This window comes from Talpa europaea (assembly GCF_964194135.1).
Source record: "Talpa europaea genome assembly, chromosome: 16".
Classification (NCBI taxonomy): domain Eukaryota; kingdom Metazoa; phylum Chordata; class Mammalia; order Eulipotyphla; family Talpidae; genus Talpa; species Talpa europaea.
This window is the reverse complement of record NC_140084.1, coordinates 37274208-37418386: the sequence shown is the minus strand read 5'-3', so window position 1 is coordinate 37418386 and position 144179 is coordinate 37274208. Positions and strand designations below refer to the sequence as shown.

Here is a 144179-nt window from a genome sequence, read left to right as displayed (position 1 = left end):
AAATTCTGCAGAAAGCGGGGAGAGTTCAGTCCAAGGGGTGACTTTTATAATTAGCTGGGGTCTTCACTTGCATGTTCGAGAATTCGTGGTGATAACCATGATGCTACTGACTTGCTCAGTTCAGCTGTAGCCCATTTTATAGACGTGGAATCTGGATGAAGGTGACCCAGCTGCTGCCAATAAGTTCAGCCTGTCAAGCCCTTGACTTCTCCCAAGAGTGGGTGACCTGAACTGGTCCTTCCTTGACTAGAGGGAGGAAGAAGGTGCCTTGTCAAAGCATCACTAGCAGCATCACCTGCCACTCAGGCCCTGTGCTGATTTCTTTGTAAGCAGTGTCTCCTCTAGTCCTGCAGGGAATCAGTGAGGTAAAGAGGAGGAATATAATGCCAGAGAGGTTAAGCAAGTTGCTCAATGACACACAGCTTTAAAGGCGTGGGCATCAGGGCCCCTCAGGGGTCTTGCTCTTAACTCCAGCCCTAAGCATCTCTTCTCGTTCTCCAGAGTGAGAGGAAGAAGATGATGTTTTTTTAAAAAAAAAGATTTATTTATGCATACAAGAACTGGGGTGTAGGCCAGAGGTGTGGGGGGGTGGTGAGAGGATTCACCAGAGACAGAGTGGGGAACAGGACAGGCAGACTGACTGAAATAAACTGCTGAGGGGAGCAGCAGGTAAGACAGGCGAGGTCTGCTGTGCCATGTGGGTAGCTCCCTGGCGGGGGATTGAGCTCATGCTACAGTGGCTGTGGATAGCTTCATAGGCTGCATCCTAACCCCTTGCACCACCAGGGAGGTCCAGAAGAAGAAAATGATCTTTACTGTTTACACTTTTAGCTATAAGACCCAGAAGACACAACTCAACTGTGTTCTACTCTGAGTGCTTAAGTTCTCCCCATTCTGTATTGTACACATGCACCCTCCACTCACCACACACCGTCACGTATGTGCACACAACTATCCACCTGTGCACACACTGGCCACCAACCAGGGCCAGGGTGAGGCCTGGTGAGTTTGGACTCCACTACTGCCGCTGCTGTGCTCAGGAAGCTGGGAGCTCGCTGAGTGTGTCGGCTGGCTTGGCTAAGAGGAAACTGCTCACAAGGTGGTTTTCGTGGGAAGAGGGGCCAGGCTGTGCTACCCAGCAGGGTGGCACGAGACCCAAAGGGGCTACCAGGGTGAGGGGGAGAGAAGAGCAAGGAGGAGCGGGAAGAAGCTGCCCTGGGTCCTCTCCAGCGGACACACAGAGGTCAGAGCTCTGGCAGGCAGCATCTGGGCCACGCAGGAGGCAAGTAATGGGCTATAAATAATGTATCAAGGTAAGGCAGGGGGCAGCTGGTGGGAGGAAGACTGGATGTGGAGCCAGGAGATCGGGGAAGGAATCCCACCCTGCCTCGAAAGACTGGATGCCTCCCTTTCGTAGGGCAGCCAGCTGGGGCACTGATCATAAAGACCAGCTACTGCGAGCATGAATGACAGGAGAAAACAGGATGAGAAGGCATGCAGACAGAAGAGTCTTTCCAAAGGCGAGGTAGTGTCATGCTTTTATCACAGCCTCAGAGAGGCTGTGGGGAAGGACAGGAATCCTGGAGCCCTGGCCTTTGTTCAGCCCCAGTGGCTGGCTGTTGAGTGAGCACATGGGTCTCAGTGTCCTCCTCTGTAAAATGGGGCTGTGACAGCACACATCCTAGTTGCTGCTAGAAGGCTGCCTGGGTTAAGGATCTGGACCCTGGGGAGGGCGCCCAGCACAGTGGGGAGATGAGAGTTGGCTCTTCCCTCCTCTGGCAGATTGGCCTCAGCCTAGTATGGACCAAATATTTGTTCACATCTCCCCAAATTCCTATGTTAAAATCGTATCATCCAATGTGGCAGAATTAAGTCTTTAGGAGTGATGAGGTCATGAGGGAGAAATCCTCATAAGTGGGGGTAGTTAATGCCCCTAAAAAGGAACCCCAGAGCTCTCTCTGCTCTCCACCAGGAGAAACAGAAGAGGGTCCTCCTCAGGACTTGACCTTGCTGGCACCCTGATCTCAGCCCCCAGAACTGTTTGTAAGCCCCCAAGTTTATGGTATTTTGTCATAGTAGCTGGAACCAATTAAGATAGAGCTGTTGGGCTGATTTGGGGGTAAAGGGAAGGTTTAGGACCTGCCTAGCAGAGGTAGAGACCTGATGTGTGGCCTAATGATGATGAAGGTGGCAGGTGTGGCCCCAGGGATGACACCCCCATGCCTGAAGCCATGGGTGGTCCAGGATGCTGCCCACCTGCCAGCATCATTGCCCATTCGCCTCTCTGTGCTTCCTTTCCTGGAGGCTCCTGGTGTCATTGCTAAGGACACCCCACCCTCCCACTTCAGCCCAGCCCTCCAGCAGGGCCTGTATCTTCTAGAGCAGGGATGTCTGACCCAGAGCCAGTGCAGGAACCAGAGAAACCCTATCAGTCATCTGTTCCAATACTGGTGACAAAGCGTGTGGATAATAGTGTACACTGATGGCTCCTGGCCCCTTCCCTCATCTTCAAAGCTAACAGTGTCAGCCCAAAGCCTTTCCCTTGGGCAGTGCGGACCCAAACCACGTCATGAGAGCCAGCCTACCTTCTTGGATTTAAACCTCCTTTCTCTTATAAAATCATGGTGATAACGGACAACCATTTGCATGTGTATAGGGAACGGTTGGTGTCCGTGGGGTAGGGGGTAACCTCCAGTAGGCTGAGGTTGTTCAAATCCTGCAAACTCCAAAGAAAGGACTGATCCTTGACCCCTCCTGGAACTTAAACTCTGAGAGCTTGGACCCTCCTCCCTGACAGTGTTCTGTCTGAGGCCTTGGTTTGACAGATGGTTTACCACGTGACTTATGGGGAATGCAGCCTGGTCAAGCTCTGATTGTTCGACCTCCAGGGGTCTGGAGACTGAGTAGCTTGGGTCAGTCACAAGGACGCTGCAGGCTTTTGTGACTGACTCCCAGTAAAAGCCCTGGATGCTGGTGAGGCTCGGGTGAGCGGCCAGGCTGGCACTTTGCATGTGTTGTCACACTCAGTGCCAGAAAAGAGAGTGTATCCCCGGGCGACTCCACTGGGAGGGGTCACCTGGTGACTCCTGGGCGTTGCTTGTGCACTTGATCTCTTTAGTGGTTTTGATCTGTGTCCTTCCACTGCAATGAGCGGTCACCGTGAGGGTCATGACTTTTCTGAGTTCTGTGAGCCCTTGGAGGTGGTCTTGGGGACCCTCGACCCTGCTTCCTAAGTCAGTTCCTTGGTTTCTACTATCCGGAAATTTAGTTGGAACCTCTGATTCAAGCCCACCCTGCCAGGTGAGAACACTGCACCCCAAGAGAGGAGCATGGCCCCCAGGGACCCAGCACAGGGGCAGTTGGCCCAGGTCTGGAGTGCACATTGCACATGCCCTACTCTGTAAGAGGCTCTAGCTCAGACCCTGGGCGGGGGAGAGTTTGGGTCAATGACCCAGAGAAGCCTAAGCTTACAGAAAGGGGGCCAGTTCTCCCCAGAGCTTCAAGACGGAAGCTCCTCTGGACGTGTGTATCCTCTTGGTAAAGAAGGTCTTTGCTTTCCTCAAAGACAAAATCTCAGCCTTTTGTCTGCCCTCTGCCAGATTCCTGGCTTCTACAGAGCTCCCTGGAGCCCACAGGGGAAGCTGTACCTCCCACCTGCGCCCTGGGTCTGCCTTCCTGCCAGAGTAGGGCTTCCTGCCAGAGTAGAGCTTCTCAGTAGTAGGGCTACTAGCACTACTCAGTGGGGGTGTTAGGCCAGAAGGAAGCCTGGAGGTGACCGATCCCCCAGTAGGAGGTTGCTTTTCTCTACAATTTCCATCCTTCAGGGAAATCTCAGCTCTGCAATTTGGGACAAAATGTAGACTTAAAAACAACTGTTTCTGGGCCTCCCTGGTGGTTAAGCACAGCAATGTGAAGCTATCCTCAGCCTCTGCAGCACGAATTTGATCCCCGGTTAGGGAGGTGTCCCACATGGCACAGCAGCCCTCTCCTGTCTCGCCCGCTGCTCCCCTCAGCAGTGTATTTCAGTCAATCCGCCTGTTCTGCTCCCCACTCTATCTCTGGTGAATCCTCTCACACCCTGCACCTCTGGCCTGTACTTGTATGCATGAATAAATAAATTCTTGTATGCATAAATAAATAAGTTCTTGTATGCATAAATAAATAAATCTTTAAATAAAAACCAAAAACATTTGTTCCTGAGGCTGGAACTAAATAGTTCACCCCTGGGTCTGCCTCAGGTGTATTTTTGTTCACTTTTTATTTGAATGATTATAGATTTACAGGAAGTTGCCAAAAAAAAAAAAGTACAGTGGGCTCTGTCCCCTTCACTCAGTTTCCCACGATGGCAACATCATACAAATAGTGTAAGTTCAAGATCAAAACCTCAGGTTTTAAAATGAGATTAGCACAGTCAGGAAGGTGGGGGTCGAACACAACTCTACTCCTTCCCTGGGATACCCCCCAGAACCTGTGTAAGTGTGAAGACAGCCAGGGGCCTGGTCTCCTGGAGACGGATGGGCTGGTATCTGCGGAGGCCAGAAACCAAACAGCCAGGCAAAGGGGGAGGTACCCACGTGACCCGAGCAAATAGCTTCTTTGGTGGATCGCTTACAACCTTCCCAAGAATAAAAAACTGGAAACATCCGAGATGGGATTGGCTAAGATAATAACGAAACACCCACACCATGAAGAAGTGCAGCCATTGTAATTACACTGTTGAAGGATAATTTATATCAGGATAAATATTCCTGTTATACCAGCATGTGAAATAAGAACACCAAAAATATGTGTAGCACCCACACCCACAAATATATATATATATATGTGTACATGCACATAACATACAAATATATGCACATATATAAAATGCTGGAAAACACACCACCCCAGGAATGTTACCATGTTGACACTGATTTTATTTTTTTTTTAAAGATTTATTTATTCATGCATACAAGAGCTGGGGTACAGGCCAGAGATGCCGGGGTGGCAGGAGGTGGGGGAATAAGAGGATTCACCAGAGACAGAGTGGGGAACAGAACAGGCAGATTGACCGAAGTACACTGCTAGGGGGAGCAGCGGGCAAGTCAGGAGAGGTCTGCTGTGCCACGTGGGTTGCTCCCTGGCCGGCCCGGGATTGAACTCATGCTGCAGAGGCTGCAGATTGCTTCATAGTGCGGTGCTTAACCCCTTGCGCCACCAGGGAAGCCGACACTGATTATCTTTAGATAATGGAATTATAAGTGACGTGTATGTTTCCCTCTGTATCTAGATCTAGGCTGAGTCCACGCACTCTGTCCCCCTGCCTGCTTCCTTGTTCCAGCTTCTTCACTGTCCACTTACACACACCAGCATCTCCACCTCAATCCAGGAGCAGCCTCCTTGAGCTCGGTACATCTTCGTAGCCCACTTAGATCACCCACTGGAGGGTGAATGGCTGGTGCTGCTCTGTACACCCACCCCCTTTTCCATCTCCTCCTGCTGACCTACCTCTCCGTGGACTCAGATGCTTCCTGCAGGAAGCCCTTCTGAGCCCTTGTGCACTCATGGTCCTGCGTGGTAACCTCAGTCACACATCTGAGCAGGTGCCCAGCAACCAGATTACGGGACTCTGAGCTGGTTCCCTCCAGCAGTGCTCAAACCTGAAAGGTGAGGTGAAGACCCCGGGCAGCTCTAGGAAGTCTGCACCCTACAGCACTGGGTGTGGCACCCGAGGCTCTCAGCCAATATAATAAAGGAAGAGGGCCTCCCCGGTGGTGCAGCGGTTGAGCGCTGGGTTGCGAAGCTGCCCGCAGCCTCTGCAGCGCCGGTTCGATCCCCGGCTGCTCCCCGGCCACCGGAGGAGGGTCCCACATGGCGCGCGGACCTCTCCTGCCGCCCGCTGCTCCCCTCAGCAGTGTACTTCAGTCCTTCTGCCTGCTGTGCTCCCTGCTCTGGCTCTGGTGAATTCTCTCGCCCTCCCGCGCCTCTGACTGTACCCAGTGCTTGCATAAATAAATAAATAAATAAATAAATAAATCTTTAAAAAATATATATAATAAAGGAAGAGAAGGACACTCTCCTCTCCCTGAGATCCTTGGACTCAAGATTTAGTGGGGAGTGTTAGTGGGGGCAGGGTGTTCAGTCCCTGCCTCCCCTCCCCCCATTGAGAGAGGAAGCTTTCATGGCCCCAGGGCTCCTGTGTGCCCTGACCCCACCTGCTAGTTCTGTGTGCTTGCTCCAAGTCACGAGGGGACTGGCAAGGGATGGTGACTCAGCCCACTTCATCACCACAATGGAAAAACCCAGTCACCTGTCCTCCTGGCAGTGGGACCGGAGCTGCCTCTGCATCTGGAAGGGCAACAAGCCATAGTATTTTCAAGGTCCTTTTGTCTTTCACCCGCTGAAAAAGCAGACTAAAGTATGCAGACGCACCACCCATCGTACTAGATTTGCAGGATGCATCTCACAGAGCAGGGAGAAAGCATTCCCTCCCCACCAGGCTCCAGGTTAAGGGCCCATGAGTGCCATCTCACAGCTGGGTCACAGCAAGTCCTCTGTTATCTGAAATGGACACTGGTTGCTCTTTTAGCCACCAGCATCTGATCCGCCCCTTCCAGCAAATCAGAGCCCAATAGGCACCTCCCCCAGAGGACCTGAAGACACCTTTGCCGCTTCCTTGTGGCTTTGGCTGAGTGAATACCTGATCTGGGTGCTTCTGCTCACAGGTGCCTTGACTCATCCTTGACTGTGGATTAGAAACTAGTGACAGGAGGAAGCCAAGATCACACAGAATCCAGCTGCAGCAGCACCACCTCTGGCCTCCACACAACGCTGGTCCCTTGACAGGGTCCATGTCCTTGCTCGGCTTTGTCTGGGTTCAACACCAACCATGGCCTCTCTGCTTGGGGGTAGCAGGAGTCGCCTTGACCCCAGGCCAATGCTGCAGTGAGGACCAAGGTTCTGAGAGCTGCCCGTTCTCCTTTCAACAAAGCTCCATTCTACTGAAACTAATCAGAGCAAGTGTCTGTTCTGGAAACTCCACCCCCACCCCCGACATATTAGCCAGATTCCACATGGGGAACTACTGAAGACTCAGAGAGGTCTTCAGAAGGCCAAGACGGAGGCCCGACCTCCCATCTTACAGATGGGAAAGAGAGGTCCAGAGAAGGCAGTGACGTAGGGAGCATCTTCGGGTAGTTGGGAGCAGGTGGTCCCAGCCCTCTGCCATGCTCTGCTTTCCTCTGATCAAAACCCTACCATCCACCCTACCGCCCCGAACATCATGCTTCCTCTGCAGGGTGCTGAAGATGAGAGTCCAGGAGCAGAAGGGACGGAGCTTGCCCTTCTGCTGACTCAGCAGGACTCCCCTTAACCTGGCAGGACTGACTCCTGCAGAAGAGACAGGGCCCTCTCCACCTGCCAGTTCCCTAAGCACCTTTGCTTGATGCAGTAGCCCACCCTCAGTCCCCACTTAAATCTCCACTTTGAAGGTTCAAATCTGACCCACCTGAATGTGCACTTGGGGTCATGAGTTACCTGAGTCAGTGGACTGTCTACATTACTTTAACGGCATCGAGACACTATTCCCCACACGCAGACATGTCAAGACTCCAGAACTCTTGCTAGGCAGCCTTTTGCATCCTCTTGCTAGGCAGTCTTCTTCAAGGAATTCAGACAGGCTAGGCCCCATAATTATGTCACTAGAACATCAAGATTCGATTGGTTCCATGGTTATTTCTGAAGTTATTGAAAAGGATAAAGCTCGGGAATGCCTGAAAGGATCTCTACTGCAATAATTCATCATCAATAATAATCACAACTACTTGTTGACACTTAAATCATGTGTCTGACACTATGGTAAGCGTTTTTCTTTATGTTCCATCATTTCATTCTTACAGGAACCCTCTGAGGTCAGCTTCATCAGTTTCACAGAGTATGACATGAAGGCTCAGGGAGGGTAAGTAACTTTCTGGACATCACACAGCTACAAAAATGTTGAACCAGCCTGCGCTCCTATGGACCCGCTCCAGACATGTATATACAACCACAGCCCCAGGAAAATTTTGGACATCAGGCTCGCTGCACCACGATTCACCCCTCCCCTGATTCATTTTACAAATAAGGAAATTGAGAGGCAGGGATTTCCCCACAATGAGGTCCAGAGCCATCAAGAGAACCCCACCTGTGCGATTTATATACTGCAACCCAACAGGAACAGGCACCCCCATTAGAGGTGCCTCAACACTAGCAAGTGGGTTCATTCAACTCCCAAAGCAGCTTCCATGCAGCATGGGGCTAAGAGAAAGCGGGGACCTCACCCCAACCAGGCCAGAAAAACGTCCTGCAAAGGAGGAGGAGGCCCTGCAGGATCCTCTCCACCTTGCACCCCACTACCATCCCTAATGATCTGGGCCAACATGCTGGCCTCACGGGAGAGCTGGTATGCGGGAGGCAGAGCCCCAGGAAGGTCACCAGTGGAGAGCTTGAATAGAAACGTGTCCAGGAGGCTTCTCAGGGGCTAACCTGCCCCAGTGGGTCTCAGGTCAGCAGATTTCCACTGCTCCCCACAGTGGGGCTCCATCTAGAGACTGTGGCGCTCAGTCCTTCAGGGTGACAGGTGGGAGCAACGACACTGGGCCAGGCCAGAGTGAGCAAGAGGAAGACCCGGGCCTCTCCTGCTCAGGTAATGGGAGTGGCGTGAATTGAGGGGAGCAGAGACCTCACCACACTGCCGGGCAGGACTGTGAGGGCTCAGAACACCTTTGCCTGGAGTCAATCCCGCACAAATTCCCTACGGAAACCCTCCAGCTCAGAAATAAACGGGAGACGACGCCCCAAGGGCCCCTGAGCACCTGGTTCTTCCCGAACCCCTGGGGCTTTCTCCCCACGGCTCCCGGGAGGCGGCAGAGGCGGGAAGGGGGTGGGAGGAGAGGGAAGGACGAGTTGACGCCACCGGCTGGGGTTCCCTTGGGAATCTAAACAAAGACTGAAGTAGCGCCTGCCCCCTCCCAGGAACCCGACGCCGCTTGGCTAGGACGGAGCCCGCGGGGCGGGCGGGCACCCTTCCTCCGGGCGTCTGCGGGAGGTGAGAACAGCTTGTGCATCGGCCGGGGTCTCCCCTAAGCTGGAGAGTCGCGGGGTCTCCTAGGCGCGCCTGCTGCCCACCCGGCTCTCCTGCCAATGCAGGAGGTGCAAGCCGAGCGCCAGGCACCGCCTCCCGGGTCCAGCCCGCAGGCCCGACCCAGCCCCCCTCCCCAGCCCCGCGCCCCCCACACCCACGTGGGCGCACCCCCTGCGGCGCGCCACCCCCGGCCGGCCCTGCGCCCCCGGCACCGCGCGCGGAGGGGCTCCCGGGCTGCCCGCACCTGCCCCCGCGCGTTGGCGGCGGCGCCGGGGCCGGGACCCCGCCTGAGACTCTGCCTCGCCCACATCACCCTCGGTGAGTCGGCGGCGCCCCTCGGCCCTGCCCCCCCCCCCCGCGCACCCAGCGAGCGCTCTGCGCCCTCGGCGAGCCCCGCGCCCCAGCGCAGCCTCCGCGCGCGACCCCGACTCCGGGACCCCCTGTCGTCCACGCGAGGGCGGCACCTCCCCCCTCCCTGCCTGCCTCCCTCCTAGCTCTAGTGGCCAGGCGCGGGGACCCCCGAGAAGACAACCGGGCAGTCGCCCTAATCCCCCCGCCGCGTCCCCCGGGGAAGAGCGGGTGTCCCTGTGCGCGCAGGCCCCCTGCCCGTCGTCTCTCGGGGTGTCGCCGCACCCACCCGTGCGCTCCCTCCGCCTCCTGAAGTTCGCCCCGACCAGGTGGCGACGGCGGGCGCCTTTTAGGGGTGCGCGGTCGCGCCATTGGTGGATTTTTTTAAACCGATTTGGAGGGGGGAGCGCGGCGCGGGGGGCGGCGAGAGCGCTCCAGCCTCTGCTGCTTCGCTCCTCGCGCTGCTGCTGCTGCTGCTCCGCGCCACCCGCGCTCCCCGCCGCGCCAGCTCCCGCCGGCCCCCGGGCGCCGAGATGAAGGTGCTGGGACACAAGTTCGAACTGCTGACAGGTACCCCCGCCCGTCCCCGCGGCCGCCCGCCGCGCCGCCCCGGCCGCGCTACTGCCCGAGTTGGAGCGAGAGTGGGGTGCAGTGGCCGGGGCTGGAGGCGGCCCTGGGAGCGGGGGCAAGGACGCCGGCCAACCCCTAGCTGGTGCGCTGCCTGCGCCCAGGCGCAGCGGGGCCCCGAGAGGACTTAGGGCCGCGCCCGGCCGCCCGGCGCTGGGCGCTGAGCCGCGGGGACAGTGTCCGGGCCAGGGCGCGTCTCCCGAGTCTCCACAAGCCCAGCGCTAGGCAGGTCCCTAAAAGCAAGCTCAGCCACTGCCCCCCGATCGGTGTCGCTGGTCCCCTAAGAAAAGGAGACCCCTGGACTCCCGACCAGAGGCCACTCTCCCTAGAAGTTTCTTGTTGGGAGTAAAGACCAAGTGACCTGGGAAATGGGGAGCCAAATTGGACTCATTGGGGCACCTAAGCCTTGGGCCCTCTGGAGAAGTGGCCAGAGACTTGGTTGGATGCCCACATCTGGGGTGCCAGTGGCTGGGGGTCCCCGCAGGGCAATGGGCTAAGCCCACGGGAGTGAGAAAGGGAGCAGGGACCTGCAGCCAGGAGTCTGAAGGGTGGGGGACACCCCAGGCCTGGAGCACAGATTGCACAGGTGGTGTCTGTGCTCTTGCCTGAGAGGAGAGGCTGTGGAGCCAGCAGGACAGGAGGAAGGGCTGGGGAGGGGGAAGCCTGGGGATCCCACCAGGCCGCTGCAGGGGCTGGGTCCCTGTATACTGGATGGATGTGAGTTCCTGTAAATGTTCTCTGGTCCCTGGAAGGTTTGGTCCTGTTCCTGGCAGACTTGCTGTCCAGGCGCAAGGGAACAGAACACCGGAGTCCTGTTGCAAGGCAGCAAAGGAGTGCACTCAGGAAACGGTGAAGTCTGAGTGGGGGCGGGAGGGGAGCCGAGAGATTGAGGACAGCGTTTGTATTGTATTCTAAAAGGCAGGATTTCTATTCATGGAGAGGGAGAGGGAGGTGGCTTTGCTGAGGGAAGGCTGGACCGTCATTTTGCAGAGGCCCTGGAGAGAAGCTTGAACTGGGAGGGATGTGGAGGCCCGAAGGCCTGGAGTTGGGGGTGGGGGCACATCTGGGGAAGTTTCAGGTTGTGAGTTCCAGTCTGTGCTGCTCAGGGGGACTCCTGGGGGACTCAGAGAGAAGAGAAGGTGGGGGTTATCCCCGAGGCTCTGGAAACTGTGGCCAAGTGCTCAGAAGTACCCCAATCTGAGCTCAGTTAGCCAGAGGCTGACACCTCTCCTTCAATTCCTTGCCAGCTTTTCCTTGTAGCACTCATTGCGGCCAGTGGCCTCCTGACTTCATGGGGCCCTGCACAGGTGGCTGACCGTGTTCCTCCCCTGGAGGGAAGTTTTCACAACCCCCTGGGTTCTCAGAGCCACGCATGGGGGACAGAGTCCTTGGATCCTTGCCCTTCTCCTCCCCAGAAGGTCCTGCAGGAAGAATGCTCACAGGGGGCATGCTTGGGGGGCTCTCGTGGGGGCCCAGGCTTGGAGGCCTTGTGCTCTCATCTTCTGGGCACCGGGGTCAGGGCCTTTTTCCCTCATCAGACCGTTTGCCTGGTTCTGGCAGATGCTCTAAGCCCCTGAACAGGTGAGAACGGGAACTTCCTTCACTGTCACAGGAGCAGGCTCCTCCAGTACCGCTCCTCGGGCCCTGGGTGGCGGCTGCCATCGAGGTGGTCACTGTGACCTTCCTTCTCCAACTCCCATCGATCTCCTCGTCCCACAGATGTAGCTTCCCATCCCAGCCCCTACTGCTGTGTGATTTCAGACAGGTTGCTTCCCATCTCTGACTTCCGTTCTTCCACGTTAGAGACTACGGAACTGCTGACCGTCCCTCTGAGAGCTCGCTGAGTCAGCATGGTGACCGGGTTGGGACCTGGCCCTGGTGGCATCTGGCCATCTTTGTGTCCCCTCTGGCCACTGGGGAGCTTGGGTCTGTCTGCACTTGATTCCTCTTCCCTTACATTCATGGGATTTTAACTGGTGTCCCCTGGAGGAGAAGGAGCAGGTCAGTGAGTGATTGTCCAGCCCGTCAGCTGTTTCTCAGGGTAACTCTGCCCCCACATGAGCCTTAGGTGATCATCTCACTGACCCGTGTAGTCAGACCTCTCAGTTCTCAGGTATTGATCATCCCCACTTCATGCTTTACAGCGAGGTCAGCGTGTCCAGCAGGTGGTCAGCAATTGGCAGTGGGAGACAGGCCTGTCGTTCCTGAGTTGCTCCCTCAGTATCCTGGTGTCCTCCCCTCCCCTTTGCTTTGGTTACCCCTGGGATATTCTGGCTACTACTCTGGCTTCTCCTCACAGTCTAGGCCTCCCTGAGTTGTGCCTCTGCGGGATCTGCTTAGACCTCAGCTTCCTGCCAGTGGGACAAGGTGGGACACAACACCTGGGCTTGGGCCTTACCCACCAGACAGCCACAGCTCTGATGCCAGGTGGGGAAATCCAGGTGCCCCTCACATACCGGGTCCCCTGCCTGGTCAGGCCCAGTGAGAACCTGCCTTTGCATTCCTGAGAGGGGCTTGGAGGGGCTGCTTCAGGAGACTCACAGGTGACTGAACCATTTTCCAGATTCCACAAGGGTCTTTTGGGAATCAGAAGATGCGAGGTCTCCTTCTTTGCTCCTTAGCCAATTCTTAGCTTCTTTGAGCCTTGGTCTTCTCATCAGTAAAAGGGGAATAATGGCTCTGTCTCCTTAGCTTCTGAGGACACCAGAACACCTTCAGCCCTGCACGGGAGCTGGGCAGTCCGCAGAGGGCAGGCTCTTGGCTGGGTGATTTTGAATTTTTTAATGTGATGTGGGAAAGTGGGACATTAGTCCGCTTGCAGGTAGGAAGGTGGTGGTTTTGTGCTTTTATACTCAAGCAGTATCTTTCCAAGGTGGCTTGGAGAGAGCTCTAAGAGGGCAGATTTGGGGGCTCTGCAATGGTCCCTTGGGAGCCTCTGTGCTGGATTGGAATTTGGAAACTTTAGAAAATATCCTTGATTATTTGTGGTTAAAAAGCAAACATTTTGCTGGTTCTGACTGGCATTTTGGTGTTAATTTTAATGCATCGAGGATGTGGCCCCCACAATCCCATAGACTGCACGTAAATAGTGTGTGATCGTTGGCAGGTGTGTTGACCCACATTTTACACATGGGGGAAACTGAAGCATAGATTTACCGCCCCCCCATCCCCCCCAGAGGCTGAAAATAGAACCCTGAATCCTCATTGCCAGTTCAGTAAACTTCACTGTATCCCTGGGGTGCTGCCATGGGTTTGGGGGACATGTAGATGAGTAAGGAGGGGGTCTTCTGGAGGAGAGGTGAGACCTGTGTCCTGGGTGACTTGTGGTAGGTATGGGACAAGATGATCCACTGTGCACAGGGGTAACCTTATGGGAATCCAACTTTTATGAAGTGCAAGCTGATGATGATGCATCTAAAACTTAAAAGGGCCTCCCTGATGGCCTAGGGGTTAAGGCTCCACTATCATCATTATGGCCTGAGTTCGATCCCCAGCCAGGGAGCTGACCCACATATGGTGCAGCAGACCTCTCCTCTATTGCCCACTGCTCCCCTTAGCAGTGTATTTCAGTAAATCTGCCTGTTCTGCTCTGATGAGTCCTCTCACAACCCCGTACCTCTGACCTATACCCCAGTTCTTCTACGTAAAAATAAAAAAATTTAAAAAGACTTTATATTAAAAAAAAAACACACTTAAAAATATGTACCATCTGTGACTCAGCAGTTGAATTTTTAGGAACATATATAGATGTGTGCAGAGGTGTTTGTTCAAAGATGTTTATGCCACCCTTGTTTATAGGGAAAAAATAACTGGAAACAACCTTAAATGCTCAATAACAGAGGTGGTTAAGTAAATGAGGTGCATTCCTACCAGGGAACCCGGGCAGCTATGAAGGGTGCTGCCAAAGGTTACTTATCCCTCTGAACAGATGTCCTCATACCCATGTAATAAACAGCGGTGATGACAGCTCACACTTCTGTGGCATTTGCCATATGCCGGGCACCATCCGAGAGCCTTCTTTCTGTACATTAGCTCATCCCCATCACAACCCTATGATGTATGTGTGATTATTTCCTCCTGTTCCCAGATAAGAAAACTGAGGCTCAGAGAGGTTAAGTAACTTGCCAAAGGTCACACAGGTGGAGAGTGACTGGGTGGAATTTGAACTGAGATACCATCAACACCATCCAAAAGATATGTCAAAGCAGTGGGTTTTGCTGGGGGAAAAAAATGTCTTTTTCAGTGTATAGATTAGCATTGAATAAAGAATGAGAGGACAGCTGTGAAAATGTAACTAGCGATTTCCACTGGTTAATAGGATTATATGTGACTTTTACTTTCCTCTTGCACTTCTGTTTTTCTGGCTTTTCTCAGTGAATGTGTATCGTATGAAATTCAAATTTCTGTTTTTTTATTTTATTATTATTATTATTATTTTTAAGATTGATTTTATTTATTTGGGGTTTTTTGTTTGTTTATTTATTTATTTATACAAGCACTGGGTACAGTCAGAAGCGCGGGAGGGTGAGAGAATTCACCGGAGCCAGAGCAGGGAGCAGAGCAGGCAGAAGGACTGAAGCACACTGCTGAGGGTAGCAGCGGGCGGCAGGAGAGGTCTGCGCGCCATGTGGGACCCTCCTCCGGTGGCCGGGGAGCAGCCGGGGATTGAACCGACGCTGCAGAGGCTGCGGGCAGCTTCGCAACCCAGCGCTCAACCGCTGCGCCACCTGGGAGGCCCAAATTTCTGTTTTTTAAAAATGAGAAATTAGCAAGCGTGTAGAGGAGAGTACTGAGTGCTGGGTTCTGATGGAACCCACCAGTAGGAGTTGTGAGTTGGGTCAAGTTCAGTGTGGAGGGGGTGTGTTCCTGGAAACTCAGGCAAGGGGAGTCACGCGAGGTGATAATGAAGTTGGCTCCCCAAAAGCACAGGGAGAGGAAAGTCGCTGTGGGCACAGTGAGCAACCCGGGCACAGGCAGGGGTGCGAGTGGGTGCGATCGCGTGCATGCCTGCCTACATGCCTGCAACGTGCGTGACTGAAGAATAATGGCTCCCAACGATGTTCCAATTGAATCCCTGGACCCTGTGAATGTGACCTTACACTGAAAGAGATGCTGCAGGTGGACTCAAGTTGAGGGTCTTGAGAGCTGGAGATTATCCTTAATTGTCCAGGGGAACCCTACATGCAACCACGTGTATCCCCATAAGGGAGGCAGAGGAAGGTGGTGCTGAGACTCCCAGCCAGAGGCTTGCCTCGCTTATCTCTGCTGGCCTTGACCGGGGGACTGGACAAGGAAGGCAAGGGACACGGGTCGAGAAGCTGGGGAAAGCAGGAGAACAGGTGCCCCCCGAGAACCCAGAGAGCAAGAGTGATGCTGCCCATACATTGCTGTCTGTCCAGTGCAACTGATTGCAGACCTGTGACCTCTGGGGCTTGAAGACCACAAATGTGTCCAGTTTCAAGCCATGAAGGTGGGGCGATCTGTCATGGCAGCCCAGGATGGGGTGGGTGAGGAGATTCCATACCCAAGTCTAAGGTTTGCAGCCCCCAGGATCCTTCCCTGTGCTGCTGAAACTATTCCCTGCCAATCTGCTCCAGAGGCGGGCTGTGAATGCTGGGGTGGCTTTGGACAGTTTGCCCACATGGGTGCTCTGGGGCCTGGGAGCGGGGCGGGGAAGCTGGTGGACTGTCCTTCATCGGCCTGGAGAATCCTGTCCCATCCGGGGGCTCCGGACAAATCTCTGCCTCACCCATAAAGCAAGAGCTCCAGGCCCACTGCTGGCAGAGCCCTTGGCCCCTCCAGGGCCATCATACTAATGCGGCAAACAGGGATGGGGCGGCGAGGTCCCTGCCGTCGGGTGGTCACCCAGGAGGACACCTTTACCATCACAGCACTGGTTCCTCTGAGGGAAGAGTCGGGTGGGAAAACACCTGTTGCTTGGCGGCTGTGGTGCTGCCATTCTAGGACTGTGGGGAGTCCCGCCTCCAAGTCCCTGAGCCCACACCTGGGCTGGCTGCCGTTGTGGGGGCTGTCCAGGGACCAGGGAATGGGTGCTGGCTTCACCCGGTTCCTCCCAACTGTGTAGCATCAAAGGATCTTAAATGTCATGTTAGGTCTCTTGACTGCAAGTGACAGAAGCCAAACTTACACAGAGGGGGAATGTGGGGTGCACACAGCATGGTGGACCTAGAGCCACAGAGGGCAGTGAGGCTCTGTCTCTGTCTCCCCAACTCCTGCGGGTGCAGTTCTTTGGGCTGGCTTGTTTCTAAGTCAGGGCCTTGCTCTCCATGGCCACAGGGCTGCTGGCTCCCAGCCCACCCTACTCGCCACCCTAGGAAAGGACTTCTGTTCCCCAGGGATTCCAGCCAAGGCCTGACCCTGACTGGGGACTGTGCCCCTCCCCAAACCATCTCTGGGTGTCCACTTGGTGTCCACACTCCCTCTCCCAGCTCGCGGGCATTCTCCTCATCTCCTCTCTGTAGGCCCTCTCCAGCCTTCCTCACTCCCCAGCAGATCACTGCTCTCAGCTTCAGGTACTGCCACCGTGGGGCTGTCTCCATTCCTTCACCCCACATCTTCCTGGCCCCAGCAGCTCACCTGGCTCAGGGCTGAGCTCCCCCAGCACTCCTTCCCCAAGCACTCTCTCCCTCACGACTCAGAACAAAACCCAAGTCACCCTGACTGGTCTCTCATACCCACACCTGACCTGTCCGCAGCCCCCATGGGCTCTGCCTCCAGAACCTTCCTAAAACCAGGACTCTCCCCAGTTCCACCACCACCACTGTGCACCAGCCATTAGCATCTCTCCTCTGAATAACAGTAATAGTGGGGATCCCTGTCTCCTTCTTCACCCCCCATGACCCTCTATGGAAATCCTAACACCCCTCCCCCCCAAAAAAAACCCTCAAAGCACTCACTCAGAGAAAAACCAGTTTCCTAACCACCATCCTGGATAAAGGTTGCCTGCTGCCTTGCTCTTACCTCTATCCTCACCCCCTCTCTCCCAATCTCCCTTGCTCCAGCTACCCTGGCTTCCTCCCTTGTACCTGAGAAGGCCAAGCGAGTGTTTGTCCTGCAGCCTTGGCACCTGCCACACCAAGGCCACTCCCTCCCCTTCTTCATACCTGCCTTTGCTTATATCGCCTTCTCAGTGAGGCCCACTCTTCAGCCAGTTCTGAGGGCATCTCTGGCCCTGCTCTCTATCCCCTCTTTGACATTGCTTCCCTGCTGACACACCACAGACTTGCTGAGATTTGTTGATTGTTTGCCTCCCCACCATGAAAGTTACACAAAAGTTGAACCTTTTGTCTATAGTGGTATTTTCTCTCCAGTGCCTAGAACAGTGCCTGGCACGTATCTATCAAATCTGGTGAATGAATGAGTGACTTAGGGCCAAACCGTTTGGCCACCCCGGGGGTAGGTCACTCCTGCCTGAACCACATGGCCTGAGGCTGGGGCAGGGGAAGCGTCTCCCAGGGTAAATCGAGGTGCTGAGCGCCAGACGCAGGGCCCCCTTCTGCAGACATTGTATTTGAGGCGGGAAGACTTTGGAAGTTGTTTGGAGTCGATTCTTCTCTGCCAGGTTATTCCTCAAAGCACGAATACATTAGACATTTCAGAGAAGTCAGGGACTTTTCGTGAGAAAAATGCCCAGCAGCGAGCTGCTCCACAGGGCTCTCATTACTGCAGACCAGATTGTGTTTCTGTGCTGCAGAAATGCCTTGCCCTCCTCTTTTGAGTCTTGCAAGAAGATCCAGGACAAGTGGATCTTTGCTTCTGGGAAATTTGCCAAATTAGGCAAAGATACACAGCTGAATTGAGACACCTGTGTTAAAGAAACTTGAGAATTTGTGGTAGAAAGTGACAAACTGATCTTCTGAACTGTTTAATGTAGGTCGTTGTTACCGTGTCAATACAGTTGTGAGCTTGTGAGGTGCAGGCTAGAAGGGGCCGGCTCAGCCTATGGAGATGGGACCATCGCTTCGTGGATTGTTCTCCTAGATCAGCTCCAGTTCCTGTGGGCAAGCCTCATCCTTTCTGTTTTTCTTTGAGTGCCTTTAGCATATCAAGGTGGGTCTCCAAGAAAAAATGACCCAGATTTCGATTACATGACAAGAAAACGAGGATAATAGTAAACAAGACACAAGTGTATTTCCCACTTTCATAAGCTGCATCTGGAGATTGGCCATCCAGACCACGGCTTCTCTTTTTTTTTTTAAAAAAAAGATTTATTTATTTATTTATTTATTCATATAAGAGCTGGAGTACAGACCAGAGATGTGAGGGGCGAGAGGATTCACCAGAGACAGAGTGGGGAGCAGACCAGTGGATCTACCGAAATACACTGCTGAGAGGAGCTGCAGGCGAGGCAGGAGAGGTCTGCTGCGCCATGTGGGTAGCTCCCTGGCCGGGGATTGAACTCGTGCTGCAGTGGCTGAGGACAGCTTCATAGGCTGCATCTTAACCCCTTGCGCCACCAGGGAGGCCCCCAGACCATGACTTTTCTATGTTTTACTCTGCTACGTTTAGTTTAGTGCCCTGCCTCAGTGTCCAAAATGGCTATTCAGACTCCCACCATCACATCCGTATTCCAGCCAGCAGGAAAGAAAAAGGGTTAAAGAATGGCTTGTCTCCTCCCGATAAAACCACCACCCCAAAGTCACAGGCTTCCATTTACATCTCACTGGCAGAATGTTGTCACGAGATCGTAAATAGGTGCTATTCCTGTGGTCCACCTGCCAATCTAAAATATGGGAATCGGATATTAAAGGAAAAAGGGGGAAATAGCTATTGGGGGACAATGAGCAGTCAGCAAAGTAAGACTCTTCCTCTGGCTCCTACGGAAGCTGCCCCATGGCGTGTGCTATTGGAATCCAGTTCTCTCTGCCCCTGCTCTGCCCCTACTTCTGCCCCTGGTCTGGGAGTTAGGGGTTCAATATGTCTCAGCTTGATACCTGGAGCCATATTGTGTATGGAAACAGCTCACGCCTTGGTGCTGTATCTCAATAGGCGAGCCACTGAGCCATTTGTCAAAGAATTGTTGATGCGAGTCAACACTGTGCTTTAACCTCTCAGAAATCGGTCTGTTGGCAAGGTGAGCATCAGGACTGCTGTCGTGGGTGTCCCGTGCACACCAGAGCGGGCTGGTTGGGTTTCAGCAGCTTGGAGGGAAATCCTGCCAATGGCAGTGGATGTGCTTGGCTTGGAGCACCAGGGCCCTGCTCAGGCAGCAAAAGCTTCTAGACAGTGATTCGGATACATGGGCTCCTGGATGTGAAACTGTTAAGGAAGACCTTAGCCAATTGTTAAGGAAGACAATAGCCAATCATTATTTTGCTTATACCTTTCCTTTGAAGAGTTCACAAGGGCCTCCCCTGGTGGCGCAGTGGTTGAACCCTGGGCTGCAAGGCTGCCCGCAGCCTCTGCAGTGCCGGTTCGATCCCCGGCTGCCAGGTGAGGGTCCCACATGGTGCGACAGGCCTCTCCTGCCGCCAGCTGCTCCCCTCAGCAGTGTACTTCGGTCCTTCTGCCTGTTCTGCTCCCCGCTCTGGCTCTGGTGAATTCTCTCGCCCTCCCGTGCTTCTGACTGTACCCAGTGCTTGTATAAATAAATAAATAAATAAATCTTAAAAAAAAAAAAAAGTTCACAAGAGTGACAGATGCTTTTAAAAATCTGGGTCTAAGTCTAAAAGAGTGAGGCATGGAAGAAAAAAAGGATAGCAAGCAGGAAACAATTCTGAATGATAAGAACTCATGTGAGCAACAACTCTAAAGTTACTTTGTGTGTATGCTAGGGATGACCAAGCCAGCAAAAGTACAGTGAGGGCCACGCTTCTCTCTCCTCCTCCTTCCTCGCCCCTCCCTTACCCTTTCTTTTTCTCTGCCTCTCCTCTTCCTCCACATAACACAAGGCCAAGAGAATCAGGTTTCTTATCATGGGAGAAAAAATTACAAATAAACCAAGGAGGAAATTAGAATGAACTGTAATGTTGCATTGGAAGTAAATAAAGTGGTATAAATTCCAGATTTTATATATATATATACCAATTTATTTAATTTTATATATATATAAAATCTGGAATTTATACCAATTTATTTAATATATATATGGAAGGATATTAGGGAGAGAGAAAGAGGGAGAACTTACACTTTCTAGCTCTGCCTACTGAGACAACCCAAATCAGTGACGCCCAACAGCAAGGAGCACACCTAGAGCTCAGATCCTGCTTTTAAAGAGCCTTCTCCAATGAATGGAGCCAGGTTTCTTGGAGACTTGGTAGATTCCAGGGTGGAGACAGAGAAAATGCAAGATGAGTATGGAACATCCTGGGGCTAAAAAATTAGAAGCCGCTTTAAAAAATGACAAGTGGTTGGTGAAAGGACACGAGGGCCACATTGAAGGAACCGCAGTGGCCAAAGTTGGCACAATTTGAACAATGAAACAAGTAGTGATGGGAATGGATGATAATCCGCAGAGGAAAAGAAATAGTCCGAGTGCATACTAAGAAATAAATGACTAAATAAGTAAAGGGAGGCAAAAGGATATATCTGTTTTACAGGAGAATGGCAATTAATAAATGTAGCAGGGATGATGGAAAATGAAAATTATCATTAGGCGAACACCATGGGAATAATTGTAGGCAAGGATCACTGATGGCTGCTAAAATTAGCAGACAAAGGTATGATGAGAAGCAGAATGTTTTCTTGATCTCAGAGTCTCTTCCTACAAAATACTTATGAATGACTAAGGGAAAAAACAGTAACCTCACGCGGGAGAAAACTGGCAACACAATTTCACCAGTGATGAAGTTCATCATCCTCAGTGACAAGACACGTTGACATCAGGCAGCCCCTGTAGGATGCAACCAGAAGAGCACTTCACTTCTGTTCCCTTTTTCCAGAAATGCCTGAACTGGGTCTCCCTGGCAGCCTAGGGGTTCTCAGCACTGTCACCTCCATGACTTTCTATCCCTGGCCAGGGAGCTACCCACATGGCGCAGCAGACCTCTCCTGCCTCGCCCACTGCTCCCCTCAGCAGTGTATTTCAGTAGATCTGTTGGTCTGCTCCCCACTGTCTCTGGTGAATCCTCTCACCCCTGCACCTCTGGCTTATACCCCAGTTCTTCTACACAAATAAATAAAATAAAATCCTCAAAAAAAAAAAAATGCCTGAACTTGGCCTAATCCTAAGAAAAGAGCAGACAGACCCAAACTTGGGGACATTCTAGAACTTTACCTGATCAGTCTTTTTCAAATGTGTCAACACCATGAAAGACAGAATGAGGAACCATCCTGATTAGAGCCAACTAAGGAGGCAGGTACCCCTTAGACTGGACAACATTGGGAAAACAGGTGAAATTCACATGAGGTCTCTACATTATGTAACGGTATTGCATGTGCTTTATTTCCTGGTCTTACTAATTGCATTTTTTGTGGTTTTTTTTAAAGATTTTATATTTATTTGTAGTGTAGAGGAACTGGGTTACAAGCCAGAGGTGTGGGGTAGGGTAGTGGTGCTGGTGATGAAAGGATTCACCAGAGACAGAGTGGGGAGCAGAACAGGAGGACTGACTGAAATACACTGCTGAGGGGAGCAGCGGACGAGACAGGAGAGGTCTGCTGCACCATGTGTGTCAGCTCTCTGGCCAGGGATAGAACTGAGGTTGCTGCAGTGATTGGGCTGAGACTTAACCCCCTAGGCCACCAGGGAGTTCCTACTGGTTCTGTAACTTGATAACAGAAAAGGGTGAGTGAAGGGCCTGAGGAAAATTTCTGTTTTGTTTTTTCTTCCATTTTTCTGAGTCTGAAATCAAAAAAGTTAAAAGAGGGGCAGAGTGTTATGTCTTAGTCAGCAGTGTTTTTTTCTGTTCTGTTGGTACATAAAATGTTAGTATGGACAAATCAATAGTATTAGATGTGTTAAAGTCTGCTGAGTGGAATAAAAACCTGCTTTTACACTGTCCCGGCCCAAATTCTTCTTGAGATAAGCTTTGTTACAGTTACCTCTGAATCGTTGTATCTATTTAGAGCTTTTTTTTTCTTTTACATAAATGGGTTTATTTATAAATATTCTGTGACATGCCTTTTGCTCTTTACTGCATAGTTTAGATGCTTTCCTTGCCTGCTGGGATAGAGCTGCCTCAGTTCTTAAGTGCTGCCTGGTGCTGTGTGGTGCGTCCCATAGGCGATCTTACCAACTCCTGCTGCTCCCTGGCTGTCTCCTCTTGTTTCCTCTTCCAAGCTGCACTGCAGCCAGGGCCCTTGCACATGGCTTCTTAGTCTACGTGTGTGCGTTTTTCTTTAGGATAAATTCCTAGGGACAGAATAGCAGAGTTGACAGACATTTGCATTTATCCAAATGACCAAGTTGCATGCAAATAAAGTGGAGCCCACTGCAAGTCAAACACTGGCCAAGAGGAGAGCTGTTTCCATGAACTCGCCAGCACTGAATGTGATCAGTCTTTTCAGAGTTTGCAGTCTGATTTCTCCGCATATGCCAACTTTACTGTGCTGATGTCTTGTCACTGTCTCCTTCAATTCTTGCCTTTCTCCTTGGGACAGTTGTGGGTCTGTGGGGTAGGGAGTGATTCTTCTTTTTTTAAAAGATTTATTTATGCATAAAAGAACTGGGGTACAGGCCAGAGATGCAGGGGTGTGGGGTGAGAGGATTCACCAGGGACAGAGTGGGGAGCAGAACAGGCAGATCGACTGAAATACACTGCTGAGGGGAGCAGCGGGCAAGTCAGGAGATGTCTGCTGTGCCATGTGAGTAGCTCCCTGGCCAGGGCTCAAACTTGTGCTGCAGAGGCCGAGGATAGCTTCACAGTGCTATACTCAACCCCTTGCACCACCAGGGAGGCCTGGGGAGTGATTCTTGTGTGACTCTTACCTCTAGCCCTGGGCTCTAAATGCTGGCAGAAACCCCCAACTTGTTGAGACAAATCAAAGACCCCCTACTGCTCTCTGGTCAACAACTGCTTTGTTCTGTAATATGTATGATCCACTGGTCAACTTAATGGAAGCACTTACTGAATAGCTTTGAGAATGATTATGGTAATTACTTACATGTTTAACCCTAATAAAGCCAAGGGTTCACATGGTCCAGTCTTAGCATTTAGAGAAGCACAAATCAGCAACCAAAAGTAATTACAAAGCAGTGCAGTTCCTCTTAAAGAATCCACCCACATCTGAGCCCCCTTCACCACTCTCCAGGCCCCATTTTTCAAGGCCTCTGTTCCCTCTCCCTGCCCCACCCTCCCCTTTTTTTAAGATTTATTTTATTTATTTATGCATACAAGGACTGGGGTACAGGCCAGAAGTGTGAAGGGTAAGAGGATTCACCAGAGACAGAGTGGGGAGCAGAAAGGGCAGATCTACTGAAATACTCTGCTGAGGGGAGCAGCAGGTGAAACAGGAAAGGTCTGCTGCGCCATGTGGGTAGCTCCCTTGCCTGGGATTGAACTCAGGCAGCAGTGGCTGGCGATAGCTTGATAGCACTAAGACTTTAACCCCAGAGCCACCAGGGAGGCCCACCCCTATATTTCGAACATTAGCTTCCCCTCTGTGCCAGAAGGCAGGGTCCTCTACCTTAAGACACAAGGAAAAGAAACACCAGAGCTGCACTGGCCACGGAGATACCACATGGCGCAGCAGACCTCTCCTGTCTCGCCTGCTGCTCCCCTCAGCAGTGTATTTCAGTCAATCTGCGTGTTCTGTTCCCCACTCTGTCCCTGGTGAATCCTCTCACCCTCCCGCACCTCTGGCCTGTACCCTGATTCTTGTATAAATAAATAAATCTTAAAAAAAAAACAATAACAAACACCAGAGCTGTCTTAAGTAGACGAAGGGTGGAAAACAAGACCCTCATCACCTATGTAAGAATATTTTTGTCCCACTCAAATGGGTTCAAGACTCTTTCATGTAAGAGGCATTTTTATATCCACTGTCTCTGCTGCACCTCAGAGCTTTCTAGGTGGACAGAGGAAGGCTAGCGCTTCCAGTCTGCATATAGACAATCTTTTTTAGTGATCTGCCCAAAATAAAGCTCGGTGGTGAGTGATATAGAGGAAACACTGGCCCTGGTTTCAAAGTCCCAGGGCCTGACCACTGGGGAGGGGAAGTTTGGATTTCATTCCAGGTGGGCCTGGTTCAAACAATCCGTGTTCCTGTTAGAGATTAAGGGGAAAAATTGACAATCAAAAGGACCCTGTGTTTGGCGCACAGACTTCTGGGGTCCCCACCCTGTGCTCCCAACTCCCTGACAGCCTTCCCAAGCCTTCCTTGCTGCAGGTTGATGGGAATCTCATTTTTTATATAACATCACCTAGCTGCTTTTAAAAAAAAAAAAAATGGTCGTTTTCTTAGAAAGAAACTTGTGTGCCACTATCCTGTATGAATGTCTGCTCTGGCCTCTGGTCTGGGGCCCCACATTTCTGGGGAACCCAGGGTGTTCTCCAAGACATCCCCAGCTCCTCTGGATGATGAAGGTTCCTCTCCAGCCCCCTTCCCTGCCACCCCCTCCATCACAGGCCATCTGTCCCTGCGCTGCCCACTCTCAGCCTTTTAATAGCATCGCCCTTGGGGAAGATGGTCTCCAGGGTGGTTTTGTAAAGGCCTGGGGTAGGGCGGGGACACTCCAGCACATGAAAGACACCAAGGCCTTTCATGGATTTGGGTGTTCAAGGAGGCAGGTGGCTAAAAATGTCCTATTGGGGGAAGGGTGCTCCAAGGTGGGGGCCCTTCTTTCAACTCCCTACCCAGCTGGATGGATGAATGTGCACACATCAGAGAGGATGGCAGGGAAGGGGGGTGGATAGGGGAGAGGACTCCTTTCTAAAAATACAGCCCATCTGCATTGTGTTAGCTGGTTTCCCCGGAAACCACTGGGAACAGAAAGCTCCAAGTGGCAGGGAGGTGCGGGACCTGGGCGCCTGGCGGGCAGAGGCCTCCCTGCCTGGCCTCTTCTGCCCAGACAGGAGGCTTCAAAGTGCTGGATTAGCTCTGTGAGGCCTGCTAGCCAGCAGCTCCCCAGCCCAGCCTCCGCACAGCTGCGCTCCAGACTAGACTCCAGCAGGGACCTCCTGGCACTCGTGAGGCACCATCTTTGTGATTCTGAAGGACTGATGCTCCCTGCTTCTGACAGGAGGGAAGAAAGCCAGGCCCAGTCGCACAGTAGCTCTGCCACAGAAGAGGGCTCCAGGCAGGGCCCCGCGCCCTTGGGTCAGGCGACCTCTGTACTGATCCCTAGGTCTTCCCCTAAGGAGCAGGGATGGGCAGGAGTGGAATATGTGTGTGTGTGTGTGTGTGTTGGGGGGCGGGGGGTTGTATCCTCAGACCAACTACCTAATGAATTGTTAACTTTACAGGGTAGAAGAGGGTTTCACCCTTAAGCAAGGCTACAAATAGAATAGGAATTGGGGGCCTCCCCGGTGGTGCAGCGGTTGAGCGCTGGGTTGCGAAGCTGCCCGCGGCCTCTGCAGCTCTGGTTCAATCCCCGGCTGCTCCCCGGCCACCGGAGGAGGGTCCCACATGGCGTGCAGACCTCTCCTGCCGCCCGCTGCTCCCCTCAGCAGTGTACTTCGTCACTCTGCCTGCTCTGCTCCCCGCTCTGGCTCTGGTGAATTCTCTCACCCTCCCGCGCTTCTGACTGTACCCCAGTGCTTGTATAAATAAATAAATAAATAAATAAATAAATAAATAAATCTTTAAAAAATAATAGGAATTGGGGGTGGGGGTGGGGAGGAGGCTGGCAGCCCAGGCAGGTAAAAGGAAGGAATCCATCCTCCCAGGTGAGGTTCGTGGCTTGTAGGGTGTGCACCCCATTTCCAGGCCTGGTCCTATCTGCTCCTGCCTCTGGTCCTCACTTTCCATCAGGGCAAAATCACACAGCACAAGAAAGCAGTTGGGGAGCCCTGAATTGCTTTGTAATAGTAAGGAGTTGTCATTGATCTTCAACCCTATCATTTTTCTTTGAGTGTGTTTTTTCCTGAGTTCAGATTGTGAACCCCAGCTTTCAGTCCTCCACGCTGGGGTCACCCTATTACCTCTGATATATATCCGTCCCAGCTGCTGGGTGGGACTATTTGGGTTTCTCATGATTTGGATAAGAATGTATGTTTCACAGCCACCTTTTCTATTTAATAACTTTAAATAGTTATTTCCCCAGATTACTAAATAATCACTTACAAGCTACTCATCCATAGTTTGTCTAGTGCCCTGTGCATGGATATTTAGCTTTTTCTGGATATTTTCTTTTTAGAAAGGGCACTCTGCTGAGCATTCTGGTGCTCTCTGGTTTCTTAGGACATTTTCCCAGAGAGAAGACTGCTGAGTCCAACAGTATGAACCTTCAAAAAAAAAATTAATTCACTTTTCAAAACTGCGGTCCAGAAAGATGGATCCAGTTATACACCCACAGGCCGTGCAAGGAAAGCACCACTTTTGGTGCATCTTTGCCAGCACGGCAGACTTTGCCAGTTCCATTGGCCAAAGAAAAATAGGATCTTGTTTTCATTTGAATTTCTTTGGCTTTTAGTGAGTTTCCATATTTTCCCCATAATTTTATTTTATTTTTTTAAAGATTTATTTATTTATTTATACATGCACTGGGTACAGTCAGAAGCGCGGGAGGGTGAGAGAATTCACCAGAGCCAGAGCGGGGAGCAGAACAGGCAGAAGGACCGAAGTACACTGCTGAGGGGAGCAGCGGGCGGCAGGAGAGGTCTGCGCGCCATGTGGGACCCTCCTCCGGTGGCCGGGGAGCAGCCGGGTATCGAACCGGTGCTGCAGAGGCAGACGGGCAGCTTCTCAACCCAACACTCAACGGCTGCGCCACCGGGGAGGCCCTCCATGATTTTAATTCTTTTATGAATTTTCAGTTCAGGTCATTGGCAGCTTTGCTCATGCTGCATGCTGGTGTCTGCCATCCTGGAAGGCAGGGAGGGGTGGTGGTGCCAGGCCAGGTGGGGGTGGGGTGCGACCGTCTCTGACTCCCAGACCACTGGCTCCTCCAGATGCGTGCACACAGGGGTGTATCCACCCAAGAGCACGGAGGACCCTTACTTTCCAAGCCCAGGGGTCTCCCAGGAACACCCAGCAACTAGAGCCTGCCACGCTGCCAGTGTGCCCCAGCCTTCCTCACCCAGGCTGGTCCTTCATGACCGGGTGGACAGCCTTCTGCTCTGTTCCCTGATGTCCGACAGGACCCCACTGTCCACTTCCCACCAGAAGGCTTCTGTCTGTGTCTGACCCAGGGTTTGGCCTCCCATACGCCTCTCAATAAATGCAGAATTTTACTTTTAATTGTTTCAGGGGTCATTCTGTGTTGCTCTTCTATTTTTTGCAATGCATTTTAATTTTTAAGAGGAAAGGATATAAAGACACCCCTGAGCCAAGCAGCAAGCTCTGCAGATGAGGCTCGCAGCTCATGCATGGTGAAGTGGGGCGACGGTCTGTGCCTGGGGACACGAGGAGGGAAAGATGGGTGTGGGGGTCCCTCCTCGACCCCGTAGGTTCAGTGCAGGGCCCGGGCGTCCCCGCTGCCACTGACCTCAACCCTCTCTTTCGCCCTCCCTCCCTAGGGCTCCTGCTCCACGACATGACCATGGCCGGGCTGCAGGAGCTGCGATTCCCCGAAGAGAAGCCGCTGCTCCGGGGTCTGGACGCCGCTGAGCTGGTGAGTCGCCCCTTTGCGTCGTGGAGGGGGCGGAGGGCGCCACCTCGTGGCCAAGGAGGAAACGACGCGCCTGCCCTCTGGTTTTGACTGGAGCCAGCTGCGCTGGGTACCCAGGTACCTTGGGCCCCCGAGAAGCCTTGCATGCCCCTTGGATGGCCTGGGTGCCCACGAGACTAAGACGCAGCCAACCTCGCTGTGGCTTTGACCGTCTTTGGAGCTATCAGACTCTTTAGGGGAGTTGTTCCCCTTTCAATGATGAGAAAAGAGAGGCACAGAAAGGTTAACACACATGGCCGAGGTCACACAGCTGTCAGGGAGGGAGGGCACCCTCTGGGCAGTGCTGCCCCAGCAGGCACATGGGGCTTCCTTATTTTCCAGGCCTCTCCTGGTCTGCAGCTTCTCTGCCTTTTCCTCATGAACCTCTGAGGTTCAAGGACAAGTATAACCAGCTGTGCTGCCCTGGGCAGCAGGAGGTGGTTATTTTGGTCCAAAGGACCTTCCCTCCCGGCTCCTGGTGTTAGGCCGAAGCTACTTCCACCCCACTCTTGTTTGTGGTGCCAGGGCGGCACACCTCCCCTTTTCCTGCTGCCCTTTTCCTTCGGTGGATCCCCTGCCTGGAGAATTCTGGAGCATCAAGCATCATGGGGGTCTCTGCTGGTTAGGCCCCCTAACCCCATCAATTAAAGGTGGAGGTGTCACGAGCCTGAGCATGTAGGTCTCTGCACTGCCCGTCTCCTGCCAGAAGGTGAGCTAGAGATCCGCTGAGGCACGTGGAGGGACTGGGCCAGCACCTGCTGCCCCCTGAGAAGGCCAGTCTTGTCTTAAAGACAGAACCTTGAGTTACTTTATAACACAGATTATCTGAGGGCCTCCCTGGTGGCGCAGGTGTTAAAATCTCAGCATTATCAAGCTATCGCCAGCCACTGCGGTCTGAGTTTGATCCCCTCCCCAGGGAGCTGACCCACATGGCACAGCAGACCTCTCCTGTCTTGCCCGTGTCTTTCTTTTTTTAAAAGATTTTATTTATTTATGCATACAAGAACTGGGGTACAGGCCAGAGGTGTGGGGGGGGTGAGAGGATTTACCAGAGACAGAGTGGGCAGCAGAACAGGCAGACTGACTGAAATACACTGCTGAGGAGAGCAGTGGGCAAGTCAGGAGAGGTCTGCTGTGCCATGTGGGTAGCTCCCTGGCCGGGGATCGAACTTGTGCTGCAGTGGCTGCTGATAGCTTCATAGGTTGTGTCTTCCCCTCACCAGTGTACTTCGGTCAGTCTGCCTGTTCTGTTCCCCACTCTGTCTCTGGTGAATCCTCTCACCCCCCGCACCTCTGGCCTGCACCCCAGTTCTTGTATGCAGAAATAAATATATATATATTTTTAAAAGATTATGTGAGGCCAGCCCCCAGGCATTGTCAGGGGATGTGCTGTTCACTGAGCAGACCTTTATCTAGTTCAGCACCCTGCTTGTACCGAGCCCCTGCCATCTTCCCAGAGCCTGCAGGAATCCCCCAAACTTCCCTCACCCCATTTGCTCTCTGCAAAGACATCAGGTCAGTTTTCTGCTTGAACTCTGCAGTGACTGCAGTCTCCCTCGGAGGAGAGGGTTTCGTGGGCTGGGTGGTGGCCCTTGAAGACCCATACACCTCATCACAAGAGTTGAGGTGTGGGGCAATGGCGCAGCCCATCCGAGGTGGAGTGTGTCTCCTCCATGCCTCACCTCAGGAGAGCTCCTCTCCTCCACCCAGCCCGGCAGGGCCCCTCGCTGCCCACTCCCTCGCTCATTGAGCACAGCCCCCTTCACCCATCCTGCTGGCTCTGCCTTCTTTCTTTCTTTTTTTAAAAGATTTTATTTATGTATGTATACAAGATCTGGGGTACAGGCCAGAGGTGTGGGAGGGTGAGAGGATTTACCAGAGACAGAGTGGGGAGCAGAACAGGCAGACTGACTGAAATACACTGCTGAGGGGAGCAGTGGGCGAGTCAGGAGAGGTCTGCTGTGCCATGTGGGTAGCTCCCTGACCAGGGATAGAACTCGTGCTGCAGTGGCTGCTGATAGCTTCATAGGTTGTGTCTTAACCCCTTGTGCCACCAGGGAGGCCCGGCTCTGCCTTCTTTCTGCTGTATCTGGCATCTCTCACTTCATCCCACCTGGACTCTGGGCCAGAGTTTGCCCCTCAATGTCCTCACCCTGCTGAGGGTCCCATCTCAGTCCTCTGTGGAGGCCTGGGAAGCCAGCCCAGCTTCTCTCTTCTTTCCGTCAGCCTGAGCCACATCCCTGAGACCCATTTTCCTCTGCTGTATCCAAAGGCGATTCACAGCCCTGCCCCAACCTCAAGAAAGCCTCCTTGGCCCTCCCAGCGTGGCCTTTACAGGTTTCAGGCACATGGTGTGGTCCTGCCTCATGCTGCTGGGACTCCACGTGTTGGAGTTCCTAGGCTCTCCCCAGTAACCAGTGCCTGCTGGAGCTCTTCTGCTCGCCTCCCCAGGCTGTTACCCTGGCAGACAGATCCCCTCCTTGCCATGTGCCGCGTGTGGAAGAACCTGTTCTTTTCCCTTTTTAAATCTCCCACACCTGCTCGGTGCAAAACCTCTGCGTTGAGTGAGGAGGGACTGTGTCCACCGCCACCTGCCGTCCCCACCCATGACCCCTGCCGGACTTACCGCTCCTGTCACTTAGCCTGGGGTGTCCCCTGCTCCAGGAGAACTGCTGCAGCACCTGGACCGGGCTCTTACCTGTCTTCCTGGAATGTTCCTCCTTGGCCTGTGTGTGTAAAAGGGGAGCGGGGTTTGTCCCTGGATTGGCTTGCGTTATTCCTACTGTTTCTTGGTTTTGGTCTCCTGCGCCTCTCCCAGCACCCCAAGAGCACATAGCTCCCTGCCATGATCTGCCTCACCCTCAGTGATGTCTTTCTCTGAGATAACTACCCCCCCCCACCAGAGTCTTGAGGAATGTCCCTTCCCACTCCCCACCTTGTGCAAGGTCTTCAGGTGAGCAGATTTCATCAACAACCAGCCCGTCCCCTTTCCCCAGGCCCGGCCCCTTCCTTCCCGGTTCCTAGGGATTCTGGGAGGTAACGCCTCCATGTTCCTCTTCCCGCCCCCATGCAGACCCCTAGGCCCCAATGAACCCATGGGCCAGGCTCAGCCGTGCCATTTTTTTTTTTTTTTAAGATTTATTTATTTATTTATACATACAAGCACTGGGTACAGTCAGAAGCGCGGGAGGGTGAGAGAATTCACCAGAGCCAGAGCAGGGAGCAGAACAGGCAGAAGGACTGAAGTACACTGCTGAGGGGAGCAGCGGGCGGCAGGAGAGGTCTGCGCGCCATGTGGGACCCTCCTCCGGTGGCCGGGGAGCAGCCAGGGATCGAACCAGCGCCGCAGAGGCTGCGGGCAGCTTCACAACCCTCAAACACTGCACCACCGGGAAGGCCCTCAGCCGTGCCATTTTTAATCGCAGTCTCAGAGGGCCTTTCTTCTTTGGGTGTGAGACCCTCTAGTGCCATCTGATTTTTCCACCACTCCCACCTGCCGGAATTCGGGGGTTGAACTTTTCCTTCTTATGAGAATGAAGTATCAGAATTACTGGTTTTCATTCTTTGCCTTCCCACTCCCAAGCTCAAGGAGGGAAGAACAGCTAACATGTGCTTCTCGTTGACTTCCCACAAACACTGAGGCTCAGTGACCTGATGTAGCCGAGCGGGGGGAACCAGAGAGGGTTCTAGACTCAGTAAGAAGTTAAGACAGAGGTCCAGGTGGTGTGTGTAGAGGGTGGGCTTGGAGGGGATGAAGTCTAGTAACTCTGACACACTGAACCCCCATTCCTCTGGAGCTGGGTGAATAGTGGGTGTATCCCGCTGAGTTCCCTCATTTGCAAAGTGAGAATTGCTCATCCACATCTGTGTGTTTGGGGAGCCCATGCCAGGCTTTATGCTGAAAGCAGAGCCAGGTGTGGGCCCACCCTCAGCACCAGCAGGCCAGCGGGAAGGCACCAGTCAGACTCTCCATCCAGTGCAAATGAGCCTAACGCAGGGAAATCGCTGCCCTGAGACCAGGGAGCAGGCGGGGCTGGAGAGGCTGGTGCAGCTGCCACAGGCCCAGCCAGACGGCTCCTCGGTGCAGGTCAGAAATCCCCTTCTGGCCTCCCTGGTGGCCTAGGGGTTAAGTCTCAGCACTATCACTCCTACTGGCTGAGTTCGATCCCCAACCAGGGAGCTACCCACATGGCGCGGCAGACCTCTCCTGTCTCGCCCACTGCTCCCCTCAGCAGTGTATTTCAGTCAGTCTGCCTGTTCTGCTCCCCACTCTGTCTCTCATGATCCTCTCACCCCCTGCACCTCTGGCCTGTACCCCAGTTCTATGCAAAAATAAAAAAAACAGAAATCCCTCTTTTTCTTCCTCAGCTCCCCCATCCCTAAAGAGGGGGGTGAGAGTCATGCCCACTTCTTTCCTCCTTCCCCCACCTCTGGCCTTTACCCTTGATGGCCAGACCTTGAAAAGGCACAGTGGGGTGGGGGGTAGGGAGGCAGCAAGGCAAAGTGGGGGACCAATAGCAAGGATGCAGAGTTAGAGATTCTGCCACTTTCTAGCCGTGTGATTCAGCCTCTCTGAGCCTCGCCCTTCTCACTTGAGAAATGGAAATCTTGGCCATTTAGGCTAATAGGTAAGAGCCTTGTGAGCTGCTGCTTGGAGGCTCAGCCCCCAGTCACTCAGAAGCCAGTGCTGGCGCTTGGGAAGCCCTGGGTTGCTTTTGTTAACATAAAGATAGACTTGGGGAACAGAGGGAGTCTGCTCAGTGGGGAGCCTCTATGGCCTGTCTCATGCCACCCCATCCCGCAGCTGGGGCCTAATGTTCCACTCCTTCTGTTTGTCTCCCTTAGGACAACTCCGACACCTTCCTCTTGACTGAGGACACAGAATGGAAGGTAGGTCTCTGCTCAGCCTCTGGAGATGGGAGACCAACAGCCGAGCGGCCCCTCGCCCCACCCAACCTGTCCCAGAGGAGGGTCTCAGCCCTTCGTGTGCCGCCATCCTCAGGTCAGGGGCTGGGCACCCAGAAGCCTCCAGGACCACCCAGTTTGCTGACAACAGTTCTTCCTGCCCCCTGCCAGGTGGAGAGAGCCCCCCTCCACCTAAACAAGATGGGGAGTGAGGGTGGAGAGGGGAGTGAGGGGGTGCTGTTTCTGAATCAGCATTTTCCTCCAATGAAAGCCAGGTTGATGCTCTGAAATAGCTCCTGTTTCCATGGCAGCTGTTGCCGGGACAACCGTGTCTCTTTAGCTCCATGCCAGGTTCCCTGTGAAAACTGAGATCGTTCTTTGTTTTTGTGCCTCCGCATGATGGTTTTGCTCACTGGCCACCACTTGTCCCCTCTGAGCCCGACAGTTTATTTCCAGGTCTCTGAAATCGTTTGAGTTTTCACTGGGTTCTGGGGCCCTCTGGCCATCAGAGCATCCGACTCAGCAGGCCGAGCCCCGGCCACTCCTCCTGCCTGGGCCTGACTTCAATTTGGGTCAGTCTCTGAGCCCCGTGACAGCCCCAGCCTCGTGGTCTGGACGCAAGGGGTGACGCGGAAGTGGGGCGGCTGGCGGGCTCCTCCCCCAGGCGCGTGTGGCAGGGATCCGATGGGGCTCGGTGTCTGGCCCTGGGTTGCCAGGCCCCTCAAGGACAAAAGTCAGCAGAGGCAGCAAGGTGGCCCTTGTGCCTGCTCTGGTCCCCAGGGAGTGTCAGCCCAAATACAGGGACTGGGCTGCTGGGGGGTGGCTGGAGGGGGGTGGAGAGAGCTGAGGGGGAGGGATGTGGCCTCCAGATGGCCCCAGTGGAGGTCAGGACAGGCACTCAAGGGGTTCTCTTTGTCCTCCCTGCTCTGAATGAGGTTGAGTATGTGTGGACAAACATCCCCGCCTCTCCAGGCTGGGCTGCGGACAAATTCAGAGCAGCCGGCCCCCGCCTGATACCCAGTGGGACCAGCCAAGGCCTAGGGTGCTGACTTCTAGCCCCCAAACACACACACGCAGCGGGGGTGCTATAGGAGAGTGGGAACCCTGGGTCCTTCATACCTGGGTGCTATGCCCAGCCTGGGGGGCTCCTGCCCCAGGTGTGTGGGACCCTGGTCCTCAAAATCCAGGCCTTGGTAAAGGGGGCCTTCCTTATAGTCATCGCACCAAAAGGGGGCTACTCTTTTTTTTTTTTTTAAGAAAAAGTGGTTTCAAGGATGGTCCTTATCTGAGCCAAGGCCTGGCAGGGATTTTAGTCCATTTCAAGGTGGCAGGTGGCTGGCCTCAGTGGGCCCAGCCAGGGGAGAGGCCAGAGGACAAAAGAGTCACACCTGGGTCCAGGTCTTGCCTTTACGTATGGGACACCGGACCTCCAGAACATCAGGCCCTCGTTTGAATGGCTAGACAGGCAGCTCAGACCTCCCTGGGGGCTTATAGGGTGGAGGATGGTGCCCAAGGTTGGGTGCTCAGGGTCCCGCTGACAGAGAGTAGTGGCCACCAACGCCAGGGTCTTGAGTAGTGTCCCTTCCCACCCTGGTTCCTATATCTGTGGGGCCTGATTCCTATATCTGTGCCACTGGCTGTGTGATGTCGAGCAGGTTACCAAACCTCTCTGTGCTTCATTTTTTTTCACCTGTAAAGTGGATTTTAAGAGGTTAAAATGAGGTAACACGTGGAACATTTGACTAGAGCCTGGCATGTTGTAGACGTGCTACTAAACATCTACTTCCGTGAATAATGTGACCTCAGGCCCAGAGCCCGAAGAGGCAGGTCAGCTCCCCTCCTGCCTGGATAGCCAAGTGGGAAATGAACTGTGTTTTTGTTTCCTCATCCTTTCTTGGTTTCTTCATCCTTTCTCGTGTGGTGGTTATGGGGTATGCTTGCAGTGGGCACGGCGGTTCTCCCGCTTACAATGCAGGAGCTCAGAGAGGTCGGCTGACTTGCTCAAGGTCACCCAGCAGAAAAGTGGCAGAGCTGTGGCCGGTGCTGGGCTTGGAGAGCAGGACACGAGGCTGCTGTTGGGCCACAGTCGTGGCCTCTGGAGGAGGGGCCAGCAGTTAGGAGAAACATGGACCCACCATTTCTCTTCTGCCAGGCATCTGCCAGCCTGGGCAGGGGTGGGGTCAGGTCTAGTGTGATTTATGCAGCTTTTCCTTCACCCCGATGGGGCCTCTGTGAGGCAGGCACGTTCCTGCGTTACACTTGAGCCTGATGCACCCAGATGTTAAAACATCTTGGCCAAAGTCACCCGGCTGGTGGGTGAGGAAGCCGGGACTTCAACTCATTTCTGTGGATTTGAAGCCCGTGAACTGAGAAGCAGGGCCTGTGGCTTGGTGTGGGCAGTGTCAGCTTCCCACGTGGGAGAGCCACTCAGAAGTCAGAGTTTGGGGTGGGCATGGGTTGGATGGGTTTGGTGACAGAAAGCCCACCCCACTTCAAGAAGGACAAGGGTGGATTTGTGGGCTGTGAGGGGCTGGCTGCCTCAGTTACTCAAGCGTCTTTCTGTGCTGAAGTGGCTGCTGAGCATGGCCAGAACATGAGGGGCCAGGGGGACCCCCCAGGTCCACAGCTTGGCTGCCTTGGGAGAGACAGGGTCCAGCCCCCTAACTCTGGGCCCCCCAGCACAGAAGGTCAGAGATGGAGGGGAAGTTGGTGTCCATGGGCAGAGGATGTGCCAAGAATAGGGTGCATGGCAGGTGTTGACCGGGTCACTGGGCATGCTGGGAGGTGACCGCCTTCCCCAAGGCAGCCAGCCAGGGTGCAGGGTTGTAGTTTGGGTTGGGGTGAGTGGCACGTTCCTTCACCAAAGAGGCAGAACGGGGGCACAGGCGCCTAGCACCCCTCCCTTCTCTGTTGCTCCTGCTTCTCCCAGCCCTTGGGCTCCCTCCTCCACTCACCTCCCTGGCCTATTTCCTCTCCTCTGCGCTCTCCCTCCCCTTTTCTGTTTATCTGGGAGTCTCTAGCCAGCTCCCCACCCAAATAATCCTTGCTGCTCAGGAGGACAGAACCTGGAGCCTGAGGAGTTCCCTGCCTCCTGCTCCCCAGGGCCCTGGGACCAGGCCCCACTGGAGCTGGGTGGGTCTGCAGGAGTGGCATGCCCACTTTGCCAGGCTGCCTCCTGCCCCTCCTCCCTCTGGTAGCCTCCAGCACGGGGGTGGGGAGAGCAGGGCAGCACTCTGTCCAGGCCCCCAGCCTCGAATCCCCATTTCCGCAACGTGAGCCCTAGGGGACACCCTGGCCAGCAGGGAAGGATCCGAACCCTGGGACAGAGTCACCACCCAGGTTGACCCAGACAGCAGTGGCTCCCCGCTTGCCCTCAAGCTTAAGTGATCCAGGCTTTCAGATCTGGTGACTGGGGCTGGGGCCCTCTCAGGTAGGGTCCCCTGGGCACGCCGGTGTGCCCATCCTGCCCTACACCGGCGGGAGGTGTCTGTGTACCTGGCCCAGGGTGCACCTGTAGTTCGGCCTCCTGGCCTGCCTCCCAGGACCCTGTGCAGCTGCAGCTGTGGGTGTGTGCCTGTGTGCTGGGGGGCGGAAGATGCAGGGGCTGGGGGCCAGCAGGGAGGGATGTGTCTGGCAGGGAGTGGGAGGAGCAGGAGCAGAGGCTGGGCTGAGGGAAGGCCTCGGGAGCCAATTGCAGCCACATTTGCCTCCCAACAGCCAATCTGGCGGCCGGGGCTCCGGGTGAGCGAGTGGCAGCTCAGAAACCCCGCGGCAGGGAGGGGCGGCCAAGGCCGGGCCAGGCTGGGCGTATAAATGGCCCGGGAGCGGTGCCCCAGCGCAGAGCCTCGGGTCTCCCACTGAAGCTGCCCCCTCCCCCTGAGCCCCGGTGACTCAGGTCTTTGTTTGCCCTTCGTGGTCGAGGCAGGTGGCCTCCCTCGGCAAGATGCCGGAGTGCTGGGATGGGGTGAGTGAGCGCGCTCGGAGCTGCCAGGCGGGCAGGGAGCAGGGGGCATCCTTTGCCCACCTCCGGTGGCCGATCTGCCTCGATGGCTCACCATGGGGCCCGCAGGCTCCTGGCTCCCTGGCCTCCGGCCTGCAGCCGGCGGTAGCTGCTGATGGGGCTGGGGTGGGCGGGGAGGGCTGGCTGTCTGTAAGCCAGGGTGGACCAGGGTGCCCGCCTGAGCACCGCACTGTTGGAGGCCCTCGCCCCACACATGCCCGGCTGGCGTCTGCCTCATCCCTGGGACAGCCAGGTGGAGGCAGGGGGGAGGTTGGGTGCCCTGCTTGTGTCTGGGTGTCTGTGCATGCAGAGGGGGCGTCTGCCCTCCTGAGTCTGGGGGCGCTTCCTGGCTGTTCGCTGGCCGCACTGCAGTGCCAACACGACCAATGGCCTCTTCCTTCTTCGGGAGTTGCTTGCAACTCCTCCTTGGTCCCCAGGGCACTGCAGCACCGGCCTGGCAGGGACTGGGTGGTCTGGGTAATGGTGCTAACTCGGCCTTCAGACTGGGGCTCCATGGGGGAGGGCGTGAGGAGAGAGTCGTGCCTTCTTTTGTGGGTGGAGAAAGATAACGCTGGAGCCGCTGGAGCCGTGAGTCCTGGGGGACCAGGAGGCCTCCTTTGCCCGTGGCAGCAGGTGCCCAGGGTCTGTGCTGCTCTTCCTCATGGAGGGAGAGGCTAGGGGAGACCTGCCTGTCCACCCCATCCCCACCCTCCTGCCCGGTCCAATACAGCCCAGGCAGAGACGTCAGCGCCTACCGCTGGTGCAGCTCACGTCCCCTGAATTATTGATGCGGCTGACGGGAATCTGTACTAGCCCCCCCACCTCCCGCTGCGCACTGAAGCCCAACTTGGAGGCCCCCCAATCCTCAAGGTCACGGGCGAGGTGAGACCCATAGGCCGGAGGGGACGGCAGAGCCCCCCTCCCTTGCTGTCGCAGTGCAGCCCGCCCGCTGCTCCGAAGCCCTCCGGGAGATGGGAGGCTGGGCTCTGATGTCACCAGGAGCCAATGGGAGTGTTGGGGGCTGGGGGATTCGAGTACTTGGGACGCCCCTCACCCTGTGCAGCACCCCAAAGGACAGGGTGTTTAGCCTCTATCAGGCTGAGCTGGGCCTGAGCTCCTGGGTCAGAGGAGGCTCAGGGAGGTGGGCAGGAGGGTTGGGCCAAGGTCACTGGGTAACCGACTGGACCTATGTCCTGCCCAGGGCCTTGCCCTTCCAGCCTCTGGGGACCTGAGCCTCAGTGAGGCGGGCCCTTGGCTGAGTCCCACTGTCTCAGAGAACCAGGGTGGCCCCACCAGGCCTGGGAGGGGGGAGCTCCCCCTACACACACCCATGGACAGTGGAAGTCTGGGTGTGGAGGACCCGGCAGGGCTGGAGCAGACCCCTCTCGGGTCATCTCTTCCATCTGCCGCAGGAAGCGCATTGCAGCTCTTGCCCCAGCCCTCACCTTCCCAAGGCCAGGAGAGCACAGAGGGTGGGGATACAGCAGGGCCCCCCAGCTCCCCATAGGGACAGGCCACCATGGAGAGGCTGCCTGCCTGCTCAGAAGTCTCTTGGGTGGAACATGAGCTCCTCCTCAGAAAATGCAGCCTGGGATATATCCCCTGGCACAGCCCACCTTGCCTACTTTGCACTTGACCTTGAACAAGTCATTTCTTTCCCAGCCTCAGTTTCCTGTGGCTTGGGTCCCTGTGAAGAGCCGACGAGAAGCTACAAGAAAAGCGTGCGGCCAGTGGCCAGTGAGCAGGCAGTGCTCCTTGCTCTGATGGCCCTGAGGGAGGCCAGGCCTGGGATGCCGGGAGGCTATGATGGACCTGGAGGACATCAGGATTGATTGAACAGGGCCTCATGGAAGGAATGTAGTTCCCAGGGTGTGGCCTTTGGCCCTGAGGTTGACTCCACTTTGTCATTCCCTTCCGGAGACACAGACCTGACAGTGGTCCTTTGAACCCAGGCCTGAGGCCAGTCCCCAATAATGTCTCCTACCCCAAGGCTCCCCGTTCCCCTTGGAGGTAGGAAGTTAGCTTTGCTGTGAACCTCTGTGATCTCCATCTGCAAAATGGGGGGGAATGGGGTCTTCTTATATAATGTAGAAGCCACAGTAGGTGCTCAGTCATGTTCCTGTCACCCCTTACCCAGGACCCTGCAGATCACTGGGCCACCCCCTGTGGTTTCCAGGGTGCCTTGCAGTACAGGGCCAGCCTGTGGTCTCAGCTGCTCTTGGAGTTTTCCCACTGGGTAGCCAAGAGCAACCGGTCTGCAGAGGGACCAGCTAGGGGGGCACCTCCCCAGGGCTCAGGGAGAGGCCAGCACCACACCCCCCTTTCTGGGGCCCCCTCCAGGTGCTGAACGCTCCAGAGACATCCGCTTCTTTACTTCTCACAGAGTTGCTCTGAGATGGCTCTGGCAGAGGTGGCCGAGGCACGGAGAAGTGACTGCCCTGCTGAGAGTCACACAGTAAGGGCCAGAGCGGGTCTTGAACCTGCAGCCTCCAGCTCCTGTTCCCGTAGGAGCTTAGCCAAGGGCATGAACACAGGATGATCCTGGCGGCCACTGCAGGAGGCCTGGGGTGGGGGAGGGGGTGGTCTAGCCCGGCCCTGCTGAAGGGAGGCCTTGGGCATCACGGAAGGGGGTCTCCAGGTGAAAGGAACAGCAGGAGGGAGAGCCTGGAGGTGGGGGCCAGGCTGGGGTGGTTGTTGTGGGCTGGCTTGCTGGCATGGTAGTTTTACCTCCCAGTTTACCCAGGATTCTGGGCAGAGCTTTTCAGGCCCTTCCCCTTCAGGAGCCAAGCCCTTGAAAGGTTCTGGGTGGGGGAGGAATATGGTGAGGGTGGGGCTCAGGCTGGGGGGCAGAGCTGTCCTGGAGGGGCTGTGGGGAGGGAAAACATGGGTCTCTGTACCCTGGAGGACTAAGCACAGCAAGGCCCGGTTGGGCTCACACCCCCACCCCTCTTTGCAGAGGGGACCAGCACTTTCCTGCACAGCCAGTTCACGTTGTCCCTGAACTGAATCCCATGGGAAAGGGGTGCTCCATCTGGCCTGTCCTCTCTGGGAGCTGCTTGAGCTGATGAGAATGAGATACCCCACCACTGTAGGGTGGATGCCCCACCCCAGGTCCAACACCTGCCCCCCAGCTGTTCCCCAGCCTTGTTCCCCAGGTGAGCCAGGAGTGGGGGCTGCTCAGAGTCCAGCGCCATGTCTCCCCTCCAGGAACATGACATCGAAACGCCTTATGGCCTTCTGCACGTGGTGATCCGGGGTTCCCCCAAGGGGAACCGCCCAGCCATCCTCACCTACCATGATGTGGGCCTCAACCGTAAGTACACCCCAGCCTTATCCAGCCTCCCTCCACACCCCCCACCATGTCTCGAATCTGCCGGAGCAGTGGGACTCCCTCCCTCCTCACAGGCCCCCGTGGATCCTCACCTGCCCCGGCTCTGTGCCCTTAGCCATTCGGGCCTCACTTCCCCTCTGGGCCACGGGCTCCCCCTCTGCTCAGCACTGGGGCGTGTGTCTTGCAGACAAGCTGTGCTTCAACACCTTCTTCAATTTCGAGGACATGCAGGAGATCACCAAGCACTTTGTGGTGTGCCATGTGGATGCCCCTGGTCAGCAGGTGGGGGCGTCTCAGTTCCCTCAGGGGTAGGTAGCCGGGATCCCCCTCCTCACCACCTCCCCAGCATGTGTCCCAGGCTGCACCTGGGCCTGACCTTGCGCTCTGCCGGCAGGTACCAGTTCCCCTCCATGGAGCAGCTTGCGGCCATGCTTCCCAGCGTGGTACAGCACTTTGGGTGAGTCCAGCCCTGCGCCTGTGCTGGGGGTCCCTGGGGCGCAAACGCACCCCAGGCTCCAGCTGAGGACTGCGGGCTGGGGCGTGGGCTGCTCCCGATGGCACTTGTGCAACTGACACTCCGGGCCCTCGAGTGACCAACGTGCTCTCCGCCAGGTTCAAGTACGTGATTGGCATCGGAGTGGGAGCCGGAGCTTACGTGCTGGCCAAGTTTGCAGTGAGTGTCCCCCACCCATCCTCCTGACCCCCCCAGGTCTGGTCTCTGCTGGGCTGCTCCCTTCAACGCAAGAACCTTCCCTGTCTTCCTGCCTTCCTCCTCGTCCATCTCCTCACTTTTTAACTTTTTTCCTTCAAGAAAACTTTAAAAGGGTTACTTTTCTCATATTTCCTCAAGAGACTATAAACTTAACTATTATCCAAAGCCAAGATCCCTGTGAGCATCAAACTATACAACTGATTGTTCTAACCACATGATAAGGGTCATCCTGCTCACGCATCAATAACTAGGGCCCTATTTAAACACGAATCTATTAAGTGTGTGAGGGTTAAAGAAGTCACATTTCAAAAACTTCCTGCCGGGTAGGACCCCACAAGCTTTTCATCTCTAGAAAGAAAAACTGAATTTTAAGTGGATTTTTCGGCTCCGGTTGGTCCTCAGCACTTAATCCTTTTGGAACCGCAGCCCTTTCATGCCACCCCAGATGGAGGCTGGCACTGGGCATGCATATTACTGTTTCCCCTAAAGCAGTTTCTTAAAATCTCCAGGACTTCACTTTCTACAAAAGCAAAGAAACAAAATGTTTCATCCTGTTTTACAACAGCTGCATCTTCAAAGTTATGTTAAAAGGACTGAGACTCATTGGCATAGGCCTAGAGTCAACTCGAAGTGCTGAGGGGCAGCAGGTGGAGCAGGCGCGACCATGGGGCAGGACCCACCTGAGGCCAGTTGCGGGTGTGGGTTCTCTGCTCCTGCCCATCCTCCCACGCATCAGCAAAGCCAGGATTCTACAGCATTTTCTAGGCACGAGGACTGGGGCTCCCCATCACCCCCTGCCCTGCGTTCTTCTCTCCGGGCAGCTCATCTTCCCCGACCTGGTGGAAGGGCTGGTGCTGATGAACATCGACCCCAACGGCAAAGGCTGGATCGACTGGGCTGCCACCAAGGTGAGCGTGCACCCCTTGGGGGTGTGGGGCTGGGAGCTAGGGTGGCCCTCACACCTGCCCTCCGCCTGGCCCACAGCTTTCTGGCCTGACCAGCACGTTACCTGACACGGTGCTCTCCCACCTCTTCAGCCAGGTAAGGGGGTCCGCTCACCCCGGGAGTGGGAGTGGGGCTGGCCTGGCTCTCGTGGAGCCTCAGGCCCCGAGTCTTCCCACTCTCAGGGGCGCCCTGCTTCTGCGCCCCCTCAGCCGGGCGGGTGTGAGCATGTGCGGGGATATGCGCCATCCGATCTATCACACCCCCTATTCTGTGGTTGGTCATGAGGCAGCACAAGGTTGGGTCTGGAGCCTCTCCGGGCTCCTGAGGCCCGGCCCCCACGATACTGCGCCCCCTCGTTCACCCCCCCCCCACGGTCCCCCATCCTCCCCGCCCCTGCGCTGGGAGTGGGGCGAGGGCTGCTCTGGAGGTGAAGGTGATGCGCACACCCCTCTGAACCCGTGCGTCCTCTGTGCGTCCTCCTCGCGCACCCTGTGCACCCCTCTGCGCCCAGGAAGAGCTGGTGAATAACACAGAGTTGGTGCAGAGCTACCGGCAGCAGATCGCGAACGTGGTGAACCAGGCCAACCTGCAGCTCTTCTGGAACATGTACAACAGGTGTGGATGGGGGTCTGTGGCACCGGGTGGCAGGGAGCACCCTCTGTTGGGGAACCCCCACCCCTACAGCCGCCTATGGGGAATGGACACACTCACTGCGCTTTGCTGAGGAGCTGATTACAGAGCCTGCCAGAGACAGCGCTTCTTGCCCAGGGTCACACCCCCAGAGGGGCTGGGGACCAGGAGGGCTTTGGGCTCTGCTTTGGGGGCTCCTCCAGGCCTTCCTGGGGCATGTCACTGGGTGTAGTGATAGATGTGGACCACATGTCTTTCCCCTGTACCCCTGTGTGCTGACATCTGTAGGGGGGATGGTGGGAGGAAGTGTGAGGGTTTCCAACTCTGCTCTTTGGGGTTTTGGGGTTGACCTGCGGGGGAATAGTCAGGCCCTGCCCCATCTGCTCGCCCTCCTTTCTTTTCTCCTACAAATATCTATTAGGTACCTGCTGTGTGCATGGTACTGGGGAAACAAGGGAGAGCTGAGGCCCAGGCCCTGCCTCCCCTGCGGCCAGGAATCTCACAGCTCTGGAGGTGCTGCACAGCTCCCCAGTGCTTGCAGGGGCAGAGTCAGTTTTGAGGGTCCCCTGGCATGAGTTGTGAGTCCAGAGAAGTCAAGGCTGAGGAGAGCCCTGGAGTCCCTTTTGTGCAGAACAGGCCTGTCTCCCTGTTTTCCCGGCTGGATCCTGTTCACTGTGAGTTGACTAGCCGGGGTGGCCCCAATCAGGGACCAGCAGGGGCCTCCAGGTGTCCCGGGTCATAATTGCCACACAGGGAGCTGGGGTGTGGCTGAAGCAGCAGTCAGGCTTGGGGATGCCCCTCGCTCCCGCCATCCTGGGATGCCACCTTACCCCCTCTCCCTGCAGCCGCAGAGACCTGGACATCAACCGACCCGGAACAGTGCCCAATGCCAAGACGCTCCGGTGAGTGCCCGCTCAGCCTGCCGCCTGCCCCACCTTTGCCCCCACGCCAGGCCAGTCAGCCCTTTTCTTCTGTCTGCAGCTGCCCCGTGATGCTGGTGGTTGGGGACAATGCGCCTGCTGAGGACGGGGTGGTGAGTGAGGGATGGGCCCTGATAGGGGGTGGGGTGCAGGAGTTAGGGAGTCCCTGGCCCCCAGGGCCAATTCCTGACCCAACCCAGGGAAGCCTCGGGGACAGGCACTGGTCCGGTGGGCTGCTTGCTTATCCATCATCTGACCTGGCATCAGGGTGTGGCATAAGCCCCCCTCCTTGAGGTGATGAGACCTGGAGGCGGGAAGAAACTGGGGCCCTTCCATCAGGGCCCCCACCTCCATCTCTACCCACTTCAGACGCAGAGACACGTTTCTCTAAAATAAGAGTTATTTGTCGTCATGCAGTGAGTAATTCACCAGCACAGCAGCGGCCCCTCTTGATCACCACCCCTGGCACCTTTTACCTTTGGAGACCGTGTGTCACCTCTTCTGGGGACCCTGGGGGTTTGGGTCCAGGAGTGCCCCACAGTGCCCAGCTATACAGAAGCTACTGCTTGCCACCCTGGCCTGAGGGTTTGGGGGAGCAGAGCTGGGAGCCACAGCAGCCATCCTGATCCAGGCCAAGGCCCCTTTACTCCCACCCCTCACTATCGACACCCTCAGCCCCAGGCCATTCCCGCCCTGGTGGCCCGGTCTTCTGTGAGGACATTGCTGAGTTTTTTCAGCAGATGGGAATGAATCTGAGTCTTGGGGGGCTGCTTCCTGATCTCCAGGGGGCTTGGCCTTTTAGAAAGCTGCCTGGGGAGGGATGGCCTCAGTCAGGGCCTAGTTGCTGGGCCTGGGCCTGCCCTCTGCACCCCTTCCCAGCAGTTCTGAGTATAGAACCTGCCCTGAAGCCCCAGCTCTGTCCCCGGCTCTGCTGAGTCTCGCTCCTGTGTCCAGGTTGACTGCAACTCCAAGTTGGACCCAACCACCACCACCTTCCTGAAGGTGAGCTCCCTTCAGCCCAGGGCCAGCTCCCCACCATGGGCCCACCCCAGAGAGGGGCTTCCTGGGGTCCCGGCTGGGGTGGGCATGGGATGCTGCGTCTGGTCACCAAGCCGGTCCGGTACTTGAGGGGCCCTGCTCAGCTCTCCCTCTCTTCCCTACAGATGGCAGATTCCGGAGGGCTCCCCCAGGTCACACAGGTGAGACACTTGGCCTTCCTTTCCTCACTAGCCTGGGGTGAGGGAGCCTCTGCCCCACCTTCCACCCCGGCAGTTAGCTAAAACACTAACTAAATCCCTCTCCTGCAGCCCGGAAAGCTGACTGAGGCCTTCAAATACTTCCTGCAAGGCATGGGCTACAGTAAGTGTACCTCCCTGCCCCGCCCCACCAGAGACCAGGCAGAAGGTGTACCTGTGCCCCCTGTGGGTGTGGGAGCTCTGTGTTACTGGGCGGGGTGCTGGGCCATGTGCCCCCATCTCTGGACACCCACAAAATCGGTCGTTCAGGCTGTGCCCTGCACTCCTGTGCCTTGGGGAGGTCTTGGAACCCTGTTCTCATGCAGTGCTGGGCTGTTGGATTGGGGGGCTCTCCTCTCAGTCTGTGGGGGCCAAGCCTGGCCTGTGTGGTGCTGGGGAAGGTCTGTCAGACATACCACACACCCCGTTAGGCCGACGCACCTGAGGAGGACTCTGGCCATGGAGGTGCAGAGTCCCAGGGAGCCCCAGGAGTGGTCTTGGATGAGGGGGCCATCAGGTGTTAGGAGGACTGAAGCCAGGGAAGCTGGGGTGGCATCCTGAAGACCCTCAAGTGACAGGCTGTGGGCTGGAACTGGCCTCCTGTTTGCCCCTCTCACTCCAGACTCCTGCTTGTGCCAGGATGAGCCACCCAGACACTCCCTGAGCCCAATGGGCACACACACTCCCCTCACAGCACGCCTCTGGCACCCATACCCAGCTCTCCTGCCAAAATCAAACTTCCTCTCAATAAATTCTCCCTCCTGAGGAAATCGGGGTCTGGCGGGGGAGGGCAGGGGAACATTCCGGAGTAGAACTCCCTCTAGCTTCCTGTGGAGACTTCGGGCAGAGGGGCCCAGCGAACGCCAGACATGGGCCTCAGGCCTCTGAGGCAGGGCTTGGGCACAGGTGCTGGGGCATCTGCAACTTGGGGCTGGGAGGTATTCTCAGGGCCCTTAAGAAGTGCCAAGGGGGAGGGGTTTGGGGGTGTTACCTCTCCCATTCTATGCAAGGGGGGGGGTAGACTGAGGCCCAGCAGGAAGGCGAGGGCCCTGGGGCTAATGATACGGGCCCTCCCTGCTGCTGCCCAGGCTGGAGAAGGTGGGCAAAACGAGGGCCCCAGCCTGCCATGGTGGGTGGCGGGAGTGGGGCTCAAAGCTCAGGCCCCGCCCGGCCATCTAGTCCTTTCCTGTCATCTCTGGCCTGCCTCCACCCCTGCCTCGGGACTTTCCTCTTCACCCTGTTCTGTGTCTCCCCCACCCCGCCCCTCTCTGGCTCTGTCTTCTCTCTTAGTCGCACACTTGAAGGACCGAAGGCTGAGTGGAGGAGCAGGTAGCCCGGCCCCGCCCCATGCATGCCCCCGGCCTCGCCTGCTCCGTGGCCCTCTGTGCAGTGAGCGCTGCAGCCGGGCTGCGTCTTGCGGTGGCTCGGAGCCTTGTGTCCTGCTCCCCTGCAGAGCCCTGCTCTCCCGGAGCTCCTGGACCAAGTGGGCTGCACCCCATTGAGGAGTCTGGGCTGACTGGGTTGTCGAGCAGTTGCGCTTCTAAGGTTGCCATGGGCCGTGGCTGCCAGAACCTCTCAGAGGTAGCACCGGGCCCGGCCATGCCTGAGCTCGATGCGTTCAGGAGAGTGGAGGTTGCCCCCTGCAAGTCTTGCTTGCGAACCCCTGAATGAGGGCGGAAGCTGCATTGAGGGCAGTTTGACCACCATGCCTTGTCCTTCTTCACAGAGGTCGTCCTCCCTCTGCCCACCATCCTTGAGCACCATGCCTGCCCCAGCTCGGGGACCCGCTCACCCAGTTCTGGCCACAGCTCTGGTTGGCTATTGGGAGAAGGGTTCTGCTGGCCTCTGGGGAGACCTGGCCCCCCACCTTTGCTCACGTTGCTGGCACTGCATGCCTCAGGCTTGACAGCAGACTCCAGGGCCCTGGCTTGGGGTGGGCCTCTGTGCCGGTGGAAGAAGGGGTCTTGCTGGCCGCTTTGCTTGCATAAATCTTGTCCTGCCCGCGGTCGCCTCGCCCAGCCGGCCACCCCTCATGCCCATGCGGTCTCTGTCCACAGTGCCCTCGGCCAGCATGACCCGGCTCGCCCGCTCCCGCACCGCGTCCCTCACCAGTGCCGGCTCAGTGGACGGCAGCCGCCCGCAGGCCTGCACCCACTCGGAGAGCAGCGAGGGGCTGGGCCAGGTCAACCACACCATGGAGGTGTCCTGCTGAAGCCCTTGGTCCCCTCCAAGACACCCACCTACCCCCGCCCGCATCGACGTCCCACTGCCATCCTCAGCTGGCTCATTTCCCTTTAGTTTATTTTTGTGAGGGTGAAGGGGAGAAAATGGGGTTACTTCTCGTTTGTTTTAGAATATGAGGGGGTCTATCTTCGATGTGGCAGAACCGTCTTCAGATAGTTTGAGGGGCTCACTCCTCGCCACCCCCATTTCACCCATGTTGTTAAATGGACATAGACCCTGTCTTCCAATTCCCCACCCCTCGGCACAGTCAGGGTGGGGTCCAGGAATGAGGAGGACTGGCTAGCAAAGGAAAGTCTGAATCCTCTAGTCAGGGTGCAGGATAGTACCTGAGGTTGGCGCAAGCATGGATGGCCGGCAGGATGGTTTAGAGATGGCATGGGGTTCGGAGGTGGGGGTGCTGGGATAGCAGGTGCACAGGGTCAGCTCACTGTGCACCAACCAGTACATCAGTCTGTCCTCTACGCGGCAGCTTTCTGCACAGCAGCCACAAGGGGGCGCTCCTACCAGGTTGTGGTTTTCCTGGTGCTCTCTGGGCTGGGCTGGTCCTGCAGGGTCAGGCTGGCAGAGGCTGGAAGGGCTTCTCTGCCTACGGATTAGGACAGGAACCCCACAGAATGCCCACACACTCCATCACCTCCTGGCCCTGTCTCATTTTGGAAGCCGAGATTCTGAGGCAGAAAATGGCCTGGTCCTCCATCTCCAGATGGTGGGGGTGGGGGAGAAGAGCGGCTGAGGTTAAAGGCTGAGATACCCCTTGAGCACACACCCCCTGAGAACTTCATGGTGAACCAGCAGGCAGGTGAGTGAGCTTCCTATAGACCCTTGTTGGCCCCAGTTCCGTGGAACCCAATCAGCTGCAGCGTGGCCAAGGTCACTGGAAATGTGTTTCTAGGGAGAGTTCTGGTCAAGCTGTGCCACATTTCATGGAGGTCTCACAAGGAGTTTATTGACTCAAGTTAGCAAGACTTCCTCAGGCCCACATAGCCATATCAGCCTGCTGGGGGGACTCTGGGCCTTGCTTCGAATGGGAGGTGAAAGTTCCTGAAGTGGTCAGGGGCTGGGCAGAGTAGAGAGAGGCTCCCCCCACACCCAGCCCCTCCTCCATCCTGCAGCCCAGTACTTGCCATATACTTCCTGCCTCCCATCACCCATCGGGTAAAATCTCCTGGTCCAGAAACCAGAAGCCATTTGTCTCAGAGCCTAAATCAGTTGCCTCGCACCCTAAAACAGGTAGAAAGGGGAGAGCAATGAAAACTGCAGGACAGTGGAGGGGGGGGGCAGTGTGTGTGCGGGGTGTTCTGAGGTTGAGAGGACACCTGCATCCACATTTCCTCTGCACACATCACCCCACTATTTGAAGCCATTACTAGACTGCTAGAGCCGGGTGGAGGTGTCTGTCCCCAGTTCTATTCACTCATGTGCTTCCTTTGAATATTGAATGTGACTCAGCAGCTGGTAGAATCCCTTACTGTAGATAGTGCTTCAAATCTTGGAGTTTTTGTTTGTTTGTCTTGCTGTGTTCTCTCAGATGAGATATCTATAAATATACATTATATATATGTATGTACATTGGGTCCTCCCATGTGTGGTTTTCCATTGGAGGTTGTCTCTTTGGTCAAAGTGAACTTTTAATGGAGTTTATTATCTTCCTCTGTATAACGTGAAGAGCCTAAATTTGTGTATTTGGTGGCTGATGTCATGAGACTTTGAGATGACAAGATGTAAAACATAAGAACCCTTGTCGATGTAGACAGTTAACTGCGCTGAAAAACTAATAAACTAAGAACTCAAGTCTGTGCTGCAGCGTCCATCCTGGGGAGCTTTGCAAGAAGGTGTTTGGGCTGCGGGGCCTTGGGTTTTGGTGAGGCTGAGCCTGCAAGGTCACAAGCATTCTATTCAACTTGCTATTTCCAGTCTCGTCACACATGATGTCTCCAGTCCTCACATTTATTCTTCATCATAGATGATTATCTTAATTTCACAGCTGAGGAAATTGAAGCTCAGGGTAAGGGGTTTGCCCTAATAAGAGATCCAGGTGGGAGCTGGTTTTGGCCTTATTTGTCTTTAAAATCTGTGCCTTGAAAGCTCTCTGTTCCCTTCTATTCCCCCCAAAACTTAATTTTTTTAAAGATTTATTTATTTATGCATGCAAGAACTGGGGTGTAGGCCAGAGGTGGGAGAGGTGAGAGGATTCACTAGAGACAGGGTGGGGAGCAGAACAGGCGGATCTAGAGATATACACTGCTGAAGGGAGAGGGGGGAGACAGGAGAGGTCTGCTGTGCCATGTGGGTTAACAGCGCTGTGTCTTTAACCCCTGTGCCACCAGGGAGGCCCCCAACTTTAATTTAACAGCATGCTACGTGGTCCATGTGCAGCCCTTCCCTTTCTGATTCATTCACTCAGCCATTTAGCCAACAGATACCGAGTGCCTGCTGTGTGTGCGAATAAAGAAGCCAATGATGAAAAACTCACCATGTCTTATGCAAAAGCAGAGGGACTTAGAGCAGTGCGGGCCGGGAGTCTTCTGGGTACCCTCTACACATCACCCCGAAACACACCCCCCTCCCCCACCCTCACTCCCAATTGGGCTGATAATATGTGGCGGTGGCTAAGGAGGGGTCGAGATAAGACAGGCAGGCGGGTCGCCCACCTGGGTCTGGTCAGCTCCGGGGCCCTCAGGACTTGGCATCCAGAAAACTGGCTTGTGTTCTCCCTCACCCTGTAACAGGGGGGTCCCCAGGAAAGGGGGAGGTTCCAGGTTCCCTGCCCTACCCAAGGGAGGGTGGAGCTGAGCAGGGAGAGAAGAAGCTGCAGAGGAGACTGAGGAAGGAAGGAAGCAGGATGGAGCCAGAAGGAGACCTGGAGGAGGCGCATGGAGCCTAGAGACACGTGAAGAAACTGCGCTTGTCTTTTGGTCGTGGACGGGGTGACACAGATGTGGGTGAGGCCCGAGGGGAGGTGACCATGGCAGCTTTTATCTTGATTTTCATTTTTCTCTTTTCCTTACGGGCTTGTCTGGTAGTTTCTGACCCTTTTCTGTGGGTCCCCACTGGAAGATGCTTGAGACTTGGGGCAGGCTTTGGGGCCTTGCTCTGGGCCGATCCCATTTGGATGGAGTTTTACCCACGAGGGGACGGGTAACTTTGGGTGCTTCATTTAGAAACTAGACTCTTTGCCTTTCCTGTATCGTTTCCTAGTTGTATTAAAGTTCCTTCCCATTAAAGTCTCATGTTTTGTGTTGATGCGGCGGATGGCAGAACCCTATATAGAACAGGCAGGTTTGCGGGGTCTGGGCGGCCCCTCCCCCTGCCCTGTAACAACCCCTCCTACCCCGAGAGGCCTCAGCGGGGAAGCCCCTGGGGAGGGTCGTGCCTGGCCGAGAACCAGGCCACAGGCGGCCCGGGGACCAGTCTTCCCGCACCTCAAGTTCTCTAAACAATCGGGGTCACCTGGACTTGGAGGGGGGTGTCCAGAGGCCGGGAGCACCCACGTGCACGCCCCACCCGCTCGGCGCCGGCGCAGAAGCGCAGCCCACGTGGCCCGGAGGCCCCGCCCCGAGCCCGCCCCGGGGGCGTGGCCAGAGGCGGAAGCGCCTCCGAGATGGCGGCGCAGGCGAAGCGCCGGCGGGTAAGTGGCCCGCGGCCCGCGCTCGGGGCGCCGGCCTCCCCCGCGCCCGGCCCCCTCGCGCCGCCCCGCGCCCCCCCCGCGGGCCCCCGCCTCCTCCAGCTCCCCCCGGCGGGGCCTCGCCACTGCGCTCGATCGTCCTAGGTGGCCGGGCCCGTGCGCGGGGCCGACGCGGACGCGGACGCGGCCGCGGACCCGGACCCGGTGTCCGGCTTCCTGAGCTGGTGCGGGCAGGTGGGGCTGGAGCTGAGTCCCAAGGTGAGTGGAGGGCGGGCGGCGGGTGGAGGAAGACGCGTGCGGGAGGGGCCGACTCTCACGGCGGCTTCCCGGCAGGTGGCGGTGAGCCGGCAGGGCACGGTGGCCGGCTACGGCATGGTGGCCCGGGAGAGCGTGCAGCCCGGGGAGCTGCTGTTCGCGGTGCCGCGGGCCGCGCTCCTGTCGCAGCACACCTGCTCAATCGGCGGCCTGCTGGAGCGAGGTGGGCCCGCCGCGGGGCTGGGAGTCGGGGGGCGCCGAGCGGGCGCGCGGCTGCGCCCCGCGGGGCGCTCACCTCTGGGTGTCCCTCAGAGCGAGACGCGCTGCAGAGCCAGTCTGGCTGGGTGCCGCTGCTGCTGGCGCTGCTCCACGAGCTGCAGGCGCCGACGTCGCCCTGGAGCCCCTACTTTGCGCTCTGGCCCGAGCTGGGCCGCCTGGAGCACCCGATGTTCTGGTGAGGACCCTCTCGGAGGGACTTGGGGGCGCCCGCCCAGCCGCCTGTAGTGACGCCTGCCCCGGCAGTGTGAAGGGAACCTGCATGGGGTGTCACTGCAGGCCGGAGGAGGAGCGCCGGCGTTTGCTGCAGGGCACAGGCGTCCCTGAGGCCGTGGAGAAGGACTTGGACAACATCCGCAGCGAGTACAACTCCATCGTGCTGCCCTTCATGGAAGCCCACCCTGAGCTTTTCAGCCCCAGGGTTCGCTCCCTGGAACTCTACCGGCAGCTGGTGGCTCTTGTGATGGCCTACAGGTGAGCGAGCAGAAAAGGGCCTTTTTCTTAGAGGGACAAGAGGGGAAAATACAGTGAACCCCACCCCCAGTCTCCCACCCAGCCCTGGACTTCAGCCAAGTTCTCTCTGTGGCAGTTTTCAGGAACCACTGGAGGAAGAGGACGACGACAAGGAGCCCAACCCCCCTCTGATGGTGCCCGCTGCAGACATACTAAACCACGTGGCCCATCACAACGCCAATCTAGAATACTCTCCAGTGAGTGGGTCCCCTGCAGTTCTTGTTAAGTGCTTTGGGCATTTCATTCAAACCAGTGTCGTTTATGTTGCCCTCGCAGTTGGGCTGAATACTAGACCTCGTCCTCTTGTTAAAAACGAGGTGGTTAGAGCCTCCTGTATGTACTTTGCATATTCTAGTGACAGTTTGGACATGAAACATGTCAGAGCTTTCAAAGCAGGTTGTGGTTAATCTTCTGATAAAACTATACACTGCCATTTAGTCGGTGGAAGAGGTCAGCTGTTATTTTGTGCCAATAAGCCAAGATGGTGTTGGGACACTGGACAGCAGAGGGGAATAGCTCAGTCCTTTTCTGGAGGAGAGGGATGTTCCCAGGCCAGTGGTTAGAGATGACCTCAGGGATTGTTTGCTTTGTGGGAAGTTGCAAGATCAGAATTAAAAATTAGGAGATGGCTGTTATTTTTGCCTTTCCTAGTTTGATCTGGGTTTATTTTTAAAAACAAGCAACTTTTTTCAGTGCTGAAGAAAACTAAGCAGAGGGACTGACCTAGGAAAGGACGAAGGCTGACCTTGGCTACCCCCACTACAGCGCAGGGTCTCCCAGGATGCTGGTGGACAGAGGGCCAGTCCCATCACAACACACCTGTGAGACTAAGAGGGACTTTACAGAGGGTCAGCCTGGGAAGAGCCTGACTCATGTCTCTCTTCTATCCCAGGATTGTCTTCGGATGGTGGCCACTCAGCCCATTCCTAAAGGCCATGAGATTTTCAACACTTATGGTCAAATGGCTAACTGGCAACTGATTCATATGTACGGTTTTGTTGAACCATATCCTGACAACACGGACGACACAGCTGACATTCAGATGGTGACAGTCCGTGAAGCAGCGTTACAGGGTAACTCAACCTTGGGCCATGGTGAACCTGTCCCATCTCACTGTGCTCTTCTGTGTATCAGTCGCCCCCTTTGTGGGATTAGGTGGGAGAAATGAGTGTTTGGCTGTACTGAGACTTTCACAGACTTTTCTACCCACAGGAATAAAGGTGGAAGCCGAAAGGCTTCTACTGTATGAACGCTGGGATTTCCTATGCAAACTGGAGATGGTAGGGGAAGAAGGGGCTTTCGTGATTGGGCGGAAGGAGGTGCTGACTGAAGAGGAACTGACCACCACTCTCAAGGTAAAGGGCTGAGAGTCATCATTTAACACTGAAAATAGCTTTAAGCATTTCCACTGAGATAAAGCTAGCAAGAGAGGAAGGGGTCATGGAAGAAGACTGCCAATAGGCTGGTTTCTCTAAATCAGTTTCAGGGATACAAATAGCTCATCGTAATTAAAGGAGCCTATGTTTGCATCCAGGTACTGTGCATGCCCGCTGAGGACTTCAGAGAGTTTAAAGACCAGGATGGGTGGGAAGATGATAAAAGCGAAGAGGACAGCCTGGCAATCACAAATATTCCCAAGCTCAAAGCATCATGGAGACAGCTCCTTCGGGACAGTGTTCTGTTGACCTTGAAAACCTATGCCACAGACTTAAAAACTGAGCAAGATTTACTTGGTAACAAAGAGGTATACACCAAACTCAGCTGGAGGGAACAACAAGCTTTACAGGTTCGTTATGGCCAGAAGATGATCTTACACCAGTTATTGGAATTGACAAGTTAATAGACTCCCTATTGCCTGAAGGAACATCCACAAGAAGAGCTTTATTCTAAACTGGTATTACCCACAGATGCTTGAAAAGAAAACTTGGATTGTTTGCTTCTTATTAAATGCCAAAAGGAAAAGCAGCAAAGGTGTTGTGCTAGTAGTAACACTAAGGTAAGGTTCTCATGTGGAATGATGGGGATCAGCACACTTGGGAATTATTTCTAACTGTCATTAAGACCAATACATTTGTAGTTATTTGGTGTCTTGATCAAAGGCAGCAGGAACATGATAGTAGTTAAGTCTGGCAGTCAGTCTAGTGTTTAATAACATGGACTCAAAGTAGACCTACTTCAAATCCTGGTCTATTTTGAGCAAGTTTCTTTAACTTCAATTTTTATTTTTTTGCTTTTAGAGGATTTAATAAGCTGTTTATAACTGGTACTCAGCAACTATTTTAATTCCACAGCAGTTGGAATTGGTTGTACATGGTACAACTCACCATTCAGGAAAGAAACCAATGACATTCAAGCCCCATTCACAGTAAGACTTCTATTTAATATGTCCTCTGTGGCCATAAAACTTGCCAGTCATTAAAGGTAAGGCATGAAGTTTAAATACATTCAAACTTCTCTTATCAAAAACATAACGTCAAGAATTCTAACAAAAATAGGTACTTTATAATTCTGTTTAATTATAATTAGACAGAATTATATAATTGCTCTAACAATTTTCTGTTAAAGGGGAACAGGAAGAAACACTATGCAAAAATCCTTTCTAAATGCCAGATTAGTAAGGGGAAAGACCAATCATTCAACAAAAAAGTTGTTGTTTCCCCTATGGCCCTGGGGCTCTGTGGTCCACTTTCCTCCTCACCACCAGCACTGGCTGCTGCGACTGAGAAAGGCACAGTGGACTCAGGCATACATGTCAGGACTTTAATGTTGAGCTACAGTGTGCACACATACAAGTAGTAGGGGAGCTAAAGCCCAGGAACTAGAACGGCTACAAAAGACCAATTTTTACAAAAACATTCAAGATCCTTACAAAAGGGGGTAGCTATGTTGGTCCTTTTGATTTTCTTCTTGTTCCACTTAGCCTGTATGGCCATTCACTGGGATAATGGGGGAAGGCAATTCATATGATTTGGTTTCATTTTCCCCACGATTTCCCACAAACATCAGAAGAGATGAGGAGGCTTTAAGCATGATTCCCTTTTTAAGAACTGTCACAAGGGCCTGTGGTGTTTCGATAAAATATCTTCCCAGTAATGAGCCTTCAATTTAGTAAAGAGGCAAAACCAACCCAAGGGATCTGAATTTCAAGCTTTTCCCCACATTCCTTGGCATACCAAATTCTAGAATAGCCACAATTGTGAAAACTTCAAGTCCCTTGTCCACATTAGAAAAGCTGTATTACTGACTTTTTGGCTGATGTTTGGGATAACAGGAATGTCAGAACACATGGAGCTAGGACCTCAGACCAAGTGCATGGCATCAAGCAGCCTCTTCAATTACAAGTTGGGGAGGTACCAGTTCATCAAGAAGTTCCAGACAAAGGTTTTCTCTTTTATATATTTACACAAGTTCAAAATTATATTCACAGCATCTAAATTTGGCTGAGTCAAAAAATGCATTAAACTTTGGAAGGTATCCAGACAGACAGGAAGCTGACCCCAACAGCATTTGGGGCGGATACCCAAGAACCAAAGGGCTGGGAGAGTCAGGAAGAGCTGAAAGGAATCTTCAGCCAGTTTATGAACTTGGTACAGGCTGACACATTTACGGAGATGCGGTTCCATCTAACTGGCACCTGTCCCTTCCATTACTTGCTGCGCCTGCTTCTGTCCCATGCAGCACTGTGCAACCGACTGGAATAGCCTAGAGAGAAGGGAAACAGTCAGTCTGTGAGGCACATTCAGCTGGTTACTGCTGGTTACATTCTGGTTACTGCTGTCTTCTTAATCACCCACCCAAGCTGAGCCATCAAATGATTCTCACATTAGACAAAAAAATTAATTTTAACTCACTTTTCAATTTCTGGGGCACAGTGTACAAACTCATGGTTCCAGAACTTAAATGCTGGATTTTTAATCAGCTCAATGAAGGTAATAAGAAGACCCCAAGGATGTGGCCTATTTACAATCAACCGTTCCAAGAGAACCCTAGAGAAGAGAAAAGTTAGTGCAGAGGTGCAAAGTCATGACTACTCTCCCTTTACATAAAAGTTACATATAAGTTGTTTAAATGTAGGTATTCACTGGCTGCACAGCATGGTTAATGCAGATGGATTCTGGTATTAGAATGCCTAGGTTTTAAAGCTTCTCTTTTCCTAGAATAAATCAGATTACATGGCACACAAAGTAATCACTTAAAGAATGTATACTCTGGAAGGAAACAGTATTTGCTTAAATATTCATCACCTTTGACATAATCAACCGCATTTGAAAATAAAACACAAGAACAAAGATCTAAGTACAAGGGAGTTCACAGTAGTTTTGTATGTAGTCACACAAAAACCAGGACACTATATATAACCTAGACAAAAAACCAAGACACTATATATAACCTAGACATTAAGTGATAGCAATTTTTGATAAGTCTAAAACCTTTTCAACCCAGCAGTAATGAAGAAAATAGTTTAAGCTCTCCAACATGGCCTTTAACAGGCCTGTGCAATCAGAACTCCGATTAAAAACAGTACCACCTCAGAGAAACTCCTGATCTTGAATCAAAATGTTGGCACCTTTTCATGTAACTTTTTAATTTCAGCAATGATTTATAATTCCCTATGTGTGATTTTTGTGTGTGTCTCCATCAAAATAACTGGGCAGGAACCAGGTCCGTTTTTTCCTCAACTGTGCTCAGGCTTAACACATGTAAAAGAAGTTCAATTTACACTGAATGTACAGGGGGGAAATATCAGAAAATTCACACAAAGGGGATAAAGCACCATTTTGCAAAGCAAACCTCGCTTACCTTGTGATCTGTTCTTGGATAGCTTCTGTGTTAGCCTCTGCAAAAAGGTACAGCATGGTACAGCTAAAATAATGAGTGTGGCTGTTTGGGTACCGCAGCTGATTTGCAATTGCATTCAAGAAGAGATACCGACCTAGAAAATTAAGAAAACTCAGCTTAGGACTTGAGCTGCATGCCCAACATGACACAACAAATCACGCCAATTGGGTAGGGCTTGGGTTTCTGACATATGCCTTCAAGTCATTCTTGCTTGTTTAAACTAGCAGCTCTCAGGGACCCAAATTATTTTCATTTCTGTGGGTTTTATTTCAATATTGCCAACATTAGCATTTTTAAATAATGCATTTTAACATGTTAATAAAAAGTATTTTCTAAAAAAACGCCTCAGTTAACAGTGTCAATGTTTCACAATGTCGCCTAAGAGAAGACAGCTGGGCTCTCCTTTCTGCCTGTGTTCAGTCTGTTCCGTGTTGTATCTCCTGTAGCTTCTGGGAAGCTCCTCTACATACATTCTGTATACGAAGAGTGTGTTTAAAAAAAAAAAAAAAAGGCAAATGTTGCCTTATTGTTATGAAAATAGTTTTAACCTCACAGCCCTTCAAAGAGGATCTTGAAATGATACTGGGTTTGGCTGCCTACCCCCACTTGTTTATTACTCATGTTTGTAAGGCAATCACAATAAGGCTTCACTCCCCCAAGGCTACCCTCCTGGAGAGTTTCTACCACAGTAGGTAGTTGTGTCAAATCCCTTCTACAAATACGTACAACTCAGTATTAACTACACTTCAAATACTCACGGCAGGGCCTCGATGTTGGCCTAGAGGTTAAGTCTCAGCACTATCACTGCTAAGGCCTGAATCTGATTCTCAGCCAGGAAGCTGACCCACATGGCACAGCAAACCTCTCCTGTCTTGCCTGCTGCTCACCTCAGCAGTGTATTTCAGTGGATCCACCTATTCTGCTCCCCACTCTGTCTCTAGTGAATCCTCTCAAGCCCCTACACGTTTGGACTAGACCCCAGTTCTTTTACACATAAATAAATCTAAAAACAAAAAGTATATGCATACTAAAACCAGGATTATTATAGTTGGTTAGCACCTACTGAGTAAATATAGAACACCAGAAGAAATGTAGTTCAACCACACAAAAGCTTGCAAACTGCAAAAGGAGTTACATTGTGCACTTTTTGCAGAGCAGGTAGGGAGAAGTCCTATTCATTATTAATCTTTACGCACCTAGTATTTAACATTTAACATGTTGCCTAGCAAAAAGGTAGCAAAAGGCTGGGGGCAAGGCAGCTGACAACAATGAGGTATTTACTTTCGCATTAGGAAAAAAATACTGCACTCACACTGAACTATTAACTGATGTGGTAAAAATTCACTTGCATTGAAGTATTAACTGATGTGGTAAAAATTCTGACTTAATTCTTTCCTTTATGCTTCTCTATACTTTCTGTATTACGCAGTTATTATTCAATTAAAGATAACCAGCCCGACCCATAAATATATTGATAGAACATTATTGCGAGGGGCCTCCCTGGTGGCATAGGCGGCTGAGCGCAGTGCTGTGAAGCTGTCCACAGCCTCTGCAGTGCCGGTTTGATCCCTGCCGGCCTCAGAGCAACCCACATGGCAAGCAGACCTCTCCTGTCTCGCCCGCTGCTCCCCTCAGCAGTGTATTTCGTCAGTCTGCCTGTTCTGTTCCCCGCTCTGTCTCTGGTGAATCCTCTCACCTTCCCGCTCATCTGGCCTGCACCCCGGTTCTTGAATAAATAAATCTTAAAAAAAAAAAATTTATTGTGACAAAAAGACTGGGAAAATGTAGAGAACCTGACAATGAGAACTGGCTGGCTTCACTCACCTTCAGTGTCCAAGTCCACAGCCAGGTTCTGAAAGATGTCCATGTGAGCCGAGTGGGTGATCGTGCTCATTGAAGGTGTGCTGCCCTTGTTGTGAATGTGTGCGATGGCCTGAGTCCCTACATAGAGCACCAGTGCATTGATGAGCTGGAGGTTGTAACGATTACCAGGCTCATTGGATACCTAAATGAGCAAAAAAGAAAGCTCACACAGAGGATTGATTCTGGCACCAGTATTTCTAAAACCACTTTTATGCCTTCATAGAAAAACTGAACTACTCTAACATTTAAATTGTAGGAATTTGCTTGAGTTTGGAGGCTATTTAACAAATACACAGTTGCCCAAAAGTGGCTGTGTCAACACAGGAAACAGGATTTCCTCTGGGAAGCTAAAGTTTTAACAGGTAACCAGGCACAGAAGTTTATAAAGTTAAAATATACACGATCTCATTTATAAAAAAAAAAAAAAAAAGACTTAAAAGGGAAAAAGTTGTAGTTCCTTGGTATGGAAAGATAATACAATTTCAAGTCATTCTACACAACAAATTAAAACAGAATCCTTTAGGGAGTAGTGACAGGGATGACCACCAGAGGTCTAGTCTTAAAATCAGTCCATTTCCTGATTGTCTCTTCCCAGGCAATAGCTTTGTGTCACTGATAACATGAACTAGTAAGAGAAATCAATCTCATCCAACCATTAGAAATTATAATTTTTGTTTTTAAATCAGGTTGTAAAGATTAACTCCCAAAAAGGTTACACACAACTCTATGATAAAATGTGTTTTCTATGACAGACACAGCTGAGCGTTTAAGCCAAACCAATTTAACCTGTAAGTTGCTGCGAAGATCAGACAGAAAAGTGACTGGTGATCGAGTTTTAAGATAAGAATCCAAATCCTTTTTGAATTGAGGTGGCATCACTCCAGTAAAATTGGTGAGAATCCGGGGTGCAATGTTAATTTCACTCAACATATCCACCTGCCAGAGAAATGCAAGAGTCACAACTAGAAACATCCATAGGAGTTACCAAAGTGGTATCTATGGTACAAAGTAGATTGTTTCCCTAAAACACATTACAAATGTCTTAAAATAGAGCTGTCACTCTTCAATAATAGCCAGAAGAATCTATATACAAAATGATAGGAATGTTTCATTCTATAAATACTTTACCTTTCTAAAATAAAGCAGGACAGGTCTTTTGTGGAACGATCTAGTACATATAGCACTATTTTTTCCTGCACTTGGATTTCAAAATATGAGTACAGAATGAGATTCCTCACCAAGAGTCCTAATCTCTGAAGAGAAGACCCAGCAGAACAAGACTACTAAAGTCACACTAACTACTTTAAAGAAAAACAAAACCAAAAAAATGGAGAAAAGTAGTACATATAAATTTACAGTAGCCATGCCAGGCTGGTATGATTTTAAGCCATTACTCCCCTTTGGCAATTTAGAACAACACACAAGCATTCACATAATGAAAATAGGCATTACAAAAGTCTGTCTATTTTGCAATTCTTTGCCATACCAGCAAATGATGGCTCAACATATTTAGATTACACTACTGTAAATACAGCTAAACTTAATAACAAAATTAACTTAAAATAATAGCTACATAAATACTGAGAATCCATATTCAGCAGTAATATACCCCATTATCAGACTTAATATCATGATTACTTCTCCCAAAGAGCACCTTACCCAACAAATAACTTGTGTATGTGTATGTTGGGGGGAAAGGAGTTAAATAGTCCATTTACCAGACAAGGGCTTAAATGTTAGGATATAACTTTCTTTTCCTTGAACTGTTTGAAACTTTACCTTCAGATTAGGAGTGAATGGGTCTGGGAGCCTCATATTTCTTGGAAAGGCACTCAGGATCAGATTTCTTAGCTGGATACAATTAGGTGGGATCACATCACAGAATCCATAATGGTAATCACAAAGGAACTCAGGGAAATCATGCAAAAGAACCAACAGCACTCTTAAAGTGCCCTATTTAAAAAAGAAAAAAAAAGGTAGTTCTACATAAAGAAAATGGGAATAATGTTTTCACAATTACAAATTTAACTCAAGGAGCAAAAGTTTATTTTAACAACAAATTTATAGGCTTTAATCAACACTAACAATGACTTATCAAAATATTTATATCTGGAAATCAGGAAAAGCTAAGTGTCAGGAATTTTTTTTTAAAGATTTATTTATGCATACAAGAACTGGGGTACAGGCCAGAGGTGTTGGGGGTGAGAGGATTCACCAGAGACAGAGTGGGGAACAGAACAGGTGGACTGACTGAAATACACTGCTGAGGGGAGCAGCAGGCGAGACAGGAGAGGTCTGCTGCGACATGTGGGTAGCTCCCTGGCCGGGGCTCGAACTCATGCTGCAGTGACTGTGAATAGCTTCATAGGTTGTCTTAACTCCCTGCGCCACTAGGGAAGCCCCTAAGTGTCAGGATTTTATAGCCTTAAATGCATATATGCTAGATTAGGCGGGATTAAAAAAATTAAAAAACAATGATATAAGCATCTATCTTCAGAAGTTAGAAAAACAGCTAATGAAAACCAACGAAAGAAAATGTAATTGAAAAACACTGAAGGGAGAGGGAACCAAAGCTACTAGTTCTTTTATATGATTAATAAAATGATTCAAAATATTGACAGGTCCCACCAAAATCCATGAAAACACAAATTTATCAAAATCAGGAATGAAAAAGGGCCATCATTACAGTCTACAGATATGAAAGTTTAAGAAAATCAACAATTTTATGGTAATAAATTTGGTAATTCAAATAAAGCATACAAATCACATGAAAACACAACAAATCCCAAACAAAAAAATCCGAAGTCCTTTATTTCAAAGAAGCTAAATATATTGTTAAAACGCTTTAAACAAAGAAGCTCCAGACCTAGAGGATTCTATTGACAAAACCTTATTTAAGGAAAAACTAACCTGATCTTCACAATCTTAAGAAAGTACATTTTCCAATTCTTTTAAGTGAGACTAACATAAAAAAAATCTCTCATGAACACAAATACAAAAATTCTAAATACAAGAAATAGGAATCAGTTATATTATCATGACGAAACCATAATATTAACAGGAAAAAAATACATGTTGAGCTCAAAAAATGTTTTGATAAAATTCAATAATAGAATTTCCTAAGCCAGGTAATTATATCCACAATTAGGGAAAAAAACCCTAACTATTGATTTACAAAAGCATCATACTTAATAGTGAATTACTGAAAGCTTCACCCAAGACCATGAATGAGACAAGCATGCCATTATTACTATCTTCTATCCAATATTATCCTGGAGTTACTGGCCAGTGCAATAGGCAAGAAAAAACAAAAAACCTACAGCTACGTGTAGATGAAAAATGACTGCATAAAGAATACCTCTTTTCTGCCCCAAATATAAAGAAAAACCCTCAGAAAAAGTAAATTTAGCAAGGTGCCTGGATACAAAGACAACATGCAAAAATCAGTTTTATTTCAAAACAACAACAAATATCTAGGAATAAGCCTAAGGAAAGATGCTCAAAACCGCTCCAAAAATTACAAAGCATTGCAGAATTAAAATAAATGGAAATATATATGTTTGTGTATTGAAAGGTCATTAAGATGTCCATTTGTCTATGCTGATCTACAGATTCACTTCAATCTCAGTCTAAATCCCAGCAAGTTTTTAAAACCTAAGCTGAACGCAAAGTTTTTACGGGACAGCAAATGACCAAGACTAGCCAAAATAATGTTAAAAGAGCAAAACTGAAGAGGACTTATAGTCCTCTACCTAATTAATCAAGCTTTCTAATTCTTACAACCAAGACAGCATGATACACTGGCCTAAGAATAAGAATATACAGATCAACTAAAGAGGTACCCATATACATAATGTCAATAATTTTAACATAGGTGGCAAATCCGATCAGTGGGGAATAAAATGCTGCTGAAAAGTCTTATTTTCATTGGGGAAAGGGCTAGGAAATAAACCTCACTATACACAAAAAATTGAAAGAGACCATAGATTTAAATGTAAGTCAGAAATATAAAGCTTTCTGAATAGAAGGCAAGCCACATGTAAAATACAATGCAACTTAGGACTGGTAAAGATTTCTTATGTAAGACACACATATTTTGACATTTTAAGGCTTCCTCCAGACACCTTACTTTAAATGAGTGAAAAAGGACAAGCCACAAGAGTGGGAGATGTTTGAATGTATGTATCAAAAGTGGGTCAAGGGCCTCCCCAGTGGCGCAGCGGTTGAGCGCTGGGTTGTGAAGTTGCCTGCAGCCTCTGCAGCGCCAGTTTGATCCCAGGCTGCTCCCCGGCCACCGGAGGAGGGTCCCACATGGCGCGCAGGCCTCTCCTGCCGCCCGCTGCTCCCCGCAGCAGTGTACTTGGGTCCTTCTGCCTGCTCTGCTCTGGCTCTGGTGAATTCTCTCACCCTCCCGCACTTCTGACTGTACCCAGTGCTTGTATAAATAAATAAATAAAACTTTAAATTAAAAAAAAAAAAAAGTGGGTCAATATCCAGAATATGCAAAGAATTCTAGTGAAATAAGAAAAACTCAGACAACCTTATAGAAACGAGCAAAAGACTCATTCAGTCTTTTACTGGTCTACACATTAAAGTCTCATTAAGGCAGCCTCCCTGGTGTAAAAGGGATTAAATTTCTCAGCACTATGAAGCAATGAGCTGTCAGTGAAGCTAGAATTCAATCCTGAGCCAGGGAGCAACCCACATGGCACAATAGGCCTCTCCTGTCTCGCCTGCTGCTCCTCTCAGTAGTATATTTCAGTCAATCCACCTGCTCTGCTCTCCTCTCATCCTCCCTGCACCTGTGGCCTACACCCCAGTTCTTATATGCAAAAATAAGTAAAAAAGAAACCACCAAAGAAAATCAAGGAAATGCAAATTAAATCTATACTGAGATCCAAATACACAATTGCCAAAATGGCTAAAATGAAAAACTGACTATACCATATATTGGCAAGAATGTGGAAAATTAGTAAATCTCACATACTACTGAAAGAGTTAACTGGCACAACATTTTGCAGAACTTGTATTATGCACTAAGTTGAACACAGAAATATTCTATGATCTGATTACTGGCTACACAAGTTCCTCTGACTTCAGCGAATATCTATTTTAAAAGCTTAATAAAATCAAGTAATAGTCATATATTCCCAGTTGAAAGTGTTTTTTAAAGTGTTTTACAAGTTTCAAGTATTTTAATTTATATATCCAAATTAATTACCTTATAGAGGATTTGCATTGGTTTGGTGAGTTCCACATTTCTAAGGAAAGGCGCTAAGTATTTGAATAAATCAATCAGTAGCTGTGCATACATAGGCCATCCCTGAAAGAAATACGTATGAGTCATAATTATACTCAGCTGCTGTTATGCCACCAAAACTAAGTTGCCCAACAGTGACACTGTGACTTGATTACTGTCTTCTTCACACTAATTTAACTAGAGAATACTGGCTTAAGTAGCTCTCTTAAAAATGGATAGCTATTAAAAAGGGGGAAGTATAATCATGGAGAAAGTGAAACACAAATGATATGTGAAACAAATTGGCTCCAAAAATTCCAAGATGTACAGATTCTTGTGCCTGTAGCAAAATTTAAAGAGGGGATGGAAGAAATTGAAGAAATTTCAGAGAGAATACAAAAACAGCCAGTGAAATTGACTAGAGATTTGTTTTCTTAACTCCCTCTTAATTATGGATCTTTTCCCACTCCCAACTCCTGGCAAATAACCTTATCTAGTTTATAACACAAATCCTTTATTTTCAGTCAGATCTGGCTTACTTGCCACCCCCCAGTAACACTATGTTCATTCTTGAGTAACTTTATTCAATAGATTGTTCTTTCCTCACTTCTCCATCAAACAAAACCAACTCTCTATTTAAAGATTATTTCCCTTTCTTTTTTGCCAAGCACATTTCCTTCTGATCTGAAGGGCCAAACAAGGATACTTCTACAGTACTCACTGATCATTTAATTGCAACATGGGAAAGAAATTTCTCATGTTAACTGTGTTTATTCCCAACTAAACTAAAAACTCTTTATTAGAACCTGATCTCCATTTCTTCAAACACAGTAGAGACCAGTGGTCCTCAACCTTTAATGTGAAAACCCGTAGTGCATTTAGAGTGAGAACCTATAAAAACGGCAGATTCTAGAGCTCCATTACCCAGAATTTTACATACATGCTTCAGGGTTCTGACTTTTTGAAAAAAGTCATTAAGAGGCTGACACAGGTAGCTCACAACATACTTGGAAAAACAATACCCAAATCACTGAAGAATTCAGGCAGAGGCAGTCAAGTACTTGTTAGGCCTCTCCCTCTGATTTGACTCAACATTATAAAGAATTCCCAAGTAAGCCTGGAAGAAGTACTGAATGACTAGGAGAAATTTATAAGCAGTGCTAACAAGCCCCAGGAAGTTAGAATCTTCATCTGTAGGAGATAAACTGCAGCCACACCTTCTGCTGTGGCGTATGTGCCAGCATTCTTGCAATAAATATCCGATGGGAGATCAGTTCAAGCCAGGCATACACGAAGCCAGGAGCTTTGGTAGGCCTCAAGATATGGAATGTATTGCTGAAAGAAGAAAACCTTAGGTCAGAAGCACAGTCCAACTTAAATACGGTGAACACACAAGTAGACAACATGTAAATCCACATGCCTCAAAATCTATTAAGAGTTCTACTTCTCAAATTTTACTACACTACAGAGCAATCCTTGGCAGGAGACCTTTTTTAAGTTAAAAAAAATACTCACCAGAAGGCTGTGAGTGTCTGGAAATTAATAGTTTCCAATACATGTTCAGGTGCATTGAGTTCCAGGAGCAGCATTATAAATATTCGATGATAGGGAAGCTGTTGAAATTCACTTTGCCGAACATCATGATCCTGTAGGAGAACTCCCACCACTATACCAAGGACCTACAGAACACACACTAGAGTTTGTAAGTCATGAAGATAACTTACTATTCTCTAATAATGTTTTTCTCCTTATTCTTAAAACTCTTGTTAAAGGATAAATATTACTTGAATACAAAATTACATGCTCTCAGCCAATGGAGCCATACACTGGTTTGATTTGGCTGCAGTTTTGGTTTAGTTCTATGCATTTCGATATCTTGTACCAGACATGTATCCTTTCTAAAGGTGTCCACAGTTTTTCTAAAGCTCTAGAAATCAGCATAGAACATAATTTTATCAAATTAATTTATCATATTAAAACGAACTAATTTTTCTGATCTGACATGACACTGACGAGACAATGTACTTCTCCAGGCATTTAGGAGATGGGGATCAGGGAAGCTATGAGGCTACAAAGAAACATCCTATACAACATTTAATATTCCCACTGAAAAGGGGGTGAGGTGGGGTGTGGTAGCCCATTTGTAATTATTCAATACCATCTTGCACAATTTTATTATTCAAATTTCTAGAAAGTTTTCTGTATAAATTTTTAAAAAACCTGTACTTTGTTCCCTTTCAGAAAATCACAACAAGGACCACAATTTCACTCACTGGATTTGAGTTGCCAATCTATTTGTTATCAGTGGATATTTCTAACCATCCCCGTCACAGTGATTCTGTGTAGAGGGCAAGTTTTCACAACACCTAAACATCTTCTAGTGTAGTCATTACCAAACATTAACATGTTGAAATACATTACGGGTTTTTCCCCCTTCTTTAAACTATTCTTAAAATTCAGTAATTATCTTTACATGTTATCACTGAATTAATCTCAGGGCAAAAAGAAGATATTGTAAAATGTTTTGGAGAACTGGCCGGTCCTGTAGGGTTGATTACTATTGTAGACTAAGGCAAAAAAGTTTTTCAAAAAAGGTTTTCAGACCTTGTTCAGCAGATTAATCTTAGTGACAGTGTTTGTGGCCTCCCCTGAGTGCTTCACTAGAAGTGCAATTAGTCGGACAAAGGCATCCAGGTTGTGATAGCACTTTGCTCGGATCATGGTGGGATTAGCAGCAGGATTGTGTTGCTGCTCTGCCTGAGCACGGTAACTGATTTCAACACACATTTCAGTGCACAGACGAAAGAACCTTGTTATGAGATCATCTGTCTTCAGGATTCCTTGCTGGTGCATCTATCACGGAAACAAGAGCATAAAACACTTTAAGATAATACACACGAACAAACATTTAATTTTCATGTTTAAGAGGTATTCTTATTCCTTATGTCATGTTTCTAATTCTTATTTTGTTAAAAAAAAAAAAGCCATGAAAATTACTTTCTTTCCCATTAACAACCCATCACAGATCCTCTAGTTTTTACTTTAACCCATGAAGTCATATTAAGCTACTATTATCAATGTATAACCCCAAGGTTAAATTACACAAAAGTTTTATTTTCTCACAGAATTTATGATAATTTTCTCCAACCAACTTAACCAATTACAAAGTTGTGAAACTCCATGACACAAGAAAAAGCAAATTGTAATTTCTACAATAAATAGGTAACAAATGAAAATATCCACAGATCATATCCAGCAATTTTAATATAAGTTAAAGTGGAAAGGGCAAGATATAAGATAAAGTGCATGTTTTATGACAGGATCTGGAAGTGCAGCAGAACAGAAAGCTTTGGCAAGCACAAGAAAGAAAAAAGAAGACAGTGGGAAGAGCACAAAGGCTGTGGAGGGAAAAGAGGTCAGTGCTTAATATTAAAGAAACCAAGTCCAGAATGGAAACTTGGAAATTTTTAAATGATTTAACTTTGCCTTAATAAGCAATAAAACAGATGAATTTGTGCCCTACCAAAAGAAGGAAGGTTAGCAAAGAGACTCTTGTACATTGAAATCTAAGAAACAGAGCGTGGGTTGTGAAGAGAGGAAATAAAGATAGACTGCTGGGATCAACTGGTAGCATGAAGAAGAAAAACAATTCTTAAAAGGATGCAGAGCAGAACAGAAAGTATCATATATTATCTTTTTAAACTGTGGGGAAAAGGAGAGCAAATAAGCCAGCAGGAAGAGCTAAGACAGGTGCCACATCCATACCCATGAAATATCTATAGCAGACACTGATTCAATTGATTCAAAATTCTTTCATCCAAATCAGAAATCAAACCATAAACATCTAACATCTTTTTAATAGGGCATGTTTTATAATTCCTGTGACTCTTGGGAGGGAAATTTACTTAGTATGATTTACTAAGTAGCATTTATCTTGAAATGTTAATCTAACAACTTCTGTAATTCAAATCAGCTGTTCCACATTCAATTGTCATTTTTAAAAAAAAATCTAATTTGTAATCTTTCTTTGGTGGTGCACCTAACTTTGATCTGTTTGAAAAAATATAATGGTCAATCTGCAAAAATACTTAGCTATCACTCCCTGAACAAACATTTCACCTGTTCAACTAAAGGAATTCTAAGGTCAGTTCAAGAAATACTCCTCTTACAGACAATGTGATTGGGATATACTGACAACGCAGTCGTAATTTCTCAGTGGCAGAAAATCGTCAGTGATGATCAATAACAAATACCAGATGATACTATGGCTTTTCCTCCTACATTTTTTCCGCTTATCCAGTTCACAAGTATTCGCAAGTATTAAATCACTTCTTAACACTTTGTAAGTCAAATTTAGATGAACTAGAATGAACATAAATACTAGTAACTATTTTCCAAAAGAGGCTGCTATTTTGGGTAAAGAACTTCTACTGTTTATGTTTTATACACGTGCTATGAGATTTTCCTTAAATAGCTCATAATCCCACCACCAATTATCAAGCTAGTAATATTACTATACATATTATCTAGCAATTTCATTATTCATTATCTGACCTGAACCCATTGTACTTTGTAGCTGTGACAATTGAAATGGGATAAATAGAAGTAAAGAGGATGGGGAAATGTTGATTTTATTGCTTAATGACCAACGATGAGGAAACAACCAAGTTAGAATTTAACAGCGTAATGATGATGATATTTTTGGTTTACATGAGTATGGAGGTAACTCTCTGATCACAGATACATAATACTGAGTTTTAATATTGGAGGCATCACACCCTACTTATGTTGAATAAAAAGCACCTTTCTTTCCAAAAGCTCTACCTGTCCAACAAACGCAGAGAAAGCTTTGGTACTGTCACGGCCAGCAGCTGCTGAATGGTAGAGATTCACCCATTCCCTCAGAAGATATTCTGCCTTCTCCCTCAGGCCTGGAGGATCATCATACTCTGAGGCTTGAGAAATCCCAGAATGCATCATGAAGTTAGGGCCTCCATGAGCACGATCAATCATTGCTTCATAGTTGGATCGCACTACTTCCATCAGCTGGGGCAATCTAGTACAATAAATCCAGAGTGAAAACCAGTCTACACATGGTGGTGATTTCACAGATTATACAACTGGACAGTTGCGCTTATTTTAACATACTATAAGTGTGATAACCAATATCACTTCAGTATTTAAGTAGTTATCCTTAGTCTCTTCTTCTGCGTACTTAAGAGGGCACAAAACATGCCTCAGTTAAATCACTTCTTGACAAAAAACTGGTGTCAGCTGAAATGGGAGCTGATGTTCACATTTTAAAATATTCACTGTGTGTCTTAAGATATTATTTTCATTTTACATAAAGAAAAAGTTTATGGAAAGAGGTAAGCAAGTCAATTTGCCTAAAATCCTAGATATTTTATATGTTAGAATCATGGCTTCAGAGCACAGGATGTCCTTGACACCAGGTCTAGACTATACATACTGCTCTACACCAAGGAAGGCCTGGTGGTGAGTTAAACTTTCATACTTCAGGGGACACTATCAGGCCTCACTAAAATTCCTCATGTTACTGGTAAAGCAGTTATTAACAGGACTTCTTAATAAGTCTGTATTCACTCCTTAAGCTCTCTCTTTGACTGCTAAAAACACATAGGGATCATGAAATATTTCATTCTCACCCTTCTGGAGCATTGCCTCTGGAATGAGCATTAATCCTCATTAGAGTTTCAATGGTATGGAACAGATCTGCCTCAGTAACGTGGGCAACAGTCCTTTCATCCACCAGCAGGATTTTTACTAACTGCATAGCAAATGCCACAGCCATGTAGTTTAATCCATTCTCCATTGACTGGCAACATAAAAAGCACCAATAAGAAAGATTACATTTAGAGCAAACACACTTCCAAACTACCAGAGCTCCTTTTTCGACTTCAGTAAGTTCCTTCATACCTGAGCTAGGTGAAGGTCATATTGTTGCATATTAACCAAATGATTGCGAATTAGCAAATCCACAGCCTCCACATTATATTTATATTCATCCCGGCATTCAATTAGGCACCTAGGAAAAAATCAGTATTTATTCAAATAAGTCTAATCAACCACTGGTTATCCATCAGTTAAAATAAAAAAAGTCCTTTTTATTTAATGTTAAGTTTGATACCATTTAGAACAAAATGCCTTGAAAACCAACTGCAAATCAGTTCCCAGTGACAACCCAATGTTAAAACTCAAGCTTTGCTATCAAAGACTAGAAAACAAAGTTTTGTCTTCATTTAAGACATTATCTGTATTATGAGCACCACTTGTTTGAAATCACTGAAATTTTTTAAAACAAATTATCTACAATTTATTCCTCCCAAAAAGGACTGTTTTCTGACTCCATCATGGATACCAGATGGAAACATTCAGAATTCAAAGTTTTCCATTTACTTTCCAGAAAAAAAGGGAAACCTAAGGTGGCTACTGACCTTGTAATCTGTTTGTTACACCATGGAGACCCATATGCTCGGCCATCTTGAAGAGCTTTTAAAACCAAGAGGTGGCATTCCCTATAGCGCAGCAGTAGGTCAGCATCAGCACCACTTGTGGCATCTAGTAAGCCCTCCACAGCCTATAGAAGGAAGGGTGTTCAGAATGATGGAAAATAAGCTGTTCAAGCCAACTATCTAAGCCAGAAATTGAACCTTCATGCAAACCACAACATACTGTCTCAAACCTTCAATCAACAATCTCTTTACTCAGAAAAATCCTTTCACGTATCTAATAGACATACTCTGTAAGTTATATCTTGTTATTGCTCATTCTATGTTCTTCACTGTCTTAAAGTCTCCACTGTCCCTACATAAGCAAAATGTATTACCCCTCACCTTTCTACCTCACCCCATGATACAAGTACCTGGGTACCAGGATCAACCTGTCCCTCAAAATCTAAGGACTATCTAGTAAAATTTCTTAAATGTTTCCAGAAAAATTTTACCTTAATGGGTGATATTTCTAATAACCATTATTGAATTTGGTTCATATTAATTTTTTAAATCTTAAGCATAACTTAAGTAGATAACGTTACAGGTCACAGGATTAGTAAAACCTGGTTTCTTCTAAAAGTAACAAATTAAGAACTAACCTTCTGGAGCAATCCAAGAGCAGCAATAGCATCCCGAGAGTTTCGAGATAACACCACAACCTCCAAAAGACTTCTAAGAGCCTGGGCTTGAGGATTCATGGCCAAAGCTGGAGGGATGGCATGTAGGTGCTGCTCCAGTTCTGTAATGCACTTATCATAAATCTGAGCTACATCATCTGTTGCCCAGGCTTGCTGTTTTACAGAGAAGGGAACAACCAAAACACATGATAAACACCACCATAAAAGGTTTTTCATTGATACACATAGCAACCGAAAAGTTTAACAACTTTCTCCCCTTCCCCCGCTCAAAACATGGAAAAGCTCTTCTATTCCTCTTCCTGAAATATTTATTCAATTTTAAAGTCATCTGGTGGGTGGCAAAAGCCAAGCATAGGGAGAGCAGCTATTTCACTTGACAGCAAAATCTGGCAAATAACAACATAATCAAGTGATCAAAAATAGTATGAAAAATAATGGGATATGGGCCTCCCCGGTGGCGCAGTGGTTGAGCGCTGGGTTGCGAAGCTGTCCGCGGCCTCTGCGGCACCGGTTCGATCCCCAGCTGCTCCCCGGCCACCGGAGGAGGGTCCCACATGGCGCGCAGACCTCTCCTGCCGCCCGCTGCTCCCCTCAGCAGTGTACTCCGGTCCTTCTGCCTGCTCTGCTCCCCGCTCTGGCTCTGGTGAATTCTCTCACCCTCCCGCGCTTCTGACTGTACCCAGTGCTTGTATAAATAAATAAATAAATCTAAAAAAATAATAAATAAATAAAAAAAAAAAGCATATCCTTAGTGTAAAAAAAAAAAAATAAAAAAAATAATGGGATAGGCTGAGAGCAGCACCACTTGTGGCATCTAAAAATCTCTATAGACCATAAGAGTAATCCAAGCCATGGAAAAACTGGTACTCAGTCCAACTTGCAAAGCTGACAGGGTAAGAACACAGCATCATTGTTGTAATATGCCTATCCAGATACACTATCTGAATCTAGTCATGTGAACGTACTGGACAAAACCAAATTAAGCCACTAGGGAAAAGCTGGTCTATAAACTTTAAAATGTCATGGTTATGAAAGAGGACAAAAAATTGGGGAGTCATATCAGAGTGAAATGAGGTAAATTTAAAAAATACAACTAGGTGCCTCCCTGGTGGCACAAGGGGTTACATGCCAGCACTATGAAGCTATCCACAGCCTCTGCAGCACTAGTTCGATCCCTGGCCAGGGAGCTACCCACATGGCACAGCAGACCTCTCCTGACTCGCCCCCTGCTCCCCTCAGCAGTGTATTTCAGTAAATCCGCCTGTTCTGCTCCCTGCTCTCTCTCTGGTGAATCCTCTTACCACTGCACCTCTGGCCTGTGCCCCAGATCTTGTATGCATAAATAAATATATCTTAAAAAAAAAAATAGATACAACTAAATGAAACATGATTTTGAAACACATCTGCATTTACAATAAAAAAGACAATTTTGATATACTTCAAAAAACTACTCTAGGGATTAGACAGTATTAATGTATCAGTGTTAATATCTTGATTTCCATGGTTGTATTGTAGTCACATAGGAAAATGAAAGGCTTTGTAGGAAACAGAGCAAAGTGATTCAATGTAGACATTAGGGTCAACAAAGGTTCAAATGGTTGGGGGAAATTCTCATCTATACATTTTCAACTCTTTTATAAATAAATGTTTTAAATTTTGTAAGATCTTTTTACAGAGTAAAGAGGTAAGCTATAAAGTCACCAAGTAAATCCCTCTTATTAGACCAAATATGATAATTAAACCAACATCATGGATTTAAAAATAAAATAAATCCCCTGTAGGCCATGCTGATCTGATATAAAAAATACCTCGCTCAACTGTGATTAAGTTTTCCCCCCCTAACTTAAGCTCCCAGAAAGCAAATGATAAACTGACACAACAGTATTTTTTTGTATTTTACCTTCATGGGTTGAGCTAAAAATCCTGTGGGTTGACTTAAATCATTTGTAGGCAAGAAGCCAGGCACATTACGTGCAAACTCTTCATAAACAGCCAGCTGCTTTGGGTCTACACCACCAACCTGGGAAGAAAAAAACCTTTTTTGACAGGATGCCCTTCACAAAGGAAGAATTTTTTTGAAAGTGAAAAGTCTGCGAAGGGACACAGGAGTAACACAACATATACAGCAAACTGAGTATGCATGTGTGCTGCAATTCAGAGGCCTTCCCATTGCCCTGAATCCTGACAATCACCCTGACAAATTCATGAAGAAATTTTCCACTGGAAAATTCTGCAGATAAATTTTTCCTCAGACCAGGTAAAAAATTATTTCTCACCAATAAGCAAGTAGCAATAAAAACACAAGTACCAGGGATCTCCCTCCCTAGTGGTACAAGGGGTTAAGTCTCAGCACTATGAAGCTATCTGCAGTCACTGCAGCACGAGTTCAATCCCTGGTCAGGGAGCTGACCCACATGGCTCAGCAGACCTCTCCTGTCTCACCCGCTGCTCCCCTCGGCAGTGTATTTCAGTCAAATCCGCCTGTTCTGTTCCCCTGCACCTCTGTCCTACACCCCAGCTCTTGTATGCATAAATAAGTAAAATAAATCTTGGGGGGAAAAAACCTCAAACACAAGTATCAGAAGAAAGATCAAATGGGGAAACAGTAACTAACTGGCACATAAATTCTTTGTAATGGTGCTTCAACAATGGGGGGGAATCATGGGTTGGTAGGACTGCCTATTTCTATGACTACTAAACGGAGTCTTTAGATAAAAAGTCATGAAGAGAAGATAGCTCTGCCATCCTAGATCTGTAAGGTGTTTAAACAAAAAGAACATGAAGGAAAAACAAGGCAGGGAGAGACAGGAGTCCCCCAATTCTCACTTTCAGTCTTATTTGCTCTGGCATCCGCTCAGCTTGATATGTTAACACAACAGGATCACAGTATCTGCGCCCTTCTTGTCTAGCATGTTTTCTCAGCTCAAATTCCTGCAAGCAAAAAAAAGTAACTGAGGTTCATGTTATGAGGCACTTTCTTAAACGGGAAAAAAAATACCTAAAAGACAAATGCTAAACACTTACAGTTGCTAATCTCTTGTCCATCTCAGGGCCTGCTTTTTCTACTGCAGTCTTCTGAATAAAACAACAAGCTAATTCACAATTGTCCTGAGCTAACTGAGCAGCTGCCTGATCCATCATTTCCCTTTGTTGTGGAGATGCAGTCTATTCAAAGGGGAGAGACAGAAAGGAAAACATTTGAAGTTTTCTTTGAATAAATAAGACAAAAAACATAGGATAACAGGGAATGCAGTGCTTAGACAAATGACTTTTTAAAGTTCTGGCTCTATTTATGATTCATAGCTATAAGCTCGAAATAGTCTAATGACTTCATCTATAACATGAAAATACCAGTCACCATCAACATTTCAACAGTTGTTGTGAAGACAGCAAACAATACAGAACAGCAAAACAGCAAACAAAGGCATTATTTATTAACTGTGACATCTAACATGCAAAAGTGAATCTGAGTTTCTTGGTGAGAGAATGTGCTTGTGTATAAATAACATTCTATTCAAGTGCTTTAACCTAAATTATTCTTGGCAAAGAGAATTGTTAGCTTATACATCTTTAAATAAAATATCACTTATTTAAACCAATTAATATCTGGGTATTTACTACTTGCCAAACACTGTGTTCAGGATACAACAGTGAGCTAATAAAATAGCATGCACCTCCTCACAAAATTTACAATCTAAGAGGAAGGAAGACATTAAACAAATATGGTTACTATCGGGGTTAAGTGACAATGTCCACTGCTACAGTTTCAGACATGCATTAGTAAGCTTTGTATTACACCAAGGAAACAATCAACTTACACGAAGGGCTGAGGCAAAACTGTTTTTGAGGTTGGTAGATATGCTCATGAGCAAAGGTTCCCTGCAAGTAATCATAGCCATCCCAGCTGTCAAGTTACGCATCATATGATGAGCTGCTATTCTCATTCGAGATTCCTCAGAATCCAGGGCAAAATCCTTCCTGACTATTTGCTCACAAGTAGTCATGGCAATCTTAATTGAACGATCCACCACAGGATGGACCAGCTCTTGGACAGCTCGTTCAATTGCCTGGCGTACACACTGCTTCAACTGTGGATGGGCCTGAAACAAGGGAATCTATGTGGGGAAAAACAAGTTAAGTCAACAGCTTGTTTAAAATGAAACAACCCAATTTCAATCAGTAACCGTACCCAGGATTATGGAATTATTACAAGGTTAACTACCAATTTCCACTTTCAAATAATCAATGAAAAGCTTAGGAAGCAAGATCAGCTACAAAATACCTAGTGATACATAACGTCTTTCATGTAAAATTTCTTTTTAATTTTAATGGGCAAATTGTTCATTACAAGTTACATTACCTGCTTAAAGATACACTACTAGATTAGATAAAATTTGTGGCTCAAGTATTCTTAAAGTAACTTCTTTAGCAGTGTGTGGAAAAGCAAAAAAGAATCAAGTATACAGAGAAAAGGCCTTCCATAAAAACTAGTATTGCTACAAATAATTCCTCAAAATATTGGGCATTTCATAGTACCCATAAAGCCTTTTGTTTCACTTTGAAGAGTTTCTCGTCTCTTGCCTCTGGTATAAACTATGTACCAATATTCACTTGTTTGTCCTCAAATTACTGAATTTGTAAGAGTTTAATCCCCTAGAGACTAAGTACCAGATCTGGGGATGGGGGGAAAGACCAAGTTAAAATAATCTTGTTAAAATTCCTTCAAGTCCTTCAAATACCAAAACTCAATTAATTAATGTTACTCTTATATTTGTGGACATTTTCAGTTTCTAAAACACAAGTACCTGAAAACTTCAAGTACCTGATCCTAAAACAAGTAAGTGTTAAACAGAAAAACACTGAAGGTAGCCAAGTTGTCACCTGGACTATACAGATACACCTTTAGGGGCAAGAAAAGGACTGATGGGATGTTATTTGGTTATGATCCTAGATAAGACTGCTTCCAAGAAACATAACTGAAAGCACTAAGTTCCACTTCAATACCTTGGCCTAAAGATTTTATAAGCACCCATGCGCCCATGCATGCGCATGCAACAAATGCTAAAGTACACACACACACACACACACACACACACACACACACACACAGAGGAATCAGCTCATTTCCAGCTATCAACAATTAACAGCCTAGTGAGCAGCTAAACTGACGCAATGAAAACAAGAAGTAAAAAGTTACGGTACACACTAAGGATCTCCAGATTTAATTTGTACTATCATGGGTTGTGGATATGAGGAATTAATATAAATGATATCTATCACATCGTTGCAGAGAAGGGAAAAAACTCTCAGTTGTATAGCAAGTCCTTGAAAACTGTTTTTTGGTACAATACACGAAAAACTTCAATCATGGCTGGAGCCATTATATCTTGACTCACTTAAATTGGCAGTTTCCTAGAACCTATCATGAAAGTTAAGTGAGAACTTAGTTAACTACACAGCAGTTCCCAAACCCTCCATCCTCTGCAACAGAAAGTTTTCAACTTAGGAATCCAGAGCAAAAGGGAAAAGAAGGTGATCAGTCTACTTCGTGACAAAGCAGGTAATGGGAAATAGGGAAGTGTTTACTTACTGTTGGGTTTAGAGTAATGTGTGGTGCCAGGCCTGCAAGGGAATAGACATTGATGTCATGGTAGCTGTACTGTGGCTGTGGTGGAACCGTGGCTGTACAGGTGGTACTGGTAGCTGGTGTTGTAGAAGTTGCTAAATGTGAAGAGATTAAAGCAGCAGCTGATAAAAAAAAAAAAATCAAAGGAGGGGCCATGCCACATTAGCAGGCCAAAACCTTATTAGATCATGCTTTATCACGGATGTCTAATTTCAACCTAGGCTGTTCCCTGGTTCCACCATGGGATTCTTAGATCCTGAGGATTAAGAGGAAAAGAACAGCTTGTCTATTCTAACCACAACTCCTAATCATTCAAAATCCTTGCAGTATCCTCCCCACATTTCCCATCCTGTTGAACAATAAGTAATAACCCACTCACCCTTAGCAGTTCTAGCTAGTCTGGTTTCCCCAGATTTGAGGAACAAGAGGTCATCATTCCATGCAATTCTTAAGCCATCAAATAATGCAAAAGACAAGCTGGCTTAATCAGGTTGTGAAGGACTAATTAATGACATTAATATCATGAATTACTCTGTACAGATTCTAGCAAGGTGAGACAATGCCTCCATATCCCTGATTTTTCCTTAAGAATTCAAATCTGCAAAGTTTCAGCACCACATATGTTGGACCAAAAAAACTTGCTATACGCATGGAGATTACCATTTAAGAGAACACTCTGGTAAGAAGAGAACTAATTATCATACTTACTTGTGGTGGTGATGGGAGGGAGTTCTTCTGGCTGCTTGACATCTTTCTTTGGAGCAGAGAGCTGCTCATCTAAATTCTTTAGGCGATCTTTATCCTTTAGGAGGTTTCCAGGTTTCAGTTCATTGATATCTAATGCAAGGTTCTTGCAGAGGACTTCAATCTCAAACTTCAAGTTTAACTGCATAATTTCAATATTTGATTAGAATTTTAAAAATAAAAATTTAGCTTTATTCATAATATACACTACTCAGAAAAAGAGAGTATTTGGGGAGAAGTACTATAAAATTTCATAATGTGAAAGTAGAGAATATTCTAAAGGATGAGGAAGGATAACAAATTTACCTTCAAGTCATGTTCTTGATGTAGCTCAGCTAATACATTCATAATTGCCATTGTCCAGGGGTTGGGTGGCCTAAAAACCTAAAGAAAAACTATTAAGTTAAACTTCAGTCTTCAACTTGTATTGTTCAAAAACAGTTCAAAACTTTAAGCTTTACATTTTTACTTCTATTTTTTAACACACTTAAGCACTTATACATATATGGCTGTAACAAAACTCCTAGTATCCCTATCTATATATATATATAGGAAGAAAAACATCCAAACTCAAAACCACGCATTACAATCAGTTCCATAAACCTATTCTGATTCTCAAGATGAAAATTAAAGTTAATAAGGAAAACTGAACTTGATTTATGTTCATAAAAATAAAGGGTATGTTCTATCAATGTTGCACTAAAAGATCAAATTAGCTATCAATAAACATTAAAATCTACTCACCACACTACGAATGCTAGACTCTAAGACTTTGGCAACAAAGGGCACTACGTAGAGCAACTCTTGCTGTCCTTTAACATAAGCTTCTAGCAGCAAAGATTTTACATCCAAGTCCTAAAAGAATAAAAATATTTTTAAAAGCTAGGAATATACTTTAAAACCCTCACAACATCCCAAAGAAAGGCATCTTGTCAGGTTCATCCTAAAAATAGGAATAAATATAACAACTAACTCTTGCCTTACAAAAAGAAGATGTGTCAATTTTAATGACTTCTGTTTATTCTGTTAAATGATGTGGGGTCATGAAGATGTGATAGGATTCAATATACGGGCCAAATATATTTCTCATAAAATACCCAATAATCATTAAAATAGTCTCAAATAAAACCAAAAGTTTCAGATATAATATGCTGTATAAATATTTTCAAGTTTTATATGAGTCTTTAGCAGGAACTCACAGTATGTAAGATGGGTTTATTTTTAGCGAGTGTGATCATTCCTAGCCAATGTCCCAAGTTCTTCAGCAGAGAGCGATCAGAGAAATTGGCTGCAGCTTTATCAGAGGTCAGGAGCACCTGAAATAGTGTAGGGTAAGTATGAAAATATGCTTGTAAAAAAAAAATTAACTAAATGTTTGAAAATTCCATTACTCTAGTTAAAAAATAAGCCATCAATTCTGCTAACATGCTCCTATATTAGATCTACTTCACTATCATAGCAATATCATCTGCTGTGTTCATTAAGCAATAGTGCCTTAAAGTACTTACATTTTACTTTTTGGAAAACTATAAAATACAAAGTACACAAGATTAAGAATGTCATGTATGGTCACAGAAAAGTATAAAACCTTGAGTTTTACATTTAACATAGATCTATTTTGAAGAGCTAATCTGTTTTGCAAATCTACTTTGAAGAGGTAAATTTAATTACAATGAAGACTTTAACTGTGCCTTGTATGTGCCTTAAGATAACAGGTTGGGTCTCCTTGGTAGCCTAGGGGTTAAGTCTTGGCGCTATCACAGCGAGGGCCTGACTTTGATTCCCAGCCAGGGAGCTGACCCACACATGGCACAGCAGACCTCACCTGCCTCACCCGCTGCTCCCCTTAACAGTGTATTTCAATAAATCTACCTGTTCTACTCCCTACCTGTCTCTGGAGAATCTTCTCACCCCCCACACCTCTGGCCTACATTCCAGTTCTTCTATGCAAAAATAAAGTCTTTTAAGACAACAGGTTTATGTAACCAAGACTACAGTATCTATTGCAATCTTTAGCACAACTTAGGTCTCTACATATCTCTGGAAACATCTAAGATAACTTTCTAAAATACAGTATATTATACTGTTTATACACTTCTCAAATTTCTAGAAAACCTAATCCATTTTACTAATTTTCTAAGTATTTGCTTTCCTCGGGGGTAGAGAACCATCACATGAGCATGCTTATGCTTCCCACACATCCCTCTCCACTACATGGTACCTCTTAACCTTTGAGTATATTTAAAATTTTGTGTAGAAAGGATCTTGGAATTTTACTCCAGAGTATGTGGAAACTATCAGAAATCCCAATCATTTTTGCTATTAAATAAAGGCTGAATAAAGAGATGTTCCTTAACTCTGTATACCAACAGCTGATTGGCAAAAAGTCAGCTGTGCAAAGAAGAGTCAGGAATTCTTTTGCACTACAGCGTAACCAAGAATGGGGGAGATTCCCATCCACAGTTTAAATATAGTGCTGGTTCCTAAGGCAATGTCCCAAGTTAATCAGCCAAGAACGATCACAGCTGTATTCTAGTTCAAATTTCTCAAAATTTCTCAAAAAGCTATTCCTCCAAAGAAACAAGTGCACGAAGATGCTTGTTTAAAATACTGTTTAAACACTTGTTTAACTATTTTAAATACTTGTTTAAAATAGACATTAAAATACTGAATTAAATTTTATGAAACAAGGGTTATTTCATTAGGATGAGTCTGACAAACTATGAGAATCCAAAGAGCTATCCTACAAACAGATCTGGAGTTCAGAGATAGCTGCCTTTTAACATGTAAGTGAAAACATTCACTGCAGCACTGTTTTTATAATAACAAGTTTTTAGCAACCTAAAAATTGTTAGAATTTTAAGTCCACAGAATGGATTTCTATAGGACTGTTAAAAAAAAAAAAAGGGAATAGACCTAAAAGCATATTGCAAATAATAATAATAAACCAAGGGGTGATGCCATACAAATAATGTGCAAAGCAGTATTGTTTGTGTGGACAGATGATAAAAGTTTAAAATGATGCAAGGAATGTTGAAAACAAATTCAGAAGAGTGGTTATTTTCAAGGTAAACCATACATAGTTTGTCTATAACAGAATTTCTTCAGGAAATTCAATTCTCTATCTGAAACAAACTCTACGGCAACTTTCATAGATACCTAATATAGACAGATAACACCAAATATGGGGAAAACAGCAAGCACCTTAACAATTTACCTTAACAATCACACATTTCCATATTCAAAGCAGTAATTGAAAACGAAATAGAAGAACTCTTACTTTAATGTTTCTATAGGTTTCATTTAGAACCATCTTGTTAAATTCAGGATTCTTCAGTGTGTCAAGGAAGTTTGAATACAGGCTATGAAAGTTTGGCTCAATACTGACTCTCTTCATAACCAGGTACTGTGAAACCCAAGGCATAAATTCTTCCTTCACAGTTTCCTTTAGTTCTTCAACCTAGTTAGCCAACATAATATGGGAAGTACACAAAATATGATAAATATGGTTTCATAATTTGTTTCTGTGAACTTTAGCACATAACCCTTTGCATAATTACACAATAAACATCATGCTCCATCTTCCCCCTAAGGCAGAGATGCTATGAAGTATAGTGCATTCAGTTCTGCATTACAGTTAGTCATGCCTCAAACTGTGGGTGATTAGGACTGAACACCTATAATCACTTTCAGCTTTAAAATTATAAAAAATAGTTTCTCAGCCCCATCACCTCACTCTCCAGTTGACCAAAAGAGAATAAATTTACAACTTGCCATTAACAGAACTATCACCAGAGCTATGTTTTCCTAAATTTCCATTTCCAGAAATCATCTCTTAAGTCTGTAACTACTCTTCTAATTCTGGTAGGATTTTCAAAGACAGTTCTTGTGTTATATCTTCAAAATTCATTTATTAAAGTAACCCTGTGACTAAAACAGGTAATTTCAAATGTCTTAGCACAGAACCTCATAAAGCAAACATCATTCCTTATGCTTTTCACAAAGTCTACCTCAGTTATCAGGTACCTAATAAACACTCTGAATGGTCATTGGGAGGAACTGCGTTAAGACTAGAAGTACTGGTGAAACCTGCTATCATTATGGTTATCAAGGTTGTTACTGAAAGCCTGTAAACTCACTGCAAAACAATACATTTAAAACAAGTGTTATTTAACAGCTACTAAAACCACAACCACTAGTGGTATATCCACATTCCCTTCATTTTGCTTCTATTACCCCTCTACCTTTAGAGTATTAAAAAGGGTGCAGAATGTCAAAAATAACCCCCCCATTCAATATGGAAAACAAGAATGAATACACAGTGATATTATATCATGCTCACCTTTTGAGTCATATTTGACTGTGAGAGATTGTTGAAGATAAAAGCAATTTTCTCTTGAATATTTTCTGGGGGCTCCACAATTCTCTCAGTTTGATCGGTGGCCACAAGCAACGTATCTATATTTGTAGTATTAATAGAGGGCTATAGAAATAAAGTACATAAAATATACAAATTGAAATACTGGCTTGACAAATCCCAGGAAATAATGTAAACAGAATTGTTAAGTACAAAAATGCACGTGGTGTGTGTGACTATATATTGTAAAAGTTTGGCAAGGATCTATGTTAATCTATTTATAGTGGCTGCTCTGGGAAATATGGGAAAGGAAGATATAAAGGGCCAAATGCTGGTCTTTGTACCTTTTTTAGTAGGCATGTGTTACTGTTTAAATAAAATTAAAATACCTGGTCACTACTGGCTGTACTACAACAAAATAACAAATCCTGGAAAGGAAAACAGATAAACCTACTTACTGGCACATCTTTCTTAAAGCTGACTCCGGTTGGCCTGGTGACTGTAACCGTTTTAGCAACAGTGGTGGTTGTCGAAGTGGTTACCATGGTGCTAACCTGACCAGCAAGGGGAGCTTTTGCTGGAATCTGGGCCTGAGCCTGGGCTTGAGCCAGTGCAATACTTCCAGGGGTTGTGATAGAGCCCTGCATTTTCACAGGAGGATCTCTAGACTGCTGTCCATACTCAATATACTATAGGGGTAAGGAAAGGGAAACACATTAATAAAGAGTTAATAGGAATTGAATATTTTGAATTACATTCCCCTTGCTTTTGAAGGTAGGTATCATTTCAGATTACTTTTGTTCACTTATCTATATTCCTACTTCTTGCCCTATCTTAATCCCTATTCCCACACAGCGACTATACAAGTGAATACCATGGTCTCCTTAGGAGCTAAAGTATTTGAATGTTTTGTAAGTATTTATGGGAGAAAGAATCTAGCAAAACAAATTCCTAAATAAGGAACTACAGTTGCCTATACATAAATTTTTTAAATCCCTTAATACATGTAATCCTTATAATCAAAACATTTATATAGTAAACTGATCTCTTATTTATTTGCTGATAAGAAACCTAATGCCTAAAAATCACACTGCAATGAGTTGTATCTCTCAGTAAAGCTAGTACTACTAAATAAAAACACCAATGTATATATATATATATATAGAGACAAGTCATCTGGATGGTAAATAATGATATTGGATATTCTAGGCAGTTTCTCTAGAAACTGTCCCCACTCCCTGTCCCACCCACTTCAAAGATCAATAAACCTCCCTTTCACACTCGTGCATTAGAGAAAGGATATAGGATTCCCAATACTATTTAAATAGTCTTTACCTGGCAAAACAAAAACTACTATCTAAACATACAACAATTTTATTCAAAGGACAAAATAAAGAAAGCACAGTCTTTAAACTGGCCAAGTATAGCAATATAAACAATGACCACACACCCTCTCTCTCTAGCTATCTTGTTACGAGTACTAGGGACCACTGGCCACTGCTCTTTGTGTGATTATTTCCACAACATCTCTCTCCAAAGCCCACATTCCCAGTTTTGAATTCCAAACACATTTTACTGTGGCAGGCTTCTGGCCAACAATCCTTCCTATCTTTTCAAAACCCTGCTTTCCTGTGTAGTTTTTAGTATGCTAGTTACTGCATATTTCCCCAACCTTCTCCCTTAACTGAGTATATCCTGCCTCCCACACTCCACTGATTCCTAGGTTAAGCCATCACAGTAACCCTTTTTTTGAAAACACAAATCCAACATGATGAGGCAGAAAACACTGGAGTAAATTAGCATTTAGAATTATAGTAGAATCAAATTCTGATCTCTGATTCCTTAAAATGGGTGTTATAAAGCCACCTATCTGCTTTTTAATTTTGTAAAATAGTTAAAGATTAATCAATTTTCATGTTTTCTTTATAAGCTGACTGTAGACCAAAGGCAAGACAAGGGTATGAACAATGTTAACCAAGCAACTTCAAAATCAGCCACAAAAACAATAGCTGACAAAAGTTCACGAATCATCAACACAAGGTGGCTTAAAGATGTATAGTCTCTACATCCATTTCTTTCCATTCCAACAAGTGCCTCAAATAAATCCAAGGAGGTAGTAGGAAAGCTGTATTTTTAATAAACACTGGTATGCCTTATATGAAATAGCGTTGATTCATATTAACATGCAAATCAGAGAAAGACTTGATTAAAAAAAAAACAACCTATTTTTAATCTAAAATTCCCATTTCAGATCAGATCCCTTTTGGAATCAGGGTATCATATTTAACAATATTAAATGATATTTATTATTTAATAATATTAGGTAAAAGTCTTTTACAAAATCTGCTTAGAAAAGACATCATCCAGTGACTTTTTTTCCATGTATTAGTAAGCAGCGAAATGAGCAATAATCATTAACATCAATCACTAAGAATTCTTTTTTTTTGATAACATTTTCATTATTTTATAAATTATCATGATTTCTTTATAACCTTTCAGAGAAAACAATAACTGTTTTTCATTCAAATACTCTGATGATCTGCGAGAGTATAACTAAGCACTCTAAGTAATATTCTGAAAATATTATTTTTATACATATAAAAATTCCTCCTTCAAAGAGAGAGACAGTGAGATTTATAGGGTATAAAGTATTATCATTTGGCATATTTCATTTCTTGCATTACAGAATACATAACCTCCCAGCATCTAACAAATGCATGTAATTCTCATATCATTTTGATTCTTATTCAAATGAAAATACTCTAAAATTAGGAAAATTAAAAACATTCTGTCCATGTAATATAATTAAATTTTATACAAAAACAAGTTGAAACTTATGCTTATTTTTGGATACAGAATTTTTTTTACATCATTGTTCATTTTTAAACAATATTTGCTTCCCCACCACCCCCTCAGGTGTATTCCCATAGAATTTCCTTCCCCAATACACCTGTGCTCCATCACTACAGTCCCATGTGCTCCTCCCTGCCTCCTTCTGATCCCTCTCCCTCCTCCTCCTCTGCAGTATGTCTCTGATTTATAATTGTCTGTTTTTGCTTTGTTGTGTATTGTACTGTTATTATTTTTTTTTTTACATTGTTGTCTTTTTTGGTTCCCCTATATTCCTGCCATAAGTGAAGCCATCCGATATTTTTCTTTTTCCTTCTGGCTTATTTTCACTGAGCATAATTCCTTCTAGTTCCATCCCTGTTGCTGTGAATGGCATGAGTTTATTTTTTTGATTGCTGAATAATATTCCACTGTGTATATAGACCACATCTTCTTTTTTTTTTAATTAATAAATTTTATTTTTATATTCCCCATACAATTGCAATCCCCCCCATTCTGACCCCAATCCCTCCCCTCCCGCCCCCCACCCCCCAAAAAGTGTCTCTGGTTCATAGTTTTTGTTGTTAATCACTAAGAATTCTTAATGCCACTTCTAGCAAATTGAAAATCAACAAATGAGCTTTTCAACTTCTAGAGAGGCTTTAGGTTTTAAAGACACTTACCTCCTGTAAATGATGTGGAAATTGCATAAAGTGACTGATAGAAGCCAAGTGCTGACAATACTGTGGATAGTCCTTCAATCTGCCAACAAAACCGTTCATTCATTCATATTTCATTTAAGAACAAAAGCCGCACAATTACCATAAATTTTCTTCCAAATGCCATTGTGGGTCACCTCTCCCATCCTATCTATGAAATATCTTATTTATAGAGAACGTCAAAGAGAACAACATAGAAGTAGAAGGGGGAAATATTTATGAACTTCATCCCTTTTATATTAGAAAGTGGTATCTTTGTTTTCTAGAGGAACTAGTTTACTCAAAATTAGTGAAACAGCAGAACCCCTGTCTGGAAACATCTCTAAATGTTCATTGACAATGTAAATGGAAAAACAATTTGTAGTTAACCCATATAATAAAATATTACTATTCAGCAATAAAAAGAAACTACTGAAATATGCAGTGACACTCATGCTGAGTGCAAGAAGTGAGAGTCATCCACTGTGTGTATGATGCCATTTAAATATCACTGGAAAAACTAGACACAACCCAGATCAGTCACTGCCAGGAGACATAGTTAGGGGAAGAATACTAGCCACAAAGGGAGAGCAGGAGGGATTATAGAAATAGTCAATATCTGATATTGATAGTGGTTAAGTATATAAATTTGTCAAAAAATCAAAATCAAAGAACTATACACCTGAAAATGACAGATTTCATTGTATAAAGTATACCCCAATAAATAAGAAAAAAAACCCACTATCTCATTTTTTATCTTTCCTATTACTTAGTTGGTAATTAGAATGAATTTAATGGCTTTCATTACTTGTACTCATGATCATTAAGATTAATTTACATATGTATGATGATGGGGGCCAACCAAGAATTGACAAATGACAGTTATTATTTCTCATTATATTAAAAGAGAAGCTTTAAAGGAGACCTATCCACTTACCTATTTTTAAATCTATCTAGTGCAGCAATCCCGAAATAATACATTTTGGATCCAAAAGGCTTGCGTAAGGCTTCGAGAACATACCGCAGGGCCAGACCTAGTGCCATGTAAGTGACCAGTCCTTTTTCGATTATCCCCCCAAAAAGGCAGGCTGTTATATGTAACTCTTTATCAGGATATTGGGGAAAAAACCGATACTCTTCAAACAAATTCCTCAGCATACAATTAAATACTTCTCGTTCTCTCTTTATGGTAGAGTCTTTAAATCTCTGTAGCATTTCTAATACCTGCGAAAAGACAGGTAAAAATAACACACACAAAAAGATCAAACATTTTTAATAGAAATACTGTTAAGCAGAATATTTAACAATAAACTTGTTAAGTATTGAAACATGTTTGAAAATGTGCAGAGAAATATCGAAACACGTTGAACTGGATCTCTAAAAACCTTGAAAAAAGCATTTATTCAAGATTTACCTAAGCAAAGGATTGGATCATCCTGGGTACTCACCTCATCAACAGACATGGTTGGATGTGGTGGGTGATTATATATTCTCTGGAAATAGCTGTTTGCTTCATCATCTATCTCTTTACTAAAGTGCTGGTTTGCCTCTGGCCATACCTGAGACAAGTCCGCTGTTAGAAACAGAAAAGCAACCAGTAGACATTTAAGCTTTCTCTACTCCTCCACAAAACACACAGAGACCAATATAGTTTTAAATTTTGAAGGAAAAAAATAAAGAACTGAAGAAAGTATTAAGTAGCAATTTCAATATCCAAGTGTTCTAAGTAGACATAAGAGTTTAACAAAATTGTCCTAACAACTGTAGCTATAGCTTATTACTTTTTTTCATCAGAGAACTAAGTACATCATGAAAATTCCCTAGTTGTAAATCCCTGATGCACTTACCCTCAAAAAAATCTCACTCAAGTTTAGTAAGTCTCTACCATTTTATAATAAAATCATATTTAACATAAAGATTTAATAATGTATGTGGCATGACAGACTGATATAAACACAAGCATGCTACAAAACATAACATTCAGACAAGCCTTGCATGCTAACATTTGCAAGTCATTGGTACCCTTCAAATCTGGTATGAATATTTAGTCCCAATGACAGGAGAGAGATTTATAAGACAATGATACTAATGTATTTATAAAAAAGACTTCTCTGATTATGAGATAATAACTAAGGAAGTTAACCTTTTAAAAACTGTTTTGGAGGTTTTATTTTATATATATGGGAGTATTCTATAAGCATATGTGTGTGTATATATATATAAAATAAAAATATTATAAAACTATTATAAAAAATTAATAAAATTAATTAACCACCTAATGTTTTTCTCTCTTACTATACTTCTTTCTTTTAGGATAACACCCATAGGATAATTACCTCTTATTAAGTGTCATTTTGTTCTGGCAATCTAGATCAAAGGTGGAGTGATACCTCAAGTTTTTGTTTTCATAAATCAAATGTGTTAATTTACTTCCACTTATTTAGGAGGCCCTACTAACAATATATGAAGTTGATGTTTCTGTCCATGTTAACTCTAGGGACAACGATTGAACATAGAGTAAAAAAACTGCATGTGCATCAGTCACACTTCACAATCACAGACAACACTACCACTTACAAGGTTTCATCTTACTCTGCTGGAATGTAGGCTGGTTCAGTCCAGAGGTGCCCAATTTCCTCTGTACAAAAGGATCGTTATTCACTGCAGGGAGTCCAAGAGCCCCAGTTCCTATACCAGTCAGGCTGCCTGTACCAAGACCACCTACTAGAAAGAATGAAGGCAGCCAGAAATCTTATCATTACTTACATCCTTGACTTTAATATGTATCTTAGATATCAATTCCTACTTAAAGTCAGGGTCCTCCACTAATTTTCTTACAATGTCTATTCAATTTTATAGAGAATCTAAATTCCTAAGAGCAGTAAAAAATAGACATCGCCAAAATTTCTTCAGCATTTATAATTAATGGTTCATTTACATTCTTGGTAAGAGTTCTCTAAAAACTATACTCACATGTGATATAAGGAAGTCAAAATAACAACTGGGCTTGCTTTCCTCACTGCTTAAAATCGAGAATACTTCCAAGCTTCTACCTGATAGTGTGAGAAAGGGCTTCCCTAATCCTCTTAACACTAGCACATAATCAAGGCCAAGACCATAATAGAAAGCAATGTTAACCAGGTTACAGAGTTAGCACAATATTTTTTAGTCCTTAGGTTTAAGTAATCTAAAATTATACTGTTAGAGATAAATGGTACAGAGAAGCTTAGGAGAAGTGAGTTTGTAAGAAATGTAACCTTTACTTCAACATTAAAAGCCAAAATAGTTTATAAAAATGACTGCGTTTTAGAGATAGGTAAAGTATAGTGAGTATGATGTGTGGAATTATTTTCTGCCTTTCTTTATCAACCTTTCAATTCATAAAACTACAAGTTCTTGATCTAAGGCAAAGCCCTTTACACTATTTAATTGACACACTTGTTACTATTTAGACCATCATTTGATAATATAGAGTACTTAATGCATAATTCAACTTATTTTACCTTCATTGCAATTCTACCACATTAACATGTTTTTCCTTTTTCCCACTTTGGAGGCTGAAGTAACTTTCACAATTTAATTTAAGCAGTTTCCTTATCACAGTGACTCTATACACCTGATCATACTAACAAAAATAATCTGCACCCTGCAACTGCCCCTTCTTACCTGGAAGTTGTGATGAAAGTCCTCCAATACCACTGAAAGCTGTTGTCTGATTTGGGGTTGAAAGAGGTGGAAATGCTTTTGCTGGTGATTGAGGGGTACTGAAGGCAGAACCCAAATTTGGAGGAAAACCCTGCATACTCTGGGTGTGAGGGGCAGCTGAACCACCTATACTAAGAGATGCCATTCCAGCAAGAGGGTCAATCTAAAGAAAAACATTATAAAAATATATTAAACATACCTCAAGTGAAAACATATGACACAAAAATAATTTTTAGCAAACTTCTTTGAATTCTTAAGGTGCAAAACTTCACACAAATCATGATATTTAAGTCCTAAAATCAAGTCAGACATGTTGGTCTTTTTTTTAAATGCTATTAATATATCATACATAGAGTACATTTAAAGAGTTATTAGCCCCTGCCGAAGCATGAGAGTAACAATGAAGGTTACAAAACTTCAAGAATAACATTTAAGATGAACTGGCCCATGGTAGGTAGTACTACTAAACACTTAGTAGTGACATGGGACAGTTATTAGGCTGTTAACAAATTGCAATAATCCCTTTTGAAACAAACAAAAAATTCTCATGGTATGTTATTTTATTTTCAACACCATAGAAGCATTAAAAATTATAAATCTATAAATCTAGTCTAAATTTGAGAATCCTGGGTTTGAAGAACAGTTCTACTTAAAAACAAAAAAAAACAAAAACAAAAAAAAACAAAAACCAACCAAAAAGGTATGCTATTAACCAAAAGATTTTAAAAAAAATATTAATACCTGTATTTCCAAGTCTCCTAGTATATATTTTTAGCACTACTTCAGACCTTCGCAGCTATAGAAAATGATAAGCAAAATGCCTTTTTATGAAGTGGTCACTGAAGAATCACTAAATACCTTCCTTTTCCTAAGACCCATTCTGACTGCCATTCAATGCAACTGAAAATAGAAATGGAATATGTTGCTCCCAGAAAGAAAGGGATGGTTGGTGTCAGGGAGTAACTGAAATGTACCTGGTTTTTAAAAGAGCAGTTCAGTTGAAAGCTGAAGAGCCCCAGTTATAACAAGTCCTTATGCTCTAGCACTGCTGCTTGGCCCGTGAAGCTATAAACAAGACATATCAGGTTCAAAGGCAGTGCTTATTTCTCAAGTCTAAGTTATACTCATTTTAAAAAGAAATCCTTACCATCCACCTAAAATAATTTGGTTTGTATCTTTCCTCTCAGTCACGTTCTATTTAATGATTAAAATCTATTCTCAACTACAATGCCTATTTATGGATCTCCTTTAAAATACAGGAGTAATTCAAGACATGCAGTTAAATAAAACATAATCAATTCAAAGTGGCCTTTGAGTAGGTTATTAATGATGATGTAGAAGTTTATTCTATATCAAGTCTACGATCAAATGCAAATTTACCAATTGTGGTGTTCATTTACCTGAACTGGAGAAATGGCATCTAAGCTGCTAGCACTAGGGGGTCGTCCTTTTGGCATTACTCCAGGTGGCGGTTGTCTGGCCTTGTTCATGACATTACTGCAATTGGCAACCATGGTGAGGATGGTTTCTGATAACTCCTGAGAAACACTCCTAAAGAAAGAAGTTAAAAATATCACTTGTTATTTCCCCACAACACCTAGATAAACAAAAATGCTTTTCTAGTAACGAAAACTTGCTAGAACACATGACAAAATTTCTACCATATCCGGTGTCTTTCCATCTATCATCAATCATTAGGAATTTCTGGTTTTCTCTCCAAAAGTATCTAATTTGCATCTCTGATACTACACCTGTGTACAGTACAACCAATACATTTTAAAATATTCCAAGAGGGGCCTCCCTGGTGGCGCAAGGGGTTAAGCATCGCACTATGAAGCAATCCACAGCCTCTGCAGCACGAGTTCAATCCCCAGCTGGCCAAGGAGCATCCCGCATGGTGTAGCAGACCTCTCCTGTCTCGCCCGCTGCTCCCCTCAGCAGTGTATTTCACTCAGTCTGCCTGTTCTGTTCCCCATTCTGTCTCTGGTGAATCCTCTCACCCTCCGCATCTCTGGTCTGTACCCCAGCTCTTGTATGCATATATAAATCTTTAAAAATAAATAAATAAAATATTCCAAGAAACATGCCATACCCTTAAACACTTTATTTAAAATTTTGTCAAAACATGAACATACCAAAGGAAACACAGTAATTTTTTAATACTGGCTAATATAGTCAAAGACAGCTCTAAAATGCCATGCACATAGTAACTACATTTGGTACACAGAGAAAGAACTGAATGATCCTTAAAATGTAACAGTAGGAAATAGAAAATTGATCTTTCTATCTTAGGGTATTGCTGTCTCAGAAAACTATGGAACCCCTGTACTCATAAAATTTACCAGAAATTGGTATTGTCTTAGATCATCATGCCTTCTAAAATTTACAAATCTTACTACCTGCACTAAAAGTAAAAGCAGTCACTCAGAAAAGCAAAGTTGTTTCACATTAAAAAAAAAAAAAAGACTAGGGTGTTAAAAGTACCAAATAAATGTTTACATTAAATCAACACAACAAAATACGCAAAATTTTTACTTGTGACAACACGAAAAAAACAAGTATACAAACATGGACTATAAATGTAAATGAATAATGAGTACTTTTTCACTCATTAAGGAAGAAAAACATAGACAAGAGAAAACTGTGATATCTACTCCTAAAAGGTATGGGTCTACTCATTTACCTTTTAAAAAAAAGGGGGGGGTGGAATTATTAATTTCCAAAACATATTCAAAAAAATTACAGGTATTTAAAATATTAACCACACAAATAGCTCTCTCTACCATCATTTCAAAATGTTACCTAGGTTCAAAATACTTGCTCCTTTCCTGCAATTAAAACTTCCGGGAAAAGAGCCCTCCCTGGTTAAAGTCTCAGCACTTTCAAGCTACTGCCAGTCACTGTGGCAAGAGTTTGAGCCCTGGCCAGGGAGGTAATTCACATGGCGCAGCACATCTCTCACCTCACCCACTGCTCCCCTCAGCAGTGTGTTTCAGTGGATCCACCTGTTCTGCTCCCCACTCTGTCTCTGGTGAATCCGCTGATCCCAACTCTGGCCTAGACCCCAGTTCTTATATGCATAAATAAATAAAGCTGCTTAAAAATTCATGGAAATACCATGTTTCATGTTTCAGATTAGCATATCCCCCATCAGCAGAGCTAAGGAAAACAGGCATTCACACTACTGGTAGTTATACAAAATAACAGACTTCCTGTGGAGGAAAATTTTGCAGTATCTAACAAAATTATACATGCATCTCCCATTAACCCAACAGTTCCACCTGTAATGGTCACAAATGTACACCAACAAAGATGATAAATATAAAATACTATTCAATGCCATCACAATTTGTAAGAGTGAAGACAATCAGAATGCTCACCAATCAAGACTTGTTCACTAAAGCACAAAATATCTGTCCTATGGACTACTATGCAGTGATTAAAAGGATTAAAGAAGCTCTAATTCTATGGAATGAACTACAGAATATATGATCAAGTGAAAGAAGAATAACACAATAGAGCATATATTTTCTACATACAGGGAAGAGGGAAACATGCAAACAGGTGTGTATTTTTTAATGGAAAAATGTTAATAAAAAATATATATATACCTAATATACCTTACCTATAGAACAGAGAAAAGATAAGGAAGATGTCTCTAAATGTACCTCGTTGTACAGTTGACTCTGAAACCGTATCTGTTATAGCATAAAAATAAAACCAACCAAAGACAAAACCATATAAAATTAAAAAAAAAAAATTATTCCAGGATGCCTATGCTACAGCAATAGATAACCATTAATGTGTTAAATTGAATCTGAAATGTTATGATAAGCCACATCATTATATACTATACAAAAAGAAAATAATTTGGCTAACTATAAGAGCTAATCAATGAGATGCATTATTTCAGAAATATTAAAATATTTAAAAAGGGGGCCTCCCCTGGTGGCGCAGTGGTTGAGCCCTGGGTTGCAAAGCTGCCCGCAGCCTCTGCAGCGCTGGTTCGATCCCCGGCCTCCGGCGAGAGTACCACATGGCATGCAGACCTCTCCTGCCTCGCTCCCTGCTCCCCTCAGCAGTGTACTTTGTCAGTCTGCCTGTTCTGTTCCCCCCTCTGGCTCTGGTGGATTCTCTCACCCTCCCGCGCTTCTGACTGTACCCAGTGCTTGTATAAATAAATAAATAAAATTTAAAATATTAAAAAAAAAATATTTAAAAAGGTGAGTATCTTAGAATTGCTAAATTTGGTCAATTAAAATACTATTCCTTACTATTTCAAAAAACTAATGTTTGACACAATACCAAACAAAAGAGGAAAAATACTGTAAGGAACTCTCATAAACACTTCACTCACCAATTAGTTTATTTCCCCAAGAGTATAACTGCTCTTGCTATATTCCCTACCTTCTTCCTGCACCCATACCTCCTCCCCCAATTTTAAAAATTTAGAGGCAATATTTATCCCTTATCTCTAAATATTTCACTATCTATTTCCTAAGAATAAGGTCATTTTCTTACCTAACCGTAGTAATAAAGACTGGGAAGTTAGTAACAGTGATAAATAAAATAGGCCACATTCAAACATCAGTAGTGATGTCCTTCAGTACTATTTTTCCCCTGTATCAGGATTACGCCATCATGTGGAGTTATCACATGTCTTTAGTGTCTTTAATCTGGAAGAATTCATCAGTTTTTGTCTTTCTTGAAAGCTTAATTTAATTATTTCACAGCCCATCTATAAAATACAGACATGTAGACAAAAGTGTAGTACTGATTTGAATTTGTCTAATATTTCAAATTCAGGTTATGTACTTATGACAGGCCTACCGTGTAAGTTACACTTCTTCTCAGTGCATTTTATCATAGGGCACATTATATACCATTGAAGTAGAATACGCTAGATTTGAACAAGTTAGTACTCCCCCCCTTTTTGATTATTAAATAATTTGTAGGGTGATACTTTGAAATTATCTAATTATCCTGTTTATCAAATATTCACTCCCAACTTTTAATATCCACTAAAGACTATACCCCACATTATAATTACTTCCTGTTATCAATTAGTTAGAACTCTCCCTCTTTGATATTAATTTATTTTTTGAAAGACAGGTACTTCTAATATATAAATGGAAGAATTCTAAACCCAGAGTTGAGTAAACTGCTCTACATATAAATGGAAAACATCTTACCCAATTTTAATAACACGTAGTTTTCCAAGAAAACGTTAAATTCCAGATAAAAATATATAAATGTGAAAGGGAAAACTTTTATTAAAGCTAAAAATTTTAGAATATTTAGAAGCTATATAGCAAAGTTTCTCAACTATGGCACAATTAGCACTCTGTTCTGGATGAAATTTGTTGTGGGAGTCTATGCATGTCGCTTAGCGGCATCCCGGGCCTCTAATCTAGTAGGTAATGATAGCACAATTCTCTCCAATTATGAGAAAAACAATGTCAAATGACTTTGAGGGAGCAAAATCACCCCCGGTTGAGAAACACTACTTTAGAGACAAACATGTGAAAAATGTGGTTTGCTTTTTTTTTTTTATAAACAAGAAAAGGTAAAAAATTTTGCAATCTATGTGGGAAGGGTGAGAAAACAAGATTAAAAAAATGACAAAGGTAACTTTCAAAAAGGTTACTTATACTTTAAGTTACTCAGTAGAATCAAAGTGTTCATTTCATTATGCTTCATATTCTACAAAAAAAAAAAAAATACATAGGACTTATGCAAAAATGATGGAGTAACAATCTCCAAATATTCTCTCCCCCATAGAAGAAATTTCAAAACTAGCAAAAGTCAGAGGCAACTTTTTCAGAACTTTGCAAATTAACCAGGGCCTCCCCGGTGGTGCAGCCATTGAGCGCTGGGCTGTGAAGCTGCCCGCAGCCTCTGCAGCGCCAGTTGGATCCCCGGCCGCTGGACGAGGGGTCCACATGGTGCGCAGACCTCTCCTGCTGCCCGCTGCTACCCTCAGCTGTGTACCTCGGTCCTTCTGCCTGTTCTGTTCTCCGCTCTGGCTCTGGTGAATTCTCTCACCCTCCCGCGCTTCTGACTGTACCCAGTGCTTGTATAAATAAATAAATCTTTAAAATAAAAAAATGATAAAAAAAAGACAATTGAGCAGTCTTAGAAAAATCAGGTGAAGCTTTTATTATAGAATGATGACTGTACCTTAGTAAAAATTGTTAACTCTGGCACTTTAATTTTCCTCATTCTCAAGCGCCCTTATCAACTACATAGCAGCACTAAAAAACTAAAAGCCCACATCATAGTGAAAACCAACAGCTTGACTAGCTCTAGAAAAGGAATAAAACAGCTAGAACATTTTCAAAGTCTGATTCTAAGAGAGTTGTGATTGATTTCACCTATATGAAGATTCCCTGTGAGGCCACAATGACAATGTTGTCTTTGTCCAAGAGTTGGTTCAACACAAATAGCCTTCCTCTCAGGAGTTATCTATAGAAAACATTTATTTATTTATTTGTTAAACATTTATTTTTTTATACAAGCACTGGGAACAGTCAGAAGCGCGGGAGGGTGAGAGAATTCACCAGAGCCAGAGTGGGGAGCAGAGCAGGCAGAAGGACCGAAGCACACTGCTGAGGGGAGCAGCGGGCGGCAGGAGAGGTATGCACGCCATGTGGGACCCTCCTCTGGTGGCCAGGGGGCAGCTGGGGATTGAACCGGCGCTGCCGAGGCTGAGGGCAGCTTCGCAACCCAGTGCTCAACCGCTGCACCATTGGGGAGACCCCACAGAAAACATTTAATGGCAGTTGTTTTAACTTTCTATCTACCTGAGGTAGAAGATAATAGTTTCCTCAAACAACAGGTTTAAAAAGAACACTTGAGAATAAGTGCCCCAGGGGTGGGATGTACAAAAACTTCTATTTGGGGGGAGTCTAGAAGGTCTCACACAGATGTAGGACTGTGCTAACATCTAAAGCTACTTCATTCTCATTAAATACTTGAGCAGAACCAAGCTTTTATCTCAAATCGACCTTTAGGCTCTGCCTAAGAAGAAAGCAAAGGCTAAGTGGAGTTCTCTAGTGACTACCTTAATGTTGACGATGTGCTCAACCTGCAGAGTTTTACAAAGGAAAGAGCAGCTAATAAATTCCATGGTTTAAGAAAATCTGGCCAATCTTGGCTGGAAAAAGGCTAAAGAAGCAGGGACTTAGGTGGCCAAAACATGACAAAGAACACAAACTTTACAAAATTAGTTTAAAAATGTCTCTAAACAAACAAACAAAAAAAGTCCATTTTGATTTTTACTTTGTATTAATTAGTCTTTCTCCTGGTCCCTTATTTAGGTTTTCTAAATTCCTGCTATGAGTGAGACCATGCGGTATTTTTCTTTCTGACTTATTTCGCTGAGCATGATCGCTTGTAACCCCAACAAGCAACTATAAATCAGAGACACACTGGGGGGTGGGGGGGGAGGATTAGGGTCAAAATAAGGGGGGTGCAATTGTATGGGGAATCTAACCAAAATGAAAATGCATACATTGCGCAAAAATGAAAAATGATGTAAGCATTATATAAAATATTAAAAAAAAAAAAGAAAAGAAAAAGTCAACAACAACAAAACAAAACCTGGCGAGAGATCTGATTTCAAGATTGACCTAATACTAAAACTTCTGGTTTTCAAGCACAAAATTACAAGATACGTGGAGAGACTTGGGGAGGCCCAAGTCTGTTATTTTAAATATGTTCAAGACAACTGATGTTACTGCAATTAAAAAATAGTTAAAAGGTATAAATGAGGGCTTCCCCGGTGGCGCAGCGGTTGCGCGCTGGGTTGCGAAGCTGCCCGCAGCCTCTGTGGCGCCAGTTCGATCCCCGGCTGCTCCCCGGCCGCTCCCCGGCCACCGGAGGAGGGTCCCACATGGCGCGCAGACCTCTCCTGCCGCCCGCTGCTCCCCTCAGCAGTGTGCTTCAGTCCTTCTGCCTGTTCTGCTCCCTGCTCTGGCTCTGGTGAATTCTCTCACCCTCCCGCGCTTCTGACTGTACCCAGTGCTTGCATAAATAAATAAATAAAATCTTAAAAAAAAAAAAGGTATAAATGAAATGAAAACTTCAACAGACTATCCTCCAAATACAAAGAAGAAATTAAGATATTCCCAGATACACAAAAAATAATTCATTGCTAACATACCTGCCCTAAAAATAATAAAAGGAATCCTTTAGGCTGAAATGGAAGGATACTACCCAATACTAAAATCCATATGGAAAGAGTACCAAGAAAGTGAACATTATATACAGTATGAATATATTTTGTTCATAATCTTTTTACCTTCTGCTTGATTTGCAGGACAATATGAGGTAACAATAAATCTTTTGATGGTACACAATGTAATGACTTGGTATCAGCACAATGAAGAAAGGAAGGAACACAGCTATGAGAAAATTTTGCACCCTGCTCAAACTTAGTTAGTGAAAGTCAGAATTACATTGTTTTAAGTTAAAATGCTATTTTTAATACCTAGGGTAAACTACTGAGAAAAAAACAACATATAGTCAAAGAAACAAAAGACTCAAAATTGTACCCCAGGAAATACACATTTAACAGTAATGAAGACATTTGTAGAGGAATACAAGAACCAACCAAATGGAAAAATACCAAAATGGCAGGGATAAAACCTGACTTATTAATTACATGTTCTTATTAAAAAGCAGAAGTAGCAAAAATGGATTAAAAATAAAAGTCATTCTTTTCCTCCATAGCTGCCTGAAAAATTATGGCCATCATGAGTGACACAATAACTATCTGGACCAGTAACTTCATGCCCACCCTCAACTGCTGGCAAAAAGAAGGAATAAACATTCTGCAATGACTCTATCTGTATCTGTATCTCTATCCATGGTGACTACAGACTTTTCATGAGAGAAATAAAACCTTTTATATGTCTGTTTGAAAATAAATAAACAAAAACCAATGGCAGATTTCAGACTGAAAGACACCCATGATTTGAAAGCAAAATGAGTTATGCTATTTGGTTAATGTGAACTTTAACCAAAAGAACTACAATGGCTACACCAATGTCAGACAACATAATCTCTAGAGGCAAAAAAAAATTTTTTTAAGGAAAAAAGTTTTAAGAAAGTAAAACATTTTATAATAAAAAGGGAAAAAGAATCTAAAAATAATACTTGGTGGCTTCCATACCCCATACTTTCAATAATATAGTCAATAATATTATAGCATGAACTTCAATTTTTCTGAGACTGGAACTTAATTGTTCTCACCACACACAAAAAAGACAATTATGTGGCATGATACCTATTAAGCTAGCACTGCAATGATAATCATATATTGCAATATATGGGTCAAATACTGTGTAACTTACACAATGTTATGTCAGTAATATCTCAAATTTTAGAAAATTAAGGACAGAATCACACAAAAGGTAAATAAGGAACAGACCACTTCAATACTATAAATTAACTAACCTAACAGACATATAGAGAATGTGCTACTCAACAGCAGAATACACCCTTCTCAAGTACACATGGAAAATTCTCCGTAATATTAACATGACAGGACATAAGATAATTCTCAATAAATTTAAGAGTGTGAAATCAAATAAACTGTTCCCTGACCTCAATGGAATGAAACTAAAAACTAGAAAAAAGGTAAAACTAGAAAGGTAAAAAAGGTAACAAAGGTAACAAAGGTAAAACTAGAAAATTTCACAAATATGTGGAAATTAAACAACAAACTCTAGGAGTCACTCAGTTTTACTAGGTCTAAATAGTAAATTCACAGGAGGTATATGCATGTTATTATTAAACCTCTTTTAGGCCTTTTCTCTTAAAAAAATAGACAATACACTCTGACAAGAAGTGAGTCAAAAGAATTACAAAATACTTTCAAATAAAAATAAAAACACATAGGGGCCCCCTGCAAGGGGTTAAGTCTAAGCACTATGAAGTTGTCCACAGCCACTGCAGCACTTTTTGATCCCCAGGCCAGAGAGCTAACCCACATGGTGCAGCAGACCTCTCCTGTCTCACTCACTGCTCCCCTCTGCAGTGAATTTCAGTCAACCTGCCTGTTCTGCTCCCTACTCTGTCTCTGGTGAATCCTCTCACGCCCCCTGCCCCTGCACTTCTGGCCTACACCCCAGCTCTTGTATGCATAAATAAATAAAATAAACAAACAAAAACACATACCAAACTTCAAGCATTTGGAAGTTCAAAGTCACAACCCAATTAAACAAGAAAAATCTCAAGGGCCTCCCCAGTGGCGCAGCGGTTGAGCGCTGGGTTGCGAAGCTGCCCGCAGCCTCTGCAGCGCCGGTTTGATCCCCGGCTGCTCCCCGGCCACCGGAGGAGGCTCCCACATGGCGTGCAGACCTCTCCTGCCGCCCGCTGCTCCCCTCAGCAGTGTACTTCGGTCCTTCTGCCTGCTCTGCTCCCCGCTCTGGCTCTGGTGAAGTCTCTCACCCTCCCACGCTTCTGACTGTACCCGGAATAAAGATTTAAAAAAAAAAAAAAAAAATCTCAAAATAAAACCTCTAATCTTCCATCTTAATAAATTTTAATAAGTTCAACCTAAATCCAAAATAAGCAGGTGGGAAAATAACCAAGTTTAGAACTGAAATAAACAAAATGGAAAACAGAGGAAAAAAACACAAGTTGGTTCTTCTAAAAAAGTACAAGGGCCTCCCTGATGATTCAGGGGTTAAATCTCAGCACTATCACCACTGAGTTTGATCCCCAACCAGCTGACCCATACTCAAGAAGACAGAAAATCGGACTAGGATGTCTGCTCTGGCCACTTCTATTTGACATTAAACTGAAAGCTCATGCTAGAGCAGCTGGGTAAGAAAAAAAGAAAAGGGATTTGGATAAGGAAGAAATAAAATAATGAAGATGACATGACTTACATTAACATACTGATTGATAAATAAAACAAAAGAAGTTGAAGATATACACTGAAAGTACAACAAAGATCCTTGAAAGAAATGAGACCTAAACAGAAAAACCCAAATTCAAGAATTAGAAGACTTAATATTGTAAAATCAGTAATACTCCCTAAAATGGTCTAAAGATTCAACATATTCATCAAAATCCTGTGGGTTTGTGAATACTGACAAGCTCATCCTAAAATCCATGTGGAAATTCAAGGGCTCCAGAAAGCTAAAATATCTGAAAAGGCCTCACACCAATAAAAAAGCTTAGTAAATAAGTATAGTAATCAAGACAGTGTGGTAATTATGTAAGAAATACAGATCCATGGAATAGACATGAGTCCAAAAATAGACCCACACATTATTGGAAGACGACTTTTTTAGAAGGCAATTCAAAAAGGAAGGACAAGTCTTCTCAACAACTGGTGTTGTGATAACTGACTGTTCACATGCGAAACAACGAAAAATTTAACTATTTCATAGATGAAAAAAATAAAATGGATAAAATTTACTTTAAATAGTAAATACTGTGGACTTTTAAAAAAAACCACTGGATTGTCTCATTGTTGTCACTTTTCATCATTCAACCTCTCTTCTGCAAATCATCACTATGTATAACAACAGAACTCCAATATTAGTCATTTCCAAGCACGCTTTCTTACCCTGCACAAGCTTGTAAACAGGCCAACATTGTTGCCAGAGTTTCTGGAGGAAGTTGAGCACTTTTGGGTTGATCTTTCTCTGGGGCAAGTCCACCCAAAATAGAAGGGCACCGTCTCTTTAAAAAAGTCATACATGCCTGGATAAAAGGCTCCTGCAAAAGAGAAAGTCTCTTAGGGTATTTGAAATTGATGTTGTTTTCAGAGTAAGGATAATTACTTTCAGATTAAAGACTAGTACTAGTATTAAAAGCAGAATATAACAACATCTGATAAGCACTTTTTTTTATAAGCACTTTAAAAAGGTTATTTCTGGGCCTCCTGGGTGGCACAGCAGTTGAGCACTGGGTTGCGAAGCTGCCCGCGGCCTCTGCGGCGCCGGTTCGATCCCCGGCTGCTCCCCGGCCACCAGAGGAGGGTCCCACATGGAGCGCAGACCTCTCCTGCCGCCCGCTGCTCCCCTCAGCAGTGTACTTCGGTCCTTCTGCCTGCTTTGCTCCCCGCTCTGGCTCTGGTGAATTCTCTCACCCTCCCGCACTTCTGACTGTACCCAGTGTTTGTGCAAATAAATAAATAAATCTTAAAAAAAAAAAAAAAGTTATTTCTTTAGCTATTCTAGCCATCCAAATTGAAAAGTAGCAATAAACAAATCCTGCTTACTCCATGCTCTCGAATCTTATCTGTCAGCCACTTGTCAAGTTTGAGGTATTCACGACGTGAAGCAAGTGCAGCAAGGTCAATAACAAAAGCAAATGGAGTACCATTTAGCAGCATTGACAAAGCCTAAAGAAAAAGAACATATCAACTGCAAGTCACAAAATTAAGTAACTTTCTGTCTGTCCTACTTTGCTGCTTTTATTTTCATAAATAATTATAAATAAAGCATATGTGTTTTCTAGCTCATAATCCTTAACAGCTCAATACAATTCAGTAGTAACATCAGTCCTTCCATAAAATAAGATCACACAACCCATGACTTTGCCCTGTGCTTTTCCAAATAACTAAGCATAGAGTAAACACAAAGCATAGAAAATTATCCTTATCCACTTAAAAAACCTAAATTAAGGAATATTCTTTGATCATTTAATGATCAAAGTTATAAGATCAGATTACCTGTCAAAAGATCCTATTAATGCTAGTAAGATTTGCAAAGGGGTTGAAATCTAGATAGTTTCTCCAATAAATTATATCACAGATTAATCTCAGAAGTGCTCAATTGTAGCTTATTTTATTATAGTCTTGCAAATATAGATAACCAACAAAATCCAATCAAATATAAATAAAAACATCTTTGCATACCTAAAACCACTCTGCTTCCAAATCCAATCCCTTTCTAGTTACAAGGAAAAATTTTGAATCTCTTCTCGTCTAGCTAAGAGCTATTTACATGAGCATTATTTAGCACCTGTGCTACATAAACATGTTTGGTATTTTTACCATTAATAAACAAATGCACATATTCTGTATCTCTTCAAGCTCACCTTCAAGTCCTGGGCCACATCAAGTATTCGAGACAATTTGGCCTGATCATATTGTTCCCCTCGCATGTACCATTCTGCCATTGCATGCATGATAAGTTGCCGGATTGAGGGAGACTGTCCCTAAGAAAAGAAAAACAAGGTTAAATTGAAGTACTGCTAAACATTTTGATAGGCAATATGGGGAATGCCTAGCTAGTTTTAGGCATATTAGTGCTTTTTTTTTTTGAAGATTTATTTTTATTTATTTATGCATATGAGAGCTGGGGTGTAGACCAGAGGTGCAAAGAGTGAGAGGATTCACTAGAGAGAGAATGAGGAAAGGAATAGGCAGATCTACTGAAATATACTGCTGAGGAGAGCAGCAGAAGAGACAGGGCAGGGCTGCTGCACTGTATGTGGGTCAGCTCCCTGGCCAGGTATCTAACTCTGGCTGTAGCATTGTTTTTTAATTTTTTTAATACAGCCTAATCTAGCATATGTATTTAAGACCATAAAATCCTGACACTTAGGGGCCTCCCTAGTGGCACAGGGAGTTAAGACAACCTATGAAGCTATCCACAGCCACTGCAGCATGAATTTGAGCCCCAGCCAGGAAGCTACCCACATGGTGCAACAGACCTTTCCTGTCTCGCCTGCTGCTCCCCTCAGAAGTGTATTTCAGTCAGTCTGCCTGTTCTTTTCCCTGCTCAGTCTCTGGTGAATCCTCTCACACGCCCTCATCTCTGGCCTGCACCCCAGCTCTTGTATGCATAAATAAATAAATCTTTAAAAAAAAAAGAACTAAGACTTAACCCCTAGACCACCAAAGAGGTCCCCATCAGCACATGTTTTAGGTTGAAACCTCAAGCAGTGCCTTGCAATGACATCCTTTTGGGAAAGCTAAGTTATTTCCATTATGTTCAAAGGAAGCCTTAGTCATATACTCCTTCAACAAATTTATTTCTCCTATAGATATCAAAACTCTGCCTTTGCAGGGGCCTCCCTGGTCACGCAAGGGGTTAAGAGGCAACCCATGAAGCTATCCGCAGCCACTGCAGCATGAGTTCGATCCCCGGTCAGGGAGCTACCCCATGACACAGCAGACCTCTCCTGACTCGCCCACTGTTACTCTCAGCAGTGTATTTCAGTCAATCCTCCTATTCTGTTCCCCACTCTGTCTCTGGTGAATCCTCTCACTCCCCTGAACCCTTGGCCTGTACCCCAGCTCTTGTACGCATAAATAAATAAATCTTTAAATAAAAATCTGCCTTTGCATTTTCAGACACTAAGCTAGAATAGAACACAGTATGAAAATGAGGGCATATCAAGTTTTTACCTAATTCCTTAAAATTAAACTACAAATAAGTGGTCTATAAATAAAAGCAAAGTAATATAAAGTAATCACCTCTTATGTTAGAGTATAGTTTTATTAGGATTTCTGGGATTGGAGCATGTACATTCTAAATCTAACTGTACATAAATGCTCCCCCCAGCAGTGTATTTCAGTCAGTCTGCCTGTTCTGCTCCCCACTCTGTCTCTGGTGAATCTGCTCACCCCCTGCATCTCTGGCCTGTACCCAGCTCTTGTATGCATAAATAAATAAATCTTTAAAAAAAAAAAAAAAGGCGATCAGAAAAAAAAAAAATCAACAGACAAAAGAGTATTTACTGATCAAATAAATTCTACAAAATTAGTAGGGGAAAACACAAGGGATTGAAAGTGATTTCAGTAAAACTAAAATAAAGCCTCCCTGGTGGCACAGGTGGCTGAGCACCGCACTGTGAAGCTGTCCGCAGCCTCTGCAGCGCAGGTTCAATCCCAGCTGGCCTGGGAGAATCCCACATGGTAAGGCAGACCTCTCCTGCCTTGCCCACTGCTCCCCTCAGCAGTGTATTTCATCAGTCTGCCTGTTCTGTTCCCCGCTCTGTCTCTGGTGAATCCTCTCATCCTCCCACGCATCTGGCCTGTACCCAGTTCTTGTATAAATAAATAAATCTTTAAAAATAAATAAATAAATGCAGGATTTGGATAAAGCAGAAAATAGCACCTATGAAGTGCTTTCTGGACACATGATAAATGATAAAGCTCCTTCTGCTATCAAAAGGATACTGCTGCCCTAACTACACAGTGCTTTGGTAATAATGATTTTTCTTTTAAACTTGCCTTGTCCCTTGCTCTTTAAAGTTATACTATAATTTCCACATGATGCTAGAAAATAATCTTTATTCAAGTATGAATTCCAGACTGTTATAATTCAAGACTGACAAAGAAATGATCTTGTCTTACCTGCCCATGCCATGCATAGTGCAAAATAATAGCAGAGTTAGGATGGTTCCCAAGGAAAATTGGCATCAGAGTGGAGATGAGTTCATGGCGCAAGGTATGCCAGGAGGTGTTAATTTGTAGTAAGGCCAATACCAGCATGTCTGGACAGTGTTTGATAGGGAAGCTGAAGAGTTGTTTGACTTGCTCATACTGCCCCACCTCTGCGAGCCTCAGTAGAGATTCAATCAAATCCAAGCTCTTCCTAACAAGAAGGGAGGTAAGAGGCTCTATCAATGAAAATCTAAGTATACAAAATTCATTTCCAAATAAATGATACCAGTGATCAAACAAAATCAAATTGTCATTTTTTAATACTTGAATAAATATTCAAGTTGGTAATGTCCATGTCAAAAATATTTGCTGCCATGCTTGCAGACTAATTTCAAAGGCAGTTCAAATTAAAACAAGGAATAAATGATGAAGGAGAGGGGACAGCACTGTCCATGTACATAATCATGGGCCTCCGTAGCAAAGAGATGTCATCAAAGATTTTTGTTGACTAGTGTGAAAAACAAGCAACATCACGGAGTTTCGGAACAGTCAAAAAGCAAAAATATAAATAAAATATAATTTACAAATAAGAAAAATTCTACCCCAAATAACAGACTGAAAACTTACTTTGTTAATGTAAAATTGTAACTCAGATAATACCTGATGTTACGCAAGCTCAAAAAGTTCACAACACCCCACTATGAATTATTCTTGCCCCAAGATGCTACATCTGGCTGAATTTAATCAAGCCTCAAAACCTTAAACTACCCATTGTCTATAAAAAACATGGGGACAGAGAACAAATTAAAGCCAACAGTAAACAGATACCCCATAACATGGGATAAACTAAAGAATAAATATTCCCATTTCTCCATCAAATTAAGGGGGGAAAAAAAAGAGGGAGAAGGAAGACTTACAGAATAAAAGAAACCATGTGGACCTTGTCCAGACTCTCAATCATACAAACTGTTAAAAGACATTTTTGAAACAATTAGGGAAACTTGGAGTATACTGCTATATTAAGGAGCTGTTAAATATGGTAACATTTTGGTTTTGTAAAATGGAAAAGGGCCTCTAGCTGTTGAAATAAAATGAAAAAAATACTGCCATATACGTAAGGCTTAGTGGGGAAAAATCAGTTATGCCTGCAGAGCAAATGTTAGCTGGCACCTGGGAAAAGGACATACTCTAAAATAAGTCATTGCCTGGGTCAATCTTTCAGCAAACTATATCCACAAATTTAATCCCACCCACTACATGTTTTTCTAAACAATGTTTTACTAAACATAGCCACAATCATTTATACTGTGCTACAAAGAGAGTTAAAGTAGTTGCTACCTAACTATATAGTTGAGGCTATCCAGGCTGTGAAACCAGATGGAAATTAACTCTTCACAAGCAAAGTTTATCATCCTTTGTTGTAGAAGATTGGACAATTGTTAAAGGGCTTTAAACTGTCCTGAAACTAACACTCACAAATAAAGACAATAATCTGTTCCCTATTTGGAAAGTGTACCAGAAAAGAATAGATGGAAAAAGATTTTAAGAAAGTCTAAAGCAGGTACATGATTTAGGGACCAACTTAGTTTACACCCCCTTGCAGCCATGTGTATACTTCAACAGGATGGCAGTACTTTCAGTCTTACTTCCCATCCCCAGAAAGAATGTGTCTGGATAGAGCTCCAGGAGAAACCAGTGTCAGTGTCAACCTCAAAAGTTTGTAATTGAAACTCAGAAAAACTAGATGTTAGTTGAAAATATTAGGCTCGATGGGTTGGCCATCTTGAACTACTTGCAAAAGAAAGAAAGCAAGCAAATCTGCAGAGACAACAAAGGGATCTAACACTAAAGAAATACAAACCTCTTCAAACACTTGATAGTTTCAGAAAACACCTACAGCAGACTTTACAAGAGGAGAGAGATAACTAGTAAAAACTGGATTAAAAATAGATTTTCATCTGCCAACACTCCAATATAAAAACTAAGGTTCATTAAAAATACCTTTTCCTTTAAACCTGTTAACTATGTAATTGCTCATAGCTAATTTTTTATTTCAAAAGAGAGAAGTGGTCCTATCAAAAAAGTTTAGACAACTATGTTTACCATGTGGCAATTTCTCGATTGTCATCCTCTGGTGGTGCTTTCAGAATATCAGTGGCAACAGTGTGACAGGGAAAATCAGCAAAACAGAAGATCTCTGGATTTATAAGGGAATGCTGAATGAAGGAGAGCTAGAACAAAAGAAAAACATCCTTACACGACAAATGACTGTGAATGCTACAGAAATTCAAAACATTTTCCATTGGGCAAATTTCAGTCTCAAGGTTAATTAGAATGACAATTTCCTTTATAATCTTATCTGTTCTACAAAAAACAATTCAGAGAGATGAAAGGTATGCGATGAGATGGCCATGCAAACTATCATTTAACTTCTAGGACAATCTATAATTCAACCGAGTCTGACAAAGTCTACTTTAAAATAATATAGGAGATGGCACTATATAAAGAATAACTCATCCCTCTACCTCCCCTCCTCCCAAATCTATAGCTAACCACCATTCACTTACCTGGCCTTCTGCATGCTTCCAAGGTCTATATATGAGGTCTACTGGGAACACCTCCATGCCCAGACCCCTCTGAATGCCATAAACCACATTATGAAGTCCTTTACTGTCACGAATTTGAAATCCAGGATGGTCCAGTTCATAAGTTACTTCCTTGAAGTTCAAACTTGGGTTCTAAAAAGAAAAAGCATTTAAAAAATTTAATTAACACATTTTGTACATATTTTGATGCTTTATCAAAATCAAATCCAAAACCAATCAAATCCAAAAACCAATCAAGATTTTTAAAAACATTTGTTTATGCATAGAGGAACTGGGGTGTAGGCCAGAGCCACGATGAGTGAAAGGATTCATCAAAGACAGAGTGGGTAGCAGAACAGATGGACTGACTGAAATACACTGCTAATTAGAGCAGCCAGGCGAGACAGAAGAGGCCATATGTGGGTTAGCTCCCTGTCCGGGGATCAAACTTGGGCCACAGTGGTGATAGCTGTTTAGCGCTGAGACTTAACCCCTATGCCATCAGGGAGGCCCAAGATGTTCTAATTATAAATTAAATTCACCTGACTTTCTGGCATTTCCAAAGAGATTCAGAAAGATTGTAAATGCTCAATATTCGAAAGATACCTGAGTTGTGCCCTCTTAGACAAGGTAGTCCAATCTTTCAGTTTATGACATACTTGTAATACTTGTGGAAACATAATGAAGGGAAAGTCTCTTCCCTTTTTAAAAAAAAAAAAAAAAGATTTATCCATTTATGCATACAAGAGCTGGGGCACAGGCCAGAAATGCAGGGGGTGAGAGGATCCATCAGAGACATTGGGGAACAGAACAGGCAAATTGACTGAAGCACACTGCTGAGGGGAGCAGGGGGTGACTCAGGGGGGGACTCAAGAGACGTCTGCTACGCCATGTAGGTTGCTCCCTGTCCGGCCAGGGATGGAAGTCCTTGCTGCAGAGGCTGCGGATTGCGTCGTAGTTGGTGCTTAACCCTTTGTGCCTCCAGGGAGGCCCTCTTCCCTTTTATAATACAAGGAAGCCTCACATTCTCCGGACTATACACATAGATTCTACAGTCTTGAAACAAAGTAGGCAATATTATCAATTATCTCAAACATCACTGGTAATTAACTAAAGCTCTTCCCTAAAAACAACCCAACCTAGTATTGGGAAAAGTGGTCCAGAGTCTTCTAAAGGCAAAGGAAACAAATTTATAGAAGACAATTTACCAAACACTGCAACAAGTAATAAGTATGTTCTATGCCTGAAAGGAAAAAGGCTGTTCGCATTTTATATTTAAGTCTCCAATCAAAGCATAGGTTTAGTTTTGGCCAAAGGTGACTCCTTTCAAGCTAGTAAGACCTTAATGCTTGTTTTTGTATATGATAAAAAGAACAAACTTCAAGTTTAGGTTATCACTCCAAGGCAACTGTAACACTCAGAAAGTAACATTTTTCTTTTTAAAATTTCTTTGAAGGAAAATTTGTTGTGACAGAACCATAAATGTACCATTAAATAGAAATTATCCTAGATATAGACATTTGGCAAAACCACAGGCATACCTGTGTTGTTATCCTTTATGGGTAAATGAATGAAACAAATTGGCCCAATATAAATCTGAAACTGTTCTCTGCTCCCTGCCTACAACAGTATCTACTGATAAATCTAACATACAAGAAAAAAGAAGTAGGAAGAAGAGGTTACTGATTCAAACCCACAGTACAAGCACTCAACTTAAGAGCCTTTTAGTAGTTTCTGAAATCAGGAACAAAACATATTCAGATAACAAGGAATACCATACTTGGCTGCAATTTTTAAAAAGACTATTTTCAACAGGACAATGAAGTTACAAAGTGAAAAGAGCATTATTTCAGTTCGGCAAGACAATCACAGGACAAAAATAGAACAATAACTAGCTATCCATAAGTAAATAAACTGCTTTTTATTTTGCTTTTCTTTTCATTTTCTAAGTTTAATGCCATGACCCTGTATTATTTTTCCCCTCCATTACTAAAGGAAAACAGGTTTGAACACCTTTGTCTATCCACTGGTAAGAAAACAACAAAAGGAAAATCATTGTAGGAAGGTCATATAGAAAACAGCGTAATTCTCTATTTCAATTTTATCTATAAGTTGAAAAACTTAAAATGAGAACTATGATATATATATATATATATATATGTATATATGTCCCATATGTGTGTTTGTGCATACATATGTGGATGCATGTATTACCTGGACATCTATATAGAAGGCCAACTATAAATTACACTAACTTTACTTTTTTTTTTTAAGATTTATTCATTTATTTATACAAGCACTGGGTAGTCAGAAGTGCGGGAGGGTGAGAGAATTCACCAGTGACAGAGCCAGGAGCAGAACAGGCAGACTGACGAAATACACTACTGAGGGGAGCAGTGGGTGCGGCAGGAGAGGTCTGCTGTGCCATGTGGGACCCTCACCCGGCGGCCAGGGATCGAACTGGCGCTGCAGAGGCTGCGGGCAGCTTCGCAGCCCAGCGCTCAACCGCTGCGCCACCGGGAAGGCCAAATTACACTAACTTTAGACTGCATGGAAGCTAGCACCCCAAACTCCCTGTACTGTTCACTACAAGGGCAACTGTACGTGTAATCTTTAATGTTGTATTCTGTTGTCTGTCATTTTATGAACAAGACAGAACATATTCATTGTGACTCTACTATTCTCTCAGACTAAATATTACCCTCTTAAATCTCAAAGTTTTATTTTATGTTTTATTTAAGCATATTTAACATTTTAGAAGAGGTACTTGGTTTACTGGGGGTGAATTATTATGTTTTGAGAAGTGGTAGGAAGACATACACAAATTCTCTATCTCATGTCTCACTGACATAAAAAAGCTTAACAGGATTTTTATTGCACTTTCCAGAAATGTTTAAGAAGGCCTCCTTTCTCCTAAATTCTTCCAACAATCACGATTTAGCAACAAATTAGCCCCTTCAAAAAAAGTCACACACAACAGGTGGCCCCCTCCAGTCTTGAATGTTACTCCTCTCAGTAGCATATTTCAATAAATCTCCAGCAGTTCTTGTCATTTAAGACAAGACTGCCTGGGCCTCCCCTGGTGGCACAGCTGTTGAGCGCTGGGTTGCAAAGCTGCCCGCAGCCTCTGCAGCGCCGGTTTGATCCCCGGCCGCCGGCGAGGGTCTCACATGGTGAGCAGACCTCTCCTGCGGCCCGCTGCTCCCCTCAGCAGTGCATTTCGTCAGTCTGCCTGTTCTGTTCCCTGCTCTGGCGAATTCTCTCACCCTCCCGCACTTCTGACTATACCCAGTGCTTATATAAATAAAGAAACAAATCTTAAAAAAAAAAAAAACTGCCTGCCTGTGAATATACAGGCATTGTATCTCTCTTTCCTTTTATTTTCCTTTCCTCAGTAAACATGCCATGTACTGAAGAATGTGAATGTCTGCTGAATTCTTTTTGAGGGGGACCCAAGAAGCCCACCCACAACAAACCTCATCATCTGAACCCCAACATCAGCATAATGAAGATTTTCACATGATTCATTTCCTCAGGATAGGAAAGATGTGATCAAAAAAAGGACAAAGAACGGTATAAAAAATTAAAAATCACCTTTTCAGTTCTCAAAAACAAAAGTCTGCCACAGCAGTGAACTGCAGAGCAGCAACAACTGAAGATCAAAACTGGAATTTGATTGTGTACTTTTTGAGCACATCATTACTGCAATACTTTTTTTTAATTTTAACTTTTTTTAAATAATAAATTTTATTTTTATATTCCCCATACAATTGCAACCCCCCCATTCTGACCCCAATCCCCCCCCCACCCCCCAAAAAGTGTTTCTGGTTCATAGTTTTTTGTTGATTTTGATTTTCACTTTCTTATAGTTATTCATTTTCCTGGTCCCTTATTTAAGTTTTCTAGATTCCTGCTATGAGTGAGACCATCTGGTATTTTTCTTTTTCTTTCTGGCTTATTTCGCTGAGCATGATCCCTTCCAGCGCCATCCATGTTGCTGCAAATTGCATGTGTTTATCTTTTTTGAATGCTGAGTAATATTCCATGGTATATATGTACCACATCTTCTTGATCCAGTCATCTATTTTTGGGCATTTGGGCTGTTTCCAAAGCTTAGCTATTGTAAATAGTGCTGCTATAAACATAGGGGTGCAGGTGTTCTTTGGAATGGATGTTTCTGTGTCCTTTGGGTAAATACCTAGGAGTGGAATTGCTGGATCATATGGAAGCTCTATGTTTAGTAGGTCCAGAAATCTCCACACAGCTCTCCATAGTGGTTGGACCAGTTTGCACTCCCACCAACAGTGCAGAAGAGTTCCTTTTTCTCCATACCCTCGCCAACATTTGTTGTTGCTAGTTTTTTTAATATGTGCCATTCTCACTGGTGTGAGATGGTATCTCATGGTAGTTTTGATTGACTGCAATACTTTTTGAGGTAATGAAGTGAGGAATTACAAAACGTTGTTACTGTCTTTCAGCTGGGCATTTCATTCATTAACATTTACTTTCTTTAGGTCATATTCTGTAATACCACGAGTGAAAAAACAAGATTACATGTACTCACCAGTTCTTTGAGAACATCAATCAAGACTTCCACATTCCACGTGTGTGCCTGAGCTCCATCACTTTTATCTTTTCCATCGCTCCAGATCCCACTGCCAGGAGCAGAGATACTCTGCAGAATTAAAATTTGAATTAAACAAACTGAACTACTTTATGTGTTCTACTCTGGTAAGTAGATCAGTCACTGTAATTTAAGAAAATAAAGAGAGCAGAATACTAATTCATTTTTAAAAGAATTCCACATTTACCTGCAATGGAATACCATCTGTTAATCCTGAATGAGTTCGAGCCATCATTCCCAAAACCCTTGCAACCTGGGCAGCTGTGACCTCCCGCACACCGAACTGCATGATTATATTGCGACATTCTTCAACACTGAAACAGAAATTTAACTTCAGAAAAACACTACCACCTTCAATACCAAAACTAAGATGTGCTAGTACGAAATGAACCCTAGAGCAAAATCCCTAGAATTTTACTAAAGAACAGTAAGCTTCATTTCTTGTACCTACCTAGGTTAAGAAAATGGGAAAAATTTAAGTCAATGAACCAAGAGTAGTAATACCTTTCACAAAGATACACAGTTAGCCTCAATCTCAGTAGGAATCAAGTTACTCTTCAAAACAAAGATACTCAAGGTGAATTTGATTATTCTGATATGTACAAAGCCTTGAAAATGCAATACTGTTGATGTTATATTTTTAAGTTTAATTAAACTAAAGTTTTATGCCAGGCCCACATACGAGAAATATACTATTTCAAACATTAAGTAGAAATGGCGATTGGTAAGTTGTAAAAACATTAAAAGTTATAGGGCCTCCCCAGTGGCGCAGCGGTTGAGCGCTGGGTTGCAAAGCTGCCCGCAGCCTCTGCAGCACCGGTTCGATCCCCGACCACCGGGCGAGGGTCCCACATGGCGCGCAGACCTCTCCTGCCGCCCGCTGCTCCCCTCAGCAGTGTACTTCGGTCCTTCTGCCTGCTCTGCTCCCTGCTTTGGCTCTGGTGAATTCTCTCACCCTCCCGCGCTTCTGACTGTACCCAGTGCTTGTATAAATAATAAATAAATAAAATCTTTAAAAAAAAAAATTAAAAGTTATATTTAAAGGTAAAGCAAAAGCACTTTAATGTCCTTTAACAACTTATTCTCAGAAAAATTAATAATCCACTATATCACTCATAAGTGAACATGCTGCAAGTTTCCTTTGGTGTCCCTTGGCAGGGGAGAAAAATATGCAAGGAGGGTATAAAAAAGGCAAGAAAGTGGTAGAAGATGAAGGAAATGGGAGAGGAGCAGGAAAACCAGGTAGGAAATGATGCAATTCCAGATACACCTGCCTCAATGCTCTCTCATCCTCAAAGTTAAAAATGCCTAATTTAGCAACGAGGCTAAAACCTCTTATTCCTAACTTGGAGAAATTTGGGGGTATAGATAGAGAAATTTGGCCACCAGGATATTTATAGCTGCCACTAAAATGATTATATAGAAGAATTCTCAAAATTCTTGAGAGGTAAAGATGACACATTAAAGAATTTGAGGCACTTGCTTTAAAGAATTATATCATGTTTAATTAGCACAAGAGTAATGAGAAGTTTAATATCTTCCTACCAACCTTGCACAAAAGCCATAGCCTACTTCTTGCATGAAATCAGCCAAAGAGCTCTCCATCATGGTTTTAGCTACCCCTCCAGAATCAGGCAGGATCCTGTCCATTAGAATGTCCCGTTTTTCAGGGTATAAAAGTGGTGCAAGCACCACAGGACAGCGTTCCTGGGGAAAATCTGAAAGAGAAAAAAAGATTACAACTGTTATTAACGATAAATAAGTTAGACGCTTTTATTCTAAAAAGCACCCTAAGACTGAATCTTCCACAAGAAGTTCATAGTCAAAGCAAAGTTTATTCTGCTTTTTCTAATCCATCTAGCCCAAGTTAGGACTTCACACCAGTTACCTAAAATTTCAATGCTTTTATAGCACAAAAACCACTCATAAGTAGATTTTTATTTTTCATATTAGGATTCCAACATATTGACAAATTCATACACTAAATATTACTTTCGAATTTCAAAATAAGGCTATCAATTTCCATACAAAGGAAGGCATCAGAAACAATCGGAATTATGTGTCATTTCACTGCGAACAGAAAATTTCCTATCACTACAAAAGTTAATGCAGTTTAAAATTAAGCTATATAAACATTAGGAAAAAACAAAAACACTAAAAATATCTACTATCAAAGATTTGTTTCGCCCAGTCCCACAAACTCATTTTTCAGAGGAAGAAAAATGGCAACAATGTTATTTAGCATAACAATAACTAAAGAGGTAAGATGAATATATCAAGTGACCAATTTTTAAACTAGATAGTTCACAGTTATGTTATCTCCCTCCTGAATGAGATTAGAGATATACTAAATCTTATTATCTGTGATTATACATTAAGATTATGTGCAGTTAAGTTTATTTCATACCCTATGAGATTTTTAATCACTTTCATATATAAACTCTCTTCCTTAAAAGATTACCAACTTAACAACAAAAAGGGAAATCACTGTCTTTACTTGTAGACTAAAATTCTGTCATGTGTTTGTGATCATCCAAAAAAATGAGATCATTGTTAAGCTAAAAACAGTCCTTTACCTCTGCGCAGCGTCTTAAGAAAAGCGTCTATCTGTTCCTGTCCAACTCCAAAGGCTCCCTTCTGCCCAAAGAGGAGATGGGAGAGGAGGAGGTGTAGGACCTCTATTGCTATATCTTGGAAGCCACCTTCTTGATTTCCACTGACGTCTGCGTCAATGTAAGAACGCAGAAGATCTGGAAGCTTCTGTTTGATAAACTGGGCAGCTAGAAATCAAGTAAATCAAAACACAAGTTATTTTTGAGGAGCAGTGGGTAAAATGTCACATATCAAAATATAGATAGCCACCTTTCTCATTCAACAATTTTTTTCAAGGATTTATTTTTATTTATGCATACAAGAACTGAGGTGTAGGCCAAAGGTGCTGGGTGTGTGTGTGTGTGAGAGAGAGAGAGAGAGAGAGAGAGAGAGGGAGGGAGGATTCACCAGAGATAGAGTGGGGAGCAGAATAGGCAGACCCACTGAAATACACTCTTGAGGGAAGCATCAGCGAGACAGGAGAGGTTTGCTGCACCATTATGTGGATTAGCTCCCTGCCTGAGGACCAAACTCATGCCGCAGTGGCTGCAGTGCTGAAACTCAACCCCTTGTGCCACCAGAGAGGCGTTACCAATTCACTCTTAACCCTCCAAAGCTTTCAACTGGTCTCACAAATATGAGACCAATTGCTAGGGACTGCGGGGCAGTGGGGGATTGGGAGGGGAGTTATTCAGTGGGTAGACTGTTTTACTTTTGCAAAATGAAGTTCCACATACACATCTGTTAAACAACAGTATGAACTATACATTACTGAACTATACATTGAAATAGTTATTAAGGTAAATTTTGTGTTTTTACCATACATGTACACAGGAGGCAGAAAATAATCTTCAATTATCTTAACTCTGTAAATCTAACCTATTGATAGTCAAGATTCAAAAGAGGATTTTAAAGAGGTTCACTTTACTACAGAATCTTTAGGGGGAAGGGAACTTACCAAAACCTCTAAGATCTGAGCTGGAAGAATTCAAGAGGGCAAGGCCAAAAATTACCTGAAACAAGAAGGGTTAGAGTGATCAAAGAGTGAAATAGCTATTTTCAATTATAACGGTATGTATCTTTCCTTAAACCACTTACCTCTTGTACTTTACTTAACTTCAGAACTTTACTCAGCTGGGCAAATAAGTGGGGTGCAGGCTTTAAACTCTGGGAGGAAAAAAAACAATAACAACATAAACTTTGCCTCAAAATAAGAAGTTACAATCTTCCAGTTTATAAAAGCATCTTTTCACCCAATTATGGAACTTTATTGCATTAGCATAATTTGTAACACTGCTAGATTCAATATACCATGTTTCAGAACTACTGGCTAATACGTTTAAGTCTTCACATGACCTCATCTTAGTAAGATTGTAATTATTAGCAGATTAATTGCCTTGCTATTGTTAGGAAGCTATGAAAGTCCCAAACTACATGAAATTTTAAAATTAAGACATAACATTAAGAGATCATGGTTCAAGGGCTTTTTAGAGAGCCTAATAAGAGACAACACATACTTATAAAAGATAAAAACTATACCAACCTTCTGATAGTGCAATGGATTATCAATGGCATAGGACAGCGTCGAGATGAAATTTGGCTTTGTAATCAGCGACGCACACTCCTGAATCAGAAACTGAGTCTTTAAAAATAAAAAATGAATTTCCATTAGCACTAACAGTTATCTTCTTGTGCAAACAGAAACATTAGCAAAATTTTAAAGTGTAATCCAATATTGCATACTGTTTCTAGGTTACAGAAATCAGATCTTTAGAAGTTTCATTTATACTACCTAAGGTCTATTAGCAACAAGTTATACCAAAACCTCTATAGTATATAGTCCACAGACAAAATAACTGTTAAGAATGACATAGGATGACAAACCTTTACCAGACTGGGAATCAAGCCAAAGAAACTAGGATAAGAGAAGCCCTGCCTTTTCAAGCAGGAATTTCTACATTCTTGCTTCCTTTAGCCAGGTCTGATCCCCAGCTCTATAAGCCTGAACTAGGTAAATGTAATGGTTTGTAGCCAGGAGGGAGGGGGGGAAGGAAGGACAGAGATAGGTAGGGAGGAAGAAAGGGAGAACAGAAAAGGAAGAAAGAAAAAAGAAAAGTCTCAATACCTCTTAGCCATTCAGCTAAGATCATTTCTGGATGCTATTTATAAGTGTCATTTGCTGTATATACTGTGGCCAAAAATGAATTCATTCAACAATTGGACCGAAATAAACAAACTGTTAATCTCAAATACCTGATGAAAATCTTTGCCACTGCTTTTACCATCGCCACTGAAATCCACATGCGAAAATAGGCAGCGTAATAAATGCCTGTCTGCCTCAGGACCGTGCCGATTCACAATCTAAAAAGATAAAAGTAGAGGCTTGTAAACACTGAGGGGGATCTAAAAGAAAAACACCAATATCTGGGGCAAAATCTCAAGTTACACTGGTCACTTTGCATTAACAGTTATAGGAGCTACTGACGTGGAATAGGAATTATTACACGTTCTCTAAATATTTCTTATAGTCACTAGAAGGACAGAAGAAAAACTACCAGTAACTAGCACATATAACTGTGTACTGTGGTCAACCCCTCTATCAAACTTACCAGTAGCATATATGAGATGTAGTAAGAATAGTTTTTTTGTTTTTTTTAATTGTTAAAGCAAGAATTTTATAACAAAGTGTACTCACAAGAACACCATTTTTCTAAGCATTATTTTTACTCTAAAAATTCAGCCTGAAATCTAACCTAAGTGACCCTTAAGGCATACAAGGCCAGGCCCTAGAGGAGCTGGTATGACTCAGTATGTGAGCTGTTGTCCTTGAGCTCCTCGTTTCCTGCCAGTCCTCAAGCATAGTGATGCCTGTACATGCTATTCCTTCAAACAGGAAAGCTCCAGGTATCTACACCTGGCTCACTCACTCCCTTGCCCTATTTTAGTTTTATTCATAACACCACCAACTATTCTGTGTCCCTCACTAGACTAAGCTGCGAGACCAGTGTATGTGGCTATGTTCCCTTCTTCACCATCTATACAAAGTAATCATTTGTTAAGTGCTATATTAACATATTGTATATAACATTTAACTATCCATTTATGGACAGATATGGTACAGAGCTTTCTTGGCTAGTCAGCAACTCTGCTGAAGACTGCTCCCATATGACAGATGAGGAGGTGTACACTTAAAACAGACAGCATGAGACTAAGAGCCCACAGTCTGAGTGGAGGAATATGGCTGCACAATCAAATTCCAAAATCTATGCGGTTTCCATTGTATGATGATAATTTGTGACAGCTGGCTAAGTTAACTTAAGTCAGTCTCAACTTCCCCATCAGAAAATGTGGAAGTAAGACCAATTTTTACACTGCCTCACAGACATATTAAGAGTTAAAAATACTTAAGAACTGGGAAGCCAACATGCTTAAGCTTTCACTTAGGAAAGCAGAGGAGACAGGATAAACAGCAATAATACTTTCAATGAATTCAAACACATCAAATATGCTAAAAGTACGAGTTCCTAAGAATACTAAAATACTCACTGGCAATGTCTGGAGGATGCTAAGAAGTAATTCATTTTGAAAACAGGCAGATAAAAAGAGAATCAAGCATGTATCTTGTCTTTCCTATCTAAAATGTACCTCAGGGTACTAACCGTACAGTTTGCATGATCATGTTTTCCTTAATAGAATTATTTCGACTAATAAAGAATGCGTAACAATGAGTGTCTTGTCATTTTGCAATCCCTAACAAATTAACGAATCTAGTCAATGAACATAACCTGCTAAAAACTACAAAAATGGAGACAACTGGGCATTACAAACCTCCTGATAAAAGTTTATATCTACCACCTATTAAATTATCCTAAGGGGGAAAAAAACAGTCATCAAACCTCTAAATTTAACTACCAATTTAAAGCAAATACAAGAGGGCCTCCCCGGGGGCGCAGAGGTTGAGTGCTGGGTTGCAAGGCTGCCCTCAGCCTCTGCGGCGCCGGTTCAATCCCCAACTGCTCCCCGGCCACCGGAGGAGGGTCCCGCATGGTGAGCAGACCTCTCCTGCCGCCCGCTGCTCCCCTCAGCAGTGTACTTCGGTCCTTCTGCCTGCTCTGCTCCCTGCTCTGGCTCTGGTGAATTCTCTCACCCTCCCGCGCTTCTGACTGTACCCAGTGCTTGTATAAATAAATAAATAAATATTTTAAAAAAATAAGTATGAAAAGTTTAAAAAAATAAATAAATAAAAATAAAGCAAATACACAACAGAGGGACACATTAAATATACCACCCTGGGGATAAAATCAGCAAAATTCATACTGTGGGCAAAACTATAGGACAATCTGATTTCTTTAATGCAAGAAAAAAAGAGGGAGGGAAAAATGACAGATTTTAAGAGACCTAGGTCAATAAAACAGATTTATCTTATCTGGGTTCTGATTCATGAGCTGTTCAAAAATTTATTATATGCAGCAAAGAGAGGATATGAGAATGTTAAATGGCAGACCACATCTCCAAGCACAGGGTTTAGAAATACTACGCTTTTTTATAAAAAAGATGTGATAAGTTTTGTGGCTAGATTTATATTAACATGTAGACAGATGAAATTATGTCTGGATGCTTTAAAACAACTGAGGGGAATGGATTAGATGAAATTAAAAAATTAAAATTTTCCATGACTTAAAATTAAACTAGATGACAAATTCATGGAGCTCATATTAACCTGCTAACTTCTGTGTGTGCTTAAAATTATATTCAGTAAAAATTTTAAGTTATCTTATAATTTAATCAAAAAATTTATACTCTTACTTTATATAATACATAAATTTGAAAATTTAATAAAAATTTAAAATTAGATTTTAGAGTTAATATCTTACAAACAGGATATAAAACATTTTTATAGCAATTTTTTTTTTTTCATAGAAGAACTGGGGTGTAGGCCAGAGGTGTGAGGAATTGAGAGCATTCATCAAAAACAGAGTGGGGAACAGAACAAGCAGATGTACTGAAATACACTGCTAAGGGAAGCAGTGGGCAAGACAGGAGAGGTCTGCTGTGCCATATGTGGGTCAGCTCCATGGCCTCCCTGGCCGGGGATGGAACTCAACAGTGATAGTGCTGAGACTTAACCCCTGCGCCTCCAGGGTGGCCCCTGTACATTTTTTAAAGAATCAACTTTTGGATTTTTCTCTATTCTTTATTTCATTTATTTCAGTTCTAAAGTTGACTTTGGAGTAAGGAAGATGATTAAACCAATATAAAATTAAGTTAACCATATCACACTAAGTCTTATTAAGAAAGTAAAGCTGGGCCTCCCAGGTAGCACAAAAGGTTACATCTCAGCACTATCAAGCTATCAGCAGATCCTCCTGTTCTGCTTCCCACTCTGTCTCTGGTGAATCCTCTCACCGCCCCCCACCCCTGCCCTACACCTCAGCTCTTGTATGCAAGAATAAAATGAATCTTTAAAATGAAAACAAAGATGGGCAGTGCCACCAGATCCCCCACTTCAAGGAAATTCAAAGTGACCCAGCAATAAGCTCCCTCATTTTGTCATATATTCAAACTTATTACCCAAAGGCAACCTGGCCAGTTGTGGCCACAGAACAACTTTGCTATACCTTCCGGGAACTCCCCACAGACTTTGGCCAAGGTTCTGTTGGGCTTCCACCACAGTTCTTTTGTCTAATTCTTTGTCTTCCCTGTTCCTCTCCCACTACAGGTGTTGAAATCTCATAAATACCCTGCATTTCAAACATTCTCTTATCTCCTTCCAGAGGACATTCCAAGCAACAGCAATACAGATCCAGTATAAGAGCCTAGCTTTAAACTGAGTGGGACAAAGACACACAAAAGATTTTAACATAGCAAAGAGACTATTAAGTATATATTTTAGAATGATTACTCTGACAGTGGGAGATGTTTTAGAGTAAGAGCTGTCAGTCACTCAACCTGGCACAGAAAGGGCTTCCCGTCAAGAGTCTAATTTTCTTCTACTTCTTTGTTTTCCATGAACAATAAAAAGATTTAGTAACGTTAGATTTACACCTCCCATAAAAAAAATTTATTTATGCATACAAGAGCTGGGGTGCAGGCCGGAGGTGTGTGTGTGGGGGGGTGAGGGAGTGAGAGGATTTACCAAAGACAGAGCGGGGAGAAGAACAGGTGGATCCACTGAAATACACTGCTGAGGGGAGCAGTGGACGAGACAGGAGAGGTCTGCTGTGCCATAAGGGGTTAGCTCCCTGGCTGGGAATCAACCTTGTGCTGCTGATAGCTTCATAGTGCTGAGACTTAACCCTTTGCACCACCAGGGAGGCCCCATAAAGTAAATTTTAAAAAAAGTAAATAAATTAAAAAAAAAAAAAAGCAGACTAAAAAGAAATAATAATGTGTGGTCCACAGTACATATCTAACTAGTAGCTGCATGAAATTATCGGATCCCATTCTGACCAACTTGCTTTCAGAATTTATTCTAAGGAGTTAACCCAAGAGTAAGCTTTCAGTGGCAAGGTGGTCTTAGGCTTGGGTCTTGAAAAGAAGAATTCCAAGAAGAGCATTTAGAATTGGACTAAAGGAACCCTGAAACTCAGAATGAGGAGCCTGGAATTTTTTTTTTTTTTGTAGTAGAATTACTGAACATATTAAAGCAATCGACTTAAGCATGACACTTCATCAATGCAAAATCAAATGCACTAAATCCGTAACTATACAGACCAGTTGGTATTTCAATCTACCAAAGAAATAGTACTACATGAAAAGAAAATCCTGTAAGAACTAGATGATCCTAAGAATTGAGCTTCTGCATTAGAAAGCAGTTACCCAAGCTTTAATTTTTTTAGTACTCTATCCTACAACTTTACTAACACATACATGCAAGAAACAAGCTCATAACAGCACCATCAAAACAAAAACCAAATTCATGTAACCTAAAGGTTCAGCAATAGTTAAGTAAATTGTGATTATCCATATAATGATTTACTGTGCAACCTTAAATGAAGGCGCTTTTCTTGTTTGGATGACTTCCAAGATAAGACCGGTAAATTTAAAAAAAAAAAAAAAATCAAGATGAAGAACAGTATGAATCACATGCCACCCTATAAAAAGGGATAGGAAATATTTCTCTACTTTCTATATGCAAATATCTTTGCAGGAATAGGTAACAAACAACTAACAATCAGATGCCTGGGGACAGCAGACATGAATAGTTGGGGTAATCAGGTTGATATATTATCTATTTTAAAAATAAAATTAACCAGTGCTGCCAATGCCCAAGTAGAGAAGCGCAGGTCATCACTGAATCGGAAATATTTAAGGTGGATACAAACTGTTTCAGCAATGCAGACAATTCAGTGCATTGTTGTGGTTGATGGTGCAATTGGCAAAACATTTCTCTCAATATCCTATATGAAAACAAATTTCCACCTGAGTATGTACCAACTGTTTTGACAACTATTGGAGGACAATAGGAATGGAGAGACACATACTTTTTTTGGAGACTGTAGCACAAGAGGATTATGATAGATTACAATCACTGAGTTATCCACAAAAATGTACTTCTAGTCTGTTCACCAGTGGTGTCTTCACCCTCATTTGAAAATGTGAAAGAAAAGTGGGTGCCTGAGATATAACTCACGAGATCTGTTCTTTCTTGTTGGACCTAAACGGATCTCAGAGATAACTGCTCTAGTGTTGGGAAACTTGCCAAGAACAAACAGAAGCTATGACTCCTGAGACTGTTAAAAAGCTGGCCTGTGACCTGAAGGCTGTCAAGTAAGTGGAGTGTTCTGTGTTCACAAAGAAAGGTATCAAGTAATACAGGCTGCCCTGGAGCCTCCAGAACTGAAAAAGAACCACAGGCATGTGTTGCTATGAACATCTCTCCAGAGTTCTTTTTCCACAGCTGATACTGGCATCATATTAAAAGCAATGTTTGAATCAAACTAAATATTAAAAATTTAAAAATCAAACTATTAAAATCAAACTATTAAAATCAAAATATTAAAAATTTAAAAATCAAACTTTGCTTTTGGGACATGATATTGTCCCAAAAGCAAAGAGAAAAAGGGCTCCCATAGAAACACTCTCAATTCTTAGATTTACTTCAAATACTTAGGCCCCTGTTTTATTCACAAGTTTGTATTTGTGTATGAACTACCTTATATAGAAACTATAATTTATACTGTAGAGAAAGGTGAATTTGCATTTTTTAAATTCTTGTGACAGGAAACGTGCTCTATTTAATTTTATTTAATCCTAACAAGATGTCAGGTAAATTTTAACTGTTTCTAGTCTATTACCACATAAAGAATATGATGTTCAGAAAAGTTCAAAAATTATAGTAATTTACATATCCTAATTCTAAGTATAAAACTATAATGTATAAAAATGTATACTGCATTTCTAATGTATAAAAACAGGGAGTGAGTATTACCACTACAAGTATAGCATTTAAGTTGGAATAAAATACTCTACAAGTAAAACCTACACTTGAGAAAAATAATCTTAAAATACGGAAAGGAAAGGATTTGAATAGACGTAAGTGCACAGAACGATGCTGAACATTAATTGTAAATCAAAATGACATTAACAGTTCACACCCACTAGAATGACTAAAACTAAAAGCAAAATGTGATGATGAGCATCAACTGAGAATGACAAGAAAATGGAATCCTCGTATGCTGCTCACAGAAATGAAAAGTGATACAGAGATTTGAAAAACAGTCTGCCATTCTTCAGAAATTTAAAGACAAATCTACCATGAGCCAGCAATTCCATTCCTTGGTATATACCCAAGAAATCTCAAAACATCCACACAAAAACCTATAAATAAATACTGTCAGTCACACTATTTTAGTAGCCAAAAAGTACAAACAAACCTAACTATCCATCAACTGATAAACAAATTGTGGAATGAATAATCAAACTCAGTCAAAAATGAACAAATTACTCATACATGCTCTCAACATAGCCGAAGTTGGAAACATCATAGGAAGTAAAAAGCAGACACAGAAGACCACACATGGTATGATTCTATTTATATGAAAATTCCAGAAAGACAAATCCATACCAGCAGAAACTAGATTAGTGTTGCCAGGAGAGCAACTGCTAGTGGATCCAGGTGTTTCTTTTTGGGGTGATAAATGCATGCTGAATTTCGATGGTGGTGGTTGAACAATTAGTGAAGCTACTACAAATTACCAAATATTACACTTCAGAGAGACACATTTTATGGTCTGCAAGGTATATTTCATTTTTTTTAAACAGAAAAGGGGAAAAAAATGGGACTAGACCAAAACAAGATCCTGTTTCATAATTTTTTTTAAAGATTTATTTATTTATGCATACAAGAGCTGGGGTACAGGCCAGAGATGCAGGGGGTGAGAGGATTCACCAGAGACAGAGTGGGGAACAGAACAGGCAGACTGAATGAAACACACTACTGTTGAGCGATCAGCGGGCGAGACACGAGAAGTCTGCTGCGCCATGTGGGCAGCTCCCTGGCTGGCCGGGGATTGAACTCGTGCTACAGAGGCTGCAGATAGCTTGATAGGTTGCATCTTAACCCGTTGCACCACCAGGGAGGCCCCTGTTTCATAATTTTTATAGAAAAATAGAAATCTCTGAATCGCAAAAAAGGTGGAATGGAGTCTATTCTCTTCTATATAAAGGAGAAAATATTTGAAATGGGGGGGGTGGGGGTGGAGTTACTTTTCATGCAACATACTTGTGTAAATTTCCAGTTTTCTTTCCACTACATAATCAGTCCTTTAATGTTATTTTTCTTCTACCAGTTTACTTACATGCTGTATTTCCTGCTGGCTGGCTCGGTAGTTTTTCTTGGTTAAATTGTCCACCAGGTAGCTGATTTGAGACAAGGCCAGCGAGAGCGAGTCAAGATTCATTGCTGGTTGGGGCGGAAGCAGGCGGCCGAGCCCGGCGCAAAATCACCATTATTCCCCTTTAGTCACCTCAGAGGCAGGTTAATGCTTTCTTTGTAATTAGCCTATATCTGCTGTCTGTACAATGTCTTCAGTTCTTCTGTACCAGGGGTCTTAATCTGTTCTGAAACATGGCACCTGTTTAAAACAAAAAGATTCAGAATTTTAAATATAAATTTTTATTACAGAAATGGGAATAAAATAACCTTCCATATCGCTCTCTTAGTACTAAAACACCACTGATGACTTCATCTACAACATATTTATTTACAAGACTTCATTTATTCACTTTATTCTTTATGTACTGCTTCAAAATCAGATAGTTTGGAATTAAAGTTTGTAAGGTAGTATGTATGTTTAAGAGTCTGAATGGCTGTCTGAAAAGCAGGTTAGGACTCTAGGACCCAAATTCACTGCTACATTGTAAAAGCTGTTTACTTGGAAAATTTAGAAAAGTACGTTCAAGGCAGCAATTGTATAGCTAAAATGATGGCCTAATTCCTTCCACCAACTGAGGCAGAATTGTCTTCATCCAAATAAGGTTATACGTGCCTTTGTTCTTATGAATTCACCAAACACCAATGTTGAAACATGAAATTCTTTGAATGGTAAGCTTATCTGTATCTTCATGTTCTGAAGTTGTTCCTAATTTCCTTAGGATCGGAAGTTACCTTATAAAGTATAGAAAGCTTATGAAGATTAAAAGTTGGTAAAGGGCATTTAAACCTTTTAACAATTTCTTAATGTAGAAAGACCACATTATTTTGTTCTGTTTTGTTCAAAGCAAAGGTTCTACCTATGCTATCCCTCCACTTTCCTAAAATTGAGAGAGACAGAGAGAGAGAAGCTTGGGAATGCCCCCAGATATTTTTTTAACTTATTCTAAAGTAATAACACATGAAGAGTTAAAGATAAGTGATGCTTCTATATGTAACTAAACTTGCCTCCAATGAATTCAGAGCCAAGTTGTTTCTTTCATGTATGGTTATAGTATATATTTCTATATCAAATCAACCAAAAAATCCAAGTTGAGGACACAGTGTAATGAGGGAAAAAGTAAACAGAGACTTTCCAGACTGTTAACAGCATCATCTGGTATAATCTTTTCTGAAAGTCAAACCGGCAGTACCAAAAAATGTTGTTTATTGCGTTACCCTTGAACCAATAATTCACTGTTAAGACTATTTCTCCAGATATATTGTCACAAGAACAAAAAGGAAACATATCTTCACTGAAGTATTGCTTAAAGAAAAGATAACTTGGGCCTCCCCAGTGGCGCAGCGGTTGAACACTGGGTTGCGAAGCTTCCCGCAGCCTCTGCAGCGCCGGTTCGATCCCCGGCTGCTCCCCGGCCACCAGAGGAGGGTCCCACATGGCGAGCAGACCTCTCCTGCCGCCCGCTGCTCCCCTCAGCAGTGTACTTCGTCACTCTGCCTGCTCTGCTCTCCTCTCTGGCTCTAGTGAATTCTCTCTCATTCTCCCACGCTTCTGACTATACCCAGTGCTTGTATAAATAAATAAATAAATAAATAAATCTTTAAAAAATAAAGAAAAGATAACTTTAAATTATAGTACAGTAGGTTCTCAACTTCTCAACTTCAAATGTTGATGAGGGGAAAAACAATTCCTGACCACTGACTGTGTGGAGTTTGCCACTCTCCCCATGTGCTAGGGTTTTCTTCCTGTATTGTTTTCCTCCCACATCCCAAAGTCTAAGTTCACCGGTGTCTAGATTGTCTCAGTATGACTAGGTGCAGGTGTGTGAGAATGCCCTGCAATGGAATGGCACCCTCCGCAAGGTTGGTTACTGCCTAGCACCCTGAGCTGCCAGGACTAGGTTCAGTCACCTCTGAGGCCTTGACCTGGAATAAACAGGTCAGAAAATAAAACTTCACAAAGCATACCATAAACATGCAAATGCACAAAAAAATGAATGCAGTAAGGCAAATCCATATCTGTTATTGTTTTTGAACTACATGGTGGTAGGAGATGTTTCTTACAATTTTCACTTAGCAAATATTTATTCCTTGATTTAATCATGTAGCAATGAGTGATAATGCTGCACTGTGTACTCCTGATGTCGTAAATATAAAACAGAGTAAAAGGGATGACATGAGAAATAAAACTAGAATTTTTAAAGGTGTGATAATGAACAGAGGTGTAGATAAGATACTGGAAGAACTCTTGGTCTACCAACAACTGTACAAAGAACCAATAATATTGAAAAAATTACCATTTGAGCTACAAGTGTAATACCTTAGCTGCTACAAAATTAACTCAGAATAGAAACAGCATAATGGAAAACATGAGAAGACTTTTGAACATCTGGATGGGGGACAAACATCAGCATGAATGCTCCATGTTTGCTAATGGTCATACAAATGAAAATTTTAAGTTTATTTGAAGACATAAAGAAAACCAGAGTTCCAGTGCTGCAGTGAAAAATTCACAGAAAGATGGCTTGAACATTTTAAGAATCATTCACAATTGCATAACCCATAAACAATTAAGTATCCAAGTGCCAACAAAGAAATCACAGTTGCATGCCCAGATACACAACACAGGCAAAATTTTAACATAGATGAAAAGTCTTTTTTGGACATGCCAAACAAACTACATTGCCAAAGAAAGAACATCGGGATTCAAGGCTGCCAAACCCTGTATGACTTTCCTAGTTGGTGATAATTCTTCAGGAGATCTGAAACTCAAGCCAGTGACTACTTATTCTGCAACACCAAGAGTTATGAAAGGTTACGCTAGATCTCACCTTCCTGTTATTTGACAGTCAAAAAAGGTATGGATCACCAGAAAAGTTTACTTCGTATTTCTGCCCAGCTGTCAAACATTTTTATTGGACTAAAAACCCTGAAAAAACTTGGCTCCTTCTGGACAATGCTCCAAGTTTCCCACCTAACCTGAATGACCTAACAGATGTTTAAGTTAATTTTCTGCCTTGCAACACAAACAGCTTGATTCAACCTACCAATCAGAGTGTTGCTGCAATATTCAAAGCCTATTAGCAAATGATTATGTTCTTAGATATGAAATTAAACCCACTGTAAGAGAATTTTGCCATGGTAAACCTATCACGGACGCTATTGACAATTTCAGTGCAGGAAATGAAAAACCCTCCATGAATCTTGTCTGGAGTAAAACCTATAGAAAATAAATTTGCAGACCTTGAGCAGCCCTTAGAAAAAGTTCACCAGGAAGAAGATTGTTAGGTTGGCACCACAGGCTGGATATAATGAAATATATGAAGATGTAAAGGAGTTACTTGAAACACATGGTGAAAAATTATCTAATGAGAATTTTGTGTAGGTGCAAAAATCACAAAGGAGGAAGCTGATGAAACAGGAGGGTGCAGAACCACCATAAACTTGAACAACTAAAGACTTATCTGAAGCTTTCCTGCTGTTAGATCCAGTCATAGTCATTTTCACCCAAAAAAGATGAACAAAGAAAAGTTCAGAAGCAAACAAGATAATGAGCGCATAACAATGTTACAAGGAGTTTTACAAACCAATGAATAAACATGCACAACAAACGATGGACATGGTTTTTAAAACCCCAGTTAATCACAGAGCCTGAGCAGTTGTGACAGAACCACCATCAATATCACTCCACTGCAACCTCAGGCAACACCAGGCCCCTGAAGGTCTTGAAACACTCTCATCCTCACCTGTGACAATGACCATGCTGCCTCTTCACTCCTCGACAACAGGACCCAGACTCACCTTTGCCCATCACCAGTGATGAAGATCAAGTCTCCCTCTCTATGCCACCCAGTAGCACTACTGACTGCCATTATTCACCAGCTCACCAAAAATCGGGTAGTTATGCTTGCTTTTATTAATCTTCTTACATGTATATATAGTTCACATTTACTTCAATGTTTATGGGAAGTATTTTGAGGTCCTGTTTGGTTATGTTTTTGAAATGAGAAATATGCCAAAGTGACTCTTGTTCATCTCAGTTAAATCTATAGTAGAATGGTTATTTCCATCTGTAGATGAAATGATCTTGCTTAATGCCAGAGTTATTACTACAATGATAATCATATTGTATAAAAGTATCAAATCAGTATGTTGTACACCTTAAATTTACACAACATTGTATATCAATTATTTCTCAATAAACAAACCAAAAAAGAAATGCCTCCGAAAAAACAATACCCCCAAAGCAATGAGCCCATCAAAGTCCTGGGTCTTGGTTTTCGAATAATAAAAAGAACCAAAGCTCCTTAGAGAAACAAGAAGTCAAGGAGACTGGGGTGGGGGAGGGGGGAATACAAAGTGAGTTGGGGTCATCCTGTGACAAGGAGGAGACATTCAAAATTCTTAGGGAAATGTATCAGGAGAACATAAGAACCAATTAAAGAGGTTCTCATTAACTTTGAGTTAATTGGACCTATGATCAATGTTTGTATAATTCGCCCCAAAAGCAGTATCATTTAGAAATGCTTAAGGGAGGCATGATACTATTTTTTTTTCTAATTTTTTTTAAAGATTTATCTATTCATGCATACAAGCACTGGGGTATAGGCCAGAAGGTGTGGGGGGTGAGAGGATTCATCAGCGACAGAGTGAGGAAAAGAACAGGCGGATCGACTGAAATACACTGCTGAGGGGAGCAGTGGGCGAGACAGGAGAAGTCTGCTGCTCCACGTGGGTCACGGCCCTGATGGGGGATCAAACTCTGCTGCAGTGGTGGCGAATAGCTTCCTAGCACTGCGCCTTAACCCCTCCCTTGCGCCACCAGGGAGGCCCAATATGGTATTTAACTACTGCCACTCCAACTTCTTTATCACAAACATTTTTGAATGCAAGCCAAAGTTTACTATGTGCAGCCACAACTTTCTTTCCACACATTCTAAGTTCTTCATATATGTGCACATGAAAAAAAATTTCAACAGTTAAGCATTCTGCATAAACAGAAGATTAAGTGATAAAGTGTTCTTTAATATGCAGTTCCAGTAAAATACTACGGGTAAGTGCTTTATAATAAATCACAGTGCAAAAAAACTGTAATACAATGAGTAAGAATCCCCTGAATCAAAGACTACAAAGACAAGATACATCTTTTACAGAAAGGTACTAATAAATTTTAAGTTTGGAAAAAAATATGCTTTGTTATGCCCCTAACTTGTATATAAATGGATTCAAGTCAAGGATCACCATTGCCTGAAACTAGGTGGAAAGAGGTTGAAACATTTGGACAGTATTACCCAACACATTACCTATTAATTATAAGGGAAAAAAATGCCCTTTAACGATAGTGATATGGCAGTCACCAACTCAACCAAGTGTAAGACTGACTATCCAACATGACTCAACTGATATGTTGCAATATGAATGAAGTATATCACTTTGAAGTGTTCTTGCCAAAAATGTTTAATGCAAACCTATCTATACCTCTACACCTATCCATTCAAAGGAAATGAGTTAAAAAAAAAACGAGTTTACACATGAGGAACATAACAGACAAAATCAAGTATTGGAAAATTTTACCAATGGCCTGCTGGGCTCATCTAAAGGTCAGCAGGAAGAGGAAGGGGCGGGGAGTAGGCCTTTTCTAAATTACAAAGCTCAAATGCAAATGGATAATATAATATGGGCCTCCACGGTGGCACAGCAGGTTGAGCCCCATGCTGTGAAGCTGTCTGCAGTCTCTGCAGTGCCGGTTTGATTCCCAGCAGGCCAGGGAGATTCCCACAAGGCGCAGCAGCCCTCTCCTGTCTCACCCTCTGCTCCCCTCAGCAGTGTATTTCAATCTGCCTGTTCTGTTCCCCACTCTGTCTCTGGTGAATCCTCTCACTCCCCATACCTCTGGCCTATACCCCAGTTCTTGTATACATAAATAAATCTTTTTAAAAATAAAATAAAGTTGGCTGGATATTATTAAATTATTTCATATTCTTAAGCATGGTGTGGTTGTGCAATGAAATCTAAATTAGTAAGAGATGCAGCCTGAAGCATTTGGGATCAAATAATGGAGAAAACAAGTATGGCAAAATGTTGGATCTAAAAGTTATGTGGCTGTTCACCATACTATTTATTTTTTGTATATGTGAAATTTTTCTTTTATTAAGTGGGATTAGAAGGCATGTATTACTTTTATCATTTAAAGCAAAGATTACAGCTATAGTGTAACATTTCCAAAAACTGACATTTCACTCAATTTTATTTTCATTTTTGAGTAAATTTTACAAATGAAAGTTCAAGTCCTAGCAATTTTTAAAATACAAAGTCATAGCACTAGCAACTATATATTACATAAGTCTAAATGACCTTGAACAAGTAACCCCTAAGCTTTACCTTATACCATCTGTAATATAAGGACTCAACTAATCACAGCTTTCCCAACTTCACTGTTAAAAGTCCAGAAATGGATCTTTTAAACCCACAAGGCAGCCTCAAGTTATTCCAGGAACAATTCAAACCATTCTGTTCTGATAAAATCAGGTGAATCAGTATATTACAAATATTACTCTACCACTGCAACATTTTTTAAGTGCTGGAAGAAAAGATACTGCCCATCTAAAGCGAACTGCTGGAGAAGTTTACACACCAAAGAGAATAACCAGGTTGACCAAGATGTTACTGGCCACAATGTTGATATGGAAAAGTTGAGTGGTGGGTTCTTGACAGAAACAACCAAAACTCATTTTTTCCAGATGCCCCAGTTTTCTCCCTGGTTTCAAAAGGGAGAGCTCACTATTCTGTGTGAGAGTTTATGACCAATTAAGCAGCAATGTAAAATATTCATCCTGATATTTACTATCCCTCCAAGAGGCAGAAATTATATTTCCCCAATCTATTTCTCCAAAATACTGGTTCATATATTAAAATCTTCATTATAATTACTGTGTGTGTGTATATATATAGTAGGATAACTTATGCAAGTGTAATAACAAATACTTAAACAGAACTGTTGTAAACATTTTACTTATTTTATTTTACTTCAGATTTATTTCTATGTAGAAGAATTGGGGTGTAGGCCAGAGGTGGCGGGGTGGTGAGAGGATTCACCAGAGACAGAATGGGGAGCAAAACAGGCAGATTTACTGAAATACACTGAGAGGAGCAGCAGGCGAGACAGGAGAGGTCTGCCGCACCACATGTGGGTAGCTGCCTGGCTGGGGGTCAAACGCAGGCCATAGCAGTGACAACACTGAGACTTAACCTCCAAGGCCACCAAGAAAGCCCCTACATATTTTATTTGTACCTGATAACTCTGGCAGCTCTTTCTGTCCACTTGTGTCAGTGCAAGCGTCCTTTCCTTTCCCTTTTTATAATAAACCTGCCCTTTTGGATATAATCAACAAACCCGGTAACTCTTTGAGGAAGAAAAACTTTACAAAGGAGCTTAACCTGAAGTTAGTGTTAGAATTTTAAAGGCACAGGGCCTCCCCTGGTGGCACAGGCGGTTGAGTGCAGCGCTGTGAAGCTGTCCACAGCCTCTGCAGCACAAGTTCAATCCCCGCTGGCCGGCCTGGGTCCCACATGGCGCAGCAGACCTCTTCTGTCGTGGCCGCTGCTCCCCTCAGCAGTGTATTTCGTCAGTCTGTCTGTTCTGTTCCCCACTCTGTCTTTGGTGAATCCTCTCACCCTCCTACACATCTGGCCTGTACCCCAGTTCTTGTATAAAGAAAGAAATAAATCTTTTAAAAAAAATTTTTAAAGGCACAGTAACTTATAAACTTTGTGTTACAGCTTTAAAATCAGATTTTTAAAAGCCCCAACAACTGTTTTAATACCACTGCTATTACTATCTCCAAACTTGTAGAAAATGATAAGAGTTTTAAGCACCTATACCGCAATTGCTGCACAAAATACTGAGGAGATATTTAATTCATTCCTTTCATTTAAAAATGACCAGTGATTTGGGGCCTCCCTTGTGGCTCAAGGGGTTAAATCTCAGTACTATATGCTATGGGCAGCCACTGCAGTTCAATCTGCAAGTTCAATCTGCAGCCAGGGGGCAGACCCACATGGTGCAGCAGACCTCTCCTGTCTCACCTGCTGCTCCCCCCTGCAGCGTATTTTAGTCAATGCGCCTGTTCTGCTCCCCACTCTGTCTCTGGTGAATCCTCTCACCACCATCCCACACACACACCTCTGGCCTGTACCCCAGCTCTTGCATGCATAAATAAACAAATCTTTAAAAAAATAAGTAGCAAAAAGACTGGAAATCAGCTACTGGAGAGAAAAGGAAAACTACAGAACTGCATTCTATGTTTATGACTCTACAGAAAGAGTATCTAGAAGGATAAAATTAACTATATCTGAAAAGTTTCACTGACAAGAGCAGAGAAAGGAATGATTGAAATAGAAAAGTAACTTTCAAAAACATATTAGGTAATCAATAAAGTTTTACATATTCCAAGATTCTCAACAAAAAATCTCAATCTATGGAGGCCATTCACTTCATTCACTGTGCAGGAAGTTTTAACACAGAAGGCTTGAGACTCTTAACCTTAGGAAGGCTGCCAGGTTGGCCCTTGGCTGGTGTCTAAGAACTTGGATTTGGGGAAAATCCCCACTTCTAGAATAAGAGTGGCTCACTGTGCCTAACTGACCCCAAAACATGGTTTATGTCAAGTACCTGCTTTCCTTCAGTCTAAAATTGGTATGTGGTCAGAGGGTACATACATATTAAACCTTGGGCACTGATTCTTTGATGAGTTTCCCTGCCAAGCACCATTTTACATTTCATAATTCCATGCTGGAGGAATTAAGTGTGTCTTAAGTGACTCCACTGGAATAGGACTCCCAGTTTCCTCTGGACTTTACCCTATATACATTCTCCTTTTGTCAATTTTGTTTTGCATTCTTTTGCTGTATTAAATCATAGGCTTGAGTACAACAATATGTTGGGTTCCAACATGGAGTCCTCCCAGTAACCCCAGAGATGGTAGTCTCAGGGACCGACGACACACCCTAATAGTCAGGATGAAATGTCTTCTGAAGGTAATTGGGACCCAATTTGTGGATTTCTGCTCTATTATATGCAGAATCCATTTCAGAATTTTGGACTTTATCTAAAGACAATCCTGGAAGCTCTCTGAATTGGCTTGGGTATGTTTTAGGCACTAGAGTAGCAGAGACCGGCTAGATGCTCATCAAATCTGTTTCCATGTTTTAGTTAAACAATGAGACTATACTTCTCAGCCTCTCTTGGACAGGTGTGGCAAAGAAACTAGTTCAACTCAATGAAATGTAGACCAAAAAATGATACCAGCCACTTCCAGGCCTTGTACATTAAACCTCCCAGTCATAAGCCGCTAGTTCTTTCACCATCTGCCAGCTGAAGAGGACCCTCAAGACTTAGAGGAAGCTGGGACCACAAGATGCAAAGCCGTCTGCATAGAAGGCAACCTAATAAACACTCCAGGAAAGCTATCTCAGTATTAGTGTCTCTTCTGTTAAGTCACTGGTACTTCGCAGTTTGTCTGTTACACTAGCCTGCTGTGCTGAAGAGAGGACATGATCCAACAACAACAACAAAAAAATTAAAATTACTTAGTGTGAAAAACTGAGAAAGAAAATGAGTCATAAGGAAATTAAGAATATCAGAGGAAAAGGGAAATGAATGCATTCAAGAGGAAACTGCAAGGACTTTTGAAACTGCATGAAAAATAAGGAAGTCAAGGAAAAGGAAGAGCCAAACACCCATGTCCAGACTAGGCACATGGGTTCCACTTCTGACATGAAACAACTGAGAAAGAGGAAGTTTAAACGGCAGGACAGAAAATGAGGAATTCAATTTAGGACACGTCTGGAGTGAGGGATACAGATGAAATCTACTGACAGGTGGATTTACAGTCTGGGGACATAACAAGCACAGGCTGCAAATACAGAACTGGGAGTCATCAACATGGAAGCAGAAGGACTGTGTAATGAGAATAAGAGTCCAGAGGGCTCTAAGAAGCTTAATATATTAAAGTAAGTAGAAAAAGAAACCAAAAATAGGAAATGAAGGAAAGTGGAGAGGGGGGAGAAACTTAAGAGTGCAGAGCATCAGAAACCATGAAGCATTTTCTACTTAGTGAAACATAAGAATGGACAATGTCCCCAAGAGATATCTAAGGACAAATCTTGGGAAATAGCCATTGTGGTAGCCATACGCTAAAATAACCCCCAGGTCTGGGCCTCCCTGGTGGCGCAAGTGGTTAAGACACAACCTAGGAAGCTATCCGCAACCACTGTGGCATGAGTTTGATCCCCGGCAGGCCAGGGAGACCCACATGGCTCAGCAGACCTCTCCTGACTCGCCAGCTGCTCCCCTCAGCAGTATACTTTGGTCAATCTGCCTGTTCTGCTCCCCCACTCTGTCTCTGGTGAATCCTCTCACCACCACCACCCCCCACACACACACCTCTGGTCTGTACCCCAGCTCTTGTATAAATAAATAAATCTTTTATGAAAAATAAATAAAATAACCCCGATGAGCCTTGCCTGATATTTACAGTTATATAATTCCCTCCTCATAATGCAGGCTGGCCCTTAAATGTGGCTTCGAAAGAATAAAGTAGTAAGTCATTCTCAGGATTAAATTACAAAAAGGCTGATTTCTCTTTATCTCTCTGGGTCTGTGCCTGGAAGGAAGCAAGTTACAATGCTGTGAGCAACCCTATGAAGAGTGCACATGTGCAAGGGCTCATGACTTCTAACCAACAGCCAGCAAGGATTTGAAGCCTATCAACTGTCCCGTGAGTGAGTCGGTAAGATCTCCCCACCTTCTAGTCTTGAGATGAGTGTAGCCTGTGGTCATAGCTGTATTGCAACTTTGTAAAACACTGAGGCAAAAGCACCTAGTTAAGCTGTGGCTGTGAAATAGTAAGAGGAAGAAAGTTTTAAACAGCTAAATTTGGATATAATTTGTTAAACAGGAATTGATTAACGAATATATTCACTGTCTATAGAAACCACAGGAAAGAGAAGGAGATTTTAAAAGACAGTTATAATTGGGAGTGTATAGAAAAGACCAAGAAATTATTATAAATTATCAGAATTATCAACTATGAGATCAGTAAAGACCTTCAAGAGAGGCAAGTTAGTCCTTACTGAAAGGGAGGCCAAAACTCCTTAAAGGGGACAAAAAAGCTTCAGATAATAAGACCAAAACATCTCATGCAAACCTCAACCTCAGCCCTTCTAAAACTTCCCAACCACATCTATGGGCTGATCTGATCTACCTCCCCCTCCCCTTCAGCAAGCATGATGCACTATAAAATTTAATCACACTGCTCAATATAGTTTCATGTATATCTTCCTTTTCATCAGTTTCCAAGGACATACCTCAGGTTTCTTCCTATCTCTTCCTTACCACAAGTCCCAACCAAATAACCCGTTTTGTAGACCCTGAAAACTTCCAGAACCTTGGTAAGTCCAATATCAATATTCAATTTCTAGGTTCTTTTTTTTTTTTTTAAAGATTTATTTATTTATTTATTTATTCAAGCACCAGGTACAGTCAGAAGCATGGGAAGGTGAGAGAATTCACCAGAGCCACTGCGGGGAACAGAACAGGCAGACTGATGAAACACACTGCTGAGGGGAGCAGTGGGCAAGACAGGAGAGGTCTGCCGCACCATGTGGGACCCTCGCCAGCGGCTGGGGATCGAACCAGTACTGCAGAGGCTACGGGCAGCTTCGCAGCCCAGCGCTCAACCGCTGTGCCACCAGGGGAGGCCCCAATTTCTAAGTTCTTAAAATAGAATTTGACTAGAATTTTACTGGCTAGAATTTTTAATAGAAAACAAAAAGTAGTCAAAGTTCAGGAAATTTCTTCCACCTTCAACTTTCCATAATCTCATTTCAAGTGGTTTTGTCTTTAACTGTAATAGTATTTGTCAAATAAAATCTCCAAAAGCATCCTGAAATGTCTAAGAGCAGGAGAGCCACTGACAGTCAATTAGAATTAGAGATTCAATAAACATTGTGCAAGGAAAGACAGCACTAGTAGCAAAGAACTATCCTTCCCAAATGCCAGCAGTGCTCTCGCTGAGAAAATACTGATAGGAAAAAGAAATAGAAAGAAAGTTGGGCATCCCCGGTGGCGCAGCGGTTGAGCGCTGGGTTGCAAAGCTGCCCGCGGCCTCTGCAGCGCTGGTTCCATCCCCGGCTGCTCCCCGGCCACTGGAGGAGGGTCCCACATGGCGCGCAGACCTCTCCTGCTGCCCGCTGCTCCCCTCAGCAGTGTACTTCGGTCCTTCTGCCTGCTCTGCTCCCCGCTCTGGTGAATTCTCTCACCCTCCCGCGCTCTGACTATACCTACTACTTGTATAAATAAATAAATAAATCTTTAAAAAAAAAGGTCAAAAAAAGAAAACAGTAAATTTAAAGGAAAAGGTGAAGAAGGTAGGACTAGACCCTATAGGTGATGAAAGGACTTTCTTTTGCTTTTACTGAAGACAAATGGAGAATCAAAAACTTTTAAAAATCTCTCTAGATAATGAATCAAGAATAATCTGGAGGGGGCCTCCCTGGTGGTGCAGGAGGTTGAGCACCACACTGTGAAGCTGTCCGCAGCCTCTGCAGCGCGGGTTCGATCGGGGCCAGCCAGGCAAGAATCCCACATGGTGTGGCAGACCTCTCTGTCTTGCCTGCTGCTCCCCTCAGCAGTGTATTTCAGTCAGTCTGCCTGTTCTGTTCCCCGCTCTGTCTCCAGTGAATTCTCTCGCCCTCCCGTGCATCTGGCCTGTACCCCGGTTCTTGTATAAAAATAAATCTTTAAAAACAAAAAAAGAATAAGCTGTAAGCAAGTAAAAGTAGAGGCAGCATAAATAATAGTACACTAGGAGACAATTAGTCACTGAAACCCAAACAGAGGAGTCTACAAAGCTATATACAAATGTTTCAAAATTAGGTTGAGTAATTTATAATGCCAAAATGTCTGTGGTTGCCAAAGTCCTTAAAGGGTTACTAACTGGAGATAACTGACAATTCAAAATTAAATACTTTCACGCAATTGTTTTTATTTTATGTTTGGACAAACACCTTTAACTTCTATAAACTTTGGTATAGTTTCTGTTTGAAAAAGGAACCTTCTTCAAATATCCTTACCGTAACAGTGGGTATACACAAGGTACGTACATCTGTCTCCATTACCCAAGGAAAGAGTGAAAACACAACCATAAATAATCCAAAACATGGCCTATCCCCAAATCATGTATTAATGGGCTTAAAAAGTTCTAGTGTGAAACTTTTTTTTTTAAAGATTTCTTTCTTTATGCATACAAGAGCTGGGGTACAGGCCAGAAGTGTGGAGAGGATTCACCAGAGACAGAGTGGGGAACAGAACAGGCAAATTGACCAAAATACACTGCTGAGGGTAGCATCGGGCGAGTCAGTAGAGGTCTGCTGCGCCATGTGGGTTGCTCCCTGGCTGGCCAGGGGATCGAACTCAGTGCTGCAGAGGCTGCGGAAGCTTCATAGGTTGCATCTTAACCCCTTATGCCACCAGGGAGGCCCCCTACTGTAAAACTTTTTAAGAACTCACTAAGGGGGTCTCCCTAGTGGCCTAGGGGATAAGTCTCAGCATTATCACTCCTACTGCGTGACTTCAACCCACAGCCAGTGAGCTGACCCACATATGACGCAGCAGACTCTCCTGTCTCACCCACTGCTCCCCTCAGCAATATATTTCAGTAAATCCACCTGTTCCCCTCCCCACTCTGTTCCGGGTGAATCCTCTCGCCCTCCCGCACCTGTGGCCCATACCTCAGTTCTTCTACACAGAAATAAATAAATCTAAAAAAAAAAAATTAAAAAAAACTCAGTAAGGGATAAGGTAATATTCAATAGCATAATGGTTGACAGGTTGTAAATTGATTTGAAATGAAATCTTTGCCAAGGATAAAAATAAATTAATCAAGAGTTGACTTGCTTTATAGGTGTTATCACTGTCACTTTAAACAAGCAATTTTACTCAGTGCAATTGAGCCTTAATACTTTTTTTTTCCCCCTGAGGGAGTTAATACTAACTTTTAAAAGAACATTTAATAGCTTTGTGTGCCTATCTTCAGTACTTCACAAGAATTAATCCAATCCACACATCAACACAATTCAAAGTACTATTAGCAAATAAATCCCCCCCCCTTTTTTTTAGTGGGACCCTCGCCGGTGGCCAGGGATCGAACTAGCGCTGCAGAGGTTGCGGGCAGCCTCGCAGCCCAGTGCTCAACCGCTGTGCCACCAGGGGAGGCCCTAAATCCCTTATTTTAAAAATTGAAAAACTGAAGAGAGCCAGAAAGGCATGCTTATTCCAAAACTGAATAGGAACCTAGTTCTTAATTTATAATCAAATGAGGATTCAGGTCCACCTTCCTAGTAGCATTTACAAATTTTTAAAGCTACACATGTAATACACTTAAGACTACTAAACAACAGAGCAGACAATACCCTTCTTGAAGCAATTTAATTTTTTTAAAGATTTATTTTATTTATACATACAAGAGCTGGGGTATAGGCCAGAGGTGTGCATGGGTAAGAGGATTCACCAGAGACAGAATGGGGAGCAGAACAGGCGCGTGTACTGAAATACACTGCTGAGCGGAACAGAGGTGAGACAGGAGAAGTCTGCTGCACCTTGGGGATCAAACTCATGCTGCAGTGGTTGCTGACAGCTTCATAGTGCTGACAGCATCATAGTGCCATCAGGGAGGCCTGCTACTTAATTTTAAAAATATAACTATACCAAGAAACAATTAACTCAAGTATCTGCCTGAGTTCAATTTACATTGCTGAAGAGTATCTTAAAACTCAAGCCCCTCCATCCTTTTTGACACTTCAACAGAATGCTAGTTTATTGCACTGAGGTTGAGTAATTTTTTGCCAGACTAAGTTTAACATCCTTACACTAAGGAAATGAAAAACCCAAATCTGTCTTGTCCTCCAAAAAAACTACTAGGGAAAACCTGTATTTGCTTTGGTCATAACTAAGAAAATCTTACCAAAATAAAACTTTATTAGTAGTTTTTCAAACACATGCATGCCAAGTCATTATGTTGTACATCTTAACTTGTACAGTACTGTATATCAATTATATAGCAAAACTGATGGGGGGGGAAGGTTAGGAGTAGAGAAATAATCTCCCTAGTTAATTCAAGGAATTGCCAACATGTACACTGATTAATTCTACAGAATTTATAGTGTCATGATGATCTAAATAAAATCCAATCCATGAAATGAAATCCTGAACTATAAAATGAACCTTTGGAGATTTTAATGAATAACTAACTTCCCATCTTTCTCTCTTTTTTTTAATGATCAAATCCGTAAATTTTTCTTGTATCAAGCTCAAGAAGTATAGAATTAATTTTAAGCTAGAATAGGAAAACCTGGCTTGACCTTTTAACTAGGGAAGACCTCACTTTCCTGGGCTTCAATGTCCTGAAGGATAATACTGTAATTCTGTATGACTAGGCTTCAAAGTTTAACCATCTAAAAGATGGGCCTCCCTGGTGGCGCAAGGGGTTAAGCACCACACTATGAAGCAATCCGCAGCCTCTGCAGCACTGAGTTCGATCCCCAGCCCACCAGGTAGAAACCCACATGGCGCAGCAGACCTCTCCTGTCTCGCCCGCTGCTCCCCTCGGCAGTGTATTTCAGTCAGACTGCCTGTTCTGTTCCCCACTCTGTCTCTGGTGGATCCTCTCACCACCACCACCTCCCCCCGCCCCCCACATCTCTGGCCTGTACCCCAGCTCTTATATGCATAAATAAATAAATCTTTAAAAAAATAAAATAAACAAACATCTAAAAGATGTCAACAAAATTCTAAGTATATAGCTCCAAGAAAAGCAGTCTGTGCCTCAAAGAACAAAATCCAGGGTACTGTTTCCAAGAATGCTATGTCCTATAAATCTACCCAAGTGTAACAAATGAAGCCTTATTCAATTACAATTTGGGGCAACTGCATATTTATTTGGGGGGGAGGGGAGGTTACCTGCTATAAAATGAGATAAAAATTTAAAAATAAAAAAACTTACAAGGCAGTGAGAGCTGGCCAAGAGGAATTTAAGAAATCAATTCTATTTAAGGATACCAATTTTATACAGTGAATCTGAGCTTAAACTGGAATGATAGATAATATTTTGATAGATCCAAACAATGATATTCCAGATAAAAGGGGCAAACACGTATTTGAGAACCAGTGAGCCTTTGTGACTATACTAGGTCCTCAGGTAAGTTTAAATGTTCTTGTTTGAACACTAATTCCTGACTGGTGCCACTGTGTGGAATTTGCACATTCTCCTCAAGTCTGTGTGGTGGCCTGGTTTCCTCCCACATTCCAAAGATGTGCATATTAGGTTCATTGCGTGTCTAAATCGTCCCAGTATGAGTGAGTGTGTGAGTGCCCTCCAATGGAACTGCATTCTGGCTAGAAATGCTGGTTCCTGTTCTAAATCCTCAACTGCTGAGTTGCTGGGATAGGCTCTGGGAACCCAAGACCCTGAACTAGGAAACAAGTGGGTTGGGAAATGAATGAAACAGTACAAATAATTGCTTAATATTGGAAGTGTGTTTGGTCTTTCTTTCAAAGTTTGGTGATGTTCTTGTGAATACACCATAGGAAGCTGACTCTTGTTGTTTATATCAACTAGCCTGTGACAAAATTAATTTCATTATATGTCAAAGTTGCAGCTTCCAAGAACCAATCAAAGATAGTAAGTGAGGACTTACTGTATAGCCTACAACAGCAATATGCCACCACAGGTATCAAGGATCAACACTTTATACAGCTCCAGGAAAACACTTGAAGGACTTTTAAGCAAAGGATGGCTATCTTCAAATCAACAATTTAGAAGGCAATTTGGCAGTAAAGAAAGCATTAACTGTATTCCTAGAATCTTTTACAATTAGAACGTATTCAGATATTACTTATGTAATAAAGAAACCCAACACAGTACATCTCCCCCCCCCCCCATCCACGAATGTTCCTATTTGGCAGATTATTTTTTTGGCTCTGAAAACGCTACTACCATTAATTAATATAAAAAAAATTTTTGAGCGTTCCCAGACCCAGAAAATCACCTACCATGGTAATCCTACCCAACAGGACTATTCTAATCTCAACGTAGTGGGGAAAATGTGTAAACAAATGAGGAAAAGATACTGGAGATTAGCTAGACACTGCAAAAAAAGATAAAGGAAACAAAGCAGTACTATTCTTACGATGGGACTACATAAAAATTTAAAAGTAACATTGCATTTTAAGACTAGGAGCTATAAATTCAAGGTGACAAATTTTCCAAATATTTATCTGAAAGGGAAATGCTGAGCTATTAATATGAAGCTTAAAAACAGTAAGACAGTATCTTTCATTCCACTTTAACTTCATATAATTAGTCCATCACACAGGAAAAAAAAAAACCTTTCCTGTAGAATAACATCTCGTTCAACATTTTAGGAATACCCAGCTAACAACTGTCAACAAAATTCACCAAGACTTTTTATACTGAAGGTTTGCAATGAGTTTTCTAGCATTAAGGACAGAAATGTGTTTCTTAAATCTACACTCCCAAAGGTTGCACGCTTTCCCCTTCAAATCTCAACACACAGGTTCAGGTTAAGTCCATTCTTTGAATTACTGACTTTTCAAATAATGCATTTCAATGAATAATTTGTTTTGTTGCTTTGCTACATTCTTACAAATTTATGAGTGAAAAGTACATTAAAAAAACTTTTGTGGATATGGAGTGCAAAGGGCTTTTGATCCCATTTTAGCTTTGAAACGTGCTTCTTAAAAATTGTGAGCAAATAGAAAAAGAACTGCAGGCTTTTTCTATATATAAAATCTTAAAATAAGTCTCAGTGGGATTCCATTTTGAAACTTCCCAACAGGAAGTTCTGTGTGGTCAGAAGGGCCTTTACGAAGTGCTTCAGCTAATATTTTTATGGCTTAAGAGTTAGCTTTTTCTTTTATAAAAGAACATATAAGTTTATAAAATACAGCCTTTTAAAATGGCAGGCTCTTTTTTTTTAATTCAAGTAACAAACATTTCACAAAAAATTAGTATCTTAAAATGTAAGCATTCAATTACAATTATGGACAAATTCCGTCCCAGTGCCAAAGATTTGTTAATTCAGTGTGAAATAAAGATTCAAGTTTGTAAACTTGAAAAGTTTTTTATAGCTAGGTCAGAAACCAACCAAAAACATACTTGAAAAAAGCAACATGCAAGGACAATCTGAGATCAGTCTTTAAACATGTTTTGAAGAGAGAGCAAGCATTTTCCCTTCTGTCCTCCGCATATAAGGCTTTTTTTTTTTTTTTTAAATGACTTAACCCAGAGTTAGGAGATGTCAACATACTTAAAGCCTGAGAAGATCCATGTTAAAGACAGGGATTTAAACCCCCTGGAGAAATTTACAGACTAGAAAGCCAGAGATCTATACCAGTGAATTAGAAATCAAGAGAATTTCATTTCTGGTTCACCATATTGCCACAAAATCCTATCTTAAAACTTCCAAGATTACAATCTTAGGTAAGAAAGGAAATACTTCCAGTTATTAATGGTCAACTCTTTCTCTCTTGGTTCTACACTTAAGTTTCCACTAAAGGACTTCAGAACCACACTTGTTGAAAAGGGACCAACTCTCCAAATAGCTAACATTTCAGTCAAAGCACTACAAGATGCCTCAAACTTTATGTATCATCAGCTCATTTTCTCCTTACACAAGGTAACAATTTGCAGGGCCCTAAAACATTATTTAAACTGTTACCATTTATCTTATTAATAGGTAAAATACCATGCTCCCAATCTTTGGAGGTGTAGGAATGTCAACTGGTGGCACAGGCCACAAACATATTAAACTCAAACATCTGTACAAAAACCACTTGTTCTTTGTTTCAAAGAGTCCGTATTTACTTGTCTTCCCATTTCTTCATCCATGTATTCCTAACAGATTATCATGAGAGGAAAGTTCAAAATTTGGGGTGGGGGCAAAAAGTACCCACTTAAAAGTCAACTGCAATTACCGACTTTTAAAATAAGCCCCCAAGGCAATCGAGTTAGAGGAAGGGGGGGAGTATGGTTATTTTCTGGAAGAAAACAGCCTTTTTATGACAGTTCTAAGAAATGTGACATTTGCTTGAATGACTTCAGGGGAAAAGTTTACTTCTCAAAGTTTATTTGAAACACATTTTCAATACACATCAAGAAGTTTCTTTTTTAAAACCTACATAGCTTACTCTTACGGGGGGCGCGGGGAGGGGTTGGTGGTTAACAATCTGTGTGGGCCAGGTTTGATGAATTCTGCAGAAGGGCTGGTACCTTAAAAAGAATTGTGTTTGGCCTTAAGTAACCCCTCCAAGACTCGCAGTAAATCTTACAAGGGCACTGAGGCCTACGGGGGCTCATCGCACGAGGGGGACACTTCCCCTGGGTGAGCAGCACCGCCACTACAGCTCAGACACTGGGCCAAGTGGGTGGGGGCCGACTTTGGAGAAAGTGTGAGCGCCCCGGCGCGCGAGTGGAACAAAACCTGTAGCAAGAAGTAATAAGGAAGTCCTCGCTCCCGCCCGCCCCTCCCACCGGCAAACACCGAAACAGCCCGGGTTTTGACAACGTGCTGGGGGCAGAGGGTGGGGGTAGGCAACTCCAGGTCCGAGGAAAGGAAGTGGGGAGCCTGCAGCTCCTCGAAACACGGTCCCCGCGCCCCAGGAGGTAGGCCTCGGGGGCCGATGCCCGCTGACTGCACCCATCCCGGAGCCCGGGGAGAAAGAGGCAGTTGAGGACCTCGTGGGGTCTGAGTGGGGTGCAGCCCGCGCCAGGGGAGGCCCCGCCGCCCGAACTGCCGCCAGCACCGCCCTCGGAGCCTCCAGGCCCCGGCCGGGGGCCAGCCCAAGTCTCGCCCCGAGCCCCGCGCGCCTCTCCGCGGAGCCTTTAGCCTGGCCTCTTCTTTTCAAAGCCCGAAGACTCCGCGAGCCAGAGGGAGGGAGGCCGCCCTCTCCCGACTCCCCACTTTCCCGTCCCGACTGCCCGGTACTCCGCGGAGCTCGGGAAAACGCTCCCAATGGCCCCGGGACCACCGCCGTTGCTTCCCCCACCGGCACCCGCGTTCCGCAGCTGACACCGCCAACCTGCCGCAGCCCCCGGCCCCAACCCACCGCACCTCAGGCGGCTCCGGCGGCGCTGGACACAGGAAACTCCTGGGTCCCCGACTCCGGCTCTGCTCGACCCCCTCTTCGGTTAACTCCGCTTGTTTCTCGACAAAATGGCGCCGGAGGTCGCGCGCGCACGTCGCGGCCTTTCCCCTCCCCGTTCCCATTTCATCATTCGCTGGCCGGCCGAGGAGGGATGACCCCAGCATCAGCCAATGAGCGAGCGCTGCCTTGGCTCCCGCCCAATCAGCGGTAAATGCCCGCGGATTTCAACCAATCACACGCTATCACTTGCAGAAGTCTAGGAAGAAATCAGGCTCCTGCTAGCAACGACCAATCCGGACTCCTACTTCGCGGGCTTTGGCCAATGGCCGCTCACCAGTCCCTGGGGACCGGAGTCGGAGCGTCGCGCCTGCGCTCGAAGTGAGGACCAATGGGAAGATGCAAGTAACTTCGATTTGGGGGTTCACGGACTTCCCACCTGCCCTCGAATTCTTTGACCAATAAGGGTCTGGCGTTGCTTCCGAGAAACAATAAATGT

General features: G+C 44.5%; 3 protein-coding genes across 7 annotated transcripts; 2 read left to right on the top strand and 1 right to left on the bottom strand.

Moving 5' to 3' along the window:
- Window positions 1–9981: 9981 nt before the first annotated feature.
- Window positions 9982–46675, top strand: NDRG4 (NDRG family member 4; the record flags this gene model as incomplete). Its single annotated transcript, XM_084257265.1, is given in 18 exon segments — window positions 9982–10018; window positions 27655–27749; window positions 32631–32675; window positions 39846–39874; window positions 39876–40003; window positions 40209–40329; window positions 40416–40478; window positions 40634–40694; window positions 41555–41641; window positions 41718–41774; window positions 42190–42293; window positions 43154–43210; window positions 43290–43341; window positions 44183–44230; window positions 44392–44427; window positions 44536–44587; window positions 45754–45792; window positions 46521–46675. Coding segments are annotated over 18 exon segments (1266 nt in total).
- Window positions 46676–50308: 3633 nt separating this feature from the next.
- Window positions 50309–53216, top strand: SETD6 (SET domain containing 6, protein lysine methyltransferase; the record flags this gene model as incomplete). The annotated part of the gene is given in 10 exon segments (XM_084256723.1): window positions 50309–50420; window positions 50423–50478; window positions 50480–50590; window positions 50666–50810; window positions 50900–51041; window positions 51143–51337; window positions 51453–51573; window positions 52269–52449; window positions 52589–52731; window positions 52911–53216. Coding segments are annotated over 10 exon segments (1512 nt in total).
- A 1783-nt stretch (window positions 53217–54999) lies between these two features.
- CNOT1 (CCR4-NOT transcription complex subunit 1) lies at window positions 55000–123487 on the bottom strand (the record flags this gene model as incomplete). 5 transcript variants are annotated; one of them, XM_084256661.1, is made up of 48 exons in its annotated part: window positions 55000–55078; window positions 55228–55362; window positions 56177–56309; window positions 58040–58220; window positions 58865–59014; window positions 59858–60031; window positions 63300–63401; window positions 64535–64652; window positions 64833–64996; window positions 65922–66170; window positions 68142–68373; window positions 68984–69153; window positions 69255–69363; window positions 69773–69915; window positions 70429–70620; window positions 72368–72487; window positions 73294–73398; window positions 73492–73632; window positions 74286–74582; window positions 76058–76188; window positions 76802–76979; window positions 77144–77221; window positions 77582–77692; window positions 78037–78153; window positions 80118–80297; window positions 81180–81320; window positions 81653–81883; window positions 84707–84785; window positions 85659–85945; window positions 86170–86294; window positions 87299–87445; window positions 88388–88589; window positions 89827–89977; window positions 100011–100162; window positions 100668–100790; window positions 101489–101608; window positions 103755–103995; window positions 105888–106015; window positions 106352–106522; window positions 110934–111044; window positions 111181–111307; window positions 112543–112711; window positions 113570–113773; window positions 114544–114598; window positions 114684–114752; window positions 115129–115227; window positions 115839–115946; window positions 123386–123487. In XM_084256661.1, 48 exons carry the CDS (start codon window positions 123485–123487, stop codon window positions 55000–55002), a joined length of 7131 nt encoding a protein of 2376 aa, XP_084112787.1. The 5 variants fall into 5 exon arrangements, with proteins under 5 accessions (XP_084112787.1, XP_084112788.1, XP_084112786.1 ...); XM_084256662.1 differs by having other exon boundaries at window positions 87314–87445; XM_084256660.1 differs by having other exon boundaries at window positions 68121–68373; window positions 87314–87442.
- Window positions 123488–144179: the final 20692 nt, after the last annotated feature.